The sequence below is a fragment of the Hemitrygon akajei genome, unplaced genomic scaffold, assembly GCF_048418815.1.
Source record: "Hemitrygon akajei unplaced genomic scaffold, sHemAka1.3 Scf000052, whole genome shotgun sequence".
Classification (NCBI taxonomy): domain Eukaryota; kingdom Metazoa; phylum Chordata; class Chondrichthyes; order Myliobatiformes; family Dasyatidae; genus Hemitrygon; species Hemitrygon akajei.
In genome coordinates, this window is record NW_027331938.1 from 3,079,629 (window position 1) to 3,184,598 (window position 104,970).

Consider the following 104,970-nt stretch of genomic DNA (forward strand, 5'->3'; position numbering starts at 1 on the left):
ATTGGAAACGATTGATGTACGTGCAAAGTAAAGAAGGGCATCCATATCTTGCTGTCGACTTTGACCGGTTGTTATCTCTGGGAGTTAGCAATCTCGCCACAGCCGCTCCCCTTTGCCCATTACCCGAAGTTTACAACTGCGGACAACTGTTAAAGATGGCTTTTAAATGGGCCAACTTAACATCAGTGCAAGCCCAAGCTAAGGGGGGCCCAATTAAATCTGGAGAAAGGGAATGTCCGCTGATCAAAAGAGAACATTATTCCAAATGCATAATATTCCATCAGAGTTGAGAGCGCCCTTGCTTCTGCTCACTCTGTGCAATAAACCCACAGCGATCTTTGTCCTGAGCTGTCGCTGGAGTTTATAATCTGACAATAAACTGGTCCCAAGGTTAACAATAACTCAAAGCGACGGCACCAACCGAACGGAACCAGGATGCGGGTTATGATTCCTCTCTGGAGGTGGTAAAATGTCGCGCACTGAAGTATTAATTCTAGTTCGGACCACAAGTTAGAAAGACTCATTCAAGCAAGGTGAGTCTTTGTGTGGTTTAACACAAGCGTTGTGGAACAGGGTGTAGCGTTACATGCTGAATAGACTGAAGTTCAGGTTTATGAGCGTGTTATCAACTGAACATTGCTCAGGGTGTGTTCACTTACTGGTAGGGACATAAAATTCAGACACTCGGATTCACTGAAACTAGACCCAGGAGTCCTGCATCAGGTAGGAACATGGACTGTATTCGGGAATGTTATGGTGTTTTAATAAGCCTACTTCTAACGGGAGTATTTCTAATATTTCTACCATATCAATATTACCATTGAAATCGCGCGGATTTACGGATCTGTGCGCTCAATTATTCTGTATGTGTTTTTTCAGCGAAGACGAGGTAGATCTGACCGTGATATTTATATTAACAAATAATGTGATAATTCTCACTAACCGTAGACCAAAATAGCAAATTCTACACTCAGTGGGCGCTTTACTATGTACCTACTGTACCTAATAATGTGGCCACTGAGTGCATGTCCGGGAGCATCTGCTGCTGTTACCCGTCCGCTTCAATGCTGACCTCTACTCTGTGTTCGCTGGAACTCGATAAAGACGGGGAGCTGATTGTATTCGCTGTCATTTAGATGAAGGTGAGGAGATTTTATCCCCTGGTGGTTACATAAATGAATTAAGCTTATGCCGGTGACATCGAACATCACCTGGATTCCGAACAGGAATGTGGGGAACATGTTTGCTGCTGTAAGGGGAAACAGTTTTTTTTCCACTGAGGTGGAACTAGTGCCTCTTTTCCTCAAAGGGAAAGAGAAGAAGAGTTTTCTTTCAATGTGGTTAATTCGGCAGCGCACAGATCCTCGACAGGCGAGGGAGTGAAGTGTTGCAGCCGGTCGCAGGAATGTGTCACTGAGATCACGGTCCAGCTGTGATCATAGAGAATGGCGGAACAGGACTGAGGGGACGAATGTCCTGTTACTACTTCAATAGGCCAGTAGCACACTCTGACAAATAAGAGACCCGGTTTATTTAACATTTGAAGTTTTCCCTTCGATCTCAGACGAGGAACGGTAGATGTATTTGTAAAATAAGTGCAATGCCTGCCAAATTGGCCGGCGGGACATGGTCATAATTTCATCTGATTCTAGGTTGACATGGTAACTTGTTTCCAGTAAGCGAGCAATAATCTGAAGGGGAAGGGCGTTTATATCTCACTGTTGACTTTGACCGGTTGTTATCTCTGGGAGATGGTTATCTCGGCACAGTTGCTCCACAATCGGCCCATTACTGTAATGGACCAACTGCGGACTTCTGTTAAAAATGGTTCTTTCTGAACAGGCTGACCTTCAAGTCAGCTCCAGGCAGCCGGGGCAGACTCAGGGAATGTCCAGTGTTCAAAAGGAAAAATATTTATATATAAATGACTCCAAATGCATAATATTTTACAATCGCCCTTCCTTCTGCTCTCTGTGTGCAATAAACCCGCAGCGATCTTTGTCCTGAGCTGTACCTGGAGTTTATAATCCGGCAATAAACTGGTTCCAAGGCGAACAATAAATCAAAGGGACGACACCAGCAGAACCGAACCAGGATACGGGTTGTGCTCCCTCCCTGGAGCAGATCAAATTTTCGAGAGAAAGGTAATTATTGCATCGGGCAGTGAAGTCGTACTTTTGGCTCGAACTACAGGTTAGAAACGAGTTTTTGCGTTTTTCACTACAAGCGTTGTGGAACAAGGGGTGCCGTTACATGCTGAATAGACTGAAGCTCAGGTTTATGATCTGAACATTGCTCAGGGTGTGTTCACTTACTGGTAGGGACATAAAATTCAGATACTCGGATTCACTGAAACCAGACTCAGGAGTCCAGCACCAGGTAAGAACAGGGACTGTACTGGGCTGTGTTATGGTGTTTCAATAAGCCCACTTGTCACGGCAAGTATTTCTAGTTTTTCTACCGTATCAATACTATCAGTTGCTGTTCCAGGGGAAGCTGAAACAGGTGAAGATAGATGAGGGTATTTTTATGAGGTGGAACTGTTTTCAAAGGAAATGAGAACCGGGGTTTGGTTTTTTCAATGTTTTAAATTCCGCAGGACACAGATTTTGGACAGGCAAGGGAGTGAAGTGTTGCAGGCGGTCGCAGGGAGGTGTCACTGAGATCTCAGTCCAGCTGTGATCATAGAGAACGGCGGAACAGGATGAGAGAGTGAATGTCCTGTTACTAATTCCACACACTATGTGGTGGAACTTGTGTGTGTTTGGAATTCTCTTCCTCAAAGGAAACGAGAAGCAGGGATTATTTTCTGTGAGTTTAATTCCGCAGCGGAGAGATTTTTGACAGGCAAGGGAGTGAATTGGTCTAGGCGGTGGCAGGGATGGGTCACTGAGATCTCAGTCCAGCTGTGATCATAGAGAATGACGGAACAGGACTGAGGGGACGAATGTCCTGTTACTAATTCAACTTACCAGCAGCACACTCTGACAGAGAAGAAACGCAGTGAAATTAATGTTTTTACCCATCGTTCTCTGACGAGGAACGGTACAAGTTCATTTAAAATAAATGCGAAGTTGGTGGATGTATGTGTGAAGTAAATAGGTTGCCAGGCAAATTCGCCAGCGGGATATGATGATAATTTCATATGATTGGTACTCTGATGTGGTAACTTGTTTCCAGTAAGTGAGCAATAAGCTGAAGGAGAAGGGCGTCCATATCTTGCTGTCGACTTTGACCGGTAGTTATCTCTGGGAGATGGGTATCTCGGGACAGCTGCTCTCCAGTCGACCCATTGCTGCAATGGTCCAACTGCGGACTACTGTTAAAGATGGCTCGTTATAAACAGGGTGACCTTGAAGTCTGCTCCAGGCAGAGGGGTCACAGTAAAATCTGGAGAAAAGGAATGCCTCCTGTTCAAAAGAGAACATTATTCCAAATACATAATATTCCATCAGAGTTGAGAGCGCCCTTCCTTCTGCTGTCTCTGTGCAATAAACCCACGGCGATCTTTGCCCTGGGCTGTCGCTGGAGTTTATAATATGACAATAAACTGGCCCTAACTAGTACAATAAATAGAAGTGACGACGCCAACCCAACCGGACCAGGATGCGGGTTGCGATTCCTCTCCAGAGCAGATCAAGTATTCTGGAGAGAGGAAATTACTGCACCGCTTGCACTGTGGTATTAATTCTGGGTCAGACCGCTTTGAAGAGTGACTTGTTCTTGCAAATTAAGCTTTTATGTGGTTTAACACAAGAATTGTGGAACAAGGTGCGGCGTTACATGCTGAATAGACTGAAGCTCAGGTTTATGAGCGTGTTATCAACTGAACATTGCTCAGGGTGTGTTCACTTACTGTTAGGGACATAAAATTCAGATGTCCAGATTCGCTGGAAACAGAATCAGGAGTCCAGCACCAGGTCAGGACAGGGTCATAGGGGAAATGCTATGGTGCTTTATTACGCCCACTGGTCGCCCTAGTAATGCTATTGTTTCTATCAGTTCAATATTGTCCTTAGGGTTGCGTGGATTAACGAATATGTGTGTTTTATTCTGTTTGTTTTTTTTAACAAAGACTTTATATATCTGGCAGTAATATTTAGGATAAAATTTCCTGTAATAAATCTCTCTGGCAGTTGATAAAGGTATGGAAGTCTACACTCAGTGGGCACGTTTTTATGTACCCCCTGTACCTAATGATGTGACACTGAGTGAATGCTCGGGGTTTACTGCGGCTGCACCCCGTCCACATTCTATGTTAGGTGCTCAGTGACGCTCTCTTGCACTCCGCTGTCGGAGTGCGTGGTTATTTGAGTTCTTGCCGCTTTCCTGTCGGATTTAATCAATCTGCCCAATTTCACTGAGCTCTCTCATTAACGCAGACTTTAGAACCGCTGTTCACTGGATTTTCCTTTGGTTTGATTCCGGACCATTCTCAGTAAACCGAGAGATTTATACATGAGAATCCAAGCTGCTGATCAGTTTCCGTAACACTCAGACCATCCGGTCTGGCACCAGCCATCACTCCACGGTCAACGTCACTTACATCACATTTATTTCCTCTTCAGATGTTTGGCCTGAATAACAACTGAACCCGTTGACCATATCTGCATGTGTTTGTGCTTTGAGTTGCAAACAGACGATTAACAGATTCGTATTAATGAGCTGGTATAGAGTTGTACCTAACAAAGAGGCCATTTAGTGCATTTCCCATTTAGGCAAACCCTCACCCATCTCAAATATGAACACGGATGAGATCTGGGCCTGATTGTTGAAGATTTGCATGTTTGTAACAACAGCCTGTCGCTGGCAAGGCAGTGGACAAAACACTGTTATAAGGTGGGGATAATCTGGAGAGAGAGAGACCCGTCACTGTTCCCTCTAAACTGCGCGTCTGCAAAACCAAAATGCTCCCGCGAACGGAGCCTTTGTTGCAGCGCAGATGGAATTAAACACTGTCGGATAAACGTTTATGAAACCTGAAAGTTTTTCTTTGTTGTACTGCATTTTTATCCTATCCTTTAATTAGTAATTAAAATCAAAAGAATTTTATTTTTTCTCTTGTCTGTCTTAATCCTAAAATATTAATGGATGCATTTTACAAAAGAGGACACATCTACGATGTTGTGCTTTTCTCAGTCCGTGTGAAAATTTCCGGCTCAGAGCAATGGCTGATCCACGCAGCTGCAAAAATAGTAATTAGAGGGAACATTGGAGACCGAACCACGTTACATTCTATGCATATTAATCACGATTGAATATGGTACATTATCGTGCTTCCTGTTATAGAGGACATGTTAAAAGTCAATAGAGTGGACAAAACAGTTTCACCGGGAGCCTCTCTGGTATCCAGGAAATAGTAATGAATAACGCAAGAAAAATTAATAATAATTTCGCCTTGTCCGTGAGAGCGTACTGTGAGGCAAAGACGCTCAAGTGCTTAACAATACAGAACTAACGTTGAGCAGCGAATACATAGAAGGTCCATTTACTATAAATTCAAGAGCTTTTCGTTTTCATTTCTCGAAAGATCACTGTTAATGCCCCGATAATCACTTTTACTACCTTTTCAGACCACTGTGTGTAGTACCTGCCCCATTATAGGTATGAGCAGGGATGAGATCTGGGCTAAATTGCGCAATTAAGCGTTCAGCATATCACGCAGCATCTTGGACAATCCCAGTTCTGATACTGGGTCTTCCACAGTGTCTTGTTACACAGATCCAATCTGATGTACCGAGTTTCCAGCACTTTATAAGAGGATGCAGGAAAATGGCATTGGGGCGGAAAAAAAAATCAACCATGATTGAATGATGGAGGAGACTCGATGGACTGAATCACTCCATTCTGCTCTGATATCTTATCATGACTGAATGATGAGTCTTTCATATCCCGTATCAGGATTTGTGACGTGTGAGGGACAATTACAGATTTGTTCCATGAGATTCTTTTATTTGTCTTCAGCGTTGAAATTTCAGTGAGATTCGCTTTTGAAAAAATTGAGCAGAAATATTTTTTTCTCCTTTGTATTGTTAATGTGCTTCATTATCTCTCTGGTTAAAGTTAGACCTGCGGTGAGAGATTTATTGGAAGAAAAGCCCACAGCTGGAAAGAAGCCACGACTGAGAACGAGGGAACAGCGACAAGTGAACCAGCCCGAGGACTGAGAGTACCAACTGAAGAGAACCCTCTGACTCAGAGTTTTCATTGATTTAGTCAGGAGAAAGTTTGGTGAGTATCATTCACTCGAACACTGGTCCTGTAAACATTACATATCTTTACAAAGGAAGGTACGAAATAGGTGGAATGCCTTGGTCAGACCCAGTTGCAATCACTCCAGATCTGGTAATGTGCTTTCAGAAGCCCAGCTCTTTACAGTCACTCACATTCTCTCAGTCTTTGCTCATTTGAAGGTCCTGCATCATCTGAAGTAGCTTTTGGTTAGTTCTGATGTTTCCTTGTTACGTTATAATCATCTTAAAATGCGTTGACAATTTCGTCCCTTTATAAGCCCCAAGTGTGTCGTGTTGTAGTGATTGTAGAAATGTGGAACTACCATGAACTGCAGCAACATGCCATTGATCCCATTGGCTATTGCAATCTCCAGTGGTATACTTACCCTCGAATATATCGTCGCGTAGGCCTCTGCTGAGAACAGACCATTTATAAAGCAAGATATCCCAACTCTGCATTTTATTCAGTCCGAACTAGCACATGGCAACCCATAATTTACATTGACAGACCTTGGCCTCATCAAGTACTTTTCTGCTAATTACATTGTCAGAACCTGTGAAGGTGACATTAAGCAGAGGTGGAAATTCAAAGTTATGTTCCAATGGACGTTGTGCATGGGACTTCAGCAAAGCCTTTGACAAGGTGTCACATGGCAGCTTGGTCTCGATGATCAGGTCTCATGCTGTCCGGAGAGAGCAAACTGGATGTATTCAATATTAGCTTCAAGGTAGCAAGCAAAGAGTGCTGGTTGAAGGTTTCTCCTCGCAATGGAGGCGAGTAATTAGCGGTGTGCCATGAGGCTACAAGTTGGGAACTTTGATATTCGTTATTTTATAGCAATGATTTGGATGCGGTTGCACAAGGATTACTTGACAGGTAGTTTCGCAGAATGCATAACATTAGTAGTTGCTGTTCACAGAGAAGATTATCGTAGCATCTAGGGGATCTAAATGGACAGGGGCTGGTAAAGAGATTGCAAACCCAATCTGATCAGCAGCGGATTCATGCAGATGTTGGGGATCATGTGGAGGAAACAGCCAGAGGAAGTGGATGAGGCAGGTGCAGTTGCATAATTCAAAAAGCAGTTGGGGTGTGTAGATGGAGTGAAGAGGCCCGAAGGGAGATGGCCCCATCACAGGAAATTGTGACCATCTCAGTGGGCACTGTGGTTGGCATTGTCTCGTTGGGTTGAACGCTCTGAATTTGGATTTTATTGCTCTGTGACTCTGTCAGCAGATGCGCCAGGTATCAGTGGACAGATATGGTGTGGAAGTGGTTACTAACAGGGAATGTTTGGTCCCCATGCCAAAAGCTGCAGGGGATGGAAATACTGTCATATTTGCAATGTAGTCGTACTCTCTGACTCACCGTCTGCTTGTTGTGAAATTTAGAGCCTCACCAGCAGGTGGAGCTGTCCTGCAGAGCGACCAAAGTGTAAACAAGACGACGACAATCAACAATCGTCACTCAGAATCAGAATGGACAAAGGTATGATCACAGGGATCTTTGAATTAAACTTTTGTCACGTTTGTACACAATAGTTCAGATGAAAAAACTGACACAGGTGTTAACAGGGCATAGAAAACTTTCATCCAGCAGTGTCATTTATCCCACTGGTAAAGCGGCCTTGAGTAATTGATCAACCCAACAGTTCCAGCGCAGGGACCTGACACCAGTAATGGTCGAATCACTCCGCTCATCATACAAAGCTTCAGCTGAGTGAAAGGAGCAGGGGCTCCTGAATCAGGTGGCCGTGAGTGAAACACAGACAGGAATGTGACTGGGATCTTGTGGTTTATGTGAATGTTCAGGGTCAGGGTCCATTTCACCTCCAGACAGGCCCTGAGGAGTAAGACATCTTCAACTTTCATTTATAAAATTCAGAAGCAGATGATAGGAGCATTTTCGGGATTTCCGAGACTCTATGATAACACAGCATTTCAGGTTTTGGAAGGAAAGATGCCAACTCCCCCCTGGTTTTTCTTGCCTGCTACGCAAAGGAGGAGGGGTGTCACCGAAATCTGTTTTCTGTAGCGGAGCAGAGATCATTGCCGGTGCTGGGAATGGCTGAGGATCAGGAGGCAGCTCATTGTAGATACATTTGTGATCTGCTTCGGAGTTTTAACACCCCAGTGAATGTGTGGGCTGTGGAGAAATGGTGAGCCTGAGTTTCTAAATATTTCCCTCTTGATATGATCTTCTACCTGAATTTAAATTCCCAGCATCTTGGCTGGGAAACCCGGCATAACCAATGACCAAATGTCTCTGTCACCTGTAGACAATGTGATTGTGCTCAAATCTGAGATTCCAGCTGGAATAAAAAGGATGTTACAGCCTGGAAACGGGTCCTTCGGCCCATAAAATTCATGCTGATCTAAATGTCCCATTTTCCTGCAGTTTTCCCAAATTTCCCGAGTAAACTTCTTCTCCCCTTTTTCCTGCCCACATGCTCTCAATTTTGTAATTTTATTTGTGTTTGCGGCCTCCTCCGGATGCATGTACTTTCTATCCATCAGCAACCACTTGGAAAAATGCCCCTTTGGTCTCATTTAAATCTCTGTCCTCGAGTCTCAGACTCCCCTACCCGGGGAAAAAGACTGTGACCATCTATCCTATCGGCACCCCTGATTACTGTATGTGTGTGTGTAAGGTTTCCCTTCAAGCTCCTGAGCTCCAGGGCAAGCTGCCCCAGCCCAACCATATAACACAAAAAACAACACCCTAGCCCAGTACCGTAGTGTTCATTCTTCACTTCACACTTTCCAGCTTCATCACCTCCATCCTATAGATTAGCAACTGCAACTACACACAAAGCTCTATAACCAAGACTTTGCCAGTGACATGCATAGTTGTTACATGATGATCAGCAGATGGGGGGTAAGATGGGAACCAGGGGAGAGGACAGCATAGATCGCAAGGGAATGGTCAGCCTGTGACCCAGGGGACCGGAGGACGTGCGTCTCAAGGGAATGGTCAGTCTGTGACCAAGGGGACAGGAGAAAGCAACTCCAGTCCCCTTGTCCAGTCTCCAGCCCCTCGTGTGACAAAGCAACTGGAGAATGTGTGATCCAGCAGACTGGACCATGTGTAATCCCGTTGCTGGTCTTTGTGTGACAGACTACTGGACAGTTAGTGACCGAGGGAGATTTTAGCTTGTGGAAGATAATCACAGTTTTATTTCCCAGTATCACCGGACACCGGTGCATTATGATCCCGTGGTCATCCGTGCGTTCAACTGCTGTGATCAACTGCGTTCAACTCCAGACCACACCTGGAGTACTGCGTGCAGTTCTGGTGTCCATATTTAAGAAAGGACATACTGGCTCTCGAGGCAGTGCAGAGAAGGTTCACTAGGTTAATTCCGGGGGTGGGTGGGTTGATGTATGATGAGAGGTTGAGTAGATTGGGACTCTACTCATTGGAATTCCGAAGAATGAGAGGCGATCTTATTGAAACATATAAGATTGTGAATGGGCTTGATCGGGTGGATGCGGGGAGAATGTTCCCAATGATGTGTGAAACTAGGACTAGGGGGCATAATCTTAAAATAAGGGGATGCCGTTCCAGGACTGAGATGCGGAGAAATTTCTTCACTCAGAGGGTAGTGGGGCTGTGGAATTTACTGCCTCAGAGAGCTGTGGAAGCTACTACACTCAATAAATTCAGAACGGAGATAGACATTTTCCTGGATAAAAATGGCATTAGGGGATACGGTGAGCGAGCAGGTAAGTGGACTTGAGGCTAGGTTTAGATCAGCCATGTGATCTCCTGGACCAGTTTTCGATAGCCTGGATGGGTCGGAGAGGAGTTTTCCAGATTTTGTTTCTCCTCAATTGGCAAATCGGTTTTTTTTCCCCCGTGTGATCACATGGGTTTGGGCGGGATGAATAATAAAATAAAATGGGCGGCATGGTGCCCTGTTGGTTGGCACTGTTGCCTTGTGGGATTCGGTGAAAACTAGAGTTAAGATTGGATCAGCCATGATCTTGTTGAATGGCGGAGCAGGTTTGAGGGGCTGATTGGCCTACTCCTGCTCCTATCTCTTATGTTCTTATGTTCTTATGATTAGTATTACTGTGCCTATCCTGCTATTTTACTGGGAGTAAATGTGTCCAGTCACCGGCTTATCGGGATGATCACCTAACAGGATGTACGGTTCACATTACCCAGCACAGTTCCACTCCAAATCTGGTCAGCCAGAGTCTCGGCTACATTGCAATCTGAATCAGTTTTGCTCAGATCTAAATCATACTTGTATAACCTGCAATTCATCACTTCTTTCAGGTGGGAAATTGAAACGAGCAGCGAAAAGACTGAAGAGGATTTTACCAGGCGGATCATCGAGGGAAGATGATCTGGATACGGGCAGTAAGGTACCAAAGCAGGGTCAGATTGAGAGCGATGTCCCAATGGAATGCGGTCCGGCCGCAGAGGAGGAGGAGCAAATTCAGCCCAGAGACAGTGACGTCAGAGACACTGATCCGGACCCTGGAGCCGGCACAAGTGAGGCGACTAACTGTCAGCCGAGAGACAGTGACGTTAGAGACACCGATCAGGACCCTGGAACCAGCTCAAGTGAGGCGACTGCCTGTCAGCCCGGAGACAGTGACGTCAGAGACACCGATCAGGACCCTGGAACCGGCACAAGTGAGGCGACTGCCTGTCGGCTCGGAAGCTCATTGAACACAGAACTGTCAAGTCCCCAAGAAGGAGCGGGTGAGTGAAATATGAGGGTGATGTGCTCACAGAATGTGGCAGGGTGGAGGGTAAAGGTGAGGCCTTGTTGGAGGATTGGTCAGCGGAGATGGAAACTGTGTGGGTGTGGTACATGTGGTGCACTGGGCAGCCGTTACCCCACTACAGGAAATGTACTCCCTGCTCTGAGGATTTCCAGGATGTGAATTGGAGGAAATGCAGCTGTCCAGATGAGGAGAGTGTTTCCGGGATGTGTATCAGGGGAAATGTATTCGCCAGGATGGAGGGAGTATCTCTGGGAAGCGAATATTACCAACAATCGCAAAGTTTATGCCCATCCAAATTTAAATAGGTGAATGGGTCGGATGGGGGATGGACTGGTTTATATTAAATGTGGTCCTTCTATTACGTAATGCCCAGAACATTGCTGGGTAGGCTTTAAGGCAAGTGTGACATTCAAGTCAAGTCAAGACACTTTTTTATTGCCATTTCGACCAGAACTGCTGATACAGTACATAGTAAAAATGAGTCGCTTTTCAGGACCATGGTGTTACATGACACATTACAAAAACGAGACTGAACTACGTAAAAAAAAACAACAGAGGAAAAGAAAAAGAAACACACAACAACTACACTAAACTACACACCTATCTAGGACTGCATAAAGTGCACAAAACAGTGCAGACATTACAATAAGTAATATACGTGACAATAGGGCAGTAAGGTGTCAGGCCAGGCTCTGGGTATTGCGGAGTCTGATAGCTTGGGGGAAGAAACTGTTACATAGTCTGTCGGTGAGATCCCGAATGCTTCGGTGCATTTTCCCAGATGGCAGGAGGGAGAAGAGATTGTATGAGGGGTGCATGGATCCTTTATAATGCTGCTGGCTTTACGGATGCAGCGTGTGGTGTAAATGTCCGTGATGGCGGGAAGAGAGACCCCGATGGTCTTCTCAGCTGACCTCACTATAAGCTGCAGGATCTTGCGATCTGAGATGGTGCAATTTCCGAACCAGGCAGTGATGCAGCTGCTCAGAATGCTCTCAATACAACCACCTTAGAATGTGATGAGGATGGGGGCTGGGAGATGGACTTTTCTCAGCCTTCGCAGAAAGTGGAGACGCTGCTGGGCTTTCTTTGCTATGGAGCTGGTGTTGAGGGACCAGCTGAGATTCTCCGCTAGATGAACACCAAGAAATTTGTTTTGTTCACATTCAGAGACAGGCTACTGGCTCTGCACCAGTCCGTTAGCTGCTGCACCTCCTCTCTGTAAGCTGACTCGTCGTTCTTGCTGTGTGTTGCAGCACAGTCGTGGGTCAGCAGAGTGAACAGCAGTGGTCTGTGCACATATCCGTAGGGGGACTCCGTGCTCAGTGTGATGGTGTTGGAGATGGAAAATTAATCCAGTTTTGTATCTGGAGGCAGGTTCAAGACACGGTTTTTTGTTGAGTTGGGTGAGAGCGGTGGAGACGAGGGATATCTGAGTTCAAGCCCTCATTTTCCTTTTTATATTCACAGAGCCAGAGTTTACAATCTCCGACCTCCTGGCACAGGGGGAGGAATATCGACTGTACCAACTGACAAAGTTCTACAGAGACAGACTCAAACAAGCAATTGAAGAAAAGGTTGAGAGACTGGGTTGGATGTTGACAAAGGAGGGACATTTCAGTAGACAAGAAAATGAGGTGAGTGCAGTTCGTGTATTGTCACTGATCTGCTGGTATCAGAGGGAATAGTGATCAACATTAATCTCCTGCACGTTTTAGGAGATCGACTTGTGAATGGAGACTTTGATGTCTGACTCGTCTCTCGCAGATCTGGTTTCAGTTGTTAAGGTGGGGAGCACTGGGAACTGCAGGTTTAGCATCACCTTTTCTTGTATCACCTGCTGTATTTATCAGTGTGAAGTAAGAGCAGTGGCTGCATATCTGGACTTCCAAAAGGTATTCGGTCTGAAACTAATTTCAAATCTTGGCTGAACCGTCGGGTAGCTTCACCTCATCTCATTAATCCAGGATGAGTATTAAACTGTCAATTGGGCCAACCGGCTTCACTGCGTTACCTGAGGGAGGGAAACCAGCTAACCACAGCTTGTCTTGGTTCCGTGAGTTCCCAAACAATGTGTGGCTGACTTGTCATAGTCACAGCAAAGTACAGTACACAAACAGGCCTTTTGGCCCATCTATTCCATGCCAGACTACAGAATCTACTTATTCCCATTGACCTGCACCGGGCCATGGCGCTCTATACGCTCATTACGCATGCATCTATTCAGAATTCTCTTAAACACTTGCACTACTTGCCCTGCTAGCTAGTTTCGCACTCTCACCACCCTCTGAGTAAACCGGTTTCACTTTTGTACCCTTTGAACTTTTCACCTTTCAGCCTTTGGTGATAACCTCTTGTTGTAGTACCTCTTTACCTCAGTACAAAATGTCTGCTTGCATTTATCCTATCTATACAGTGAGGACTGACGCAAAATGCCTACCAATATCTTCCGGCATTTCCTTGTCCCCTGACAGTACCTCTCCACTGTCATTTTCCGGTGGTCCGATATCCACTCTCCTCTCTTTCAATCTTCATATATCAGACGGACGTTTTGGTAAGCTATTTTACATCATTCTCTAGCCTGCCTTCATATTTAATATTTTCTCTATTTACGGTTTTTGAATTGCCTTCTGTTGATTTGTAAAAACATCCCAGTCCTCCAGCTTTCTACTATATTTTGTAATACTCTGTGCCCTCTCCTTTGCTTTTGTGCTGCTTTGACTACCTCGTCAGCCACGGTTGATCATCCTCCCTTTAGAATAATTCTTCATCATTGTGATTGTTTGTCCTCCGAGAAACTTCAGTCATTCCTGTTCTGCCATTGTCCCTGTTAGTGTCATTTTCGAATTTATTATTGCCCAGCTCCTCTCTCATGCCGAGGTAATTCCTTTATTCTACTATAGCACTGATACCTCTAACTTTACTTTCTCCCTTTCAACCTGCTGGCTGAGTTCTGCTATTTTATGATCACTGCCTCTTAAGGGTTTATTTAGCTGAAGCTCCCTAATCAAATCTGGTGCAATACACAACACAGAATCCAGATCCGCCTTTCCTATAGTGGCCTCAACCATAGGCTTCTCTCAAAAGCCATCTCATAGGCATTCTATAAATTCCCTCACTTGGGATTCAGCACCCACCTGATTTTCCAAAGCTACCTGGATATTGAAACTCCCCATGACAATTTTAGCATTGACCTTTTTCCATGCCTCTCCTCTCCCCCGTTGTAATTTGTAGCCCACATCCTGGCTACTGTTAACATGCCTGTATATAATTTCCATCAGGGTCATTTTACCTACGCAGTTTCTTAACATCCACATCGTCTAATCCGACATCACCTCTTTCTCAGGACTTTTCATTTTTAATGACAGCAGCTTCGACCCAACACTTTCACCTACCTGCGTATCCTTTCGATTCAATATTTATCCTTGGATTTAAGCACCCAACTATAAACTTTTGTCAGCCACGATTCAGTGATGCCCGCCATCCACTTGTTTTTGCTCTCTCTCTCTGTCCCCTCTCTTCCGTTCTTGTTGTCACATCTTGTTGATGTAATGCTGCACATTGATAGATCGAGGAAATTAATCACATTGCATCTACTGCAGGGTGTCAGGAAATCTTTATTCTTTCACACTATTGATTTAGAATTTCCTTCAGTTACTGTTTCTCTGTTAATGACTGAACCCAGAGAGGATGAGGCAACAGCCCAGTGACTGCATCTGTTCTGAAGCTACTGGGGCCATGAACAGATACTTTCCTGCACATTCTCCATGTCTGTCTGTCTGCTCCACAATAAATTCATTGTTTCCTTTTGTAGAAAGTCACTGAACTGACAGAGAAGGGAAACCGGGCAGAGAGTTCCAGACTCTTCCTCAGTTTGGTGAATGGCAAAGGCTCCCGGGCCCGGAGGGCGATGTGGGAATCCTTTCTGATGTGGAGGACTGAGTTACCGAAGTTGGACAGAATACTGAGGGAAATACAGGAGCTCGGTATGTTAAAACCACGCACTGAACACAAAGGCACATTGAGATAAACATTTTAGTTTTTTTAATTATTTTAGCTCTGGATCAATAGATTTTTTAAATATATTTAAACAGGTCCTGATCCACAGGAATACATGAACATCGGCCAAGGTTTATCTGAATTACCCACTCAGCTGATAGGTGAGTGATGAAATGGACAGTTCCAACCACATCTCAAGTGTTAATCTGTGACTTGGCAAAATCTGGGAATCAAAACTCGCCATTAATCATTCGCTGATCTCTGGATTCAAGTAACAATTCAACGAATCTCTCTTTACAGCCTGAATATTCTACAATATATTTTTCTATTCATCCAGCTGTTGGTTCTGCTGAAGCCTTCACTCCAGGTCCTAACGCTCTGGGAATCCCCGCACACCCCAGGCAGGCTCCTGATACACTGTATGACCCAGTCCAGGTGACTTTTCTATCTTCAGACCTTTCATCTTCCAAGCCCCTTTTCCTTTGTAATTGCACTACACGCAATTCTGTTCGCTGATGATCTTTACCTTTTGGAATTCTGCCAGTCATTTGCACAGAGTTTGTCTGGCATTTCCTTTTCACCCGTTACTGCAACTACAACAGCAGTTTCTAGTGGTCCGATATCGACCCTCTCCCATTTTCCACTCTTTATATATCTGGGAAAGAAAAAAAAAAAACTTTGGTATCCTTTCTTATATTATTGACCATTTCCTTGCATTTACTGCACATTTATGTACAACTAGGAGCATCTATAACATAGTTGCCTCCGACATGACCCTAGTCACTAGACTCTAGACACTAGAATACTACAGCACAGTACAGGCTCTTCCGCCCTGGATGTTGTGCCGACAGATTTATTCCTTTAAAAGGAGTACTAAACCCACACTACCCTGTGACCCTCTATTTTTCATTCAACCATGTGCCTGTCCAAGAGGTTCTTATATACTCTTAATGTTTTAGCCTCCACCACCATCCCTGGCAAGTTGTTCCAGGCACCCACAACCCTTTGTAAAAAACTTACCCCTGATGTCTCCCATAAACTTCCCTCCCTTAACTTTGTACATATGCCCTCTAGTGTTTGCTATTGGTGCTCTGGGAAACAGGTACTAGCGATCCACCCTATCTATGCCTCTCATAATTTTTTAGACCTCTATCAAGTGCCCTCTCATCCTTCTACGCTCCAAAGAGAAAGGTTCCAGATCCACTAACCTTGTTTCACATGACTTGTTCTCCAAACCAGGCAACATCCTGGTAAATCTCCTCTGCACCCTCTCCATAGCTTCCACATCCTTCCTATAATGAGGTGACCAGAATTGAACACAATACTCTAAGTGCGGTCTCACCAGAGATTTGTAGATTTGCAACTTGGCCTCTCTACTCTTGAACTCAATCCCCCTATTAATGAAACCTAGCATCGCATAGGAGTTCTTAACTATCCTATCAACCCGTGCCGCGACCTTAAGGGATATATGGATTTGAACCCCAAGGTCCCTCTGTTCATCCACACTCTTAAGTAACCAACGATTAAACTTGTAGTCAGCATTCTGGTTTGTCCTTCCAAAATGCATCACCTCACACTTATCCGGATTGAACCCCATCTGCCACTTTTCTGCCCAAATCTGCACCCTGTCTATATCCTCTTGTAACCTTCGACAACCTACAGCCCCATCCACAACTCCTCCAATCTTCATGTCATCCACAAATTCACTCACCCATTCTTCCACCTCTACATCCAGGTCATTTATAAAAAATCACAAATAGCAGGGGTCCCAGGACAGATCCCTACGGCACTCCACTAGTCACCGACCTCCAGGCAGAATAGATTCCTTCCACTACTGCCCTCTGCTTTCTTCCTGTAAGCCAATTACTTATCCAAACAGCCAAGGTTCCACTTATCCCGTGCCTCATGATTTTCTGGATGAGTCTCTCGTGAGGGACCTTGTCAAATGCCTTGCTAAAATCCATGTAGACCACATCTACTACCGTACCTTCATCAATTGCTTTTTGTTACCTCTTCAAAAAACTCAATTAGCCTCGTGAGGCACGACCTTCCCCTCACAAAGCCATGTTGACCCAGACAGTAAATTCCAGGCACCCACAACTCTGTTAAAAAAACTACCCACAATTGCTGTAAATCTACCCCATCTCACCTTAACCAAATGCCCTCTGGTATTAGACACCAGTCATATGTAAAAAATAACAAACAAAATACAGGCTGTCGACCCAGACTCATATCTCTCAAACTTGTACACCTCAGTCAGATCTCTATTCTAACTCCAGAATAAACAAACCAGGTTTATCAAACCTCTACTTGTAGCACATGTCACCGAGCCCAGGCAACATCCTGATGAATCTGTTCTGCACCCTCTCCAATCCTTCCAAGACCTGGACAATCAGAAGTGAACACAATACTCCAGATGCTCCCTAAAACCATAAGACCTAGTAGCAGAATTAAGCCATTCGGCTCAGTGAATTTGCTCTTCAATTCCTCTCTACCCCATTATCCCAGTAAACGTTGACACTCATCCTAATCAGGAACATATCGACCTGCATTTTAAATATATCCAATGAAGTGACTTCCTCAGCCGTCTATGACAATAATTTCACAGATTCTCCACCCGCCAGCCAAGAAATTTCTCCCAGTTTGTGTCCCCGGCAGCCAGGACAATTCCCCACAGTTCTCAAGCATGTTAATATTCTGTATGAGCCTCCCATGTGGGACTTTGTCAAACACTCTACCAATATACAAGTAGACAATATCCATGTGTAACTGCATCAATCACCTGTGTCACCTCCTGGAGGAACTCAATCAAGCTGGCAAGACACAAACCCGACCCAAAGCCTTGCTAATGAACCCCAAATCACCTCATACATCCTCTCTGTCATACTCCCATGGGGGAGAACATATAAAAGGCTGAAGGTATGTACCACCCCCCTCAACAACAGCTTTATTCTGCATTTATAAGACTACTAAATGGTCACCTACTATGTTATTATTGGCTCTTAATAATAATAAGACAATTTTATATCTAAAATTATAGCATCGTACGTCTCGTAACTAATAACAACTCAGATAACAACTTAGATAACCACAATATACTCACAGGAGAGCAGACAGAATACCGTTTGGGTTTGAACAACAGATAACAGATTATGTAATTTTATTTCAAACCCTGTGGAAAGCAGAAAACTTTCAGTGTTATATTGTCAATCAAAAAAATACATCTGATTCTGTTCCTCGTGTTTAAGAGAAGTTCCAAATATATATAAAATTCATACAATACTTGTGAAATTTCTACAACTGATGAAGCATTCGCATAAAATAATCATCCTATTAACAACCACAGAGGAACAACGACCACTATCAAAATAAATGGAGGGATTTTCCAAAGCGACTCACTAAGCCCACTGTGGTTTTGTCTAGCTTTAAGCCCACTCATAATTTACTGAAACAGACAAAAATCAGGTATCTAATCAGAAAAGAAATACGAATTACACCTTGACACAGCTATACATTGATGATTTGAAATTATTTGCTCTTGCATCAGTAAAGCTGAAACAAACAATTCAAATACTGGAACTAATTTCCAAATATATAAGCATGAACTTTAGACTAGAAAAGTACAGAACATGAAACATAAAGAAAGGTGCAATAGAGCCGGTAGAATATCAAACAGAGCATCAGGATGCAATACAACAGAATATGAAACGGATATTTAGGATATCAATAAGCAAAGAAAACAGATAATAGTATGATAAAGGAAAGCCTTCCAACAAAATTTACTTCAAGGCTGAAGAAAATCTGAATTTACTGCAAGGCTGAACAAACTTTGAATTTACATCAAGGATCAAGAAAATCTGCCAAACAAAGCTGAACAGTAAAAATATAAAGAGGGTGGTAAACACTCACTGTGCCCATATTGACGTATAATTTTGGTAAAATATCCTGCTCTGAAACAGATCTGGAAAATATGCAAAAAAATAAGAACTTAAATAGCAATTTCTGGAAAACACCATGTGCACTGGAGTGCACTTGGATTGATATGAACGAGGACAGTATGAGGATGATGAATAACAGATCTAAAAAAATGAGACAACAGCCAGATAAAAATTTTCAGGATCAGGGTTAATATCATGGACACATGCCGTGAAAATTGTCTTTCTGCGCCAGCAGCACGATTACAGTAAAGTGTGTGCAGTGAGTCTGTATTTATGTATACAATTGTGGAAATAGAATTGTATCAGCATGAATTAATCAGTCTGATGGCCTGGTGGAAGAAGCTGTCACGGAGCCTGTTGGTCCTGGCTTTTACGCTGCGGTACCATTTCCCGGATGGTAGCAGCTGGAACAGTTTGTGCTTGGTGAGACTTGGGTCTAGAATGATCCTTCGGGCACTTTTTACCCCCTATCTCTGAAATGACCTGAATAGTAGCAAGTTCACACCTACCGATGCACTGGGCTGTCCGCACCACTCTCTGCAGAGTCCTGCGATTGAGAGAAGTACAGTTCCCATACCAGGCAGTGATGCAGCTAGTCAGGATGCACAAAATTGTGCCCCTATAGAAAATCGTTAGCATTTAGGGGCCCATCCCAACCGTTCTCAGCTATCTCAACCATCTGTTTTTCTGTTTTTCTTTTTGTTTGTTCAGACTAGAGAATATGCCAGGCAGGATGTCGGAATGCTCCTCTTGCAGGATGTGGGAAGTCAGGGAGACATCCGGTGTCCCTGACAACGATACCTGCAAGAAGTGCATCCAGCTGCAGCTCCTAACAGACCGCATTAGGGAACTGGAGCAGGAGCAGGATGACCTCCGGATCATTCGGGAGACTGAGCAGTTTATAGATAGTAGCTTCCGGGAGGTAGTTACACCTAAGAAACAGGGCACAGGTAATTGGGTTACCGTCAGGCGAGCGAAGGGGAAAGGGCAGTTAATGCAGGGTTCTTCTGTGGCCATTCCCCTCCAAAATAGGTATACCAATTTGGATACTGTTGGGGGGAGAGGGGAGAATGGCTTACCTGGGACAAGCTGCGGCAGCCGGATCTGTGGCACTGAGTCTGGTTCTGCAGTGCAGAACGGAGGGAGGAGGAAGAGGAGAGCGTTAGTGATAGGGGACTCCATAGTCAGGGGTACAGACAAGAGATACTGTGGCTGTGACAGAGACTCCCGGATGGTTTGTTGCCTCCCGGGTGCCATGGTCAGGGATGTCTCTGATCGCTTGCACAGCATTCTGAGGTGGGAGGCTGGTCAGCCAGATGTCGTGGTACACATCGGTACCAATGGTAGGTAGAAAGAGTCAGGATGTCCTGAAGAGTGAGTACAGAGAGCTTGGTAGGAAGTTGAAAAACAGGACACAGAGGGTAGTAATCTCCGGATTGCTGCCTGTGCCACGTGCCAGTGAGGGTAAGAGTGCGATGCTCTGGCAGATGAACACGTGGCTGAAAAACTGGTTTAGGGGGCAGGGTTTCAGATTTCTAGATCATCGGGACCTCTTCAGGGGCAGGTGGGACCTGTACAAGAGAGACGGGTTACACCTGAACTACAAAGGCACCAATATACTTGCAGGGAGGTTTGCTAGTTTTATTGGGGAGGGTTTAAACTCGATGGGAACCAGAGTGACAGAGTCGATAGTGGAACGGGGGTAAAAATAAATGATGTTGGTAGTTCATGCAAAGTCACAAATAGCAAGGTTGTGTGTGCTGGTAATAATCTTCTGAGGTGTGTATATTTCAATGCGTGGAGTATTGTGGGAAAGGCAGACGAGCTGAGGGCCTGGATTGACACATGGAATTATGACATCATAGCCATTACTGAAACTTGGCCACAGGAGGGGCAGGACTGGCAGCTCAGTGTTCCAGGGTTCCAATGTTTCAGACGTGATAGAGACAGAGGGATGAAGGGTGGGTGGTGGCTCTGCTAGTCAGGGAAAATTTTACAGCAGTGCTTCGGCAGGACAGATTAGATGGCTTTTCTACTGAGGCCATATGGGTGAAGCTGAGAAACAGGAAGGTATGACCACATTAATAGGGTTGTATTATGGACTATCCAATAGTCAGCGAGAATTGGAGGAGCAAATCTGCAAAGAGATAACAGACAACTGCAGGAGACAGAAATTTGTGATTGTGTGGATTTTAATTTTCCACACATTGATTGGGACTCCCATACTGTTAAACGTCTAGCAGGGTTAGAGTTTGTAAAATGTGTTCAGGAAAGTTTTCTAAATCAATATATAGATGTACCAACTAGGGAGGATGCAATATTAGATCTCCTATTAGGAAATGAGTTAGGGCGGGTGACGGAAGCCTGTGTAGGGGAACACTTTCGTTCCAGTGATCATAACGTCATTAGTTTCAACTTGATCATGGATGAAGATAGATCTGGTCCTCGGGTTGACATTCTAAAGCTGAAAAGGGCCACATTTGAAGAAATGAGAAGGGATCTAAAAATCGTTGATTGGGACAGGTTGTTCTCTGGCAAGGATGTGATTGGTAAGTGGAAGACCTTCAAAGAAGAAATTTTGAGAGTGCAGAGTTTGTATGTTCCTGTCAGGGTTGAAGGCAAAATGAATAAGAATAAGGAGCCTTGGCTATCGAGGGATATTGGAACTCTGATAAAGAAGAAGAGAGATGTATAACATGTATAGGCAACAGGGAGGAAATAAGATGCTTGAGGAGTATAAAAAGAGTAAGAAAATACTTAAGAAAGAAATCAGGAGGGCTAAAAGAAGACATGAGGTTGCTTTGGCAGTCAGGGTGAAGGATAATTTTAAGAGCTTCTACAGGTATGTTAAGAGCAAAAGGATAGTAAGGGATAAAATTGGTCCTCTTGAAGATCAGAGTGGTCGGCTATACATGGAACCGGAAGAAATGGGAGAGATATTAAATGGGTATTTTGCATCTTTATTTAATAAGGAAACTGGAATGGAGTCTAAGGAAACAAGGCAAACAAGTAGGGAGATCATGGAACTTATACAGATTAAAGAGGAGGAGGTATTTGCTGTCTTGAGGCAAATCAGAGTAAATAAATCCCCAGGACCTGACAGGGTATTCCCTCGGACCTTGAAGGAGACTAATATTGAAATTGCAGTGGCCCTGGCATAAATATTATGTCGATATCCACGGATCGGATGCCAGAGGACTGGAGGATAGCTCATGTAGTTACGTTGTTTAAAAAAGGCTCAAAAAGTTATCCCGGAAATTATAGGCCGGTAAGTTTGACATCGGTAGTAGATAAATTATTGGAAGGAATACTCAGAGATAGGATCTTCAGGTATTTGGATAGACAGGGACTTATTAGAAAAAGTCACTATGGCTTTGTGCGTGGTTGGGCAACCAAATGTCTTCCTTTAGCCATCCTGATTTCTTTCTTAAGTATTTTCTTACTCTTTTTATACTCCTCAAGCATCTTATTTCCTCCCTGTTTAACCAATCTATTAGAGTTTATCGAGGAAGTTACCAGGAAAGTGGATGAAGGGAAGGCAGTGGATGTTGTATACATGGACTTCAGTAAGGCCTTTGGCAAGGTCCCGCATGGGAGGTTAGTTAGGAAGATTCAGTCGCTAGATATACATGGAGAGGTAGTAAATTGGATTAGACATTGGCTCAATGGAAGAAGCCAGAGAGTGGTAGTGGAGGATTGCTACTCTGAGTGGAGGCCTGTGACTAGTGATGTGCCACGGGGATCAGTGCTGGATCCATTGTTATTTGTCATCTATCTCAATTATCTGGATGAGAATGTGGCAAATTGGATCAGCAAATTTGCTGATGATACAAAGATTGGAGGTGTAGTGGACAGTGAGGAAGGTTTTCAAAGCTTGCAGAGGGATTTGGACCAGTTGGAGGAAAGGGCTGAAAAATGGCAGATAGAGTTTAATGCGGACAAGTGTGAGGTATTGCACTTCGGAAGGTCAAACCAAGGTAGAACATACAAGGTAAATGTTAGGACACTGGGGAGGGCAGTAGTACAGAGGGATCTGGGAGTATAGATACATAATTCCCGAAAAGTGGCGTCACAAGTAGATAGGGTCATAAAGAGAGCTTTTGGTACATTGGCCTTTATAAATCAAAGTACTGAGTATAAGAGTTGGAGTGTAATGGTGCGGTTGTATAAGACATTGGTGAGACCGAATTTGGAGTATTGTATGCAGTTTTGATCACCTAATTGCAGGAAGCATATTAATAAGGTTGAAAGAGTGCAGAGAAGGTTTACAAAGGTGTTGCCAGGACTTGAGAAAAAAAACAGTGGTCATGGGTTAAGGGTGAAGGGGAAAAATTTAAAGGGAACATTGGGGAAGGTGCTTCTTCACGCAGAGAGTGGTGGGAGTGTGGAATGAGCTGCCAGATGAAGTGGTGAATGCGGGCTCCCTTTTGACATTTAAGAAAAACTTGGACAGGTATATGGATGAGTGGGGTAGGGAGGGATATGGGCCAGGTGCAGGTCAGTGGGACTAGGCAGAAAAATGGTTCGGCACAGCCAAGAATGGCCAAAAGGCCTGTTTCTGTGCTGTAATGTTCTATGGTTCTGTGGTTCTGTCTGAGGTGAAAGAGGTGCTGTTGTTTCTTTTTTCACCACACAATTGATGTGTACAGACCACGTCACGTCCTCAGTGATGTGAATGCCGAGGAACTTAAAGCTGTTCACTGTCTCAACCCCAGATCCATTGATGTCAATAGGGGTTAGCCCGTCTCCATTCCTCCTGTCTTTGCAATATTGCATCCAGCTCCCTTGTTTTTGCAACATTGAGGGAGAAGTTGTTTTCTTGTCACCACTGTGTCAGGGTGGTGACTTCTTCTGTGTAGGCTGCCTCGTTATTATTTGAGATTTGGCCAATAAATATAGTATCCTCAGCAAATTTAACTAGCAGATTGGAGCTGTGGGTAGCGACACTGTCATGCGCATACAGAGAGTAAAGGAGGGAGCTTAGGACACAGCCCTGAGGGGCTCCTGTGTTGAGGGTCAGAGGGGTAGAGGTGAGGGAGCCCACTCTTACCACTTGCCGGCGATCTGACAGGAAATCCAGGACCCAGCTGCACAAGGCAGGGTGAAGGCCGAGGTCTCTGAGCTTCTTGTCAAGCCTGGAGGGAATGATGGTATTGAATGCTGAACTGTAGTCTAATAACATCATTCTCACAGAACCATCCCTCTTCTCCAGATGTTTAAGGAGGTGTGCAGAGCAGTGGCTATTGTGTCATCTGTTGATCGGTTGTGTCGGTAGGTGAATTGTAGGGGTCCAGTGTGGGTGGTAACAAGCTACAGATGCAGTCCTTGACCAGCTTCTCAAAGCATTTGCTTATTATTGAGGTGAGTGCGACAGGACGCCAGACGTTCAGGCATGTTGCCTTAGTTGTTTTAGGTACAGGAACAATGGTGGATGATTTGAAGCAGGAGGGAACTCTACATTGGGAGAGGGTGAGATTAAAAATATCCGTAAATACACCTGCCAGTTGTGCCTCGCGCATCCTGAGTACCCGCCCTGGGACACCGTCCGGTCCCGCAGGCTTGCGACTGTCCATTCGTTGGAAACACCTGCGAACTTCAGCCTCAGAGATGACCAATGTGCAGGTCGTTTTGTCGGCTCTCCTCGGGGTCTCAGTGTTGGCGATATCGAACCGAGCGTAAAGAGACTTAGATCCTCTGGGAGACAGGCAGCGATGTTGGCAGCACCACTGCACTTAGCTCTGAAGTCTGCATTGGAGTGCAGAGCTTGCCATAAGCTGTGTGTGTTGTTGGTGGAGAGCTGTGTCTGAATACGATCTCTGTATTGTCGTTTCGCTGCCTGGATGACTTTGCACAGATCAGAGCTGAATTTCTTGAGCTCCTGCTGATCACCGGCAATGTAAGCAGCCGGTCACACGGCAAGTGCTGTTCACACGGAACTGTTGTTACAAATTTTGTGGTTTGGGAAGTCCTGACTGATATCTGAAGGAAATCATCTCCCCTCTGTAACAATAACACACAACTGGGGGATGTTGTTATTACACAGCTGTGATAATAACAGCCGGGAACTCCCTTGGCAGCCGGAAAGGTTTACACAGCAGCACCAGGTACTCCAGATCTGGGGAACAAAAGGGTTTGAGGGCATGGACATTCCGGGGTTCCACCAGGCATTAATGATCATGAAACATACCCTAAATCCTGTTATCTTCCCAAATAGTGTGTGTGTGTGTGTGTGTGTGTGTGTGTGTGTGTGTCTGTCTGTGAGGGGGGTGGTGGTACTGGATGACGACACGATTGTTGGTGACGGTAGGGGCCAATTCTGGATCTGTGGACTCGGGAGCAGTTGAGACACAGGGACAGCTGTGATGCAGGCGCTTGGGTAGTTGGATTCTTCTTGAATCCCCTCTTCTTTTCAGCAGTCGCTCTTCTGGATTCCTCAGAATTCCTGGCTTTTCCGTGGATCAGCGGCTGCCACTCGTTGACCTCCATATTTACCTGAGAGAGCCTCTGCTTAATTTGGTCCTTGTACCTCCTGCGCGGGGCACCACGATCTCTCTCGCCCTGAGAGAGTTCTCCGTAGAGTACTGCTTTCGGTAACCTGGAGTTATCCATGTGAGACATGTGGCCTGTCAGACGGTGGATCTGGCTGAGCAGCGAAGTGGCTTCAGGGCCTGGAAGTTGAACACATATAGCTGTGCATGTCTGTGTGATTATATGAAATATTAAACTAAATAAGTAGTGCAGAAATAGAAATTTAAAAAGAGATTAGTGAGGCAGTATCGATGAGTTCAAAGTCCATTCGGAAACTGCATGGTAGAGGAGAAGTTGCTCCTGAATCGTTGAGTCAATCCAGAAACAATCCAACACTTTACAACATCCTGCAGTAATTTAACTGAATCTCATGACTTGCACAAGCACAATCAAGTGGTGGACAACATTCCCAAAAAGCTTGCTTGAACTACAACTGATGAAAAACACGATAACCTACAATAAGTACCAGCCTGCTCCACTTTTAGAGTTAGAGTCCTTCATATCATACTGCGTCCGATCATTTATTTCGGATAGGATAATACATGATCTGCGTTCGGATGTAATTTTACAGGATAAACAAGCAAAAGCAACTTTTTAAATATATATAGCCATTCCAAACACACATAACTTACAGAAATAAATTAGTAAAAGAAAAACCCAGAAATATGTTGAATTTATAACCATATAACAATCACAGCACGGAAACAGGCCATTCTGGCCCTCCTAGTCCGTGCCGAACTCTTAATCTCACCTAGTCCCACCTACACGCACTCAGCCCATAACCCTCCACTCCTTTCCTGTCCATATACCTATCCAATTTTACCTTAAATGACACAACTGAACTGGCCTCTACTACTTCTACAGGAAGCTCATTCCACACAGCTATCACTCTCTGAGTAAAGAAATACCCCCTTGTGTTTCCCTTAAACTTTTGCCCCCTAACTCTCAAATCATGTCCTCTCGTTTGAATCTCCCCTACTCTCAATGGAAACAGCCTATTCACGTCAACTCTATCTATCCCTCTCAAAATTTTAAATACCTCGATCAAATCCCCCCTCAACCTTCTACGCTCCAATGAATAGAGACCTAACTTGTTCAACCTTTCTCTGTAACTTAAGTGCTGAAACCCAGGTAACATCCTAGTAAATCGTCTCTGCACTCTCTCCAATTTATTGATATCTTTCCTATAATTCGGTGACCAGAACTGTACACAATATTCCAAATTTGGCCTTACCAATGCCTTGTACAATTTTAACATTACATCCCAACTTCTGTACTCAATGCTCTGATTTATAAAGGCCAGCGTTCCAAAAGCCTTCTTCACCACCCTATCTACATGATATTCCACCTTCAGGGAACTATGCACTGTTATTCCTAGATCTCTCTGTTCCACTGCATTCCTCAATGCCCTACCATTTACTCTGTATGTTCTATTTGGATTATTCCTGCCAAAATGTAGAACCTCACACTTCTCAGCATTAAACTCCATCTGCCAACGTTCAGCCCATTCTTCTAACCGGCATAAATCTCCCTGCAAGCTTTGAAAACCCACCTCATTATCCACAACACCTCCTACCTTAGTATCATCAGCATACTTACTAATCCAATTTACCACCCCATTATCCAGATCATTTATGTATATTACAAACAACATTGGGCCCAAAACAGATCCCTGAGGCACCCCGCTAGTCACCGGCCTCCATCCCGATAAACAATTATCCACCACTGCACTCTGGCATCTCCCATCTAGCCACTGTTGAATCCATTTTATTACTCCAGCATTAATACCTAACGACTGAACCTTCTTAACTAACCTTCCATGTGGAACTTTGTCAAAGGCCTTGCTGAAGTCCATATAGACTACATCCACTGCCTTACCCTCGTCAACATTCTTCGTAACTACTTCAAAAAATTCAATAAGGTTTGTCAAACATGACCTTCCACGCACAAATCCATGCTGGCTACTCCTAATCAGATCCTGTCTATCTAGATAATTATAAATACTATCTCTAAGAATACTTTCCATTAATTTACCCACCACTGATGTCAAACTGACTGGTCTATAATTGCCAGGCTTACTTCTAGAACCCTTTTTAAACAATGGAACCACATGAGCAATACGCCAATCCTCCGGCACAATCCCCGTTTCTAATGACTTCTGAAAGATCTCCGTCAGAGCTCCTGCTATCTCTACACAAACTTTCCTGAAGGTCCTGGGGAATATCCTGTCTGGATCCGGAGATTTATCCACTTTTAAATTTCTTAAAAGCGCCAGTACTTCCACCTCTTTAATTGTCATAGGTTCCATAACTTCCTTACTTGTTTCCCACACCTTACACAATTCAATATCCTTCTCCTTAGTGAATACCGAAGAGAAGAAATCATTCAAAATCTCTCCCATCTCCCTCGGCTCCACACATAGCTGACCATCCTGATTCTCTAAGGGACCAATTTTATCCCTCACTGTCCTCTTGCTTTTAATATAACTGTAGAAGCCTTTCGGATTTACTTCCACCTTATTTTCCAAACCAAACTTGTAACTTCTTTTAGCTTTTCTAATCTCTTTCTTAAGATTCCTTTTACATTCTTTATATTCCTCGAGCAATTCCTTTACTCCATGCTGCCTATATCTATTGTAGACATCCCTCTTTTTTCGAACCAAGTTTCTAATATCGCTTGAAACCCACGGCGCTTTCAAAACTTTAACCTTTCCTTTCAACCTAATTGAAAGGGCAAAATGAAAGACTATGGAATACGAACAGGGTATTATTTATCCCAATCGTAATATCAATAACTGGTATCATCCTAAAGGCTTTACAGAACAGTATTAATAAATTAGGGCCACACGGCGATACTTGTGTAAATCTTCGAAAATACACCACGAGAATAGTCTGAAATCTCCTATCAATTGAGACATGAGTGTGCTTGGCTATGCCTGTACCTCAAGTTTTACCAGTTTAGGCGATGATGATGATGATGATGATGATGATGATGATGATGATGATGATGATGATGATGATGATGATGATGATAATAATAATAATAATAATGACTTATTTATAAAGCACCTTTCATCCAGACGATGCCGTTCAAACCGCATCACAACGGGATAAAGTGCAAACTAGAAAATGAAAGACAAAATGTGTCAGTCCTAATATACACCTCAGACTTCTGCACAGTACTGTAGTTTAAGGTGTTGATTTCTACAGTTTAGGAACATAGTCCCAAAAAAACTCAACGCTGACCTCCCAATGATCCTTTGGCCTTCTACCTTATCGTCTGCCTGCACTGCATTTTCTCGGCAACTGAAACACTGTTTCCCTGAACTATTCTGTTCCATTTTTCCTTGTACAACCTCATTGCACCGATGTGATGTAATGATCTATTTGGATCGCATGCAGAAAAGTTTTCCATTTTACAGTGGTGCATGTCACAATAATAAACCAATTTACCGATTCATTGTCAATAATACAGCGCCCATTGGTTGCTTAAGATAGTTATAACCGGGGGGGAGGGGGGGTGACAGTGCGTATGAGCTGCCACGGCCTATTAAATGCTCCCTGGTGGCGAGTAGCCTCTGTCCAGCTCTTGGTCTTCACGTGCGGTTTAGCCACTAATCCCGGTGGAAGCGTTTCTTCCCACAGGAGAAGGGGCAGAGGCGGGTCACTGGTGCCTTACAACCAGTCGCTTTGGGCAGATGGGGCTTGTCGGCTGTGATTGGCAGCTCACCCAGGAACAAGAAAACTCTGATCTCAAAACTCCACTGCCTTGTAACTGTAACCCCTCATGGGGAAGAGTTTGGGAGTAAACCCAATGGGAAAAGCCTGGAGCTGGAGTCCCTGAGTCAGTGTTAAATGGTGTTCAACGCAGACTGGCATCTCCTGCGACACCTCTGGTGCCAAGCTGTGTCAGTCTCTGCCGTTCCTTTGTGTACATCAGATGCATGGAGAGAGGGAGCTTGCTACATCGGCAGAAGCTTCCTCTCCATATCGGAGTGTCCCGGCTTGCAGGGGCAGGACATCCATGGTCGACTCTGACAGACGGAGGCCTCATTAGACAGAGCCCCATACCCCCACAGCAAGACTGATGAGTAGCAGTTGCCAAGACCTCACCACCCTCTCCCACAGACACGATGTACATCACTGAGACAGACCCTTGTGGCTTCTTCCATTAACACAGATTCCATCTTTCCACCAATCCTCCATCACTGCGATTGAAAACTACCCATTTTCATTCCTGTCATTCCGATGGGTTATCGATCCGCAACTTCACTGTGATTCTCCCCCAGACGCTGCCCGACTTGAGTATTTCCCGCATATTCTGCTCCTGTTTTGATGCAAGAGCAGTGGACACCTGTGACTCCCCAGTGTGCAGATTGGCCAAAATGCACAGTGTCCTGCTCTTCATAGTTCCACACCAGATCAACATTAACATCCTCTGTTAATGAGGCAAACAATGCTTTAAATATAGTGAAATGTTGTTGTAACGGGAGTGCAGTCAGGACTGCAATAGGATATTCAAGATTCAAAAACTTTATTGTCATTCCAACCCTACATCAGCTCTGCAGGGCAGAATGAGACAGCGTTTCCCAGGAGCAGTGCAATCATAACATAACAAACGCAACACTAAATAATAAACACAACAATAAATAGTAAAACACAACAGCCACATGTCGCTTTAAAACAAGTTGTAAGTGTCCGGTGCAAGTTAAAAGTGTCCAAAGCAGAGTCAGGTAGAGCAGCTATTTAGCAGTCTGACTGCCTGTGGGAGGAAGCTGTTTAGTAGCCTTGTGGTTTTAGTTTTGATGCTCCTGTAACGTTTGCCTGATGGCAGAAGAACAAACAGTTCAGGGAGAGGGTGTGAGGGTTTTTTAATGATGTACCGTGTCTTCTGGAGGCATCGACGTTGAAAGAGGTCTTGGAAGAAGGTAGGGAGACCCCAATAACCTTCCCTGCCTCCCTAACCACCCCCTGGAAGGCTTTTCTGTCGGCAGCACTGCAGCTGGAGTCCCAGGTTGTGATGCAAAAGGTCAGCACACTCTCAACCACGCCTCTGTAGAATGTAGTTAAGATGTTAGTGGGGAGTGATGCTTGTTTAAGCTTCCTCAGAAAGTGCAATCAGGGGAATGTTCACCTTCACAAATAACTAGAACCAGAACATGAGGATTGGACATTTTCAGGAACATCCATTGCTGTCAATTCCGTGTCTGCGAACAGAATTTTACTTTCTGTCCTAATACCCATGGAAGCACTGAATTTATTCATGTAATCTCAAACACTGAATGCTGAAATACCGTTATAAAGTTCTTTGTCAGATGAGCCATTTAACGTTTTGAATATGTTCTCTGTTCCCATGGAAGATGTTCAACAGAAACACAAGGAAACTCTGCGGGCACAAACTGAAACACTGAGAGTGAACACGATCCTGATGACGGAGAAGGTGAAGGTTTTCCAGCTGGCTGATCGATACGCTGAGCTCACGGTCATTTCTACTGTTCGAGATCGGACACTGGTGGAACATGAGCTGCTGGCAAGAGGCAGAGACCATGAGGATTATAGAGAGAAACAACTCCGCAGTCAGCTGGAAAAAATCCGTACTGATCAGTTATTCCAGAGCAGCTTTTCCCGGAGTAAATCCAAATCTGGGAGTTCAGCAGCAGTGGCCGGAGTCCCGGGGATCGGGAAAACAACGATGGTACAAAAGATTGTTTATGACTGGGCCACGGGGAAAATATACCAACAATTCCAGTTTGTCTTCAGTTTCAAATTCCGAGATTTAAACACCATTAATTGTAGAATAAACCTGAGGGAACTGATTCTGGATCAGTATCCTTACTTTGGGAATATCCTGAGAGAAGTCTGGAAGAACCCAGAGGGATTACTGTTTATATTCGATGGTTTAGATGAATTCAAACACAAAATCGATTTTGCGGACAGTCGGAGAGATACAGAACCCAAGCACCAGTGCCCAGATCCCGAGTGGTGGTGTGAAGTGTCTGACATTGTGTATAGTTTAATCCAGGGCAAGCTGCTCCCAGGGTGTTCAGTGCTGGTGACCACCCGCCCCACTGCGTTACATTTATTGGAAAAGGCGGAGATCAGTGTCCAGGCTGAAATCCTGGGATTTCTTGATGAGGAACGGAAGGAATATTTCATCAGACATTTTGAAGATCAGACGGTGGCCGAAGCTGTTTTCAAACACGTGAAGGAGAACGAGATCCTGTACACCATGAGCTACAACCCCTCCTACTGCTGGATCCTCGCTCTGGCACTGGGCCCCTTCTTCACACAAAGAGTCAGGGACCCACAGCGAGTTCCCAAGACCATCACCCAACTGTACTCCTACTATATTTACAACATCCTGAGAAACCACGGCCGAGAGATTGAGAACCCCCGTGATGTGTTACTCAGGGTTGGTCAGATGGCCTTCAGAGGAGTGTCAGAGAAGAAGATTGTGTTTACAGATGGAGATTTGATCAGCTACAATCTGCAGCCTTCCCAGTTCCTGTCCGGGTTCCTGATGGAGCTTTTGGAGAGAGAGGATTCTGCCCAGAGTGTGGTGTACACATTCCCACACCTCACCATCCAAGAGTTTGTAGCTGCAGTCACACAATTCCTGACTATACATCCCGGGGATATCCTGAAATTCCTCACTGATGCCCACAGCACGACAGATGGGCGATTTGAGGTATTTCTCCGTTTTGTTGCTGGTCTCTCCTCCCCAATGACAGCTCGGGGCCTGGTGGAGTTTCTGGGTCCATTTCCTAATGAAACAACCTGCCGGGTGATTAACTGGGTGAAGGAGGAGGTTAAACGCCAGAGTGGAAACACAGGGAGTGAAGCTGGTAAAAGGAGGCTCCTGAACACATTGCACTACCTGTTTGAGTCTCAGAATCGTGGACTGGCTCAGGCCGCACTGGGATCTGTGAAAACACTTTCATTCAGTAGAATGACTCTGACTCCGATTGACTGCGCGGTCCTGTCTCATGCCATCGGACTCTGTGATACAATAAAACACCTCGACCTGGAGGACTGCCACATTCAGTGTGAAGGAATCCAGCGGCTGGGACCCGGGCTGCACAAGTGCCAGGAGTTGAGGTAACTTGATTTATCTCTCACTCTGAACTGTGAAACTGTTCTATTGTGTCATTTCAATGTAAAGGGATTTGGGTTAAACTGTGATAAATCAGATTGTGAAGAATTGTGACAAATACCCAGGGGATCAGTCAGTAATTCCCCAAGGACGGGAGGGTTCTGTGGTTCCTTGTGAAGGGATGTTGGAGACTTCATCAGATCAGTGAACAACGACCATTGGTTTAATGGTAGTAAATCACAGGAATGGCCGTGTTTCCTGCTGCCTGTGACACGTCCATTGACAATGTTCCTTCTCACTGTTACTGACACCCAGACCGACACTGACTGCAGCAGGTGGGTCAGAGATTCACACCCCCTTCCCCTTCTGCAGACTGTCCCAGTGAGAAGGAAAGAAATACCATTGTGAGATTCTCCTCCCCTGCCCTTGACAGTGTGTGACGTTGCTCACTACCAGATACACAAAGAGCGAGGCCGCATCTCCTCTGGGTCTCTGTTCAGACCCAACACACGCGTACAAAAATTTTCTGCATCCTCTCGTCTTGTAGGATTATTGTTTACCTTTGGAATCCTCCTGTGGGACCTCTTATCCCAATCCCCGTTCGATTCTTAGGGATCTCGTCGCCATTCCTCATCCTCCTGTGGGATGTCTTTTCCCCACCCCCTTCCTGCGGGATCTCTCTTCCCCATTCCCTTCCCTCCAGTGTTATCCCTTCCCATCCCCCCTTCCTCCTGTCAGATCCCTTTTCCCGATCCCCCATCCGCCTATGGGATTTCTCTTCGCAAACCCCCTTCATCCTGTGGGATCTCACTTCCCCATCCCCCTCCCTCCTGTTGGATCTCTCCTCCCCATTCCCCTTCCTCCTGTCGGATCTCTTTCCCCCATTCCCCTTCCTCCTGTGGGATCTCTCTCCCCCATCCCCCTTCCTCCTGTGGGATCTCTCTACCCCATCCCCCTTCCTCCTGTGGGATCTCACTTCCACATTCCCCTTCCTCCTGCAGGTTCTCTCTTCCCAATTCCCTTCCTCCAATTGGATCTCTCTACCTCATCCCCCTTCCTCCTGTGGGATCTCTCTTCCCCATCCCCCTTCTTCCTGTGGGAACTGACCTCCCCATATTCCTTCATAGAATCGCAAAATCATAGAATACTACAGCATAGAAAACAAGCCATTCGGCCCTTCTGCTCTGTGCCAAAACTTTATTCTGCTAGTCCCATTGACCTACACCCAGTCCATAGCCCTCCAGACCTCTCCCATCCATGCATCTATCAGATTTATTCTTAAAACTTAAGAGTGTGTCCGCATTTTCCACATCAGATGGCAGCTCGTTCCACACTCTCACAACTCTCTGAGTGAGGACGTTCCCCCTAAACCTTTCCCCTTTCACCCTGAAGCAAAGTCCTTTTGTAATTTATCTCTCCTAATCCGTGTGGAAAGAGCCCATTCGCATCTACCCTGTCTATACCCTCGTAATTGTGTAAACTTCTATCAAATCTCCCCTCATTCTTCTGCGCTCCAAGGAATAAAGTCCTAACCTGTTCAATCTTTCCTTGTAACTCAACTCCTGAAGGGCCGGCAACATCCTCGCAGATCTTTTCTGCACACTTTCAGTCTTACTGATATCCGTCCTATAGTTCAGTGACCAGAACTGCACACAATACTCCAAATTTGGCCTCACCAATGTCTTATACAACCTCACCATAACATTCCAACTCCTATACTCAACTTTGATTTATGAATGCCAGGATGCCAAAAGCCTTCTTTACAACCCTGTCTCCCTGTGACGCCACTTTCAGGGAATTATGTATCTGAACTCCCAGATCCCTTTCATCCTGCGCACTCCTCAGTGCCCTACCATTTACTGTGTATGTCCTACCTTGATTTGTCCTTACAAAATGAAACACCTCACACTTGCCTGCATTAAATTCCATCTGCCATTTTCTGGCCCATGTTGCCAGTTGGTCCAGATCCCTCTGCAAGCTTTGAAAGCCTTCCTCACTGTCCACAACGCCTCCACTCTTAGTGTCATCAGCAAACTTGCTGATTCAATTTATCACACTATCATCTAGATCATTGATATAGACAACAAACAACAATGGTCCCAGCACAGATCCCTGAGACACACCACTAGTCACAGGCCTCCAGTCTGAGAAGCAATGACCCACTACCGCTCTCTGTCTTCTCACACACAGCCAATTTTGAATCCAATCTACAACCTCTCCATGGATAGCTACTGTCTGAACCTTCTGAACTAACCTCCCATGTGGGACCTTGTCAAAAGCCTTACTAAAGTCCATGTAGACAACATCCACAGCCTTTCCTTCATGTGCATTCTTGGTAACCTCCTTGAAAAACACTACAGGATTCATTAAACACGATCTGCCATGAACAAAGCCATGTTGACTATCTTTAATCAGCCCTTGGTTGTCCAAATCCTTGTATATCCGATCTCTCAGAACACCTTCCAATAATTTACCTAATACCGATGTCAGGCTCACTGGCCTGTAATTACCTGGTGTACTTTTGGAGCCTTTTTCAAACAACGGAACAACATGAGCTACCCCCCAATCCTCCGGCACCGCAATTGTGGCGAAGGACATTTTAAATATTTATGCCTGGATCCCTGCAATTTCTACACTAGTCTCTCTCAAGGTCCGAGAAAATATCATGTCAGGCCTGGGGGATTTATTTACCTTTATTTGCTGTAAGGCAATAAGCACCTCCTCCTCTTTAATCTCTATATGTTCCATAAAACACAGAATAGTACAGCACATTACAGGCCCTTCGGCCCACAATGTTGTGCCGACCCTCAAACCCTGCCTGCCATATAACCCCCCACCTTAAATTCCTCCATATGCCTGTCTAGTAGTCTCTTAAACTTCACTAGTGTATCTGCCTCCACCACTGACTCAGGCAGTGCATTCCACGCACCAACCACTCTCTTGAGTGAAAAACCTTCCTCTAATATCCCCCTTGAACTTCCCTCCCCTTACCTTAAAGCCATGTCCTCTTGTACTGAGCAGTGGTGCCCTGGGGAAGAGGCGCTGGCTGTCCAATCTGTCTATTCCTCTTAATATCTTGTACACCTATATCATGTCTCCTCTCATCCTCCTTCTCTCCAAAGAGTAAAGCCCTAGCTCCCTTCATCTCTGATCATAATCCATACTCTCGAAACCAGGCAGAATCCTGGTAAATCTCCTCTGTACCCTTTCCAATGCTTCCACATCCTTCCTATACTGAGGCGACCAGAACTGGACACAGTACTCCAAGTGTGGCCTAACTAGAGTTTTATAGAGCTGCATCATTACATCGCGTCTCTTAAACTCTATCCCTTGACTTATGAAAGCTAACACCCCATAAACTTTCTTAACTATCCTATCTACCTGTGAGGCAACTTTCAGGGATCTGTGGACATGTATCCCCTGATCCCTCTGCTCCTCCACACTACCAACTAAATTGCCATTTACTTTGTACTATGCCTTGGAGTTTGTCCTTCCGAAGTGTACCACCTCACACTTCTCCGGGTTGAACTCCATCTGCCACTTCTCAGCCCACTTCTGCATCCTATCAATGTCTCTCTGCAATCTTCGACAATCCTCTACACAATCTACAACACCACCAACCTTTGTGTCATCTGCAAACTTGCCAACCCACCCTTCTACCCCGACAACCAGGTCGTTAACAAAAATTACAAAAAATAGAGGTCCCAGAACAGATCCTTACGGGACACCACTAGTCACAACCCTCCAATCTGAATGTTCTACCTCCACCATGACCATCTGCCTTCTGCAGGCAAGCCAATTCTTAATCCAACTGTCCAAACTTCCCTGGATCCAATACTTTCTGAGTTTTTAAATAAGCCTACCATGTGGAACCTTGTCAAATGCCTTACTAAAATCCTTGTAGATCACATCCACTGCACTACCCGCATCTATATGCCTGGTCACCTCCTCAAAGAACTCTATCAGGCTTGTTAGGCACGATCTGCCCTTCACAAAGACATGCTGACTGTCCCTGATCAGACCATGATACTCTAAATGCCCATAGATCCTATCTCTAAGAATCTTTTCCAACAGCTTTCCCACCACAGATGTAAGGCTCGCTGATCTATAATTACCTGGACTATCCCTACTACCTTTTTTGAACAAGGGGACAGCATTCGCCTCCCTCCAATCCTCCCGTACCTTTCCCGTGGACAACGAGAACATAAAGGTCCTAGCCAGAGGTTCAGCAATCTCTTCCCTTGCCTCGTGGAGCAGCCTGGGGAATATTCCGGCAGGCCCCGGGGACTTATCCGTCCTAACAACTCCAACACCTCCTCTCCCTTAATATCAACATGCTCCAGAACATCAACCTCACTCATACTGTCCTCACCGTCATCAAGTTCCCTCTCATTGGTGAATACCGAAGAGAAGTATTCATTGAGGACCTCGCTCACTTCCACAGCCTCCAGGCACATCTTCCCACTTTTATCCCTAATCAGTCCTACCATCATTCCTGTCATCCTATTGTATCTCACATAACTGAAGAATGCATTGGGGTTTTCCTTTACCCTACTCGCCAAGGCCTTCTCATGCCCCCTTCTTGCTCTTCTCAGTCCCTTCTTAAGCTCCTTTCTTGCTACCCTATATTCCTCAATAGACCCATCTGATCCTTGCTTCCTAAACCTCGTGTACGCTGCCTTCTTCCACCTGACTAGATTTTCCACTTCACTTGTCACCCATGGTTCCTTCACCCTACCATTCTTTATCTTCCTCAGCGGGACAAATTAATCCCTAACATCCTACAAAAGATTCTTAAACATCGACCACATGTCCATAGTACATTTCCCTGCAAAAACATCATCCCAATTCACACCCGCAAGTTCTAGTCTTATAGCCTCATAATTTGCCCTTCCCCAATTAAAAATGTTCCTGTCCTCTCTGATTCTATCCTTTTCCATGATAATGCTAAAGGTCAGGGAGCAGTGGGCACTATCCCCCAGATGCTCACCCACTGACAGATCTGTCACCTGACCCGTTTCGTTACCTAATACTAGATCTAGTATGGCATTCCCGCTAGTCGGCCTGTCAACATACTGAGACAGGAATCCAACCAGGACTCACTTAACAAACTCTGCCCCATCTAAACCCTTGGAACTAATCAAGTGCCAATCAATATTAGGGAAGTTAAAGTCACCCATGATAACAACCCTGTTATTTCTGCACCTTTCCAAAATCTGCCTCCCAATCTGCTCCTCGGTATCTCTGCTGCAACCAGGGGGCCTATAGAATACCCCCAGTAGAGTAACCGCTCCCTTCCAGTTCCTGACTTCCACCCATACTGACTCAAAAGAGGATCCCTGCTACATTACCCACCCTTTCTGCAGCTGTAATAGTATCCCTGACCAGTAATGCCACCCGTCCTCCCCTTTTCCCCCCTTCTCGATCCCTTTTAAAGCACTGAAATCCAGGAATATTGAGAATCCATTCCTGCCCTGGTGCCAGACAAGTCTCCGTAATGGCCACTACATCATAATTCCATGTATGTATCCAAGCTCTCAGTTCATCACCTTTGTTCCTGATGCTTCTTGCATTGAAGTACACGCACTTTAGCCCTTCTACCTTACTGTCTTTATACCCTTTATTCTGCTGCTCTTTCCTCAAAGCCTCTCTATGTGTCAGATCTGGCTTTACTCTATGCACTTCTTTCACTGCTCTATCGCTCTGGGTCCCATCCCCCTTGCAAATTATTTTAAACCCTCTCAAACCATGCTAACAAACCTACCTGCAAGGATATTGCTCCCCCTTGAGTTCAGGTTCAACCCATCCAATCTGTACAGGTCCCACCTTCCCCAGAAGAGATCCCAATGATCCAAAAATCTAAAACCCTGTCCCCTGCACCAACTCCTCACCACGCATTCAACTGCAATTTCCTCCAACTCTTACCATCACTATCACGTAGCACTGGCAGCAATCCTGAGAACACCACCCTTGAGGTCCTGTTCTTCAGCCTTCTGCCTAGTTCCCGAAACTCACCCTTCAGGACCTCATCCCTCTTCCTGCCTATGTCGTTGGTACCGATATGTATCACAACTTCTGGTTGCTTTCCCTCTCGTACCAGAATGTCATGTACCCGGTCAGACACATCCCGGACCCTGGCACCCGGGAGGCAACAAACCATGCGGGTTTCCTTCTCACGTCCACAAAATCTCCTGTCTGCTCCCCTGACTCCAATGACGACAGCTCTCCTCCTCTCCGTCCCACCCTTCTGCATCACAGGTTCAGACTCAGTGCCAGAGGCCCTGACACCGTGGCTCACACCTGGTCGGTCGTCCTCACCAACAGCATCCAGCACGGTAAACTTATTATTCAGTGGAATGGCTACAGGGGTGCTCTGCACTACCTGTCTACTCTCCTTCGCTTTCCCCCCTCGGACTGTCACCCAACGACCTGCTTCCGGCAGCCTAGGTGTGACTACCTCCCTGTAGCTCTCATCTATGACTGCCTCATTCTCCCTTATGAGTCGAAGGTCATCCAGCTGCTGCTCCAGATTCCTCACACGGTCTTCCAGATGCCCGGCCGCAAGCACTTCTGGCAGATGTGACTCTGTGGGAGAGGGGAGTTCCCCCAAGACTGCCACATCTCACAGGAGAGGCACATCACCGACTCAGGAGGCATTGTGAAGAACTGTCAAAGCCTCAAATCTCCACTCACTCACTGGCCACTTTCCACAGGCCGCTCAGCTTGAGCTACCCCTCTATTTATTTGTTTGAGCTTTTCAAACTGCTTGGTCAATCAGCTGCTTTCTGCTGACTCTGAGCTATTCAAATCTTGGTTGTCCTGATTTGCACAGTCCAACTGCCAAAACGGCCAGAATCTCTCGAGTCAAAGCCTCAAATTTCCACTCCTTCACTGGCCCACTCACTCACTGGCCGCGTTCCATGACACTACTGTTTGTTTCCTGTAATTCCATATCCGCTATGCCAGTTTCCTGAGTAGACACTGACGCAAAAAAAACTGTTTAAGATCTTCCCCATCTCGTGATGCTCCACACATAGACCACATAGACAAACACACTGATCTTCTAGGGGACCAATTTTGTCCTTTACTATCCTTTTACTCAATATACTCGTAGAAACCCTTCGGGTTTACCTTCACATTATCTGCCAACACAACCTCAAGTCTACTTTTCCCCTGTAGGATCTCTCTCCTGCATCCCCCTTAGTCCTGCGGGATCTATCTCCCCCATCCCGCTTCCTCCTGTGGGATCTCTCTCCCCCACTCCTCTTCCTCCTGTGGGATCTATCTCCCCCATCCCTCTTCCTCCTGTGGGATCTCTGTCCCCAATCCCCTTCCTCCTCTGGGTTATCTCGCACACATCCCCCATCCCCCTTCCTCCTGTGCATTCTCTCTCCCCCATCCCCCTTCCTCCTGTGGGTTCTCTCTCCCCCATCCCCCTTCCTCCTGGGGGATCTCTCTCCCCCATCCCCCTTCCTGCTGTGGGATCTCTCTCCCCATCTCCCTTCCTCCCGTGGGATCTCTCTCCCCCATCCCCCTTCCTCTTTTGGGATCTCTCTCCCCATCCCCCTTCCTCCCGTGGGATCTCTCTCCCCCATCCCCCTTCCTCTTGTGGGAACTCTCTCCCCCATCCCCCTTCCTCCTGTGGGATCTCTCTCCCCCATCCCCCTTCCTCCTGTGGGATCTCTCTACCCATCCCCCTTCCTCCTCTGGGATCTCACTCCCCCTTCCTCCTGTGGGATACGTCTCCCCCATCCCCCTTCCTGCTGTGGGATCTCTCTCCCCCACCGCCCTTCCTCTTGTGGGATCCCTCTCCCCCATCCCCCATCCTGCTGTGGGATCTCTCTCCCCTGTGGAATCTCTCTCCTGCATCCCCCTTAGTCCTGCGGGATCTATCTCCCCCATCCCCCTTCCTCCTGTGGGATCTCTCTCACCCACTCCCCTTCCTCCTGTGGGATCTATCTCCCCCATCCCTCTTCCTCCTGTGGGATCTCTGTCCCCAATCCCCCTTCCTCCTCTGGGATCTCTCTCCCCCGTCCCCCTTCCTCCTGTGGGTTCTGTCTCCCCCATCCCCCTTCCTCCTGGGGGATCTCTCTCCCCCATCCCCCTTCCTCCTGTGGGATCTATCGACCCCAACCCCCTTCCTCCTGTGGGATCTCTCTCCCCCTGTGGGATTTCTCTCCCCCATCCCCCTTCCTCCTGTGGGATCTCTCTCCCCCACCGCCCTTCCTCTTGTGGGATCCCTCTGTCCCATCCCCCTTCCTCCTGCGGGATCTCTCTCCCCCATCCCCCTTCCTCCTGCGGGATCTCTCTCCCCCATCCCCCTTCCTCGTGGGATCTCTCTCCCCCATCCCCCTTCCTCCTGTCGGATCTATCTACCCCATACCCCTTCCTCCTGTGTGATCACACTCCCCCATCCCATTTCCTCCTGTGGGATCTGTCTCCCGCATCCCCCTTCCTCCTGTGGGATCTCTCTCCCCCATCCCCCTTCCTCCTGTGGGATCTCTCTCCCCCAACCCCCTTCCACTTGTGCGATCTCTCTCACCCATTCCCCTTCCTCCTGTGGGAACGATCTACCTCATCCCCCTTCCTCCTGTGGGATCTCTCTCCCCCATCCCCCCTTCCTCCTGTGGGAACTCACTCCCCATCCCCCTTCCTCCCGTGGGATCCCTCTCCCCCATCCCCCTTCCTCCTGTGTGATCACACTCCCCCATCCCACTTCCTCCTGTGGGATCTCTCTTCCCCACCCCCCTTCCTCTTGTGGGATCCCTCTCCCCCATCCCCATTCATCCTGCGGGATCTATCTACCCCATACCCCTTCCTCCTGTGGGATCTCTCTTCCCCCATCCCCCTTCCTCCTGAGGGTTCTCTCTCCCCCATCCCCCTTCCTCCTGTGGGATCTCTCTCCCCCATCCCCTTTCCTCCTGTGGGATCCCTCTCAACCATCCCCGTTCCTCCTGTGGGATCCCTGTCCCCAATACCCCTTCCTCTTGTGGGATCTCGCTCCACCATCACCCTTCCTCCTGTGTGATCTCCCTCCCCCATCCCCCTTCCTCCTGTGGGATCTATCTACCCCATCCCCCTTCCTCCTGTGGTATCTCTCTCCCCCTGTGGGATCTCTCTTCCCCCATCCCCCTTCCTCCTGAGGGTTCTCTCTCTCCCACCCCCCTTCCTCCTGTGGGATCTATTTCCCCCATCCCCCTTCCTCCTGTGGGATCTCTCTCCCCCATCCCCCTTCATCCTGTGGGATCTCTCTCCCCCAACCCCCTTCCACTTGTGCGATCTCTCTCACCCATTCCCCTTCCTCCTGTGGGAACGATCTACCCCATCCCCCTTCCTCCTGTGGGATCTCACTCCACATCCCCCTTCCTCCCGTGGGATCCCTCTCCCCCATCCCCCTTCCTCCTGTGTGATCACACTCCCCCATCCCACTTCCTCCTGTGGGATCTCTCTTCCCCACCCCCCTTCCTCTTGTGGGATCCCTCTCCCCCATCCCCATTCATCCTGCGGGATCTATCTACCCCATACCCCTTCCTCCTGTGGGATCTCTCTTCCCCCATCCCCCTTCCTCCTGAGGGTTCTCTCTCCCCCATCCCCCTTCCTCCTGTGGGATCTCTCTCCCCCATCCCCTTTCCTGTGGGATCCCTCTCACCCATCCCCGTTCCTCCTGTGGGATCACTGTCCCCAATACCCCTTCCTCTTGTGGGATCTCACTCCCCCATCACCCTTCCTCCTGTGTGATCTCCCTCCCCCATCCCCCTTCCTCCTGTGGGAACTATCTACCCATCCCCCTTCCTCCTGTGGTATCTCTCTCCCCCTGTGGGATCTCTCTTCCCCCATCCCCCTTCCTCCTGAGGGTTCTCTCTCCCCCATCCCCCTTCCTCCTGTGGGATCTATTTCCCCCATCCCCCTTCCTCCTGTGGGATCTCTCTCCCCCATCCCCCTTCCTCCTGTGGGTTCTCTCTCCCCAATCCCCCTTCCTCCTGTGGGTTCTCTCTCCCCCATCCCCCTTATTCCTGTGGGATCTCTCTCCCCCATCCACCTTCCTCCTGTGGTATTTCTCTCCCCCATCCCCCTTCCTCCTGTGTGATCACACTCCCGCATCCCACTTCCTCCTGTGGGATCTCTCTCCCCCATTCCCCTTCCTCCTGTGAGTTCTCTCTCCCCCATCCTCCTGTGGGACCTCTCTCGCCCATCCCCTTCCTGCAGAGGGATATCTCTCCCCCATCCCCCTTCCTGCTGTGGGATCTCTCTCCCCCATCCCCCTTCCTCCTGTGGGATCTATCTACCCCATCCCCCTTCCTCCTGTGGTATCTCTCTCCCCCATCCCCCTTCCTCCTGTGGTATCTCTCTCCCCCTGTGGGATCTCTCGCCCCCATCCTGCTTGCTCCTGTGGGATCTATCTCCCCCATCCCCCTTCCTCCTGTGGGATCTCTCTCCCCCACCCCCCTTCCTTCTGAGGAATCACTCTCCCCCATCCCCCTTCCTCCTGTGGGATCACTCTCCCCCATCCCCCTTCCTCCTGTGGGATCACTCTCCCCTGTGGGATCTCTCTCCTGCATCCCCCTTAGTCCTGCGGGATCTATCTCCCCCATGCCCCTTCCTCCTGTGGGATCTATCTCCCCCATCCCCTTTCCTCCTGTGGGATCTCTGTCCCCCATCCCCCTTCCTCCTGTGGGATCTCTCTCGCCCATCCCCCTTCCTCCTGTGGGTTCTCTCTCGCCCATCCCCCTTCCTCCTGTGGGTTCTCTCTCCCCCATCCTCATTCCTCCTGTGGGATCTCTCTCCCCCATCCCATTTCCTCCTGTGGGATCCCAGTCCCCAATACCCCTTCCTCTTGTGGGATCTCGCTCCCCCATCACCCTTCCTCCTGTGTGATCTCGCTCCCCCATCCCCCTTCCTCCTGTGGGATCTCTCTCACCCATCCCCCTTCCTGCTGAGGGATATCTCTCCCCCATCCCCCTTCCTCCTGTGGGATCACTCTCCCCCATCCCCCTTCCTCCTGTGGGATCACTCTCCCCTGTGGGATCTCTCTCCTGCATCCCCCTTAGTCCTGCGGGATATATCTCCCCCATCCCCCTTCCTCCTGTGGGATCTATCTCCCCCATCCCCTTTCCTCCTGTGGGATCTCTGTCTCCCATCCCCCTTCCTCCTGTGGGATCTCTCTCCCCCATCCCCCTTCCTCCTGTGGGTTCTCTCTCGCCCATCCCCCTTCCTCCTGTGGGTTCTCTCTCCCCCATCCTCATTCCTCCTGTGGGATCTCTCTCCCACATCCCCCTTCCTCCTGTGGGATCACTCTCCCCCACCCCCTTCCTCCTGTGGGATCTCTCTCCCCCATCCCCGTTCCTCCTGTGGGATCCCCGTCCCCAATACCCCTTCCTCTTGTGGGATCTCGCTCCCCCATCACCCTTCCTCCTGTGTGATCTCGCTCCCCCATCCCCCTTCCTCCCGTGGGATCCCTCTCCCCCATCCCGCTTCCTCCTGTGGGATCTCTCTCACCCATCCCCCTTCCGGCTGAGGGATATCTCTCCCCCATCCCCCTTCCTGCTGTTGGATCTCTCTCCCCCATCCCCCTTCCTCCTGTGGGATCTATCTACCCCATCCCCCCTCCTCCTGTGGTATCTCTCTCCCCCTGTGGGATCTCTCTCCCCCATGCCCCTTCCTCCTGTGGGATCTATCTCCCCCATCCGCCTTCCTCCTGTGGGTTCTCTCTCCCCCATCCCCCTTCCTACTGTGGGATCTCTCTCCCCCAGCCCCCTTCCTCCTGTGCGATCTCTCTCCCCCAGCCCCCTTCCTCCTGTGGGATCTCTCTCCCCCATCCCCCTTCCTCCAGAGGGTTCTCTCTCCCCCATCCCCCTTCCTCCTGTGGGACCTCTCTCCCCCAGCCCCCTTCCTCCTGTTGGATCTCTCTTCCCCACCCCCCTTCCTCCTGTGGGATCCCTCTCCCCCATCCCCCTTCATCCTGCGGGATCTATCTACCCCATACCCCTTCCTCCTGTGGGATCTCTCTCCCCCATCCCCTTTCCTCCTGTGGGATCTCTGTCCCCCATCCCCCTTCCTCCTGTGGGATCTCTCTCCCCCATCCCACTTCCTCCTGTGGGTTCACTCTCGCCCATCCCCCTTCATCCTGTGGGTTCTCTCTCCCCCATCCCCATTCCTCCTGTGGGATCTCTCTCCCCCATCCCCGTTCCTCCTGTGGGATCCCTGTCCCCAATACCCCTTCCTCTTGTGGGATCTCGCTCCCCCCATCCCCCTTCCTCCAGTGGGATCTCTCTCCCCCATCCTCATGTGGGATCTTTCTTCCACATCCCCCTTCCTGCTGAGGGATATCTCTCCCCCATCCCCCTTCCTGCTGTGGGATCTCTCTCCCCCATCCCCCTTCCTCCTGCGGGATCTATCTACCCCATCCCCCTTTCTCCTGTGGTATCTCACTCCCCCTGTGGGATCTCTCTTCCCCCATCCCCCTTCCTCCTGAGGGTTCTCTCTCCCCCATCCTCCTTCCTCCTGTGGGATCTATTTCCCCCATCCCCCTTCCTCCTGTGGGATTTCTCTCCCCCATCCTCCTGTGGGATATCTCTCCCCCATCCCCCTTCCTGCTGTGGGACCTCTCTCCCCCATCCGCCTTCCTCCTGTGGGATCTATTTCCCCCATCCCCCTTCCTCCTGTGAGTTCTCTCTCCCCCATCCTCCTGTGGGATCTCTCTCGCCCATCCCCCTTCCTGCTGAGGGATATCTATCCCCCATTCCCCTTCCTGCTGTGGGATCTCTCTCCCCCATCCCCCATCCTCCTGTGGTATCTCTCTCCCCCTGTGGGATCTCTCTCCCCCATCCCCCTTCCTCCTGTGGTATCTCTCTACCCCTGTGGGATCTCTCTCCCCCATCCCGCTTGCTCCTGTGGGATCTATCTCCCCCATCCCCCTTCCTCCTGTGGGATCTCTCTCCCCCACCCCCCTTCCTCCTGTGGGATCACTCTCCCCCATCCCGCTTCCTCCTGTGGGATCACTCTCCCCCATCCCACTTCCTCCTGTGGGAACTCACTCCCCATCCCCCTTCCTCCCGTGGGATCCCTCTCCCCCATCCCCCTTCCTCCTGTGTGATCACACTCCCCCATCCCACTTCCTCCTGTGGGATCTCTCTTTCCCACCCCCCTTCCTCTTGTGGGATCCCTCTCCCCCATCCCCATTCATCCTGCGGGAGCTATCTACCCCATACCCCTTCCTCCTGTGGGATCTCTCTTCCCCCATCCCCCTTCCTCCTGAGGGTTCTCTCTCCCCCATCCCCCTTCCTCCTGTGGGATCTCTCTCCCCCATCCCCCTTCCTCCTGTGGGATCTCTCTCCCCCATCCCCTTTCCTGTGGGATCCCTCTCACCCATCCCCGTTCCTCCTGTGGGATCACTGTCCCCAATACCCCTTCCTCTTGTGGGATCTCACTCCCCCATCACCCTTCCTCCTGTGTGATCTCCCTCCCCCATCCCCCTTCCTCCTGTGGGAACTATCTACCCATCCCCCTTCCTCCTGTGGTATCTCTCTCCCCCTGTGGGATCTCTCTTCCCCCATCCCCCTTCCTCCTGAGGGTTCTCTCTCCCCCATCCCCCTTCCTCCTGTGGGTTCTCTCTCCCCAATCCCCCTTCCTCCTGTGGGTTCTCTCTCCCCCATCCCCCTTATTCCTGTGGGATCTCTCTCCCCCATCCACCTTCCTCCTGTGGTATTTCTCTCCCCCATCCCCCTTCCTCCTGTGTGATCACACTCCCGCATCCCACTTCCTCCTGTGGGATCTCTCTCCCCCATTCCCCTTCCTCCTGTGAGTTCTCTCTCCCCCATCCTCCTGTGGGACCTCTCTCGCCCATCCCCTTCCTGCAGAGGGATATCTCTCCCCCATCCCCCTTCCTGCTGTGGGATCTCTCTCCCCCATCCCCCTTCCTCCTGTGGGATCTATCTACCCCATCCCCCTTCCTCCTGTGGTATCTCTCTCCCCCATCCCCCTTCCTCCTGTGGTATCTCTCTCCCCCTGTGGGATCTCTCGCCCCCATCCTGCTTGCTCCTGTGGGATCTATCTCCCCCATCCCCCTTCCTCCTGTGGGATCTCTCTCCCCCACCCCCCTTCCTTCTGAGGAATCACTCTCCCCCATCCCCCTTCCTCCTGTGGGATCACTCTCCCCCATCCCCCTTCCTCCTGTGGGATCACTCTCCCCTGTGGGATCTCTCTCCTGCATCCCCCTTAGTCCTGCGGGATCTATCTCCCCCATGCCCCTTCCTCCTGTGGGATCTATCTCCCCCATCCCCTTTCCTCCTGTGGGATCTCTGTCCCCCATCCCCCTTCCTCCTGTGGGATCTCTCTCGCCCATCCCCCTTCCTCCTGTGGGTTCTCTCTCGCCCATCCCCCTTCCTCCTGTGGGTTCTCTCTCCCCCATCCTCATTCCTCCTGTGGGATCTCTCTCCCCCATCCCATTTCCTCCTGTGGGATCCCAGTCCCCAATACCCCTTCCTCTTGTGGGATCTCGCTCCCCCATCACCCTTCCTCCTGTGTGATCTCGCTCCCCCATCCCCCTTCCTCCTGTGGGATCTCTCTCACCCATCCCCCTTCCTGCTGAGGGATATCTCTCCCCCATCCCCCTTCCTCCTGTGGGATCACTCTCCCCCATCCCCCTTCCTCCTGTGGGATCACTCTCCCCTGTGGGATCTCTCTCCTGCATCCCCCTTAGTCCTGCGGGATATATCTCCCCCATCCCCCTTCCTCCTGTGGGATCTATCTCCCCCATCCCCTTTCCTCCTGTGGGATCTCTGTCTCCCATCCCCCTTCCTCCTGTGGGATCTCTCTCCCCCATCCCCCTTCCTCCTGTGGGTTCTCTCTCGCCCATCCCCCTTCCTCCTGTGGGTTCTCTCTCCCCCATCCTCATTCCTCCTGTGGGATCTCTCTCCCACATCCCCCTTCCTCCTGTGGGATCACTCTCCCCCACCCCCTTCCTCCTGTGGGATCTCTCTCCCCCATCCCCGTTCCTCCTGTGGGATCCCCGTCCCCAATACCCCTTCCTCTTGTGGGATCTCGCTCCCCCATCACCCTTCCTCCTGTGTGATCTCGCTCCCCCATCCCCCTTCCTCCCGTGGGATCCCTCTCCCCCATCCCGCTTCCTCCTGTGGGATCTCTCTCACCCATCCCCCTTCCGGCTGAGGGATATCTCTCCCCCATCCCCCTTCCTGCTGTTGGATCTCTCTCCCCCATCCCCCTTCCTCCTGTGGGATCTATCTACCCCATCCCCCCTCCTCCTGTGGTATCTCTCTCCCCCTGTGGGATCTCTCTCCCCCATGCCCCTTCCTCCTGTGGGATCTATCTCCCCCATCCGCCTTCCTCCTGTGGGTTCTCTCTCCCCCATCCCCCTTCCTACTGTGGGATCTCTCTCCCCCAGCCCCCTTCCTCCTGTGCGATCTCTCTCCCCCAGCCCCCTTCCTCCTGTGGGATCTCTCTCCCCCATCCCCCTTCCTCCAGAGGGTTCTCTCTCCCCCATCCCCCTTCCTCCTGTGGGACCTCTCTCCCCCAGCCCCCTTCCTCCTGTTGGATCTCTCTTCCCCACCCCCCTTCCTCCTGTGGGATCCCTCTCCCCCATCCCCCTTCATCCTGCGGGATCTATCTACCCCATACCCCTTCCTCCTGTGGGATCTCTCTCCCCCATCCCCTTTCCTCCTGTGGGATCTCTGTCCCCCATCCCCCTTCCTCCTGTGGGATCTCTCTCCCCCATCCCACTTCCTCCTGTGGGTTCACTCTCGCCCATCCCCCTTCATCCTGTGGGTTCTCTCTCCCCCATCCCCATTCCTCCTGTGGGATCTCTCTCCCCCATCCCCGTTCCTCCTGTGGGATCCCTGTCCCCAATACCCCTTCCTCTTGTGGGATCTCGCTCCCCCATCCCCCTTCCTCCAGTGGGATCTCTCTCCCCCATCCTCATGTGGGATCTTTCTTCCACATCCCCCTTCCTGCTGAGGGATATCTCTCCCCCATCCCCCTTACTGCTGTGGGATCTCTCTCCCCCATCCCCCTTCCTCCTGCGGGATCTATCTACCCCATCCCCCTTTCTCCTGTGGTATCTCACTCCCCCTGTGGGATCTCTCTTCCCCCATCCCCCTTCCTCCTGAGGGTTCTCTCTCCCCCATCCTCCTTCCTCCTGTGGGATCTATTTCCCCCATCCCCCTTCCTCCTGTGGGATTTCTCTCCCCCATCCTCCTGTGGGATATCTCTCCCCCATCCCCCTTCCTGCTGTGGGACCTCTCTCCCCCATCCGCCTTCCTCCTGTGGGATCTATTTCCCCCATCCCCCTTCCTCCTGTGAGTTCTCTCTCCCCCATCCTCCTGTGGGATCTCTCTCGCCCATCCCCCTTCCTGCTGAGGGATATCTATCCCCCATTCCCCTTCCTGCTGTGGGATCTCTCTCCCCCATCCCCCATCCTCCTGTGGTATCTCTCTCCCCCTGTGGGATCTCTCTCCCCCATCCCCCTTCCTCCTGTGGTATCTCTCTACCCCTGTGGGATCTCTCTCCCCCATCCCGCTTGCTCCTGTGGGATCTATCTCCCCCATCCCCCTTCCTCCTGTGGGATCTCTCTCCCCCACCCCCCTTCCTCCTGTGGGATCACTCTCCCCCATCCCGCTTCCTCCTGTGGGATCACTCTCCCCCATCCCACTTCCTCCTGTGGGAACTCACTCCCCATCCCCCTTCCTCCCGTGGGATCCCTCTCCCCCATCCCCCTTCCTCCTGTGTGATCACACTCCCCCATCCCACTTCCTCCTGTGGGATCTCTCTTTCCCACCCCCCTTCCTCTTGTGGGATCCCTCTCCCCCATCCCCATTCATCCTGCGGGAGCTATCTACCCCATACCCCTTCCTCCTGTGGGATCTCTCTTCCCCCATCCCCCTTCCTCCTGAGGGTTCTCTCTCCCCCATCCCCCTTCCTCCTGTGGGATCTCTCTCCCCCATCCCCTTTCCTCCTGTGGGATCCCTCTCACCCATCCCCGTTCCTCCTGTGTGATCCCTGTCCCCAATACCCCTTCCTCTTGTGGGATCTCGCTCCCCCATCACCCTTCCTCCTGTGTGATCTCCCTCCCCCATCCCCCTTCCTCCTGTGGGATCTATCTACCCCATCCCCCTTCCTCCTGTGGTATCTCTCTCCCCCTGTGGGATCTCTCTTCCCCCATCCCCCTTCCTCCTGAGGGTTCTCTCTCCCCCATCCCCCTTCCTCCTGTGGGATCTATTTCCCCCATCCCCCTTCCTCCTGTGGGATCTCTCTCCCCCATCCCCCTTCATCCTGTGGGATCTCTCTCCCCCAACCCCCTTCCACTTGTGCGATCTCTCTCACCCTTTCCCCTTCCTCCTGTGGGAACGATCTACCCCATCCCCCTTCCTCCTGTGGGATCTCACTCCCCATCCCCCTTCCTCCCGTGGGATCCCTCTCCCCCATCCCCCTTCCTCCTGTGTGATCACACTCCCCCATCCCACTTCCTCCTGTGGGATCTCTCTTCCCCACCCCCCTTCCTCTTGTGGGATCCCTCTCCCCCATCCCCTTTCCTCCTGTGGGATCTCTGTCCCCCATCCCCCTTCCTCCTGTGGGATCTCTCTCGCCCATCCCCCTTCCTCCTGTGGGTTCTCTCTCGCCCATCCCCCTTCCTCCTGTGGGTTCTCTCTCCCCCATCATTCCTCCTGTGGGATCTCTCTCCCCCATCCCCGTTCCTCCTGTGGGATCACTGTCCCCAATACCCCTTCCTCTTGTGGGATCTCGCTCCCCCATCACCCTTCCTCCTGTGTGATCTCCCTCCCCCATCCCCCTTCCTCCTGTGGGATCTATCTAACCCATCCCCCTTCCTCCTGTGGTATCTCTCTCCCCCTGTGGGATCTCTCTTCCCCCATCCCCCTTCCTCCTGAGGGTTCTCTCTCCCCCATCCCCCTTCCTCCTGTGGGATCTATTTCCCCCATCCCCCTTCCTCCTGTGGGATCTCTCTCCCCAATCCCCCTTCCTCCTGTGGGTTCTCTCTCCCCCATCCCCCTTATTCCTGTGGGATCTCTCTCCCCCATCCACCTTCCTCCTGTGGTATTTCTCTCCCCCATCCCCCTTCCTCCTGTGTGATCACACTCCCCCATCCCACTTCCTCCTGTGGGATCTCTCTCCCCCATCCCCCTTCCTCCTGTGAGTTCTCTCTCCCCCATCCTCCTGTGGGATCTCTCTCGCCCATCCCCTTCCTGCAGAGGGATATCTCTCCCCCATCCCCCTTCCTGCTGTGGGATCTCTCTCCCCCATCCCCCTTCCTCCTGTGGGATCTATCTACCCCATCCCCCTTCCTCCTGTGGTATCTCTCTCCCCCATCCCCCTTCCTCCTGTGGTATCTCTCTCCCCCTGTGGGATCTCTCGCCCCCATCCAGCTTGCTCCTGTGGGATCTATCTCCCCCATCCTCCTTCCTCCTGTGGGATCTCTCTCCCCCACCCCCCTTCCTTCTGAGGAATCACTCTCCCCCATCCCCCTTCCTCCTGTGGGATCACTCTCCCCCATCCCCCTTCCTCCTGTGGGATCACTCTCCCCTGTGGGATCTCTCTCCTGCATCCCCCTTAGTCCTGCGGGATCTATCTCCCCCATGCCCCTTCCTCCTGTGGGATCTATCTCCCCCATCCCCTTTCCTCCTGTTGGATCTCTGTCCCCCATCCCCCTTCCTCCTGTGGGATCTCTCTCGCCCATCCCCCTTCCTCCTGTGGGTTCTCTCTCGCCCATCCCCCTTCCTCCTGTGGGTTCTCTCTCCCCCATCCTCATCCCTCCTGTGGGATCTCTCTCCCCCATCCCCGTTCCTCCTGTGGGATCCCAGTCCCCAATACCCCTTCCTCTTGTGGGATCTCGCTCCCCCATCACCCTTCCTCCTGTGTGATCTCGCTCCCCCATCCCCCTTCCTCCTGTGGGATCTCTCTCACCCATCCCCCTTCCTGCTGAGGGATATCTCTCCCCCATCCCCCTTCCTCCTGTGGGATCACTCTCCCCCATCCCCCTTCCTCCTGTGGGATCACTCTCCCCTGTGGGATCTCTCTCCTGCATCCCCCTTAGTCCTGCGGGATATATCTCCCCCATCCCCCTTCCTCCTGTGGGATCTATCTCCCCCATCCCCTTTCCTCCTGTGGGATCTCTGTCCCCCATCCCCCTTCCTCCTGTGGGATCTCTCTCCCCCATCCCCCTTCCTCCTGTGGGATCTATCTCCCCCATCCCCTTTCCTCCTGTGGGATCTCTGTCCCCCATCCCCCTTCCTCCTGTGGGATCTCTCTCCCCCATCCCCCTTCCTCCTGTGGGTTCTCTCTCGCCCATCCCCCTTCCTCCTGTGGGTTCTCTCTCCCCCATCCTCATTCCTCCTGTGGGATCCCTCTCCCCCATCCCCCTTCCTCCTGTGGGATCACTCTCCCCCACCCCCTTCCTCCTGTGGGATCTCTCTCCCCCATCCCCGTTCCTCCTGTGGGATCCCTGTCCCCAATACCCCTTCCTCTTGTGGGATCTCGCTCCCCCATCACCCTTCCTCCTGTGTGATCTCGCTCCCCCATCCCCCTTCCTCCCGTGGGATCCCTCTCCCCCATCCCGCTTCCTCCTGAGGGATATCTCTCCCCCATCCCCCTTCCTGCTGTTGGATCTCTCTCCCCCATCCCCCTTCCTCCTGTGGGATCTATCTACCCCATCCCCCCTCCTCCTGTGGTATCTCTCTCCCCCTGTGGGATCTCTCTCCCCCATGCCCCTTCCTCCTGTGGGATCTATCTCCCCCATCCCCTTTCCTCCTGTGGGATCTCTGTCCCCCATCCCCCTTCCTCCTGTGGGATCTCTCTCGCCCATCCCCCTTCCTCCTGTGGGTTCTCTCTCGCCCATCCCCCTTCCTCCTGTGGGTTCTCTCTCCCCCATCATTCCTCCTGTGGGATCTCTCTCCCCCATCCCCGTTCCTCCTGTGGGATCCCAGTCCCCAATACCCCTTCCTCTTGTGGGATCTCGCTCCCCCATCACCCTTCCTCCTGTGTGATCTCGCTCCCCCATCCCCCTTCCTCCTGTGGGATCTCTCTCACCCATCCCCCTTCCTGCTGAGGGATATCTCTCCCCCATCCCCCTTCCTCCTGTGGGATCACTCTCCCCCATCCCCCTTCCTCCTGTGGGATCACTCTCCCCTGTGGGATCTCTCTCCTGCATCCCCCTTAGTCCTGCGGGATATATCTCCCCCATCCCCCTTCCTCCTGTGGGATCTATCTCCCCCATCCCCTTTCCTCCTGTGGGATCTCTGTCCCCCATCCCCCTTCCTCCTGTGGGATCTCTCTCCCCCATCCCCCTTCCTCCTGTGGGTTCTCTCTCGCCCATCCCCCTTCCTCCTGTGGGTTCTCTCTCCCCCATCCTCATTCCTCCTGTGGGATCTCTCTCCCCCATCCCCCTTCCTCCTGTGGGATCACTCTCCCCCACCCCCTTCCTCCTGTGGGATCTCTCTCCCCCATCCCCGTTCCTCCTGTGGGATCCCTGTCCCCAATACACCTTCCTCTTGTGGGATCTCGCTCCCCCATCACCCTTCCTCCTGTGTGATCTCGCTCCCCCATCCCCCTTCCTCCCGTGGGATCCCTCTCCCCCATCCCGCTTCCTCCTGTGGGATCTCTCTCACCCATCCCCCTTCCGGCTGAGGGATATCTCTCCCCCATCCCCCTTCCTGCTGTTGGATCTCTCTCCCCCATCGCCCTTCCTCCTGTGGGATCTATCTACCCCATTCCCCCTCCTCCTGTGGTATCTCTCTCCCCCTGTGGGATCTCTCTCCCCCATGCCCCTTCCTCCTGTGGGATCTATCTCCCCCATCCGCCTTCCTCCTGTGGGTTCTCTCTCCCCCATCCCCCTTCCTACTGTGGGATCTCTCTCCCCCAGCCCCCTTCCTCCTGTGCGATCTCTCTCCCCCAGCCCCCTTCCTCCTGTGGGATCTCTCTCCCCCATCCCCCTTCCTCCTGAGGGTTCTCTCTCTCCCATCCCCCTTCCTCCTGTGGGACCTCTCTCCCCCAGCCCCCTTCCTCCTGTGGGATCTCTCTTCCCCACCCCCCTTCCTCCCGTGGGATCCCTCTCCCCCATCCCCCTTCATCCTGCGGGATCTATCTACCCCATACCCCTTCCTCCTGTGGGATCTCTCTCCCCCATCCCCTTTCCTCCTGTGGGATCTCTGTCCCCCATCCCCCTTCCTCCTGTGGGATCTCTCTCCCTCATCCCACTTCCTCCTGTGGTTTCTCTCTCGCCCATCCCCCTTCATCCTGTGGGTTCTCTCTCCCCCATCCCCATTCCTCCTGTGGGATCTCTCTCCCCCATCCCCGTTCCTCCTGTGGGATCCCTGTCCCCAATACCCCTTCCTCTTGTGGGATCTCGCTCCCCCATCCCCCTTCCTCCAGTGGGATCTCTCTCCCCCATCCTCATGTGGGATCTTTCTTCCCCATCCCCCTTCCTGCTGAGGGATATCTCTCCCCCATCCCCCTTCCTGCTGTGGGATCTCTCTCCCCCATCCCCCTTCCTCCTGTGGGATCTCTCTACCCCATCCCCCTTTCTCCTGTGGTATCTCACTCCCCCTGTGGGATCTCTCTTCCCCCATCCCCCTTCCTCCTGAGGGTTCTCTCTCCCCCATCCACCTTCCTCCTGTGGGATCTATTTCCCCCATCCCACTTCCTCCTGTGGGATTTCTCTCCCCCATCCTCCTGTGGGATATCTCTCTCCCATCCCCCTTCCTGCTGAGGGATATCTCTCCCCCATCCCCCTTCCTGCTGTGGGACCTCTCTCCCCCATCCGCCTTCCTCCTGTGGGATCTATTTCCCCCATCCCCCTTCCTCCTGTGAGTTCTCTCTCCCCCATCCTCCTGTGGGATCTCTCTCGCCCATCCCCCTTCCTGCTGAGGGATATCTATCCCCCATCCCCCTTCCTGCTGTGGGATCTCTCTCCCCCATCCCCCTTCCTCCTGTGGGATCTATCTACCCCATCCCCCTTCCTCCTGTGGTATCTCTCTCCCCCTGTGGGATCTCTCTCCCCCATCCCCCTTCCTCCTGTGGTATCTCTCTACCCCTGTGGGATCCCTCTCCCCCATCCCGCTTGCTCCTGTGGGATCTATCTCCCCCATCCCCCTTCCTCCTGTGGGATCTCTCTCCCCCACCCCCCTTCCTCCTGTGGGATCACTCTCCCCCATCCCCCTTCCTCCTGTGGGATCACTCTCCCCCATCCCCCTTCCTCCTGTGGGATCACTCTCCCCCACCCCCCTTCCTCTTGTGGGATCTCTCTCCCCCACCCCCCTTCCTCTTGTGGGATCTCTCTCCCCCATCCCCCTTCCTCCTGTGGGATCTATCTACCCCATCCCCCTTCCTCCTGTGGTATCTCTCTCCCCCTGTGGGATCTCTCCCCCATCCCCCTTCCTCCTGTGGGATCTCTCTCCCCCATCCCGCTTCCTCCTGTGGGATCTCTCTCCCCCATCCCCCTTCCTCCTGTGGGATCACTCTCCCCCATCCCTCATCCTCCTGTGGGATCACTCTCCCCTGTGGGATCTCTCTCCTGCATCCCCCTTAGTCCTGCGGGATCTATCTCCCCCATCCCCCTTCCTCCTGTGGGATCTATGTCCCCCATCCCCTTTCCTCCTGTGGGATCTCTCTCCCCCATCCCCCATCCTCCTGTGGATTCTCTCTCCCCCATCCCCCTTCCTCCTGTGGGATCTATCTACCCCATCCCCCTTCCTCCTGTGGTATCTCTCTTCCCCCTGTGGGATCTCTCTTCCCCCATCCCCCTTCCTCCTGAGGGTTCTCTCTCCCCCATCCCCCTTCCTCCTGTGGGATCTCTCTCCCCCAGCCCCCTTCCTCCTGTGGGATCTCTCTTCCCCACCCCCCTTCCTCTTGTGGGATCCCTCTCCCCCATCCCCCTTCATCCTGCGGGATCTATCTACCCCATACCCCTTCCTCCTGTGGGATCTCTCTTCCCCCATCCCCCTTCCTCCTGAGGGTTCTCTCTCCCCCATCCCCCTTCCTCCTGTGGGATCTCTCTCCCCCAGCCCCCTTCCTCCTGTGGGATCTCTCTTCCCCACCCCCCTTCCTCTTGGGGATCCCTCTCCCCCATCCCCTTCATCCTGCGGGATCTCTCTCCCCCATCCACCTTCCTCCTGTGGGATCTCTCTCCCCCATCCCCCTTCCTCCCGTGGGATCTCTCTCCCCCATCCCCCTTCATCCTGCGGGATCTATCTACCCCATACCCCTTCCTCCTGTGGGATCTCTCTTCCCCCATCCCCCTTCCTCCTGAGGGTTCTCTCTCCCCCATCCCCCTTCCTCCTGTGGGATCTCTCTCCCCCACTCCCCTTCCTCCTGTGGGATCTATCTCCCCCATCCCCCTTCATCCTGCGGGATCTATCTACCCCATACCCCTTCCTACTGTGGGATCTCTCTCCCCCATCCCCCTTCCTCCTGTGGGATCTTTCTTCCCCATCCCCCTTCCTGCTGAGCGATCTCTCTCCCCCATCCCCCTTCCTGCTGTGGGATCTCTCTCCCCCATCCCCCTTCCTCCTGTGGGATCTATCTACCCCATCCCCCTTCCTCCTGTGGGATCTCTCTCCCCCATCCCCCTTCCTGCTGTGGGATCTCTCTCCCCCATCCCCCTTCCTCCTGTGGGATCTATCTACCCCATCCCCCTTCCTCCTGTGGTATCTCTCTCCCCCTGTGGGATCTCTCTTCCCCCATCCCCCATCCTCCTGAGGGTTCTCTCTCCCCCATCCCCCTTCCTCCTGTGGGATCTATTTCCCCCATCCCCCTTCCTCCTGTGGGATCTCTCTCCCCCATCCCCCTTCCTCCTGTGGGTTCTCTCTCCCCAATCCCCCTTCCTCCTGTGGGTTCTCTCTCCCCCATCCCCCTTATTCCTGTGGGATCTCGCTCCCCCATCCACCTTCCTCCTGTGGTATTTCTCTCCCCCATCCCCCTTCCTCCTGTGTGATCACACTCCCCCATCCCACTTCCTCCTGTGGGATTTCTCTCCCCCATCCCCCTTCCTCCTGTGAGTTCTCTCTCCCCCAGCCTCCTGTGGGATCTCTCTCGCCCATCCCCCTTCCTGCTGAGGGATATCTCTCCCCCATCCCCCTTCCTGCTGTGGGATCTCTCTCCCTCATCCCCCTTCCTCCTGTGGGATCTATCTAACCCATCCCCCTTCCTCCTGTGGTATCTCTCTCCCCCTGTGGGATCTCTCTCCCCCATCCCCCTTCCTGCTGAGGGATATCTCTCCCCCATCCCCCTTCCTGCTGTGGGATCTCTCTCCCCCATCCCCCTTCCTGCTGAGGGATATCTCTCCCCCATCCCCCTTCCTGCTGTGGGATCTCTCTCCCCCATCCCCCTTCCTGCTGTGGGATCTCTCTCCCCCATCCCGCTTCCTCCTTTGGGATCTATCTCCCCCATCCCCCTTCCTCCTGTGGGATCTCTCTCCACCACCCCCCTTCCTCTTGTGGGATCTATCTACCCCATCCCCCTTCCTCCTGTGGGATCTCTCTCCCCCATCCCCCTTCCTCCTGTGGGATCTCTCTCCCCCATCCCCCTTCCTCCTGTGGGATCTCTCTCCCCCATCCCCCTTCCTCCTGTGGGATCTCTCTCCCCCATCCCCCTTCCTCCTGTGGGATCTCTCTCCCCCATCCCGCTTGCTCCTTTGGGATCTATCTCCCCCATCCCCCTTCCTCCTGTGGGATCTCTCTCCCCCACCCCCCTTCATCCTGCGGGATCTATCTACCCCATACCCCTTCCTCCTGTGGGATCTCTCTTCCCCCATCCCCCTTCCTCCTGAGGGTTCTCTCTCCCCCATCCCCCTTCCTCCTGTGGGATCTATCTACCCCATCCCCCTTCCTCCTGTGGTATCTCTCTCCCCCTGTGGGATCTCTCTCCCCCATCCCCCTTCCTCCTGTGGGATCTCTCTCCCCCATCCCGCTTCCTCCTGTGGGATCTCTCTCCCCCATCCCCCTTCCTCCTGTGGGATCACTCTCCCCCATCCCTCATCCTCCTGTGGGATCACTCTCCCCTGTGGGATCTCTCTCCTGCATCCCCCTTAGTCCTGCGGGATCTATCTCCCCCATCCCCCTTCCTCCTGTGGGATCTATGTCCCCCATCCCCTTTCCTCCTGTGGGATCTCTCTCCCCCATCCCCCTTCCTCCTGTGGATTCTCTCTCCCCCATCCCCCTTCCTCCTGTGGGATCTATCTACCCCATCCCCCTTCCTCCTGTGGTATCTCTCTTCCCCCTGTGGGATCACTCTTCCCCCATCCCCCTTCCTCCTGAGGGTTCTCTCTCCCCCCATCCCCCTTCCTCCTGTGGGATCTCTCTCCCCCAGCCCCCTTCCTCCTGTGGGATCTCTCTTCCCCACCCCCCTTCCTCTTGTGGGATCCCTCTCCCCCATCCCCCTTCATCCTGCGGGATCTATCTACCCCATACCCCTTCCTCCTGTGGGATCTCTCTTCCCCCATCCCCCTTCCTCCTGAGGGTTCTCTCTCCCCCATCCCCCTTCCTCCTGTGGGATCTCTCTCCCCCAGCCCCCTTCCTCCTGTGGGATCTCTCTTCCCCACCCCCCTTCCTCTTGGGGATCCCTCTCCCCCATCCCCTTCATCCTGCGGGATCTCTCTCCCCCATCCACCTTCCTCCTGTGGGATCTCTCTCCCCCATCCCCCTTCCTCCCGTGGGATCTCTCTCCCCCATCCCCCTTCATCCTGCGGGATCTATCTACCCCATACCCCTTCCTCCTGTGGGATCTCTCTTCCCCCATCCCCCTTCCTCCTGAGGGTTCTCTCTCCCCCATCCCCCTTCCTCCTGTGGGATCTCTCTCCCCCACTCCCCTTCCTCCTGTGGGATCTATCTCCCCCATCCCCCTTCATCCTGCGGGATCTATCTACCCCATACCCCTTCCTACTGTGGGATCTCTCTTCCCCCATCCCCCTTCCTCCTGAGGGTTCTCTCTCCCCCATCCCCCTTCCTCCTGTGGGATCTCTCTCCCCCACTCCCCTTCCTCCTGTGGGATCTATCTCCCCCATCCCCCTTCCTCCTGTGGGATCTCTGTCCCCCATCCCCCTTCCTCCTGTGGGATCTCTCTCCCCCAGCCCCCTTCCTCCTGTGGGATCTCTCTTCCCCACCCCCCTTCCTCTTGGGGATCCCTCTCCCCCATCCCCCTTCATCCTGCGGGATCTATCTACCCCATACCCCTTCCTCCTGTGGTATCTCTCTCCCCCATACCCCTTCTGTGGGATCTATCTACCCCATCCCCCTTCCTCCTGTGGTATCTCTCTCCCCCTGTGGGATCTCTCTTCCCCCATCCCCCTTCCTCCTGAGGGTTCTCTCTCCCCCATCCCCCTTCCTCCTGTGGGATCTGTCTCCCCCAGCCCCCTTCCTCCTGTGGGATCTCTCTTCCCCACCCCCCTTCCTCTTGGGGATCCCTCTCCCCCATCCCCCTTCATCCTGCGGGATCTATCTACCCCATACCCCTTCCTCCTGTGGGATCTCTCTCCCCTGTGCGATCTCTCTCCTGCATCCCGCTTAGTCCTGCGGGATCTATCTTCCCCATCCCCCTTCCTCCTGTGGGTTCTCTCGCCCCCATCCCCCTTTCTCCTGTGGGTTCTCTCTCCCCCATCCCCCTTCCTCCTGTGGGATCTCTCTCCCCCACTCCCCTTCCTCCTGTGGGATCTATCTCCCCCATCCCCCTTCCTCCTGTGGGATCTCTGTCCCCCATCCCCCTTCCTCCTGTGGGATGTCTCTCCCCCATCCCCTTTCCTCCTGTGGGATCCCTCTCACCCATCCCCGTTCCTCCTGTGGGATCCGTGTCCCCAATACCCCTTCCTCTTGTGGGATCTCGCTCCCCCATCACCCTTCCTCCTATGTGATCTCCCTCCCCCATCCCCCTTCCTCCTGTGGATCACTCTCCCCCATCCCCCTTCCAACTGTTGGAATCTCTCATCCCCATCCCCCTTCCTCCTGTGGGATCTCTCTCCCCCATCCCCCTTCCTGCTGAGGGATATCTCTCCCCCATCCCCTTCCTCCTCTGGGATCTCTCTCCCCCATCCCCCTTCCTCCTGTGGGTTCTCTCTCCCCCATCCTCCTTCCTCCTGTGGATTCTCTCTCCCCCATCCCCCTTCCTCCTGTGGGATCTATCTACCCCATCCCCCTTCCTCCTGTGGTATCTCTCTTCCCCCTGTGGGATCTCTCTTTCCCCATCCCCCTTCCTCCTGAGGGTTCTCTCTCCCCCATCCCCCTTCTTCCTGTGGGATCTCTCTCCCCCAGCCCCCTTCCTCCTGTGGGATCTCTCTTCCCCACCCCCCTTCCTCTTGTGGGATCTCTCTTCCCCCTGTGGGATCTCTCTTCCCCCATCCCCCTTCCTCCTGTGGGATCTCTGTCCCCCATCCCCCTTCCTCCTGTGGGATCTCTCTCCCCCAGCTCCCTTCCTCCTGAGGGTTCTTTCTCCCCCATCCCCCTTCCTCCTGTGGGATCTCTCTTCCCCCATCCCCCTTCCTCCTGAGGGATCTCTCTCCCCCATCCCCCTTCCTCCTGTGGGATCTCTCTCCCCCACTCCCCTTCCTCCTGTGGGATCTATCTCCCCCATCCCCCTTCCTCCTGTGGGATCTCTGTCCCCCATCCCCTTCCTCCTGTGGGATCTCTCTTCCCCACCCCCCTTCCTCTTGGGGATCCCTCTCCCCCATCCCCCTTCATCCTGCGGGATCTATCTACCCCATACCCCTTCCTCCTGTGGTATCTCTCTCCCCCATACCCCTTCCTCCTGTGGGATCTATCTACCCCATCCCCCTTCCTCCTGTGGGATCTCTCTTCCCCCATCCCCCTTCCTCCTGAGGGTTCTCTCACCCCCATCCCCCTTCCTCCTGTGGGATCTCTCTCCCCCAGCTCCCTTCCTCCTGTGGGATCTCTCTTCCCCACCCCCCTTCCTCTTGGGGATCCCTCTCCCCCATCCCCCTTCATCCTGCGGGATCTATCTACCCCATACCCCTTCCTCCTGTGGGATCTCTCTCCCCTGTGCGATCTCTCTCCTGCATCCCGCTTAGTCCTGCGGGATCTATCTCCCCCATCCCCCTTCCTCCTGTGGGTTCTCTCGCCCCCATCCCCCTTTCTCCTGTGGGTTCTCTCTCCCCCATCCCCCTTCCTCCTGTGGGATCTCTCTCCCCCACTCCCTCCTGTGGGATCTATCTACCCCATCCCCCTTCCTCCTGTGGGATCTCTGTCCCCCATCCCCCTTCCTCCTGTGGGATCTCTCTCCCCCATCCACCTTCCTCCTGTGGGATCTCTCTCCCCCATCCCCCTTCCTCCCGTGGGATCTCTCTCCCCCATCCCCCTTCCTCCTGTGTGATCACACTCCCCCATCCCACTTCCTCTTGTGGGATCTCTCCCCCCCCATCCCCCTTCCTCCTGTGGGATGTCTCTCCCCCATCCCCTTTCCTCCTGTGGGATCCCTCTCACCCATCCCCGTTCCTCCTGTGGGATCCCTGTCCCCAATACCCCTTCCTCTTGTGGGATCTCCCTCCCCCATCCCCCTTCCTCCTCTGGGATCACTCTCCCCCATTCCCCTTCCTGCTGTTGGATCTCTCTCCCCCATCCCCCTTCCTCCTGTGGGATCTATCTACCCCATCCCCCTTCCTCCTATGGTATCACATTCCCACTATGGGATCTCTCTCCCCCATTCCCGTTCCTCCTGTGGGATCTATCTACACCATCCCCCTTCCTCCTGTGGTATCTCTCTCCCCCTGTGGGATCTCTCTCCCCCATCCCCCTTCCTCCTGTGGGATCTCTCTCCCCCATCCGCCTTCCTCCTGTGGGTTCTCTCTCCCCCATCCCCCTTCCACCTGTGGGATCTCTCTCCCCCATCCACCTTCCTCCTGTGGGATCTATGTCCCCCATCCCCCTTCCTCCTGTGGGATCGCTCTCCCCATCCCCCTTCATCCTGCGGGAACTCTCTTCCCCCATCCCCCTTCCTCCTGAGGGTTCTCTCTCCCCCATCCCCCTTCCTCCTGTGGGATCTCTCTCCCCCATCCCCTTTCGTCCTGTGGATCCCTCTCACCCATCCCCGTTCCTCCTGTGGGATCTCTCTCCCCCATCCACCTTCCTCCTGTGGGATCTATGTCCCCCATCCCCCTTCCTCCTGTGGGATCTCTCTCCCCCACCCCCCTTCCTCCTGTGGGATCACTCTCCCCCATCCCCCTTCCTCCTGTGGGATCACTCTCCCCCATCCCCCTTCCTCCTGTGGGATCACTCTCCCCCACCCCCCTTCCTCTTGTGGGATCTCTCTCCCCCACCCCCCTTCCTCTTGTGGGATCTCTCTCCCCCATCCCCCTTCCTCCTGTGGGATCTATCTACCCCATCCCCCTTCCTCCTGTGGTATCTCTCTCCCCCTGTGGGATCTCTCCCCCATCCCCCTTCCTCCTGTGGGATCTCTCTCCCCCATCCCGCTTCCTCCTGTGGGATCTCTCTCCCCCATCCCCCTTCCTCCTGTGGGATCACTCTCCCCCATCCCTCATCCTCCTGTGGGATCACTCTCCCCTGTGGGATCTCTCTCCTGCATCCCCCTTAGTCCTGCGGGATCTATCTCCCCCATCCCCCTTCCTCCTGTGGGATCTATGTCCCCCATCCCCTTTCCTCCTGTGGGATCTCTCTCCCCCATCCCCCTTCCTCCTGTGGATTCTCTCTCCCCCATCCCCCTTCCTCCTGTGGGATCTATCTACCCCATCCCCCTTCCTCCTGTGGTATCTCTCTTCCCCCTGTGGGATCTCTCTTCCCCCATCCCCCTTCCTCCTGAGGGTTCTCTCTCCCCCATCCCCCTTCCTCCTGTGGGATCTCTCTCCCCCAGCCCCCTTCCTCCTGTGGGATCTCTCTTCCCCACCCCCCTTCCTCTTGTGGGATCCCTCTCCCCCATCCCCCTTCATCCTGCGGGATCTATCTACCCCATACCCCTTCCTCCTGTGGGATCTCTCTTCCCCCATCCCCCTTCCTCCTGAGGGTTCTCTCTCCCCCATCCCCCTTCCTCCTGTGGGATCTCTCTCCCCCAGCCCCCTTCCTCCTGTGGGATCTCTCTTCCCCACCCCCCTTCCTCTTGGGGATCCCTCTCCCCCATCCCCTTCATCCTGCGGGATCTCTCTCCCCCATCCACCTTCCTCCTGTGGGATCTCTCTCCCCCATCCCCCTTCCTCCCGTGGGATCTCTCTCCCCCATCCCCCTTCATCCTGCGGGATCTATCTACCCCATACCCCTTCCTCCTGTGGGATCTCTCTTCCCCCATCCCCCTTCCTCCTGAGGGTTCTCTCTCCCCCATCCCCCTTCCTCCTGTGGGATCTCTCTCCCCCACTCCCCTTCCTCCTGTGGGATCTATCTCCCCCATCCCCCTTCATCCTGCGGGATCTATCTACCCCATACCCCTTCCTACTGTGGGATCTCTCTCCCCCATCCCCCTTCCTCCTGTGGGATCTTTCTTCCCCATCCCCCTTCCTGCTGAGCGATCTCTCTCCCCCATCCCCCTCCTGCTGTGGGATCTCTCTCCCCCATCCCCCTTCCTCCTGTGGGATCTATCTACCCCATCCCCCTTCCTCCTGTGGGATCTCTCTCCCCCATCCCCCTTCCTGCTGTGGGATCTCTCTCCCCCATCCCCCTTCCTCCTGTGGGATCTATCTACCCCATCCCCCTTCCTCCTGTGGTATCTCTCTCCCCCTGTGGGATCTCTCTTCCCCCATCCCCCATCCTCCTGAGGGTTCTCTCTCCCCCATCCCCCTTCCTCCTGTGGGATCTATTTCCCCCATCCCCCTTCCTCCTGTGGGATCTCTCTCCCCCATCCCCCTCCTCCTGTGGGTTCTCTCTCCCCAATCCCCCCTTCCTCCTGTGGGTTCTCTCTCCCCCCATCCCCCTTATTCCTGTGGGATCTCGCTCCCCCATCCACCTTCCTCCTGTGGTATTTCTCTCCCCCATCCCCCTTCCTCCTGTGTGATCACACTCCCCCATCCCACTTCCTCCTGTGGGATTTCTCTCCCCCATCCCCCTTCCTCCTGTGAGTTCTCTCTCCCCCAGCCTCCTGTGGGATCTCTCTCGCCCATCCCCCTTCCTGCTGAGGGATATCTCTCCCCCATCCCCCTTCCTGCTGTGGGATCTCTCTCCCTCATCCCCCTTCCTCCTGTGGGATCTATCTAACCCATCCCCCTTCCTCCTGTGGTATCTCTCTCCCCCTGTGGGATCTCTCTCCCCCATCCCCCTTCCTGCTGAGGGATATCTCTCCCCCATCCCCCTTCCTGCTGTGGGATCTCTCTCCCCCATCCCCCTTCCTGCTGAGGGATATCTCTCCCCCATCCCCCTTCCTGCTGTGGGATCTCTCTCCCCCATCCCCCTTCCTGCTGTGGGATCTCTCTCCCCCATCCCGCTTCCTCCTTTGGGATCTATCTCCCCCATCCCCCTTCCTCCTGTGGGATCTCTCTCCACCACCCCCCTTCCTCTTGTGGGATCTATCTACCCCATCCCCCTTCCTCCTGTGGGATCTCTCTCCCCCATCCCCCTTCCTCCTGTGGGATCTCTCTCCCCCATCCCCCTTCCTCCTGTGGGATCTCTCTCCCCCATCCCCCTTCCTCCTGTGGGATCTCTCTCCCCCATCCCCCTTCCTCCTGTGGGATCTCTCTCCCCCATCCCGCTTGCTCCTTTGGGATCTATCTCCCCCATCCCCCTTCCTCCTGTGGGATCTCTCTCCCCCACCCCCCTTCATCCTGCGGGATCTATCTACCCCATACCCCTTCCTCCTGTGGGATCTCTCTTCCCCCATCCCCCTTCCTCCTGAGGGTTCTCTCTCCCCCATCCCCCTTCCTCCTGTGGGATCTATCTACCCCATCCCCCTTCCTCCTGTGGTATCTCTCTCCCCCTGTGGGATCTCTCTCCCCCATCCCCCTTCCTCCTGTGGGATCTCTCTCCCCCATCCCGCTTCCTCCTGTGGGATCTCTCTCCCCCATCCCCCTTCCTCCTGTGGGATCACTCTCCCCCATCCCTCATCCTCCTGTGGGATCACTCTCCCCTGTGGGATCTCTCTCCTGCATCCCCCTTAGTCCTGCGGGATCTATCTCCCCCATCCCCCTTCCTCCTGTGGGATCTATGTCCCCCATCCCCTTTCCTCCTGTGGGATCTCTCTCCCCCATCCCCCTTCCTCCTGTGGATTCTCTCTCCCCCATCCCCCTTCCTCCTGTGGGATCTATCTACCCCATCCCCCTTCCTCCTGTGGTATCTCTCTTCCCCCTGTGGGATCACTCTTCCCCCATCCCCCTTCCTCCTGAGGGTTCTCTCTCCCCCATCCCCCTTCCTCCTGTGGGATCTCTCTCCCCCAGCCCCCTTCCTCCTGTGGGATCTCTCTTCCCCACCCCCCTTCCTCTTGTGGGATCCCTCTCCCCCATCCCCCTTCATCCTGCGGGATCTATCTACCCCATACCCCTTCCTCCTGTGGGATCTCTCTTCCCCCATCCCCCTTCCTCCTGAGGGTTCTCTCTCCCCCATCCCCCTTCCTCCTGTGGGATCTCTCTCCCCCAGCCCCCTTCCTCCTGTGGGATCTCTCTTCCCCACCCCCCTTCCTCTTGGGGATCCCTCTCCCCCATCCCCTTCATCCTGCGGGATCTCTCTCCCCCCATCCACCTTCCTCCTGTGGGATCTCTCTCCCCCATCCCCCTTCCTCCCGTGGGATCTCTCTCCCCCATCCCCCTTCATCCTGCGGGATCTATCTACCCCATACCCCTTCCTCCTGTGGGATCTCTCTTCCCCCATCCCCCTTCCTCCTGAGGGTTCTCTCTCCCCCATCCCCCTTCCTCCTGTGGGATCTCTCTCCCCCACTCCCCTTCCTCCTGTGGGATCTATCTCCCCCATCCCCCTTCATCCTGCGGGATCTATCTACCCCATACCCCTTCCTACTGTGGGATCTCTCTTCCCCCATCCCCCTTCCTCCTGAGGGTTCTCTCTCCCCCATCCCCCTTCCTCCTGTGGGATCTCTCTCCCCCACTCCCCTTCCTCCTGTGGGATCTATCTCCCCCATCCCCCTTCCTCCTGTGGGATCTCTGTCCCCCATCCCCCTTCCTCCTGTGGGATCTCTCTCCCCCAGCCCCCTTCCTCCTGTGGGATCTCTCTTCCCCACCCCCCTTCCTCTTGGGGATCCCTCTCCCCCATCCCCCTTCATCCTGCGGGATCTATCTACCCCATACCCCTTCCTCCTGTGGTATCTCTCTCCCCCATACCCCTTCTGTGGGATCTATCTACCCCATCCCCCTTCCTCCTGTGGTATCTCTCTCCCCCTGTGGGATCTCTCTTCCCCCATCCCCCTTCCTCCTGAGGGTTCTCTCTCCCCCATCCCCCTTCCTCCTGTGGGATCTGTCTCCCCCAGCCCCCTTCCTCCTGTGGGATCTCTCTTCCCCACCCCCCTTCCTCTTGGGGATCCCTCTCCCCCATCCCCCTTCATCCTGCGGGATCTATCTACCCCATACCCCTTCCTCCTGTGGGATCTCTCTCCCCTGTGCGATCTCTCTCCTGCATCCCGCTTAGTCCTGCGGGATCTATCTTCCCCATCCCCCTTCCTCCTGTGGGTTCTCTCGCCCCCATCCCCCTTTCTCCTGTGGGTTCTCTCTCCCCCATCCCCCTTCCTCCTGTGGGATCTCTCTCCCCCACTCCCCTTCCTCCTGTGGGATCTATCTCCCCCATCCCCCTTCCTCCTGTGGGATCTCTGTCCCCCATCCCCCTTCCTCCTGTGGGATGTCTCTCCCCCATCCCCTTTCCTCCTGTGGGATCCCTCTCACCCATCCCCGTTCCTCCTGTGGGATCCGTGTCCCCAATACCCCTTCCTCTTGTGGGATCTCGCTCCCCCATCACCCTTCCTCCTATGTGATCTCCCTCCCCCATCCCCCTTCCTCCTGTGGGATCACTCTCCCCCATCCCCCTTCCAACTGTTGGAATCTCTCATCCCCATCCCCCTTCCTCCTGTGGGATCTCTCTCCCCCATCCCCCTTCCTGCTGAGGGATATCTCTCCCCCATCCCCCTTCCTCCTCTGGGATCTCTCTCCCCCATCCCCCTTCCTCCTGTGGGTTCTCTCTCCCCCATCCTCCTTCCTCCTGTGGATTCTCTCTCCCCCATCCCCCTTCCTCCTGTGGGATCTATCTACCCCATCCCCCTTCCTCCTGTGGTATCTCTCTTCCCCCTGTGGGATCTCTCTTTCCCCATCCCCCTTCCTCCTGAGGGTTCTCTCTCCCCCATCCCCCTTCTTCCTGTGGGATCTCTCTCCCCCAGCCCCCTTCCTCCTGTGGGATCTCTCTTCCCCACCCCCCTTCCTCTTGTGGGATCTCTCTTCCCCCTGTGGGATCTCTCTTCCCCCATCCCCCTTCCTCCTGTGGGATCTCTGTCCCCCATCCCCCTTCCTCCTGTGGGATCTCTCTCCCCCAGCTCCCTTCCTCCTGAGGGTTCTTTCTCCCCCATCCCCCTTCCTCCTGTGGGATCTCTCTTCCCCCATCCCCCTTCCTCCTGAGGGATCTCTCTCCCCCATCCCCCTTCCTCCTGTGGGATCTCTCTCCCCCACTCCCCTTCCTCCTGTGGGATCTATCTCCCCCATCCCCCTTCCTCCTGTGGGATCTCTGTCCCCCATCCCCCTTCCTCCTGTGGGATCTCTCTTCCCCACCCCCCTTCCTCTTGGGGATCCCTCTCCCCCATCCCCCTTCATCCTGCGGGATCTATCTACCCCATACCCCTTCCTCCTGTGGTATCTCTCTCCCCCATACCCCTTCCTCCTGTGGGATCTATCTACCCCATCCCCCTTCCTCCTGTGGGATCTCTCTTCCCCCATCCCCCTTCCTCCTGAGGGTTCTCTCACCCCCATCCCCCTTCCTCCTGTGGGATCTCTCTCCCCCAGCTCCCTTCCTCCTGTGGGATCTCTCTTCCCCACCCCCCTTCCTCTTGGGGATCCCTCTCCCCCATCCCCCTTCATCCTGCGGGATCTATCTACCCCATACCCCTTCCTCCTGTGGGATCTCTCTCCCCTGTGCGATCTCTCTCCTGCATCCCGCTTAGTCCTGCGGGATCTATCTCCCCCATCCCCCTTCCTCCTGTGGGTTCTCTCGCCCCCATCCCCCTTTCTCCTGTGGGTTCTCTCTCCCCCATCCCCCTTCCTCCTGTGGGATCTCTCTCCCCCACTCCCTCCTGTGGGATCTATCTACCCCATCCCCCTTCCTCCTGTGGGATCTCTGTCCCCCATCCCCCTTCCTCCTGTGGGATCTCTCTCCCCCATCCACCTTCCTCCTGTGGGATCTCTCTCCCCCATCCCCCTTCCTCCCGTGGGATCTCTCTCCCCCATCCCCCTTCCTCCTGTGTGATCACACTCCCCCATCCCACTTCCTCTTGTGGGATCTCTCCCCCCCCATCCCCCTTCCTCCTGTGGGATGTCTCTCCCCCATCCCCTTTCCTCCTGTGGGATCCCTCTCACCCATCCCCGTTCCTCCTGTGGGATCCCTGTCCCCAATACCCCTTCCTCTTGTGGGATCTCCCTCCCCCATCCCCCTTCCTCCTCTGGGATCACTCTCCCCCATTCCCCTTCCTGCTGTTGGATCTCTCTCCCCCATCCCCCTTCCTCCTGTGGGATCTATCTACCCCATCCCCCTTCCTCCTATGGTATCACATTCCCACTATGGGATCTCTCTCCCCCATTCCCGTTCCTCCTGTGGGATCTATCTACACCATCCCCCTTCCTCCTGTGGTATCTCTCTCCCCCTGTGGGATCTCTCTCCCCCATCCCCCTTCCTCCTGTGGGATCTCTCTCCCCCATCCGCCTTCCTCCTGTGGGTTCTCTCTCCCCCATCCCCCTTCCTCCTGTGGGATCTCTCTCCCCCATCCACCTTCCTCCTGTGGGATCTATGTCCCCCATCCCCCTTCCTCCTGTGGGATCGCTCTCCCCATCCCCCTTCATCCTGCGGGAACTCTCTTCCCCCATCCCCCTTCCTCCTGAGGGTTCTCTCTCCCCCATCCCCCTTCCTCCTGTGGGATCTCTCTCCCCCATCCCCTTTCGTCCTGTGGGATCCCTCTCACCCATCCCCGTTCCTCCTGTGGGATCCCTGTCCCCAATACCCCTTCCTCTTGTGGGATCTCGCTCCCCCATCACCCTTCCTCCTGTGTGATCTCCCTCCCCCATCCCCCTTCCTCCTGTGGGATCACTCTCCCCCATCCCCCTTCCAACTGTTGGAATCTCTCATCCCCATCCCCCTTCCTCCTGTGGGATCTCTCTCCCCCATCCCCCTTCCTGCTCAGGGATATCTCTCCCCCATCCCCCTTCCTCCTGTGGGATCTATTTCCCCCATCCCCCTTCCTCCAGTGGGATCTCTCTCCCCCATCCCCCTTCCTCCTGTGGGATCTTTCTTCCCCATCCCCCTTCCTGCTGAGGGATCTCTCTCCCCCATCCCCCTTCTTGCTGTGGGATCTCTCTCCCCCATCCCCCTTCCTCCTGTGGGATCTATCTACCCCATCCCCCTTCCTCCTGTGGTATCTCTCTCCCCCTGTGGGATCTCTCTTCCCCCATCCCCCATCCTCCTGAGGGTTCTCTCTCCCCCATCCCCCTTCCTCCTGTGGGATCTATTTCCCCCATCCCCCTTCCTCCTGTGGGATCTCTCTCCCCCATCCCCCTTCCTCCTGTGGGTTCTCTCTCCCCAATCCCCCTTCCTCCTGTGGGTTCTCTCTCCCCCATCCCCCTTATTCCTGTGGGATCTCTCTCCCCCATCCACCTTCCTCCTGTGGTATTTCTCTCCCCCATCCCCCTTCCTCCTGTGTGATCACACTCCCCCATCCCACTTCCTCCTGTGGGATTTCTCTCCCCCATCCCCCTTCCTCCTGTGAGTTCTCTCTCCCCCAGCCTCCTGTGGGATCTCTCTCGCCCATCCCCCGTCCTGCTGAGGGATATCTCTCCCCCATCCCCCTTCCTGCTGTGGGATCTCTCTCCCTCATCCCCCTTCCTCCTGTGGGATCTATCTACCCCATCCCCCTTCCTCCTGTGGTATCTCTCTCCCCCTGTGGGATCTCTCTCCCCCATCCCCCTTCCCCCTGTGGGATCTCTCTCCCTCATCCCCCTTCCTCCTGTGGGATCTATCTACCCCATCCCCCTTCCTCCTGTGGTATCTCTCTCCCCCTGTGGGATCTCTCTCCCCCATCCCCCTTCCTCCTGTGGGATCTCTCTCCACCACCCCCCTTCCTCTTGTGGGATCTATCTACCCCATCCCCCTTCCTCCTGTGGGATCTCTCTCCCCCATCCCCCTTCCTCCTGTGGGATCTCTCTCCCCCACCCCCTTCCTCTTGTGGGATCTCTCTCCCCCACCCCCCTTCCTCTTGTGGGATCTCTCTCCCCCATCCCCCTTCCACCTGTGGGATCTATCTACCCCATCCCCCTTCCTCCTGTGGTATCTCTCTCCCCCTGTGGGATCTCTCTCCCCCATCCCCCTTCCTCCTGTGGGATCTCTCTCCCCCATCCCGCTTCCTCCTGTGGGATCTCTCTCCCCCATCCCCCTTCCTCCTGTGGGATCACTCTCCCCCATCCCTCATCCTCCTGTGGGATCACTCTCCCCTGTGGGATCTCTCTCCTGCATCCCCCTTAGTCCTGCGGGATCTATCTCCCCCATCCCCCTTCCTCCTGTGGGATCTATGTCCCCCATCCCCTTTCCTCCTGTGGGATCTCTCTCCCCCATCCCCCTTCCTCCTGTGGATTCTCTCTCCCCCATCCCCCTTCCTCCTGTGGGATCTATCTACCCCATCCCCCTTCCTCCTGTGGTATCTCTCTTCCCCCTGTGGGATCTCTCTTCCCCCATCCCCCTTCCTCCTGAGGGTTCTCTCTCCCCCATCCCCCTTCCTCTTGTGGGATCTCTCTCCCCCAGCCCCCTTCCTCCTGTGGGATCTCTCTTCCCCACCCCCCTTCCTCATGTGGGATCCCTCTCCCCCATCCCCCTTCATCCTGCGGGATCTATCTACCCCATACCCCTTCCTCCTGTGGGATCTCTCTTCCCCCATCCCCCTTCCTCCTGAGGGTTCTCTCTCCCCCATCCCCCTTCCTCCTGTGGGATCTCTCTCCCCCAGCCCCCTTCCTCCTGTGGGATCTCTCTTCCCCACCCCCCTTCCTCTTGGGGATCCCTCTCCCCCATCCCCTTCATCCTGCGGGATCTCTCTCCCCCATCCACCTTCCTCCTGTGGGATCTCTCTCCCCCATCCCCCTTCCTCCCGTGGGATCTCTCTCCCCCATCCCCCTTCATCCTGCGGGATCTATCTACCCCATACCCCTTCCTCCTGTGGGATCTCTCTTCCCCCATCCCCCTTCCTCCTGAGGGTTCTCTCTCCCCCATCCCCCTTCCTCCTGTGGGATCTCTCTCCCCCACTCCCCTTCCTCCTGTGGGATCTATCTCCCCCATCCCCCTTCATCCTGCGGGATCTATCTACCCCATACCCCTTCCTACTGTGGGATCTCTCTTCCCCCATCCCCCTTCCTCCTGAGGGTTCTCTCTCCCCCATCCCCCTTCCTCCTGTGGGATCTCTCTCGCCCACTCCCCTTCCTCCTGTGGGATCTATCTCCCCCATCCCCCTTCCTCCTGTGGGATCTCTGTCCCCCATCCCCCTTCCTCCTGTGGGATCTCTCTCCCCCAGCCCCCTTCCTCCTGTGGGATCTCTCTTCCCCACCCCCCTTCCTCTTGGGGATCCCTCTCCCCCATCCCCCTTCATCCTGCGGGATCTATCTACCCCATACCCCTTCCTCCTGTGGTATCTCTCTCCCCCATACCCCTTCCTCCTGTGGGATCTATCTACACCATCCCCCTTCCTCCTGTGGTATCTCTCTCCCCCTGTGGGATCTCTCTTCCCCCATCCCCCTTCCTCCTGAGGGTTCTCTCTCCCCCATCCCCCTTCCTCCTGTGGGATCTCTCTCCCCCAGCCCCCTTCCTCCTGTGGGATCTCTCTTCCCCACCCCCCTTCCTCTTGGGGATCCCTCTCCCCCATCCCCCTTCATCCTGCGGGATCTATCTACCCCATACCCCTTCCTCCTGTGGGATCTCTCTCCCCTGTGCGATCTCTCTCCTGCATCCCGCTTAGTCCTGCGGGATCTATCTTCCCCATCCCCCTTCCTCCTGTGGGTTCTCTCGCCCCCATCCCCCTTTCTCCTGTGGGTTCTCTCTCCCCCATCCCCCTTCCTCCTGTGGGATCTCTCTCCCCCACTCCCCTTCCTCCTGTGGGATCTATCTCCCCCATCCCCCTTCCTCCTGTGGGATCTCTGTCCCCCATCCCCCTTCCTCCTGTGGGATCTCTCTCCCCCATCCACCTTCCTCCTGTGGGATCTCTCTCCCCCATCCCCCTTCCTCCCGTGGGATCTCTCTCCCCCATCCCCCTTCCTCCTGTGTGATCACACTCACCCATCCCACTTCCTCTTGTGGGATCTCTCCCCCCCCAATCCCCCTTCCTCCTGTGGGATGTCTCTCCCCCATCCCCTTTCCTCCTGTGGGATCCCTCTCACCCATCCCCGTTCCTCCTGTGGGATCCCTGTCCCCAATACCCCTTCCTCTTGTGGGATCTCGCTCCCCCATCACCCTTCCTCCTATGTGATCTCCCTCCCCCATCCCCCTTCCTCCTGTGGGATCACTCTCCCCCATCCCCCTTCCAACTGTTGGAATCTCTCATCCCCATCCCCCTTCCTCCTGTGGGATCTCTCTCCCCCATCCCCCTTCCTGCTGAGGGATATCTCTCCCCCATCCCCCTTCCTCCTCTGGGATCTCTCTCCCCCATCCCCCTTCCTCCTGTGGGTTCTCTCTCCCCCATCCTCCTTCCTCCTGTGGATTCTCTCTCCCCCATCCCCCTTCCTCCTGTGGGATCTATCTACCCCATCCCCCTTCCTCCTGTGGTATCTCTCTTCCCCCTGTGGGATCTCTCTTCCCCCATCCCCCTTCCTCCTGAGGGTTCTCTCTCCCCCATCCCCCTTCTTCCTGTGGGATCTCTCTCCCCCAGCCCCCTTCCTCCTGTGGGATCTCTCTTCCCCACCCCCCTTCCTCTTGTGGGATCTCTCTTCCCCCTGTGGGATCTCTCTTCCCCCATCCCCCTTCCTCCTGTGGGATCTCTGTCCCCCATCCCCCTTCCTCCTGTGGGATCTCTCTCCCCCAGCTCCCTTCCTCCTGAGGGTTCTTTCTCCCCCATCCCCCTTCCTCCTGTGGGATCTCTCTTCCCCCATCCCCCTTCCTCCTGAGGGATCTCTCTCCCCCATCCCCCTTCCTCCTGTGGGATCTCTCTCCCCCACTCCCCTTCCTCCTGTGGGATCTATCTCCCCCATCCCCCTTCCTCCTGTGGGATCTCTGTCCCCCATCCCCCTTCCTCCTGTGGGATCTCTCTTCCCCACCCCCCTTCCTCTTGGGGATCCCTCTCCCCCATCCCCCTTCATCCTGCGGGATCTATCTACCCCATACCCCTTCCTCCTGTGGTATCTCTCTCCCCCATACCCCTTCCTCCTGTGGGATCTATCTACCCCATCCCCCTTCCTCCTGTGGGTTCTCTCTCCCCCATCCTCCTTCCTCCTGTGGATTCTCTCTCCCCCATCCCCCTTCCTCCTGTGGGATCTATCTACCCCATCCCCCTTCCTCCTGTGGTATCTCTCTTCCCCCTGTGGGATCTCTCTTCCCCCATCCCCCTTCCTCCTGAGGGTTCTCTCTCCCCCATCCCCCTTCTTCCTGTGGGATCTCTCTCCCCCAGCCCCCTTCCTCCTGTGGGATCTCTCTTCCCCACCCCCCTTCCTCTTGTGGGATCTCTCTTCCCCCTGTGTGATCTCTCTTCCCCCATCCCCCTTCCTCCTGTGGGATCTCTGTCCCCCATCCCCCTTCCTCCTGTGGGATCTCTCTCCCCCAGCTCCCTTCCTCCTGAGGGTTCTTTCTCCCCCATCCCCCTTCCTCCTGTGGGATCTCTCTTCCCCCATCCCCCTTCCTCCTGAGGGATCTCTCTCCCCCATCCCCCTTCCTCCTGTGGGATCTCTCTCCCCCACTCCCCTTCCTCCTGTGGGATCTATCTCCCCCATCCCCCTTCCTCCTGTGGGATCTCTGTCCCCCATCCCCCTTCCTCCTGTGGGATCTCTCTTCCCCACCCCCCTTCCTCTTGGGGATCCCTCTCCCCCATCCCCCTTCATCCTGCGGGATCTATCTACCCCATACCCCTTCCTCCTGTGGTATCTCTCTCCCCCATACCCCTTCCTCCTGTGGGATCTATCTACCCCATCCCCCTTCCTCCTGTGGGATCTCTCTTCCCCCATCCCCCTTCCTCCTGAGGGTTCTCTCACCCCCATCCCCCTTCCTCCTGTGGGATCTCTCTCCCCCAGCTCCCTTCCTCCTGTGGGATCTCTCTTCCCCACCCCCCTTCCTCTTGGGGATCCCTCTCCCCCATCCCCCTTCATCCTGCGGGATCTATCTACCCCATACCCCTTCCTCCTGTGGGATCTCTCTCCCCTGTGCGATCTCTCTCCTGCATCCCGCTTAGTCCTGCGGGATCTATCTCCCCCATCCCCCTTCCTCCTGTGGGTTCTCTCGCCCCCATCCCCCTTTCTCCTGTGGGTTCTCTCTCCCCCATCCCCCTTCCTCCTGTGGGATCTCTCTCCCCCACTCCCCTTCCTCCTGTGGGATCTATCTACCCCATCCCCCTTCCTCCTGTGGGATCTCTGTCCCCCATCCCCCTTCCTCCTGTGGGATCTCTCTCCCCCATCCACCTTCCTCCTGTGGGATCTCTCTCCCCCATCCCCCTTCCTCCCGTGGGATCTCTCTCCCCCATCCCCCTTCCTCCTGTGTGATCACACTCCCCCATCCCACTTCCTCTTGTGGGATCTCTCCCCCCCCCATCCCCCTTCCTCCTGTGGGATGTCTCTCCCCCATCCCCTTTCCTCCTGTGGGATCCCTCTCACCCATCCCCGTTCCTCCTGTGGGATCCCTGTCCCCAATACCCCTTCCTCTTGTGGGATCTCCCTCCCCCATCCCCCTTCCTCCTCTGGGATCACTCTCCCCCATCCCCCTTCCAACTGTTGGAATCTCTCATCCCCATCCCCCTTCCTCCTGTGGGATCTCTCTCCCCCATCCCCCTTCCTGCTGAGGGATATCTCTCCCCCATTCCCCTTCCTGCTGTTGGATCTCTCTCCCCCATCCCCCTTCCTCCTGTGGGATCTATCTACCCCATCCCCCTTCCTCCTATGGTATCACACTCCCACTATGGGATCTCTCTCCCCCATTCCCGTTCCTCCTGTGGTATCTCTCTCCCCCTGTGGGATCTCTCTCCCCCATCCCCCTTCCTCCTGTGGAATCTCTCTCCCCCATCCGCCTTCCTCCTGTGGGTTCTCTCTCCCCCATCCCCCTTCCTCCTGTGGGATCTCTCTCCCCCATCCACCTTCCTCCTGTGGGATCTATGTCCCCCATCCCCCTTCCTCCTGTGGGATCTCTCTCCCCCATCCACCTTCCTCCTGTGGGATCTATGTCCCCCATCCCCCTTCCTCCTGTGGGATCTCTCTCCCCCATCCCCCTTCCTCCTGTGGGATCTCTCTCCCCCATCCACCTTCCTCCTGTGGGATCTATGTCCCCCATCCCCCTTCCTCCTGTGGGATCTCTCTCCCCCATCCCCCTTCCTCCTGTGGGATCTATCTCCCCCATCCGCCCTCCTCCTGTGGGATCTCTGTCCCCCATCCCCCTTCCTCCTGTGGGTTCTCTCTCCCCCATCCCCCTTCCTCCTGTGGGATCTCTCTCCCCCATCCTCCTGTGGGATCTTTCTTCCCCATCCCCCTTCCTGCTGAGGGATATCTCTTCCCCCATCCCCCTTCGTGCTGTGGGATCTCTCTCCCCCATCCCCCTTCCTCCTGTGGGATCTATCTACCCCATCCCCCTTCCTCCTGTGGTATCTCTCTCCCCCTGTGGGATCTCTCTCCCCAATCCCCCTTCCTCCTGAGGGTTCTCTCTCCCCCATCCCCCTTCCTCCTGTGGGATCTATTTCCCCCATCCCCCTTCCTCCTGTGGGATCTCTCTCCCCCATCCCCCTTCCTCCTGTGGGTTCTCTCTCCCCAATCCCCCTTCCTCCTGTGGGTTCTCTCTCCCCCATCCCCCTTATTCCTGTGGGATCTCTCTCCCCCTTCCACCATCCTCCTGTGGTATTTCTCTCCCCCATCCCCCTTCCTCCTGTGTGATCACACTCCCCCATCCCACTTCCTCCTGTGGGATCTCTCTCGCCCATCCCCCTTCCTGCTGAGGGATATCTCTCCCCCATCCCCCTTCCTGCTGTGGGATCTCTCTTCCCCACCCCCCTTCCTCTTGGGGATCCCTCTCCCCCATCCCCCTTCATCCTGCGGGATCTATCTACCCCATACCCCTTCCTCCTGTGGGATCTCTCTCCTGCATCCCGCTTAGTCCTGCGGGATCTATCTCCCCCATCCCCCTTCCTCCTGTGGGTTCTCTCGCCCCCATCCCCCTTTCTCCTGTGGGTTCTCTCTCCCCCATCCCCCTTCCGCCTGTGGGATCTCTCTCCCCCACTCCCCTTCCTCCTGTGGGATCTATCTACCCCATCCCCCTTCCTCCTGTGGGATCTCTGTCCCCCATCCCCCTTCCTCCTGTGGGATCTCTCTCCCCCATCCAACTTCCTCCTGTGGGATCTCTCTCCCCCATCCCCCTTCCTCCCGTGGGATCTCTCTCCCCCATCCCCCTTCCTCCTGTGTGATCACACTCCCCCATCCCACTTCCTCTTGTGGGATCTCTCCCCCCCCATCCCCCTTCCTCCTGTGGGATGTCTCTCCCCCATCCCCTTTCCTCCTGTGGGATCCCTCTCACCCATCCCCGTTCCTCCTGTGGGATCCCTGTCCCCAATACCCCTTCCTCTTGTGGGATCTCCCTCCCCCATCCCCCTTCCTCCTCTGGGATCACTCTCCCCCATCCCCCTTCCAACTGTTGGAATCTCTCATCCCCATCCCCCTTCCTCCTGTGGGATCTCTCTCCCCCATCCCCCTTCCTGCTGAGGGATATCTCTCCCCCATTCCCCTTCCTGCTGTTGGATCTCTCTCCCCCATCCCCCTTCCTCCTGTGGGATCTATCTACCCCATCCCCCTTCCTCCTATGGTATCACACTCCCACTGTGGGATCACTCTCCCCCATTCCCGTTCCTCCTGTGGGATCTATCTACCCCATCCCCCTTCCTCCTGTGGTATCTCTCTCCCCCTGTGGGATCTCTCTCCCCCATCCCCCTTCCTCCTGTGGGATCTCTCTCCCCCATCCGACTTCCTCCTGTGGGTTCTCTCTCCCCCATCCCCCTTCCTCCTGTGGGATCTCTCTCCCCCATCCACCTTCCTCCTGTGGGATCTATGTCCCCCATCCCCCTTCCTCCTGTGGGATCTCTCTCCCCCATCCACCTTCCTCCTGTGGGATCTATGTCCCCCATCCCCCTTCCTCCTGTGGGATCTCTCTCCCCCATCCCCCTTCCTCCTGTGGGATCTCTCTCCCCCATCCACCTTCCTCCTGTGGGATCTATGTCCCCCATCCCCCTTCCTCCTGTGGGATCTCTCTCCCCCATCCCCCTTCCTCCTGTGGGATCTATCTCCCCCATCCGCCCTCCTCCTGTGGGATCTCTGTCCCCCATCCCCCTTCCTCCTGTGGGTTCTCTCTCCCCCATCCCCCTTCCTCCTGTGGGATCTCTCTCCCCCATCCTCCTGTGGGATCTTTCTTCCCCATCCCCCTTCCTGCTGAGGGATATCTCTTCCCCCATCCCCCTTCCTGCTGTGGGATCTCTCTCCCCCATCCCCCTTCCTCCTGTGGGATCTATCTACCCCATCCCCCTTTCTCCTGTGGTATCTCTCTCCCCCTGTGGGATCTCTCTCCCCCATCCCCCTTCCTCCTGAGGGTTCTCTCTCCCCCATCCCCCTTCCTCCTGTGGGATCTATTTCCCCCATCCCCCTTCCTCCTGTGGGATCTCTCTCCCCCATCCCCCTTCCTCCTGTGGGTTCTCTCTCCCCAATCCCCCTTCCTCCTGTGGGTTCTCTCTCCCCCATCCCCCTTATTCCTGTGGGATCTCTCTCCCCCTTCCACCTTCCTCCTGTGGTATTTCTCTCCCCCATCCCCCTTCCTCCTGTGTGATCACACTCCCCCATCCCACTTCCTCCTGTGGGATCTCTCTCGCCCATCCCCCTTCCTGCTGAGGGATATCTCTCCCCCATCCCCCTTCCTGCTGTGGGATCTCTCTCCCCCATCCCCCTTCCTCCTGTGGGATCTATCTACCCCATCCCCCTTCCTCCTGTGGTATCTCTCTCCCCCTGTTGGATCTCTCTCCCCCATACCCCTTCCTCCTGTGGTATCTCTCTCCCCCTGTGGGATCTCTCTCCCCCATCCCGCTTGCTCCTGTGGGATCTATCTCCCCCATCCCCCTTCCTCCTGTGGGATCTCTCTCCCCCACCCCCCTTCCTCTTGTGGGATCCCTCTCCCCCATCCCCCTTCCTCCTGTGGGATCACTCTCCCCCATCCCCCTTCCTCCTGTGGGATCTCTGTCCCCCATCCCCCTTCCTCCTGTGGGATCTCTCTCGCCCATCCCCTTTCCTCCTGTGGGATCTCTGTCCCCCATCCCCCTTCCTCCTGTGGGATCTCTCTCGCCCATCCCCCTTCCTCCTGTGGGTTCTCTCTCCCCCATCCCCATTCCTCCTGTGGGATCTCTCTCCCCCATCCCCGTTCCTCCTGTGGGATCCCTGTCCCCAATACCCCTTCCTCTTGTGGGATCTCGCTCCCCCATCACCCTTCCTCCTGTGGGATCTCTCTCCCCCATCCCCCTTCCTGCTGAGGGATATCTCTCCCCCATCCCCCTTCCTGCTGTTGGATCTCTCTCCCCCATCCCCATTCCTCCTGTGGGATCTCTCTCCCCCATCCCCGTTCCTCCTGTGGGATCCCTGTCCCCAATACCCCTTCCTCTTGTGGGATCTCGCTCCCCCATCACCCTTCCTCCTGTGGGATCTCTCTCCCCCATCCCCCTTCCTGCTGAGGGATATCTCTCCCCCATCCCCCTTCCTGCTGTTGGATCTCTCTCCCCCATCCCCCTTCCTCCTGTGGGATCTATCTACCCCATCCCCCTTCCTCCTGTGGAATCACACTCCCCCTGTGGGATCTCTCTCCCCCATCCCCCTTCCTCCTGTGGGATCTATCTACCCCATCCCCCCTCCTCCTGTGGTATCTCTCTCCCCCTGTGGGATCTCTCTCCCCCATCCCCCTTCCTCCTGTGGGATCTATCTCCCCCATCCGCCTTCCTCCTGTGGGATCTCTGTCCCCTATCCCCCTTCCTCCTGTGGGTTCTCTCTCCCCCATCCCCCTTCCTACTGTGGTATCTATGTCCCCCATCCCCCTTCCTCCTGTGGGATCTCTCTCCCCCATCCCCCTTCCTCCTGTGGGTTCTCTCTCCCCCATCCCCCTTCCTCCTGTGGGATCTATCTCCCCCATCCGCCTTCCTCCTGTGGGATCTCTGTCCCCTATCCCCCTTCCTCCTGTGGGTTCTCTTTCCCCCATCCCCCTTCCTACTGTGGGATCTATGTCCTCCATCTCCCTTCCTCCTGTGGGATCTCTCTCCCCCATCCCCCTTCCTCCTGTGGGATCTCTCTTCCATATCCACTTCCTTCTTTGTCTTTCCATCCTTTACCTGAGGTGTCGTCTCTTCCTCCATCTCCCATCGACATTCCCCGATTCTCAAATCTTCCTCACTGTTTGACTTTCTCCCCTTCACCCCTGCCCTTTCCAACAGTCTCACGTCAGGAACACTTTTCTAACCATCAGGGAATGAGAGAGAATATGTGGAGTTTACAGGGTCACACCGACAGACGAAATTACTGACATTTGGTGAATTCATTTGGAGCTGGGCAGTGAGGGACATTGACAGTGATGGGAATTATGATCAGTGAATTAATAAAGGGTTTAATGTTTCCTGAAATATCCGAGTGAGCGAAATTGCCTCAGACCCACGGTTTTAATCATTATGTTCATCAATCTGTCTATTTGTGTTTAGTCTCGGGGGGAATGACCTGGGAGATTCTGGAGTGAAACTGGTGTCTGCGGCTCTGAAGAACCCGGAGTGTAAATTACAGAAACTGTGGTAAGTACCAGTCTGTGGGAGATTGTGATTACAGTCACTGGGTGTCTGACACTGAACATTAATGTGATCAGTAATTGTGTTACTGATAAACACTGGGGATTTGTACCGTCTCCTGTCTCTCTGTGTCCTTCACACTCACTCTCTCTCATCTCCAGGCTGGAGAATGTCGGTCTCACAGATTCTGGTGCCGAGGATCTCGTCTCCGCTCTCAGTACAAACCCATCACTGACGGGGCTGAACCTGATATCAAACTCGCTGACAGACTAGCCTTATAATCTTCCAGATTCATATCATTACCTTGTTTTTGAACCTTTTGGAAGCTCTTCTTTTCTTCTTCACTAGATTTACAACGGCCTTTGTGCACCACGGATCTTGTACCCTACCATCCTTTCCATGTCTCATTGGAACGTATCTACTCAGAACCCCACGCAAATATCCCCTGAACATTTTCTACATTTCTTTGGTCTGTTTCCCTGAGGACATCAATTTCCAATTTATGCTTACAAATTCCAGCCTGATAGGCTTATAGTTCTCCGTACTCCAATTAGAGGTTTCCCTAACTTGCCTGTTCCTATCCCTCTCTAATGCTATGGTAAAAGAGATAGAATTGTGATCACTATCTCCAAAATGCTCTCCCACTGAGAGACCTGACACCTGGCCAGGTTCATTTCCCAATACCGGATCAAGTGCAGCCTCTCCTCTTGTAGGCTTATATACATATTGTGTCAGGAAACCTTCCTGAACACACCTAACAAACTCCACCCCGTCAAAACCCCTCACTCTAGGGAGATGCCAATCAATATTTGGGAAATTAAAATCTCCCACCTCAACAACCCTGTTATTGTTACTCCTTTCCAGTATCTGTCTCCCTATCTGCTCCTCGATGTCCCTGTTCCTGTTGGGAGGTCTATACAAAACACCCAGTAGAGTTATTGACCCCTTCCTGTTCCTAACCTCCACCCACAGAGACTCCACAGACAATCCCTCCATGACGTCCTCCTTTTCTGCAGCCGTGACACTATCTCTGATCAACAGTGCCATGCCCCCACCTCTGTGACCTCCCTCCCTGTCCTTTCTGAAACATCTAAAGCCGGGCACTCGAAATAAACATTCCTGTCCCTGCACCATCCGAGTCTCTGTAATGGCCACCACATCATATCTCTGAGTACTGATCCACGCTCTAAGGTCATCCGCTTTGTTCACAACACTCCTTGCATTAAAATAGACACACCTCAAACCATCGGTCTGAGAGCGTCCCTTCTCTATCACCTGCCTATGCTCAATCTCGCACTGTCTCCAAATTTTCTCTATTTGTGAGCCAACCTCCCTTTCCGCCATCACTTCATTTCAGTTCCCACCCCCTCCCAGCAATTCTAGTTTAAATTCTCCCCAATAGCCTTAGCAAACCAGGATATCGGTTTCCCTGGCGTTCAAGTGCAACCCGTCCTTTTTGTGCAGGTCACAGCTGCTCCAAAGGAGGTCCCAGTGATCCAGAAATCTGAATCCCTGCCTCCTGCTCCAATCCCTCAGCCACGCATTCATCCTCCACCTCATTCTATTCCTGTACTCACTGTCGCGTGGCACAGGCAGTAATCCCGAGATTACTACCTTTGCCGGTCCTGCTTCTCAACTTCCTTCCTAACTCCCTGTACTCTGTTTTCAGGACCTCTTCCCTTTTCCTACCTATGTCACTGGTACCAATATGTACCACAACCTCTGGCTGTTCTCCCTCCCACCGCAGGATATCTTGGACGTGTTCTGAAACATCCCGGACCCTGGCACCTGGGAGGCAAACGACCATCCGCGTTTCTTTCCTGCGTCCACAGAATCGTCTATCTGGCCCTCAAACGACGGAGTCACCTGTCACTACTGTCTTCCTCTTCCTTTCCCCGCCCTTCTGAACCACAGGGCCACTGTTGCCTCCACCAGGAAGGCTGTCCCCACCCCTCTCCAGCAGTACTTGAACAGGGGTACTTATCGTCAAGGGGAATAGCCACAGGGGTACTCTCTAGTACCTGCTTCTTGCCCTTCCCTCTCCTGACTGTGATCCACTTCTTCAGTCTCCCGTGGCCCCGGAGTGACCACCTGCCTGTAACTCCTCTCGATCACCTCCTCGCTCTCCCTGACCAGACGAAGGTCATCGAGCTGCATCTCCAGTTCCCTAACTCGGTCCCTAAGGAGCTGCAGCTCGACACACCGGGTGCAGATGTTGCCGTCCAGGAGGCTGGGAGTCTCCAGGATCTCCCACATCTGACACCGAGCACAGAAAACCAGCCTCACACACATACTCTCTGTCTGTATTGTAAACAGATAACCTACCTCGCCTCGACCCTTTATCGCCGAAGCCCCGTTGAGCCAAAGCCTTCCTATTCTGTCTCCCGCTCCTCTGACGCTCGCTCTGTAAATCTGTCTTCCTTTTAAACTCTTCTCGCTCTTCTCTCTGGCCGACTTGCACAGTCGTGCTGAAGAAAAAAAATCAGTAATTGTGTTACTGATAAACACTGGGGAATTGTACCGTCTCCTGTCTCTCTGTGTCCTTCACCCTCACTCTCTCTCATCTCCAGGCTGGGGAATGTCGGTCTCACAGTTTCTGGTGCCGAGGATCTCGTCTCCGCTCTCAGTACAAACCCATCACTCACGGAGCTGGACCTGAGTGATAATAAACTGGGAGATTCAGAAGTGAAACTGGTGTCTGCGGCTCTGAGGAACCCGGAGTGTAAAATACAGAAACTGGGGTAAGTACCAGACTGTGGGAGATTGTGTTTACAGTCACTGGGTGTCTGACACTGAACATTAATGTGATCAGCAATTGTGTTACTGATAAACACTGGGGATTTGTACCGTCTCCTGTCTCTCTGTGTCCTTCACCCTCACTCTCTCTCATCACCAGGCTGAGGGAAGTCGGTCTCACAGATTCTGGTGCCGAGGATCTCGCCTCCGCTCTCAGTACAAACCCATCACTGACGGATCTGGACCTGGGATACAACTCTCTGACAGACGGATCTGTCCCCGCTCTCCGCCGCCTCATACTGACCCTCCCGAGTCTGAAGTGGATCGAGTGAGTGTTTGGGTTAATGTTCAATGTGATAAAATATCAGCGGATCCGCGGGTTTTCTGGTGATATTTGTCTGTGAGTGTTGTTGAAACATTAACCCCGGTCCCCTGTTACTGACACTGTTGTGTAATCTGTTTATTTCATCTTTATTCTCCCATCTGTTTCAGGCTGGGGGGGAATGAGTTCAGTCGGACCGGGGAGAAGGAACTGAGATCTCTGCAGGAACCCAGACCCGGACTGACAGTGTTCGTGTGAACATCTGAATGTGTGAACATCCCCGCCCGCGGGATGGGGACATTTGGCCGACTCCCCGCCCTCCCCTTTAACTCCCGCCCTTACCTTTAACGGTCGCGCGCCGGGGCTGATTCCCAACGGTTTTAACGGAACCGGCTCGGGGACTCGCGCTGTGTGTGTCGCTCGCAGCGGTCCCGCCGTGACGTGTTTCCGCCTGCTGTCCGGCGGGGCAGCTTCCGCCGGATGTGCGTATTCGAGACTCCCCACGTGACACGCCGGGGAATTACCCGGACAGGAAGAGCCCGGGGGTCCGGGGCTCAGTCTGGGACACCGGTGTCCCGGGGTGGGGGGGATGATCCCGGGAGAGAATCCTGTTGCTCCCTTTGCTGAGGACGGTGCATTCGGCAGCCTGGCCGATATAATGATGTTAAATGGACAAATCCCTCGGCAGTGACCCTGGATCTGCAACGATCCCGGACACGGCCCTGAAGTGTGATTTTATAATCATCGGTTCCCCGATGCGGAGTGACGGTGAGAAACGGGACTGATTATTCAACCGGTCACTCCTTGTAGCCGGTCAGTTAATTGTGTGTGACTGTGAGCAGATTATTTATTCCCGCATTTTAGCAGCTCACACATTGTTTCATTTATATTTCTCATAAAAAATCAATAAACCACTGTATCTTCCTGACTTGTGTCGGACTCGAGTTTTATTTGAGGTTTCTGTTGCCCTCCACACCCTGTGCACTGCAACAGTGGGTCGGAGCTCCTCACACTGACACAGTAGCGTCTCAGCTCCAGGCTGAGGGAGGTCGGACAAGCAGAGTCTAGGAGCCCAGGATCTCATCTCCACCAGATAGATAGATAGATAGATACTTTATTCATCCCCATGGGGAACTTCAACATTTTTCCAATGTCCCATACACTTATTGTAGCAAAACTAATTGCATAAAAATACTTAACAGTAAACATATGATATGCATCTAAAATCACCCTCTCAAAAAGCATTAATAAATAGCTTTTAAAAAGTTCTTAAGTAGTTTACTTAATACATTGAGTCCTAACCCCGGCACTTTAACATATCCTACTCCTGGCGGTTGAATTGTAAAGCCAATGGCATTGGGGAGTATTGATCTCTTCATCCCGTCTGAGGAGCATTGCATCGATAGCAACCTGTCGCTGAAACTGCTTCTCTGTCTCTGGATGGTGCTATGCAGAGAATGTTCAGGCTTTTCCATGATTGACCGTAGCCTACTCAGCGCCCTTCGCTCTGCTACCGATGTGATACTCTCCAGTTCTGTGCCCACGACAGAGCCCGCCTTCCTTACCAGCTTATTAAGACGTGAGGCGACCCTCTTAATGCTTCCTCCCCAACACGCCACCACAAAGAAGAGGGCGCTCTCCACAACTGACCTATAGAACATCTTCAGCATCTCACTACAAACATTGAATGACGCCAACCTTCTAAAGAAGTACAGTCGACTCTGTGCCCTCCTGCACAAGGCATCTGTGTTGGCAGTCCAGTCTAGCTTCTCGTCTAACTGCACTCCCAGATACTTGTAGGTCTTAACCTGCTCCACACATTCTCCATTAATGATCACTGGCTCCATATGAGGCCTAGGTCTCCTAAAGTCACCACCATCTCCTTGGTCTTGGTGATATTGAGACGCAGGTAGTTTGAGTTGCACCATATCACAAAGTCCTGTATCAGTTTCCTATACTCTTCCTCCTGTCCATTCCTGACACACCCCACGATGGCCGTGTCATCAGCGAACTTCTGCACATGGCAGGACTCCGAGTTATATTGGAAGTCTGATGTGTACAGGGTGAACAGGACCGGAGAGAGCACGGTCCCCTGCGGCGCTCCTGTGCTGCTGACCACCGTGTCAGACCTACAGTCTCCCAACCGCACATACTGAGGTCTATCTGTCAAGTAGTCCATGTTAATGGGTTTCACGGCCTCACATCAGACCTCCCCGCTCCGGACCTGCTTCAATACTCACCGAAAGGAAAATCTCGGTGTCGCCCCGCAGAGAATGATCCGTCCCCGGCTCCCCGCCCCGAGGGGCGAGGGTGAGGACCCCACCCCCGATCCCGCTTCAACAAAGAACGAAAAACAACACCACCCTTCCCGGACTGAGCATGCGCGATGTCGTCAGCGCGTCACCGGGTAAGTGGGCGGGGCCTCGGAACGAAGCTGCAGATCCATGGCTGCCCTGTGCTTTCAACCCCAGTGTTCCCCCCTCCCCCGCCATCCCCAACTCAATTTGACAGAATTAGAGAAAATGTATCAATTTTGATTCCTTTCAATGAGGCTGGTGACATGACTTCTATTATTCTTTATGTAAATAAGTGCCATTGGGCATCACCCCTGAATGGACTTGTTCCACCATCCACGTGTTCAGACTCTTCCATCTGAATAGCTCACCCACCTCTTCCATTGTCAAACACATCACCCTGAAAGTCTTCTGTTTACAAAGGAATCAATGTTCCACTCTACGAAACTAGTCCTTGGAATGTAACAGTTGGTCCAGATGTGATCTGATTCAAACAGATTATCATTTTGTTTGCTCAATCCTCTTAACCTCTGTTACTTGCTTACTCTGTTTCATAGTTTTGACAAAGGACATGAACATTAACTCCAATTCTCCTTGCAACACGGAAAATGCTGGAGGAATTCAGTGGGTCAATTAACATCATAGAGGGAAACAGACAGTCGATGCTTCAGGTCGAGACCCTTCAGCCTTTAAATTTCTGCAGCACTAAGGATGCTTTACAGAATACCTTTCTAGGCAAAATTAATGTTTATCTGGATAGTCAGCTTACCCTGTGATTTCCTCATCTCCTTTGTAGCTAAAGCACGACTCCCACGCTGAATGCTGCTTACATCAGTGGTCACTTTGTTAACCCTCAGCTCTTGCCCCAGCGACTTCCGACCATAAGCGTTTTCACCAAGTCCTCCATTGACATCGTCTCTGCCTGTAAAGAAAATCACATTGCTCAGATAAGAAAAAAAAGCAGCAACCTTCTTTCTTCTGATTCTTGCCATTAAAATTATAGTTGTGCCAAATTGAGACGTACAATACAGCACTCGAAAATTATTCAATTGAACATTAACCTTATGGCTTGTAAATCAATCCCACTACCATTCTGGGAGAGAAAAGTATATCTGCACACATTGGAGTATGTTTTTTCCCTAAGAAAGGGATACTCATTCCTGGCACCAGGAACTGTTGACTATCTGTAAAACTGCTTTCTAAAAGGAACTATCCTTAACAAAGAAGCTTCTGCTATAAACAATTTAAAAAAAAATACCAGATTTTTAATTCTTCTTTCAGGCCTTCAAGCAAATACTGTTACCTCTTGAATTGAAAGTATTGGAACATAGATCAATACAGCACAGTACAGGCCGCAATGTTACGCAATCCTTTTAACCCAATCCAACATCAATCTAACCCTTCTTTCTCACATAGCACTCCAGTTTTCTTTTATCCATGTGCCTATGCACATGAATGTCTTAAATGTCCTGAATGTATCAGCCTCCATCATCATCCTCAGCAGTGTGTTCTGCGCACTGAGCACCGTGTTAAATTTAAAAAGGCGCTGGCTGTCCACTATCTATGCCCTTTATCTTACACACCTATCAAATTGCATTTCATCCTCCTTCGCCCCATACAGAAAAGCCTTAGCTCACCAAACCTTTCCTCATTAGACATGCTCTAATCCAGGCAGCATCCTGGTAAATCTCCTCTGCATCCTCCCTTAAGGCTTCCACATGCTTCTAATGATAAGGTGACGGGTCTGAACACAAGACTCCAAGTGAAGTCTAAATAGTTTTACAGAGCTGCAGCGTCACGGCACTTGAACTCAAATCACCCGGCTGATGAAGGCCAACACACCATATGCCTCCTTATTAACCTTATCAACTTGTGTGGCAACTTGAAGGGATCTATAGATGCGGACCACAAGATCCTTCTTTCCTCTACGCTGTCAAGAATCCTGGTAATACAAATTCAACTTTGTATCACTTCACACTTGGCAAGGATGAATTCCAGCTTCAATTCCACCTGCCATCTCTCAGCCCATCTGTACATCCTATCAGTGCCCATTGTACTTTATGACGAGCTTCTACACCATCTACAACATTATCAACCCTTGTTATCAAACTTACTAACCCACCCTTCAACTTTGACATTCAAATTGTTTATAAAGATTACAAAAGAGCTGGGGTCCCAGAATAGATCCCTGTGGAAGGCCTCCAGTCACAGACCTCCAGGCAGAATACACTCCGTGTATTACCATCCTCTGTCTTCCATGGGCAAGCTAATTCTGCATACATGCAAAGCTTCCCTGGATCCCTTGCCTACTGATTTTCTGACCCAACATTGGAAAGCTTATTGAATGCCTTACTGAAATCCATATGCACAATTACTGCCCCATCTTCAGTTTGTAACTTCCACAAAGCAGTAAATCAAGCTCGTGATTTCCAACCTGCTTCACTCAAAACTATGCTGATTATCCCTAATCAGCCTGTCCTCCTCCAAATGCTCACAAATCCTGTCTCTAAGAATCCTCCCCCCATTAGTTTGCCCAGTACTGACGCAAGTCTCACTGGTCTGCAATTCCCAGGGTAATCCTTATTACCTTTCCTGAAGAAAAGGAAACATTTGCCACCCTCTGGTACAACTTCTAGTACTACGCCAGTGGCCGAGGATGCAAAGATCACTGCCAGTGATATGAATCTCCTCTTTCACTCCCATAGTAACTTGTGGTACAATCTATCCAGCCCCAGAGACTTACCTACCCTGATATTTTTTTTTAAAGTTCCAAGACATCTTCTTTCTTAACCTTCATATGTTCCAGCACATTGAACTGTTCCTCACTGACTTCACATTTATCAAGATTCCCCTCACTGAAGCAAAATACTTAATGACCTCCCCCAACTCCTCTGACTCCAGCATGTTTCTTCGCTCTTCCCTGATCAGTCCTGCCGTCACTCTAGCCATCCTCTTTTTCATATACTTGTAAAACATGGGGTTTTACCATAAGACACGGGTGTAGAATTAAGCTATATGGCCCATCGAGCCTGCTCCGCCATTCAATCCTGGCTGATCCTTTTATTTCTCCTCTACTCCGCCCCACTCCCCAGCCTTCTCCCCGTAACCTTTGATGCCTTGTACACCCAACAACCTGGCCTCCACAGCTGCTTGTGGTAATAAGTTCCACAAATTCACCACCCTCTGGCTAAAGAAATTTCTCTGAATCTCGGTTTTAAATGGATCCCCAGCTATCCTGAGGCTGCGTCCTCTTGTCCTTGACTTCATCATTGTAAACATCCTTTCCACATCTACTCTGTCAAGGTCTTTCAACATTCAATGAGATCCCCCCCCCACCCTTCTAAATTCCAGCAAGTACAGACCCAGAGCCATCAAACGTTCCTTGTACAATAACCCCTTCATTCCTGGAATCACCTTTGTGAACCTCCTCTGAACCTCTCTAATGCCAGTACATCTTTTCTTAAATGAGCCCAAAACTGTTCATATTACTCAAGATAAGGCCTCACCAGTGCCTTATAAAGCTTCAGCATCACATCCCTGCTCATGTTCTAGACCTATTGAAATGAATGCTAACATTGCATTTGCCTTTCTCACCACCGACTACCTGCAAGTTAACCTTTAGGGTGCTCTGTACAAGGACTCCCAAATCCCTTTGCATCTCAGATGGTTGGATTTTCTCCCCATTTAGAAAACACTCTGCACATTTATTTCCTCTACCAAAGTGCATGACCAGGTGCAACACGTCACTTTTGTACAGGTCATAACTCCCCCAGAATAGATCCCAATGATCCAAGAATCTTAACCCTGCCCCCTGAACCAGCTTCTCAGCCATGAATTTATCTGGCAAATCATCCAGTTTCTATGCTCGCTGGCACGTGGCACAGGCAGCAATTCAGAAATTACTGCCCTGGAAGTCCTGCCTCTCAGCTTTTCACCTAGCTCTCTAAATTCTCTTTTCAGGACCTCTTTGCTTTTCCTTCCTACGTCATTGGTACCTATAAATACCGAGACATCTGGCTGCTCTCCCTCCCTTTCCAAATGACACAATGTGAGTCATCCCTGACTCTGGCACCTGGGAGGCAACGTACCATTACAGTGTCCCGTTCACGTTCAGAGAATCTCTTGCCTATTCTCCTGACTACTGACACTCTCCCACGTCACCACCACTCCTCTCTTCTCCCTCTTTCCCTTCTGCACCACAGATCTATGCTCAGTGCTAGCAGTCTGGTTTCTGTGGCATTCCCCTTGGAGGTCATACCCCACAACAGTATCCAAAGTGTGTTACTCATTGAGAGGAATGGCCACAGGGGTGCTCGGCGCTAACTGCCTATTCACTTTTCCATTTCTCCTGATAGTCACCCAACTACTTGCCTTCTGCAACTTTGGAATGACCACTTCCCTGCAAATCTGATCGATTATCTTCTCACTCTCCCATACAAGCAAGTCATCCAGCTGCTGTTCCAGATCCCTAGCATGGTCTTCAAGGAGCTGCAGCTGGATGCACTTCATGCAGAAGTAGCTCCTTGGGAGATCGAGTCTCTCAGGACTCCAACACCTAACAGGAACACACAACAGCCATTTATTACACTATGTACAGTGAGGGGAAAAAAGGGAACCTTAACAGAAGCTTACCCAGAGCCAACGCCTCTTTCGAGCTGGTCTTTCCTTAATCCTAAGCCTTCAAGTCCCCTCCTAGCACTGTTAAATCACTTCTTGAGCTCTTTCTTAGCTACCTTAACTGATCTTTGTTTTCTAAACCTCAAGTACTCTTCCTTCTTCCTTGACTAAATGCTCCATTTCTCTTGTCAACCATGATTCTTTCATATTATCATCCTTTACCTGCCTCATAAGGACAAACCTATCTAGAACCCTACGCAAGTGCTCCCTAAAAAATATTCAGATTTTCAATATACATTTGCTTGAGAACATCTGTTCTCAATTTATGCTCTCAAGTACCTGCTTAATACCATTGTAATCAACCCTCCCCCATGAAATACTTTCCCATACTGTCTGCTCCTATTCTTGTCCAAGGCCAGCTAAAGGTCATAGAGCTGTGATCACTCCTGAAATCTTCACCCATCAAGAGAGTCGTCACCTGACCAGGTTCACTGCCTAGTCTAGATCCAGTATGGCCTCTCCTCTAGTTGGCCTGTCCACATATCACAACACTTTCCTGGGCATACCCAACAAATTCTGCCCCTCCTACATCTCTTACAACAGAAGTGCCAATCAAAATGAGGGAATCTGATTTCTCCCACGACTTTTCCCTGTTAATTTTATATCTTTCTAAAATTTGCCTACCAACCTGCTCCTTAGTGTCTACTGGGGGACCTATGGAATACTTGCAAAAGGATGATTGCTCCATTCCTGGTTCTGTTACCCACACAGACTCTGTAGATGATGCCTCGTGTCGCTCTCCCTTTATGTAGCTATGATATTTTCCCTCATTTGAAGTGTTCTCCCCAACTTCAATTCCCTCCCTCCCTGTCCTTTTTGACCCCAGAAAACGTGTTCTGAGAGGTTGGTGACCAAACATACCAATCGCTGCCTAAGCAGTGACTTAGATCCATTCTAATTTACCTTTCACCACCACAGGTCCATAGCAGAAGCCATTTCATTAGCTCTTCACTTACTACAGTTTTGCATTCAATACTATTAACCCCTCAAAACAAATCAATTTGCTTCAAGACCTAGGCCTCAACACCTACTTGTGCAACTGTTTATTATTTACTGTAATGCCAGTACTGTTTTTGTGCACTTTATGCAGTCCAGTGTAGGTCTGTAGTCTAGTATAGCTTTCTCTGTGTTTTTTTTATTTACGTAGTTCAGTCTAGTTTTTTGTACTGTGTCATGTAAACCATGGTCCTGAAAAACGTTGTCTCATTTTTACTATGCACTGTACCAGCAGTTATGGTTGAAATGACAATAAAAGTTGACTTGACTTGAATCGAATCCTCAATTTCCTCACTTGCAGACCCTAGTCAGTTCAGATTGGCAACATCTCCTCCACAATCACCATCAACACTGGTGCACCTCAAGGTTGTATGATTAGTTCCCTGCCCTACTCACTTTATACTGGGAGGCCAAGCAAAGCTTCAGTGCCAGATTTAAGTTTGCTGATGACACCACTGTCCTTGGGCAAAGCAGCATATAGGAGGGAGATTAGACATAGCTGACTGGTGCCCACAACAACAACTCTCATTCAACGTCAGCAAGACCAGGGAGCTGAGGAAACCGATGTCCAAGAGCCTGTCCTCATTGGAGGATCATAGGTGAAGAGGGTCAGCAACTTCAAATTCCTTAGTGTTATCATTTCAGAGGATCTGTTTTGGGTCCAGCATAGCATGCAGTGCCATTACAAAGTACAAAGAAATGCCTCAACTTCCTTAGAAGTTTGCAAAGATTTGGTATCTAAAACTTTGAAAAACTCCAATAGATGTGAGGTGAAGAGTATATTGACTGGTTGCATCAAGACCTAGAATGGAAACACCAATGTACAGAAAAAGCCTACCGGAAGTAGTGGATACCTTGAACCTGCCTGTCCAGGTAGACCCATTGTCTCAGATTGCTCCTGCCCCACAGAACTCATTTCTGCATACCTTGATACCTTGAACCTGCCTGTCCAGGTGGACCCATTGTCTCAGGTTGCTCCTGCCCCACCCAACTCATTTCTGCATACCTTGATACCTTGAACCTGCCTGTCCAGGTAGACCCAATGTCTCAGATTGCTCCTGCCCCACCGAGCATGCGCGTCACCAGGTAAGTGGGCAGATATATATCCACCCAACTCGTTTCTGCATACCTTGATACTGTCTTATCCCCCCCCCCCCATTGTTCAATCCCTTCCCACCTATGTCCGTGACACTTCTCACGCTTTGAATTTTTTCAATGGTTTTAAGTTCCCTCGCCCCCACCGCCTTATTTTCTCCATGGACGTCCAGTCCCTATATACCTCCACCCACGACCAGGAAGGTCTCAAAGCTCTCCGCTTCTTTTTGGATTCCAGTCCTAAACAATTCCCCTCTACAACCACTCTCCTCCGTCTAGCGGAATTAGTTCTTACTCTCAATAATTTATCCTTTGTCTCCTCCCACTTCCTCCAAACCAAGGGGGTAGCCATGGGCACCCGCATGGGTCCCAGTTATGCCTGCCTTTTTGTTGGTTATGTGGAACAGTCCATGTTCCAAGTCTATACGGGTATCCATCCCCCTCTTTTCCTTCGCTACTTTGACGACTGCATTGGGTCTGCCTCCTGCACGCATGCTGAGCTCATTGACTTCATTAACTTTCACCCTGCCCTCAAATTTACCTGGTCCATTTCTGACACCTCCCTCCCCTTTCTTGATCTTTCTGTCTCCATCTCTGGAGACGGCTTATCTAATGATATCTACTATAAGCCGACAGACTCTCACAGCTACCTGGACTATTATTCTTCCCACCCTGTCTCTTGCAAAAATGCTGTCCCCTTCTCACAATTCCTCCGTCTCCACCGCATCTGCTCTCAGGATGAGGCTTTTCATTCCAGGACGAAAGAGATGTCTTCCTTTTTTAAACAAAGGGGCTCTGACGGTGGTGTCGGAAAAGAGGATGCTGTCCAAGTTGCATGCCATCTTGGACAATGACTCCCATCCACTCCATAATGTACAGGATTACATTCAGCCAGAGATTTTACACCATATTCCAGGTACAATCACAACAAAACACAAATAATTGTCACTCTGCCCCGACCCTCCGGCAGTTTGTCCTTTGGTCTGTATAACCCGTGTTAGTGTGGGGATCGGGATTTTACACCATATTCCAGGTACAATCCCAACAAAGCACAAATAATTGTCACTCTGCCCGGACCCTCCGGCAGTTTGTCCTTTGGTCTGTATAACCCGTGTTAGTGTGGGGATCGGGATTTTACACCATATTCCAGGTACAATCCCAACAAAACACAAATAATTGTCACTCTGCCCCGACCCTCCGGCAGTTTGTACTTTGGTCTGTATAACCCGTGTTAGTGTGGGGATCGGGATTTTACACCATATTCCAGGTACAATCCCAACAAAACACAAATAATTGTCACTCTGCCCGGACCCTCCGGCAGTTTGTCCTTTGGTCTGTATAACCCGTGTTAGTGTGGGGATCGGGATTTTACACCATATTCCAGGTACAATCCCAACAAAGCACAAATAATTGTCACTCTGCCCGGACCCTCCGGCAGTTTGTCCTTTGGTCTGTATAACCCGTGTTAGTGTGCGGATCGGGATTTTACACCATATTCCAGGTACAATCCCAACAAAACACAAATAATTGTCACTCTGCCCGACCCTCCGGCAGTTGGTCCTTTGGTCTGTATAACCCGTGTTAGTGTGGGGATCGGGATTTTACACCATATTCCAGGTACAATCCCAACAAAACACAAATAATTGTCACTCTGCCCCGACCCTCCGGCAGTTTGTCCTTTGGTCGGTATAACCCGTGTTAGTGTGGGGATCGGGATTTTACACCATATTCCAGGTACAATTCCAACAAAGCACAAATAATTGTCACTCTGCCCCGACCCTCCGGCAGTTTGTCCTTTGGTCTGTATAACCCGTGTTAGTGTGGGGATCGGGATTTTACACCATATTCCAGGTACAATCTCAACAAAACACAAATAATTGTCACTCTGCCCCGAACATCCGGCAGTTTGTCCTTTGGTCTGTATAACCCGTGTTAGTGTGGGGATCGGGATTTTACACCATATTCCAGGTACAATCCCAACAAAACACAAATAATTGTCACTCTGCCCCGAACATCCGGCAGTTTGTCCTTTGGTCTGTATAACCCGTGTTAGTGTGGGGATCGGGATTTTACACCATATTCCAGGTACAATCCCAACAAAACACAAATAATTGTCACTCTGCCCCGACCCTCCGGCAGTTTGTCCTTTGGTCTGTATAACCCGTGTTAGTGTGGGGATCGGGAATTTACACCATATTCCAGGTACAATCCCAACAAAACACAAATAATTGTCTCTCTGCCCCCACCCTCCGGCAGTTTGTCCTTTGGTCTGTATAACCCGTGTTAGTGTGGGGATCGGGATTTTACACCATATTCCAGGTACAATCACAAGAAAACACAAATAATTGTCACTCTGCCCCGACCCTCCGGCAGTTTGTCCTTTGGTCTGTATAACCCGTGTTAGTGTGGGGATCGGGATTTTACACCATATTCCAGGTACAATCCCAACAAAACACAAATAATTGTCACTCTGCCCCGAACATCCGGCAGTTTGTCCTTTGGTCTGTATAACCCGTGTTAGTGTGGGGATCGGGATTTTACACCATATTCCAGGTACAATCCCAACAAAACACAAATAATTGTCACTCTGCCCCGACCCACCGGCAGTTTGTCCTTTGGTCTGTATAACCCGTGTTAGTGTGGGGATCGGGATTTTACACCATATTCCAGGTACAATCCCAACAAAGCACAAATAATTGTCACTCTGACCGACCCTCCGGCAGTTTGTCCTTTGGTCTGTGTAACCCGTGTTAGTGTGGGTATCGGGATTTTACACCATATTCCAGGTACAATCCCAACAAAACACAAATAATTGTCACTCTGACCCGACCCTCCGGCAGTTTGTCCTTTGGTCGGTATAACCCGTGTTAGTGTGGGGATCGGGATTTTACACCATATTCCAGGTACAATCCCAACAAAACACAAATAATTGTCACTCTGCCCGGACCCTCCGGCAGTTTGTCCTTTGGTCTGTATAACCCGTGTTAGTGTGGGGATCGGGATTTTACACCATATTCCAGGTACAATCCCAACAAAACACAAATAATTGTCACTCTGCCCCGACCCTCCGGCAGTTTGTACTTTGGTCTGTATAACCCGTGTTAGTGTGGGGATCGGGATTTTACACCATATTCCAGGTACAATCCCAACAAAACACAAATAATTGTCACTCTGCCCGAACACTCCGGCAGTTTGTCCTTTGGTCTGTATAACCCGTGTTAGTGTGGGGATCGGGATTTTACACCATATTCCAGGTACAATCCCAACAAAACGCAAATAATTGTCACTCTGCCCGAACACTCCGGCAGTTTGTCCTTTGGTCTGTATAACCCGTGTTAGTGTGGGGATCGGGATTTTACACCATATTCCAGGTACAATCCCAACAAAACACAAATAATTGTCACTCTGCCCGACCCTCCGGCAGTTTGTCCTTTGGTCTGTATAACCCGTGTTAGTGTGGGGATAGGGATTTTACACCATATTCCAGGTACAATCCCAACAAAACACAAATAATTGTCACTCTGCCCCGACCCTCCGGAAGTTTGTCCTTTGGTCTGTATAACCCGTGTTAGTGTGGGGATAGGGATTTTACACCATATTCCAGGTACAATCCCAACAAAACACAAATAATTGTCACTCTGCCCGACCCTCCGGCAGTTTGTCCTTTGGTCTGTATAACCCGTGTTAGTGTGGGGATAGGGATTTTACACCATATTCCAGGTACAATCCCAACAAAACACAAATAATTGTCACTCTGCCCCGACCCTCCGGCAGTTTGTCCTTTGGTCTGTATAACCCGTGTTAGTGTGGGGATCGGGATTTTACACCATATTCCAGGTACAATCCCAACAAAACACAAATAATTGTCACTCTGCCCGAACACTCCGGCAGTTTGTCCTTTGGTCTGTATAACCCGTGTTAGTGTGGGGATCGGGATTTTACACCATATTCCAGGTACAATCCCAACAAAACACAAATAATTGTCACTCTGCCCGACCCTCCGGCAGTTTGTCCTTTGGTCTGTATAACCCGTGTTAGTGTGGGGATAGGGATTTTACACCATATTCCAGGGACAATCCCAACAAAACACAAATAATTGTCACTCTGCCCGACCCACCCGCAGTTTGTCCTTTGGTCTGTATAACCCGTGTTAGTGTGGGGATAGGGATTTTACACCATATTCCAGGTACAATCCCAACAAAACACAAATAATTGTCACTCTGCCCCGACCCTCCGGCAGTTTGTCCTTTGGTCGGTATAACCCGTGTTAGTGTGGGGATCGGGATTTTACACCATATTCCAGGTACAATTCCAACAAAGCACAAATAATTGTCACTCTGCCCCGACCCTCCGGCAGTTTGTCCTTTGGTCTGTATAACCCGTGTTAGTGTGGGGATCGGGATTTTACACCATATTCCAGGTACAATCTCAACAAAACACAAATAATTGTCACTCTGCCCCGAACATCCGGCAGTTTGTCCTTTGGTCTGTATAACCCGTGTTAGTGTGGGGATCGGGATTTTACACCATATTCCAGGTACAATCCCAACAAAACACAAATAATTGTCATTCTGCCCCGAACATCCGGCAGTTTGTCCTTTGGTCTGTATAACCCGTGTTAGTGTGGGGATCGGGATTTTACACCATATTGCAGGTACAATCCCAACAAAACACAAATAATTGTCACTCTGCCCCGACCCTCCGGCAGTTTGTCCTTTGGTCTGTATAACCCGTGTTAATGTGGGGATCGGGATTTTACACCATATTCCAGGTACAATCCCAACAAAACACAAATAATTGTCTCTCTGCCCCCACCCTCCGGCAGTTTGTCCTTTGGTCTGTATAACCCGTGTTAGTGTGGGGATCGGGATTTTACACCATATTCCAGGTACAATCCCAACAAAACACAAATAATTGTCACTCTGCCCCGACCCTCCGGCAGTTTGTCCTTTGGTCTGTATAACCCGTGTTAGTGTGGGGATCGGGATTTTACACCATATTCCAGGTACAATCCCAACAAAACACAAATAATTGTCACTCTGCCCCGAACATCCGGCAGTTTGTCCTTTGGTCTGCATAACCCGTGTTAGTGTGGGGATCGGGATTTTACACCATATTCCAGGTACAATCCCAACAAAACACAAATAATTGTCACTCTGCCCCGAACATCCGGCAGTTTGTCCTTTGGTCTGTATAACCCGTGTTAGTGTGGGGATCGGGATTTTACACCATATTCCAGGTACAATCCCAACAAAACACAAATAATTGTCACTCTGCCCCGACCCTCCGGCAGTTTGTCCTTTGGTCTGTATAACCCGTGTTAGTGTGGGGATCGGGATTTTACACCATATTCCAGGTACAATCCCAACAAAGCACAAATAATTGTCACTCTGACCGACCCTCCGGCAGTTTGTCCTTTGGTCTGTGTAACCCGTGTTAGTGTGGGTATCGGGATTTTACACCATATTCCAGGTACAATCCCAACAAAACACAAATAATTGTCACTCTGACCCGACCCTCCGGCAGTTTGTCCTTTGGTCTGTATAACCCGTGTTAGTGTGGGGATCGGGATTTTACACCATATTCCAGGTACAATCCCAACAAAACACAAATAATTGTCACTCTGCCCGGACCCTCCGGCAGTTTGTCCTTTGGTCTGTATAACCCGTGTTAGTGTGGGGATCGGGATTTTACACCATATTCCAGGTACAATCCCAACAAAACACAAATAATTGTCACTCTGCCCCGACCCTCCGGCAGTTTGTACTTTGGTCTGTATAACCCGTGATAGTGTGGGGATCGGGATTTTACACCATATTCCAGGTACAATCCCAACAAAACACAAATAATTGTCACTCTGCCCGGACCCTCCGGCAGTTTGTCCTTTGGTCTGTATAACCCGTGTTAGTGTGGGGATCGGGATTTTACACCATATTCCAGGTACAATCCCAACAAAACACAAATAATTGTCACTCTGCCCCGACCCTCCGGCAGTTTGTCCTTTGGTCGGTATAACCCGTGTTAGTGTGGGGATCGGGATTTTACACCATATTCCTGGTACAATCCCAACAAAACACAAATAATTGTCACTCTGTCCCGACCCTCCGGCAGTTTGTCCTTTGGTCTGTATAACCTGTGTTAGTGTGGGATCGGGATTTTACACCATATTCCAGGTACAATCTCAACAAAACACAAATAATTGTCACTCTGCCCCGAACATCCGGCAGTTTGTCCTTTGGTCTGTATAACCCGTGTTAGTGTGGGGATCGGGATTTTACAGCATATTCCAGGTACAATCCCAACAAAACACAAATAATTGTCACTCTGCCCCGAACATCCGGCAGTTTGTCCTTTGGTCTGTATAACCCGTGTTAGTGTGGGGATCGGGATTTTACATCATATTCCAGGTACAATCCCAACAAAACACAAATAATTGTCACTCTGCCCCGACCCTCCGGCAGTTTGTCCTTTGGTCTGTATAACCCGTGTTAGTGTGGGGATCGGGATTTTACACCATATTCCAGGTACAATCCCAACAAAACACAAATAATTGTCTGTCTGCCCCCACCCTCCGGCAGTTTGTCCTTTGGTCTGTATAACCCGTGTTAGTGTGGGGATCGGGATTTTACACCATATTCCAGGTACAATCACAACAAAACACAAATAACTGTCACTCTGCCCCGACCCTCCGGCAGTTTGTCCTTTGGTCTGTATAACCCGTGTTAGTGTGGGGATCGGGATTTTACACCATATTCCAGGTACAATCCCAACAAAACACAAATAATTGTCTGTCTGCCCCCACCCTCCGGCAGTTTGTCCTTTGGTCTGTATAACCCGTGTTAGTGTGGGGATCGGGATTTTACACCATATTCCAGGTACAATCCCAACAAAACACAAATAATTGTCACTCTGCCCCGACCCTCCGGCAGTTTGTCCTTTGGTCTGTATAACCCGTGTTAGTGTGGGGATCGGGATTTTACACAATATTCCAGGTACAATCACAACAAAACACAAATAATTGTCACCCTGGCCGGACCCTCCTGCAGTTTGTCCTTTGGTCTGTATAACCCGTGTTAGTGTGGGGATCGGGATTTTACACCATATTCCAGGTACAATCCCAACAAAATACAAATAATTGTCACTCTGCCCCGACCCTCCGGCAGTTTGTCCTTTCGTCTGTATAACCCGTGTTAGTGTGGGGATCGGGATTTTACACCATATTCCAGGTACAATCCCAACAAAACACAAATAATTGTCACTCTGCCCCGACACTCCGGCAGTTTGTCCTTTGGTCTGTATAACCCGTGTTAGTGTGGGGATCGGGATTTTACACCATATTCCAGGGACAATCACAACAAAACACAAATAATTGTCACTCTGCCCCGACCCTCCGACAGTTTGTCCTTTGGTCTGTATAACCCGTGTTAGTGTGGGGATCGGGATTTTACACCATATTCCAGGTACAATCCCAACAAAACACAAATAATTGTCACTCTGCCCGGACCCTCCGGCAGTTTGTCCTTTGGTCTGTATAACCCGTGTTAGTGTGGGGATCGGGATTTTACACCATATTCCAGGTACAATCCCAACAAAACACAAATAATTGTCACTCTGCCCCGACCCTCCGGCAGTTTGTACTTTGGTCTGTATAACCCGTGTTAGTGTGGGGATCGGGATTTTACACCATATTCCAGGTACAATCCCAACAAAACACAAATAATTGTCACTCTGCCCGAACACTCCGGCAGTTTGTCCTTTGGTCTGTATAACCCGTGTTAGTGTGGGGATCGGGATTTTACACCATATTCCAGGTACAATCCCAACAAAACGCAAATAATTGTCACTCTGCCCGAACACTCCGGCAGTTTGTCCTTTGGTCTGTATAACCCGTGTTAGTGTGGGGATCGGGATTTTACACCATATTCCAGGTACAATCCCAACAAAACACAAATAATTGTCACTCTGCCCGACCCTCCGGCAGTTTGTCCTTTGGTCTGTATAACCCGTGTTAGTGTGGGGATAGGGATTTTACACCATATTCCAGGTACAATCCCAACAAAACACAAATAATTGTCACTCTGCCCCGACCCTCCGGCAGTTTGTCCTTTGGTCTGTATAACCCGTGTTAGTGTGGGGATAGGGATTTTACACCATATTCCAGGTACAATCCCAACAAAACACAAATAATTGTCACTCTGCCCGACCCTCCGGCAGTTTGTCCTTTGGTCTGTATAACCCGTGTTAGTGTGGGGATAGGGATTTTACACCATATTCCAGGTACAATCCCAACAAAACACAAATAATTGTCACTCTGCCCCGACCCTCCGGCAGTTTGTCCTTTGGTCTGTATAACCCGTGTTAGTGTGGGGATCGGGATTTTACACCATATTCCAGGTACAATCCCAACAAAACACAAATAATTGTCACTCTGCCCGAACACTCCGGCAGTTTGTCCTTTGGTCTGTATAACCCGTGTTAGTGTGGGGATCGGGATTTTACACCATATTCCAGGTACAATCCCAACAAAACACAAATAATTGTCACTCTGCCCGACCCTCCGGCAGTTTGTCCTTTGGTCTGTATAACCCGTGTTAGTGTGGGGATAGGGATTTTACACCATATTCCAGGGACAATCCCAACAAAACACAAATAATTGTCACTCTGCCCGACCCACCCGCAGTTTGTCCTTTGGTCTGTATAACCCGTGTTAGTGTGGGGATAGGGATTTTACACCATATTCCAGGTACAATCCCAACAAAACACAAATAATTGTCACTCTGCCCCGACCCTCCGGCAGTTTGTCCTTTGGTCGGTATAACCCGTGTTAGTGTGGGGATCGGGATTTTACACCATATTCCAGGTACAATTCCAACAAAGCACAAATAATTGTCACTCTGCCCCGACCCTCCGGCAGTTTGTCCTTTGGTCTGTATAACCCGTGTTAGTGTGGGGATCGGGATTTTACACCATATTCCAGGTACAATCTCAACAAAACACAAATAATTGTCACTCTGCCCCGAACATCCGGCAGTTTGTCCTTTGGTCTGTATAACCCGTGTTAGTGTGGGGATCGGGATTTTACACCATATTCCAGGTACAATCCCAACAAAACACAAATAATTGTCATTCTGCCCCGAACATCCGGCAGTTTGTCCTTTGGTCTGTATAACCCGTGTTAGTGTGGGGATCGGGATTTTACACCATATTGCAGGTACAATCCCAACAAAACACAAATAATTGTCACTCTGCCCCGACCCTCCGGCAGTTTGTCCTTTGGTCTGTATAACCCGTGTTAATGTGGGGATCGGGATTTTACACCATATTCCAGGTACAATCCCAACAAAACACAAATAATTGTCTCTCTGCCCCCACCCTCCGGCAGTTTGTCCTTTGGTCTGTATAACCCGTGTTAGTGTGGGGATCGGGATTTTACACCATATTCCAGGTACAATCCCAACAAAACACAAATAATTGTCACTCTGCCCCGACCCTCCGGCAGTTTGTCCTTTGGTCTGTATAACCCGTGTTAGTGTGGGGATCGGGATTTTACACCATATTCCAGGTACAATCCCAACAAAACACAAATAATTGTCACTCTGCCCCGAACATCCGGCAGTTTGTCCTTTGGTCTGCATAACCCGTGTTAGTGTGGGGATCGGGATTTTACACCATATTCCAGGTACAATCCCAACAAAACACAAATAATTGTCACTCTGCCCCGAACATCCGGCAGTTTGTCCTTTGGTCTGTATAACCCGTGTTAGTGTGGGGATCGGGATTTTACACCATATTCCAGGTACAATCCCAACAAAACACAAATAATTGTCACTCTGCCCCGACCCTCCGGCAGTTTGTCCTTTGGTCTGTATAACCCGTGTTAGTGTGGGGATCGGGATTTTACACCATATTCCAGGTACAATCCCAACAAAGCACAAATAATTGTCACTCTGACCGACCCTCCGGCAGTTTGTCCTTTGGTCTGTGTAACCCGTGTTAGTGTGGGTATCGGGATTTTACACCATATTCCAGGTACAATCCCAACAAAACACAAATAATTGTCACTCTGACCCGACCCTCCGGCAGTTTGTCCTTTGGTCTGTATAACCCGTGTTAGTGTGGGGATCGGGATTTTACACCATATTCCAGGTACAATCCCAACAAAACACAAATAATTGTCACTCTGCCCGGACCCTCCGGCAGTTTGTCCTTTGGTCTGTATAACCCGTGTTAGTGTGGGGATCGGGATTTTACACCATATTCCAGGTACAATCCCAACAAAACACAAATAATTGTCACTCTGCCCCGACCCTCCGGCAGTTTGTACTTTGGTCTGTATAACCCGTGATAGTGTGGGGATCGGGATTTTACACCATATTCCAGGTACAATCCCAACAAAACACAAATAATTGTCACTCTGCCCGGACCCTCCGGCAGTTTGTCCTTTGGTCTGTATAACCCGTGTTAGTGTGGGGATCGGGATTTTACACCATATTCCAGGTACAATCCCAACAAAACACAAATAATTGTCACTCTGCCCCGACCCTCCGGCAGTTTGTCCTTTGGTCGGTATAACCCGTGTTAGTGTGGGGATCGGGATTTTACACCATATTCCTGGTACAATCCCAACAAAACACAAATAATTGTCACTCTGTCCCGACCCTCCGGCAGTTTGTCCTTTGGTCTGTATAACCTGTGTTAGTGTGGGATCGGGATTTTACACCATATTCCAGGTACAATCTCAACAAAACACAAATAATTGTCACTCTGCCCCGAACATCCGGCAGTTTGTCCTTTGGTCTGTATAACCCGTGTTAGTGTGGGGATCGGGATTTTACACCATATTCCAGGTACAATCCCAACAAAACACAAATAATTGTCACTCTGCCCCGAACATCCGGCAGTTTGTCCTTTGGTCTGTATAACCCGTGTTAGTGTGGGGATCGGGATTTTACATCATATTCCAGGTACAATCCCAACAAAACACAAATAATTGTCACTCTGCCCCGACCCTCCGGCAGTTTGTCCTTTGGTCTGTATAACCCGTGTTAGTGTGGGGATCGGGATTTTACACCATATTCCAGGTACAATCCCAACAAAACACAAATAATTGTCTGTCTGCCCCCACCCTCCGGCAGTTTGTCCTTTGGTCTGTATAACCCGTGTTAGTGTGGGGATCGGGATTTTACACCATATTCCAGGTACAATCACAACAAAACACAAATAACTGTCACTCTGCCCCGACCCTCCGGCAGTTTGTCCTTTGGTCTGTATAACCCGTGTTAGTGTGGGGATCGGGATTTTACACCATATTCCAGGTACAATCCCAACAAAACACAAATAATTGTCTGTCTGCCCCCACCCTCCGGCAGTTTGTCCTTTGGTCTGTATAACCCGTGTTAGTGTGGGGATCGGGATTTTACACCATATTCCAGGTACAATCCCAACAAAACACAAATAATTGTCACTCTGCCCCGACCCTCCGGCAGTTTGTCCTTTGGTCTGTATAACCCGTGTTAGTGTGGGGATCGGGATTTTACACAATATTCCAGGTACAATCACAACAAAACACAAATAATTGTCACCCTGGCCGGACCCTCCTGCAGTTTGTCCTTTGGTCTGTATAACCCGTGTTAGTGTGGGGATCGGGATTTTACACCATATTCCAGGTACAATCCCAACAAAATACAAATAATTGTCACTCTGCCCCGACCCTCCGGCAGTTTGTCCTTTCGTCTGTATAACCCGTGTTAGTGTGGGGATCGGGATTTTACACCATATTCCAGGTACAATCCCAACAAAACACAAATAATTGTCACTCTGCCCCGACACTCCGGCAGTTTGTCCTTTGGTCTGTATAACCCGTGTTAGTGTGGGGATCGGGATTTTACACCATATTCCAGGGACAATCACAACAAAACACAAATAATTGTCACTCTGCCCCGACCCTCCGACAGTTTGTCCTTTGGTCTGTATAACCCGTGTTAGTGTGGGGATCGGGATTTTACACCATATTCCAGGTACAATCACAACAAAACACAAATAATTGTCACCCTGCCCCGACCCTCCGGCAGTTTGTCCTTTGGTCTGTATAACCCGTGTTAGTGTGGGGATCGGGATTTTACACCATATTCCCGGTACAATCACAACAAAACACAAATAATTGTCACTCTGCCCCGACCCTCCGGCAGTTTGTCCTTTGGTCTGTATAACCCGTGTTAGTGTGGGGATCGGGATTTTACACCATATTCCAGGTACAATCCCAACAAAGCACAAATAATTGTCACTCTGACCGACCCTCCGGCAGTTTGTCCTTTGGTCTGTGTAACCCGTGTTAGTGTGGGTATCGGGATTTTACACCATATTCCAGGTACAATCCCAACAAAACACAAATAATTGTCACTCTGACCCGACCCTCCGGCAGTTTGTCCTTTGGTCTGTATAACCCGTGTTAGTGTGGGGATCGGGATTTTACACCATATTCCAGGTACAATCCCAACAAAACACAAATAATTGTCACTCTGCCCGGACCCTCCGGCAGTTTGTCCTTTGGTCTGTATAACCCGTGTTAGTGTGGGGATCGGAATTTTACACCATATTCCAGGTACAATCCCAACAAAACACAAATAATTGTCACTCTGCCCCGACCCTCCGGCAGTTTGTACTTTGGTCTGTATAACCCGTGTTAGTGTGGGGATCGGGATTTTACACCATATTCCAGGTAAAATCCCAACAAAACACAAATAATTGTCACTCTGCCCGGACACTCCGGCAGTTTGTCCTTTGGTCTGTATAACCCGTGTTAGTGTGGGGATCGGGATTTTACACCATATTCCAGGTACAATCCCAACAAAACACAAATAATTGTCACTCTGCCCCGACCCTCCGGCAGTTTGTCCTTTGGTCGGTATAACCCGTGTTAGTGTGGGGATCGGGATTTTACACCATATTCCTGGTACAATCCCAACAAAACACAAATAATTGTCACTCTGTCCCGACCCTCCGGCAGTTTGTCCTTTGGTCTGTATAACCTGTGTTAGTGTGGGATCGGGATTTTACACCATATTCCAGGTACAATCTCAACAAAACACAAATAATTGTCACTCTGCCCGGACCCTCCGGCAGTTTGTCCTTTGGTCTGTATAACCCGTGTTAGTGTGGGGATCGGGATTTTACACCATATTCCAGGTACAATCCCAACAAAACACAAATAATTGTCACTCTGC

The 104,970-nt window shown here is 51.6% G+C and overlaps 1 protein-coding gene across 1 annotated transcript; it reads left to right on the forward strand.

Annotated features, from left to right (window-relative positions):
- The first annotated feature begins 7,616 nt into the window (after positions 1-7,616).
- LOC140721202 (NACHT, LRR and PYD domains-containing protein 3-like) lies at positions 7,617-79,900 on the forward strand. The gene is made up of 8 exons (XM_073036061.1): positions 7,617-7,722; positions 10,519-10,950; positions 12,447-12,613; positions 14,791-14,962; positions 15,071-15,136; positions 30,801-32,538; positions 79,547-79,633; positions 79,789-79,900. The coding sequence occupies exons 1-8, from the start codon at positions 7,713-7,715 to the stop codon at positions 79,898-79,900; spliced, it is 2,784 nt and encodes a 927-aa protein (XP_072892162.1). The 5' UTR covers positions 7,617-7,712.
- Positions 79,901-104,970: the final 25,070 nt, after the last annotated feature.

Bases quoted from the DNA above. Each gene is read 5' to 3' on its own strand.
- LOC140721202 (XM_073036061.1), top strand. The intron at 14,963-15,070 runs GTATGTTAAAAC...ATATTTAAACAG, and splicing joins GAGGGAAATACAGGAGCTCG to GTCCTGATCCACAGGAATAC. The intron at 79,634-79,788 runs GTAAGTACCAGT...TCTCATCTCCAG, and splicing joins TGTAAATTACAGAAACTGTG to GCTGGAGAATGTCGGTCTCA.